General features: G+C 35.2%; 3 protein-coding genes across 3 annotated transcripts in view; 2 read left to right on the top strand and 1 right to left on the bottom strand.

The window, feature by feature from the left end:
• Positions 1-7,201, top strand: part of LOC115415033 (melanocortin-2 receptor accessory protein 2A-like) — a 7,836-nt gene extending 635 nt beyond the window's left edge. The window contains exons 3-4 of the mRNA XM_030128441.1: positions 1-42; positions 6,645-7,201. The exon at positions 1-42 is cut by the window's left edge and continues 58 nt beyond it. Coding sequence (XP_029984301.1) covers positions 1-42; positions 6,645-7,119 — 517 coding nt within the window. The 3' untranslated portion in view covers positions 7,120-7,201. The remainder of the gene's footprint in view (positions 43-6,644) is intronic.
• Positions 7,202-30,515: 23,314 nt separating this feature from the next.
• Positions 30,516-97,260, top strand: LOC115415031 (uncharacterized). Its single transcript, XM_030128439.1, has 23 exons — positions 30,516-30,685; positions 30,896-30,967; positions 31,263-32,605; positions 34,531-37,924; positions 38,143-38,313; positions 41,113-41,151; positions 41,856-41,974; positions 46,764-46,920; positions 47,166-47,305; positions 51,222-51,348; positions 53,768-53,803; positions 56,769-56,920; positions 57,097-57,217; positions 62,803-62,948; positions 67,475-67,601; positions 72,541-72,570; positions 72,700-72,812; positions 76,785-76,917; positions 78,944-79,083; positions 85,692-85,815; positions 88,506-88,664; positions 89,471-89,630; positions 96,754-97,260. The coding sequence occupies exons 2-23, from the start codon at positions 30,920-30,922 to the stop codon at positions 96,840-96,842; spliced, it is 7,068 nt and encodes a 2,355-aa protein (XP_029984299.1). The 5' UTR covers positions 30,516-30,685; positions 30,896-30,919; the 3' UTR covers positions 96,843-97,260.
• Positions 97,246-104,801, bottom strand: LOC115415032 (reticulon-4-interacting protein 1 homolog, mitochondrial-like). The gene is made up of 9 exons (XM_030128440.1): positions 104,197-104,801; positions 103,955-104,106; positions 103,386-103,454; positions 102,859-102,983; positions 102,317-102,365; positions 102,074-102,210; positions 101,299-101,482; positions 99,671-99,766; positions 97,246-98,147 (listed from the first exon to the last, which is right to left on the bottom strand). The coding sequence occupies exons 1-9, from the start codon at positions 104,486-104,488 to the stop codon at positions 97,944-97,946; spliced, it is 1,308 nt and encodes a 435-aa protein (XP_029984300.1). The 5' UTR covers positions 104,489-104,801; the 3' UTR covers positions 97,246-97,943.
• Between the last annotated feature and the right edge of the window lie 39,378 nt (positions 104,802-144,179).

Here is a 144,179-nt window from a genome sequence, read left to right as displayed (position 1 = left end):
TGTTCTTACGCTGCTCACAAAGACAGGAGCGCCACATCAAGAGTGAGTACATAACAGCAGTCTCTCTCTCTCTCTCTCTCTCTCTCTCTCTCTCTCTCTCTCTTTCCACAACCTTCTGTTAATCCACTTTTCATATCTGATTCCACGGGGACTGTTTCAGCACCACGGAGAGCTCCGACTCTCCTCCACAAACACTAGCTTTTATGTGTGAGATGGAGCTGATGGTTCTGATACAGGACTTTAATGAGGGCTTATGCTATTCCACAGTCCATCAGGTTGTTTTTTTTTGTTTTTTCACTTTATTTTTATTGTTTTTTTTTTTTTTTCAGATTTAGAATTAGAAATATTGAGAAGATTTCAGCATACACTGAAATTACATTGTAGTCACGTAACAAGTATGTAACCAATGACCAATCTTTCCATTCTCAATATTTCAGTTTTTCTTTTTTATTTTTTTTTTTTAAATATTAAATAAAACAATTGAACAGTGAACAATGGATGCATTGTTATATAAAGAAAACACAAGAAAAACCAAGAGACTTTGACCTCCTCTCTCAAAAGAAAAACAAAAAACAAGACAATTCCAGATACATTGTCATTATATTGTCATTTCTTATACATTTAGGGTTCCAACAGATTGTGTATGGTAAGTGTAAACAAAAAATATCCACTTTGACCATACACTGTAACAAATTAGTATAAAAAAACAGTACATTTTTAACAGCATCATGCTGTATTTGTAAATACAGTATAATGCTGTAAATAATGAGGTCTTTAAGGTGCAAATTTAAAACAGTAAGCTACTGAAAAATTTGACAGTATTCCACAGTATTTTCTTCAAATCCTTAACTGCTGTCCGCCCAGAACTGGTCTGAACAAAATCATCTAGCATCAAATCCCACCAGCTCATTTTGAAAAGATTCAGTCAAACGAATGTTAACTATAGACTCGCTGCATTAAAGGTAAGTGGTTCTTTTTTGAAGCAGAAGGATAAAATAAAAAGAGAAAAAAACTGAGGATGGCTATTTTCACCGGGACTTAACCCCATACAGGCTGGGAACGGAGGTCACCTGATGCTTCTCTACCAACACTGCCATAACTCCATTCTGCTCCAGTTGTTCATTTATCAAGGAAATTGTGATTTTATCAACGTAACTGTGGCATTTTGGGTTCATTAAACATTAAATTGCCTCCATAAACTGGATGCAACTTGCACAGTATAACACTCGTGATAATACTGTTTATTTTTCGGGGTGTTAGCCGTATGTAGCAAACATGCAGCTAATTTAAGCTGAAGCATACTTGCTAGCTGCGAAGTGGACACCATTAAACTAAACAGCATGTCAATTTACATGGTGATATGTTATAATGTCATCTCTTGTTTGAGCTTTTTCTAGCAATGTTCATGATTTTGTATTTTAAAATGTAATTTGAAATGTTAAAATCCTAGCTTTTCACTGTGTTATACTGTAAATATTACATTAAATATGTTTTACAGTAATATATTGTGTCTTGGAATACGGTAGTTACTGTACAATGCAGCAACTGTGGCTAACAGTATTTTACTGTAAAAGGTACATTATATACAGCCCAGTACCGTATACTTTTTACAGCAAGAAACTGTAGTTGTAGATTACAGCAGAGATACTGTAGAATAACAGTAACATGCTGGCAACTCTAGCTGCCAGTGTTTTACTGTGTATTTAACGGTAAAATTTGTTACAGTGTAGATTTGAAAATTTGTTCATTTGTAACCAAAGGGAGAAGGTTAGTTTTTCCATCTGGTAAATTTCATTCACAATATCTACCCATTTTTACCAGATTAGGTGGTTCAGGTTGGAGCCAGTGCCTGGTCACAGCCTTTTTGCCAGCAGTTATTAAAATTCTATATAAGTAGGCATTGTTCACTAAAATTTCAGTTTTTCCCAAAATTAAGGTGGTAAATTCAAGAGGTAAAGTGACATTAACCCTCTGGTATCCTGTCCACCAAGGCCCTTACTAAGCACCAAGTGTGCCATTTTTGCACACTTGTGGAATAATGTCAAAAAAAATTTCATACAATTTGTTTTTAATTCTTTTACACTTTTTTCTATTTCATCAACTTGAGCCATAAATAAAAATACCAAATACTCAATAATTGTCACATTTTTTAACCCTTTAAATGTCATGTTTGTAATGTAAACAAACCATTTTTTTTTGGATACAAAAAAATAATTTTTTTCAATATACTACATAAAAAGTGGACCACATATTATTTGATTTTTTTCATCTTGGCATATGTCAGTGATTAACTCCAACACTGGTTAACTTGCATTATTATTTTTGGCACTAGGTCAAATGTTCAAAAATACTAGCATCTGTCACCAAGTGTGCCAGAAAGGCACACCTATAAATCAAACTATTAAATATTATGTATTGATTTATTTTTCTGCTCTAATTTGATTTTATTTTTGTAAATCAAGGTCAGCCCTAATCATACATATCAAATAATCATTCATTTTAGTTTTTTTAAACCCTTTAAACGATCACTTTTCATCATGATGTCACTACATTTTTTGATGCAAAAAAAGCGTAAATGTTTTTGTTTTTTTTTTCAAAATACTACATAAAAATTGGATTACATATTATTTGATTTTTGCAGCCTGGCATATGTCAATGATTAACAGCAACATTAACAATGTTAATAAACTAATTTAGACCCTCGCCTCTCAAATGAAGCCCAGATATCAGTAAAAGCAGGATTTAGGATTTATGCCTTAATGGCTTACGGATCAAAAACGGTGGTTATGATGGAAGAAATAGTGCGTTTTAGGCACACTTGGGAGACAGATGCTAGTCTGGTAATTTTCTTTTGTTTACAATCTGCAAATTTTAGTTGGTGGTCAGAATTTTAAAGATCATGCACAAATGAACAACTTTTGAATTCTAACCTTATTTAAATTGTGAAAAATAATATGAAGTTTTTTAACACGAAGTGCAAAGTGTGCCTAAAAAGCGCACCCGGATACCGGAGGGTAAAGTATATATTCTATATTTTTGTGTATATCCTTCCAAAATTGTTTTATTTTTGGGCAGTCCCAGAATATGTGCCAGTGGTTGGCATCTTGGCTTCCACACTGTCTCCAGCACTTCAGCTCCTCCCCGCTACAGTGGCCTTTTTGTTTAGGAGTAATGAAAAACCGAATCAAGCATTTCCAATTGAATTCCCGCCAAGAATATGAGTTTGTGCATTTCCACACAGACGTTCAGTAACCTTACCATTCTTCATCAGTAATAATAGTGGTGCTGTCCTTTCCCCATTTGATTTTCACATATAGTGTTGAATATGTATTTTTACTCATAAACCCTTTGTATAATCTGGATATAATACCTTTTTTAGATTTAGCCCTGTAGGTATCTAATATTTCCTTAAGCACTGGTTCCTGTTTTTTATTGTTTATTTTATGTATGTTACAAAATAAGACAAACATGGGGGACGTATGGGATACATCGACTATAATAAACCTTGTGACTAACAATTGTTTTTAGTAGTGTGACGTTGAAGTGAAAATTGTCCATTTCTTCCATTTATCGTGACACTGTTCTTCTTGAGTCCTCAGTCTATGCGTCAGAATCTCCATCTCAAATAATCCATTCACAGTTTGTATCCAATCGTTAGTTGTAGGTGGTTCTAATCTGCACCATTTTTTTTGGTAATAGCCTTTTTACAGGCTGCTAATAGTATTTTAAACAAATATCTATCATTTTTTCTTACATTCTTACCAATAATACATCCAAAATACATCACCAAACATGTTTTAGGAATTGCATTACCCAATATCTTAACAAATGTTGAATATATATTATCCCAGAATGATGCAAGTTTAGGACATGACCAAAAGACATGTGCATGATTTACGTTGATATCTCCACATTCTCTCCAACAAAGATGAACTCTGGACATATATTTAGCTGTAATTTTAGGAGTTTTGAAAAATCGAATTATATTTTTCCAGCAATGTTCCCTCCATGTTCTTGAAGAAGTGGTTGATTGTTGAGTTCCCCAGATTTTGATCCATTCCTTGCGGTGGCCCAGAGGTGCACCAGCCCAAAAAATTATCTACTATAAGAAAAACAAAGAGAACAGCCCAAAAAATTATCTAATATAAGAAAAACAAAGAGAACAGCCCAAAAAATTATCTAATATAAGAAATCAAGAGAACAGGCCAAAAAATTATCCACTACAAGAAAAAAAAGAGAAAAGCCCAAAAAATTATCCACTATAAGAAAAAAAAGAGAACAGCCCAAAAAATTATCCACTATAAGAAAAAAAAGAGAAAAGCCCAAAAAATTATCCACTATAAGACAAAAAAGAGAAAAGCCCAAAAAATTATCCACTATAAGAAAAAAAAGAGAACAGCCCAAAAAATTATCCACTATAAGAAAAAAAGAGAACAGCCCAAAAAATTATCCACTATAAGAAAAAAAGAGAACAGCCCAAAAAATTATCCACTATAAGAAAAAAAAGAGAACAGCCCAAAAAATTATCCACTAGCCCCAAAAATTCTCCACTATAAGAAAAAAAAGAGAAAAGCCCAAAAAATTATCCACTACAAGAAAAAAAAGAGAACAGCCCATAAAATTATCCAGTATAAGAAAAAAAAGAGAAAAGCCAAAAAATTATCCACTATAAGTAAAAAAAAGAGAACAGCCCAAAAAATTATCCACTATAAGAAAAAAAAGAGAACAGCCCCAAAAATTATCCACCATAAGAAAAAAGAGAACAGCCCAAAATATTATCCACTATAAGAAAAAAAAGAGAACAGCCCAAAAAATTATCCACTATAAGAAAAAAAAGAGATTAGCCCAAAAAATTATCCACAAGCCCAAAAAATGATCCACTGTAAGAAAAAAAAGAGAACAGCCCAAAAAATGATCCACTATAAGAAAAAAAAGAACAACACAAAAAATATCTAATATAAGAAAAAAAAGAGAACAGGCCAAAAAATTATTTAATGTAAGAAAAAAAAAAAAAAAAAAAAAAAAAAATCATCCACCTTTTCAAATAAGGGGCTGCTGTTTACCCAAAAGGTCTCTTGCTTTAAAATTAAGGCTACCACAAAAAATAAAAGCATAGGCTGGAAATGTTTAAGATAATTTTTTAGGCTTGTGGATAATTTTTTGGGCTGTTCTCTTTTTTTCTTACAGTGGATAATTTTTGGGGCTAGTGGATATTTTTTTGGGCTCTTCTCTTTTTTTTCTTATAGTTGAGAATTTTTTGGGCTGTCCTCTTTTTACTTATTGTCGGGAATTTTTTGGGCTGTCCTCTTTTTTTTTATAGTGGATAATTTTTTGGGCTGTCCTCTTTTTTTTTTTTTTATAGTGGATAATTTTTTGGGCTGTCCTCTTTTTTACTTACAGTGGAGAATTTTTTGGGTTGTTCTCTTTTTTTCTTATAGTGGATAATTTTTTGGGCTAGTGGATAATTTTTTGGGCTGTTCTCTTCTTTTTCTTATATTGGAGAATTTTTGGGCTAGTGGATATTTTTTTGGGCTGTTCTGTTTTTTTTTATATATAGTGAATAATTTTTTGAGCTGTTCTCTTTTTTTTCTTATAGTGGAGAATTTTTTGGGCTAGTGGATAATTTTTTGAGCTGTCCTCTTTTTTTTTTATATTAGATTAGTGGATATTTTTGGGGGCTGTTGTCTTTTTTTCTTATAGTGGATAATTTTTTGGGCTTTTCTCTTTTTTTTTCTTATAGTGGATAATTTTTTGGGCTGTCCTCTTTTTTTTCTTATAGTGGATAATTTTTTGGGCTGTTCTCTGTTTTTTTCTTATAGTGGATAATTTTTTGGGCTGTTCTCCTTTTTTTCTTATAGTGGAGAATTTTTTGGGCTAGTGGATAATTTTTTGAGTTGTCCTCTTTTTTATATTAGTGGATAATTTTTTTGGGCTGTCCTCTTTTTTTTCTTATAGTGGATAATTTTTTGGGCTGTTCTCCTTTTTTTCTTATAGTGGATAATTTTTTGGGCTAATGGATAATTTTTTGGGCTTTTCTCTTTTTTTTCTTATAGTGGATAATTTTTGGGCTTTTCTCTTTTTTTTTCTTATAGTGGATAATTTTTGGGGCTTTTCTCTTTTTTTTTCTTATAGTGGATAATTTTTTGGACTGTTGCACCTCTGGGCCACTGTAATTCCTCCTCTGAGACACATATTCCTGGTTCTTTTTCCCTTTTCTGCTTCACATCCAAAGTGTTCCAGCCTCTCTTCCCTTATTAAATGTTTGTAAAGAGATGATATAATTTTGAGGGTTGTGAGGTTTTGTATTTGTTTGCTTCCTGCGCAGTCCATTATTATGCTTCTGATGGAAGGCGGGTGAGCTTTCCATTACCTGTGGTGCAGAGATGACAGGCGAACATCAGCGGTGAAACTAGAGAGAAATTACTTGTTTACGGAGTTCTGACACAGTGTGGTGCACAGACTAAACCCAGATGAAATGGATAACTTAATTCCTTGGCGGAGTTAAACGATTTCCATCTTTCTGGTGTCATTTATTAGATTTCTAGATCTTCAGTACAGCTGCATTTTAACAGATAAGCAAAAATGACTATATGCAAAGATTTCCTCTGATAGAGTCTTTCTCTTAACTGTTCCTCTCTTCACAGAAACCCAGATTCTGCTGAAAAGCGACATCGACCAGGAAACTGCCCAGTAGACAGCGGCAGCGCCCAAGATGAAAACGACAAAGCCTTTTCTCGCCCTTTGTTGGCTGAGTCCCGCTCTTATTTTCATTTCTACATAAATGAGGAGCAGGCTCAGGGAAAGCCAAAACTGAAGGACAAAAGAGTTGGAAAGCCCCAGCCTCAAGGGTCCTGCAAAAGCCCTGGAGAATATAGCTCTTCAGGGATAGTGGAGATGGAAGAGGAAGCTGAGGAGGCTGAGGAACACCAGCCTTTAAAGGGGCTTTTAGAGGAGAGCAAAACAGACGGCGAATGTGCCTTCTTGTCACATTTCAATATCCCAAATTTTGTGAATCTGGAGCACAGTTCCACCCTGGGAGAAGATGATCTGCTGTATGAGCCGTCCGTCATACTGCAGAGACAGTCTCACTCTCAGAATGGTCACTGTGACATTCATTAAACTGTTCATAAACAATAGACACGGTGGAGTTTTTCCACTGGTTGTAATTTAACCCTAAAAGACCTAAACAGCAGCCGGCGACCTAAACATCTACTGATCTAAACTGTTCAATAACATTTCATCCACTCATCCTATCAATACAGTTAAATAATTTAAGTAAAATGTAGTTTCTTATCAGTTTAGAGGTTCTGTAGTGAATATGAGAACACTGTCATCTTCTGCAGCCAATAAAGTCTATGTTAGTTAGACAAACAGCAATGGTTTGTAGAAGGATGTTTTTTATGGAAGTAAATCTGTGTCATTAGATTTTGATTAGATTTTTCAGTGCAAAAAAAGACAAAAAAGTCTGACACTTAATTTCAGTGCAAAAAAAAAAAAAAAAAAAAATTCAGACACTTAGTTTCAGTGCAAAAAAAGTTAGATACTTAATTTCAGTGCAAAAAAAAAAAAAAAATCAGATACTTAATTTCAGTGTAGAAAAAATTCAGATACTTAATTTCAGTGTAAAAAAAATTCAGACACTTAATTTCAGTCCCAAAAAAAATTCAGATACTTAATTTCAGTCCAAAAAAAAAAATCAGATACTTAATTTTATTGCAAAAAAATTCAGTGCTAGAAATTCAATGGCTTTTATAATTCAAAATCTAATGACACAGATTTAATTCCATATTATGGAAGTAAATCTGTGTCATTAGATTTTGAATTATAAAAGCCATTGAATTTCTAGCACTGATTTTTTTTGCACTGAAATTAAGTATCTGAATTTTTTGCAACTGAATTTTTTAAATTCTAAATTTTATGAACAAAGTTGAATTCAGAGATAAACAATTCAGATCCTTAAATTTTGTGCAAAAAAAATTCAGATACTTAATTTCAGTGCAAAAAAAATTCAGACACCTAATTTCAGTGCAAAAAAAAAAATAAAAAATAAAAAAAAATCAGATACTTAATTTCAGTGTAAAAAAAAAGTCAGTTACTTAATTTCAGTGCAAAAAAAGTCAGACATTTAATTTCAGTGCAAAAAAAGATACTTAATTTCAGTGTAAAAAAAGTCAGATACTTAATTTCAGTGCAAAAAAAAAATCAGATACTTAATTTCAGTGCCAAAAAAAAAAATCAGATACTTAATTTCAGTGCAAAAAAAAAATTCTGATACATAATTTTGGGGCAAAAAAAAGGCACATACTTAATTTCAGTGCAAAAAAAAAAAATTCTGATACATAATTTCGGTGCAAAAAAAAAAAAAGGCACATACTTAATTTCAGTGCAAAAAAAAAAATCAGATACTTAATTTCAGTGCAAAAAAAATCAGATACTTAATTTCAGTGCAAAAAAAAAAAAAAAATTCAGATACTTAATTTCAGTGTAAAAAAAAAAAGTCAGATACTTAATTTTATTGCAAAAAAAAAAAAAAAAAATCAGCGTGAGAAATTCAATGGCTTTTAAAATTCAAAATCTAATGACACAGATTTGCTTCCTTAGATTTTACATGTTTAGAACCCAATATCAGAAAGTGATATTAAAACAATGAAATAATAACATTTTTAATGCCGCTAATCTGATGTTTTCTCACATTTTAACTTATTCTAATGCTAGTTATTACTCACTTCATGGAGATAATATGCAAAAAACAAAAAACTGATTTTGTCTAACAAATGACAATTGATTTACACTCAAACATGTTTCTGCAGATCAGGTTGATCAAAAACAGCAAAGTTTCAGTAATGGTCTGAATGTCAGTGTATGGGATGATGCATAAGCGTCCACTGTGTTGGCTGATATGGAACTAAAACAACAAAACCCATGAATATACAAGAGAACAGCTGTAAAATAACTGTCCACTGTAGTGACCACCATGCATGAAAGGGTTAAATATAGGAAAATACCTGCTTTTCACTAAAAATGCAGGGGATAATATCACAACAAATGGTGATAGATCACTTAAGAAATGTTAAAAGAAGAGAAAATGCTGCATGGAACTAGTTGTAGTCGGACAAAAACACAGTACTTCAAGGTCTTTAAGGGTTAAAAGACAGAATCATAGTCATCTGCCGTATGAATGTCAGTTTTGTATAATTACATGAAGGATTTCTTTTTTTTACCTTTTCAATAAACACACACTGTTCCCTCAGATATAATTTCAGTCATGGTATTTGAAGGACTGTGTTCAGATTTGGCTGTACTGTTCCAGGACTAAACGTCTGTATTCAGACAGAAATACAAAAAAATATGAGAGGGCAGTGGCATCACCAGGGAGAGATGCTTCACAGAACTCATTCTGATGTTATTACTGTCTGGTTTTCTTGTGCAGTTCTGGAAAATGGATATTATGTCTCCAACAAACCACCTGTTGGTCTTTCCCATACGATAAAAAAAAGCATGGAATTAACAATGTGACCTGTACTGTAACTGTGTACCTAGTAGCACAAAATTGAACATATCAATGTTAAATCAAGGGTTAATTAAACGAAGACCCTTGATGAGAATGTGAATTAACACTTTTGTATGGAGAACACTTGTTGACTGCTCAAATAAAGCCTAAGTGGTTTTTGAAATCACTTCACCACTGGTGTGACGAAGCATTTTTTAACAGTATCTAAATCATATTCTGTTTTACAGTCACATTAATATTGTCATACGAAGGATCCAATTTCAGTGTGTAATATGAAAACCATGACTTATACAGGGTGGGGAAGCAAAATTTACAATGAACATTTAGTTGTTTTTTCTCAGCAGGCACTACGTCAATTGTTTTGAAACCAAACATATATTGATGTCATAATCATACCTAACACTATTATCCATACCTTTTCAGAAACTTTTGCCCATATGAGTAATCAGGAAAGCAAACGTCAAAGAGTGTGTGATTTGCTGAATGCACTCGTCACACCAAAGGAGATTTAAAAAATAGTTGGAGTGTCCATAAAGACTGTTTATAATGGAAAGAAGAGAATGACTATGAGCAAAACTATTACGAGAAAGTCTGGAAGTGGAGGAAGCAACAAAAAACGTACCAAAGCTTTTATTAAAGCTCTCAAATCCAAAATTCTAAAGGATCCAACCAAATCCATGAGAAAAATGGCAACTGAACTTGAGGTAGACAACAAGACCGTTAGAAATGCAGTAAAATATGATTTGAAGTTAAAATCTTACACAAGAACACCAAAACACTTGTTGACGACAGCAACAAATCCAACTTTAGCAATTTTTGGGAATCATGTTTATGGCCGCCTTCTAGCCCAGATCTAAACCCTCTGGATTATAGTATTTGGGGCGTTTTAGAACATGCTACCAATAGAACATCACACAGCAATGTCGACTTTCTTAAAGATACTATTAAAGAAGAATGGGAGAAGTTGTCACCCGAATATTTGAGGAACACTTGTGCAAGTTTCAGGAAGCGTGTGAAGGCAGTTATTGAGAAAGAAGGAGGACACATAGAATAAAAACATTTTCTATTATGTCAATTTTCTTGTGGCAAATAAATTCTCATGACTTTCAATAAACTAATTGGTCATACACTGTCTTTCAATCCCTGCCTCAAAATACTGTACATTTTGCTTCCCCACCCTGTAATTATAAATCGACAGATGGTTATCACAGTATATTGCATTTTAGAGAGAGTTCATGAAATAAAATTTCTGGGGGTAACCACTGATGACAGAATCAGTTGGAAAGCCCATATCAAACATGTAGAAACCAAAGTCTCCAGAAGCTTTGCAATAATAAATAAAGCAAAGAAGGTGTTGGATCACAAGTCACTTCACACTCTATACTGTTCCCTAGTTTCACCATATTTAGAGAACTGTGCTGAGATCTTGGGTAACAACTACAAGACCTCACTACAGCCACTAACTATTATTCAAAAAAGAGCAATACGGATCATTCATAATGCTGGCTACCAGGAACACACAAACTCATTATTCTTACAGTCAAAATTACTCAAGTTCACAGACATTGTGGACTATCAAACAGCTCAAATAATGTACAAGGCTAAAAATAATCTTTTACCAACAAATACACAGAAATTATGCAGTATTCATGAGGGGGGTTATGATTTAAGGGGGAAAATTAACTTTAAAATTCCCTTAATACGCATGACTAGGAAGGGTTTTTGTGTTTCTGTCAGCGGGGTGAGACTGTGGAACAGATTTAATATAGAGTTAAAGCAATATCCAAGTATGAAAGAATTTAAAAAGAGGTACAAAGACACAATTTTTCAGAGGTACAAGGATGAGGGAGGGCTTGGGGATCACTGGGTGTTCTAAAGATGTATGAGTATGTGGTAAGTGTGTGTAAATGTATGTATAGGTGTGTATGTGTGTATATGTAGGTGTATATGTGTGTATAGATCTGTGTATGAATATGTATTTACATATACAGGGTGGGGAAGCAAAATGTACAATATTTTGAGGCAGGGATTGAAAGACAGTGTATGACCAATTAGTTTATTGAAAGTCATGAGAATTTATTTGCCACAAGAAAATTGACATAATAGAAAATGTTTTTATTCTATGTGTCCTCCTTCTTTCTCAATAACTGCCTTCACATGTTTCCTGAAACTTGCGCAAGTGTTCCTCAAATATTCGGGTGACAACTTCTCCCATTTTTCTTTAATAGTATCTTTAAGAAAGTCGACATTGTTGTGTGATGTTCTATTGGTAGCATGTTCTAAAACGCCCCAACTAGCATAATCCAGAGGGTTTAGATCTGGGCTAGAAGGCGGCCATAAACATGATTCCCAATTTACAAACTATCCAAACAAAAGAATGTGAATAACTTGAACAAAAAAGAAATTTGTTAAGAAATATATGTGCAATTTAATCATTATTATGCCCCGGCATCATTTATACATGTGCATTACATATGAGATCTACAAAGGCACAAAACACTTAGTAACAGGCAGAAAATTGTTAAAATTGTGCTTAATTTTCTTTAGACATTTCAGGTTGTTCATATTTGTTCAGGTTATTCACATTTTATTATTACGGGATAGTTTGTAAATGTGAATATTTTTCATAATTTAATGTTTTTTTTAGTAAAACAAAGAGGAAAAAAATGGGTGTTGTCATTATTTATAGGTTATTATGATATTATTTTTGAGTTTGATGCCCTAACTTGCACTTTGCAAATTCATCCTGCGGGCCGGATTGGACACTTTGGCGGGCCGGTTTTGGTCCCCGGGCCGCATGTTTGACACCTGTGCTCTACAACCATTTCAGTCAATCTTTGTCTACGTTTTGCAGCCTACGACTTTATCATTTTTCATTTTCTCTTATTATTCTCATTAGCAACTGACAAACTATTGGAGCTGCTTTCTCCCGGTGTATTATTACCTCTGCCAGGAGGTATTGTGATCGCTTTGCTTTGGGTGCGTGCGTGTTTGTTTGTTAGCAAGATAACTCAAAAAGTTATGGATGGATTTTCATGAAAATTTCAGGAAATGTTGATACTGGCACAAGGAAGAAATGATAAAATTTTGGTGGTGATCTGGAGGGTGGGGGTGGGGTGTCATCAGAATGAACACAAATGAAGGAAAAAATGAACAAAATGCACAAAAATGAAGAAAATATAAAAATTAAATGAACACGAAGAAAATAATGAACAAAATGCACAAAAATGACGTAAATATAAAATTAAATGAACACAAATGAAGGAAATAATGACCAAAATGCACAAAAATGAAGAAAATATTTTTAAAAAATGAACACAAATGAAGGAAATAATGACCAAAATGCACAAAAATGAAGAAAATATAAAAAAAAATGAACACAAATGAAGGAAATAATGACCAAAATGCACAAAAATGATGAAAATATAAAATTAAAATGAACACGAAAGAAGGAAATAATGAACAAAATGCACAAAAATGACGAAAATATAAAAATAAAATTAACACAAATGAAGGAAATAATGAACAAAAATGATGAAAATATAAAATTAAATGAACACAAATGAAGAAAATAATGAACAACATGCACAAAATGAAGAAAATATAAAATTAAATGAACACAAATGTAGAAAATAATGAACAAAATGCACAAAAATGAAGAAAATATAAATATTGAACAAAATTAAGAACAATATATTTCAAAACATAATGAAGAAAAATTAAGAAAAAAATGAAGAAAAATGAAGAAAATGTAAAAACAAAATGACCAAAAATGAAGAGAACATTGATCAAAATGAAGAAAAATGAATATAAAACAAAATGCACAAAAATGAAGAAAACAATGAACAAAATGAAGAAAAATGAAGGAAATGTAAAACCAAAATGAAGAAAAATGAAGAAAATAATGACCATAATGAAGAAAAATGAAGAAAATATAAAAACAAAATGAAGAAAAATGAAGAAAATAACGAACAAAATTAAGGGGGGGGGGGCAGATCTCTCTTGGCGGGGGTGTGCACTCTCTGAGTCTTTTCTTGTTCTCAGTGTAAGAATTGTGCAGGATATCTGCAACCATGAGGGTCAGAGCAAAGTTCCCCCTGTAATTAGCCTTAAACTGGCCTGGTAATACCTTAAGTGTTTTGGGAGACTTGAAAAAAGAGCAACCGCACTGAACAAAGCTGCACTAGTTTCTCCTCTGTATTCATTAAGCCGTCGCTTTCCCAGTCAAAACAAATTAAAGTTACTTTGACTAATATCAGCTGATCACTATGCATAAGAACACTGCTGGCCATTATGTTCTTTTCTGCCAATGCTGAAGCTACCTGTTTTGGATGGACTGATAGATGTGACAGGAATTCCAAAGAGTCTATCAGTATTAAGGTGACATTGATGCCACCAAAACCAGCCTGTCAGACTTTGACAAACAGCATATTCTTTTCCTGACTCAAACAGTCAGTTTTCTCCTCTTTGTTGGTATGAATAATGGTCTATAAATGGCTGAACAAATTAAATTATTTACTTACTCGAAACATTCTGGCTTTTATGATTTTGATATTGTCTTTTTTTCTTTCCATGCTCACCAGAAGGGAATTTTTTTTTTTTTTTTGCATTATCGCACATTGTACACTATATTGCCAAAAGTATTTGCTCACCTGCCTTGACTCGCATATGAATTTCAGTGCCATCCCATTCCTAGTCTATGGGGTTCAATATGACGTGGGTCCACTCTTTGCAGCTATAACAGCTTCAACTCTTCTGGGAAGGCTGTCCACAAGGTTTAGGAGTGTGTTCATGGGAATTTTGGACCATTCTTCCAGAAGCGCATTTGTGAGGTCACACACTGATGTTGGACAGAAGGCCTGGCTCTCAGTCTCTAATTCATCCCAAAGGTGTTCTATGGGGTTGAGGTCAGGACTGTGTGCAGGCCAGTCCAGTTCATCCACACCAGACTCCATCATCCATGTCTTTATTGGCCTTGCTTTGTGCACTGGTGCACAGTCATGTTGGAAGAGGAAGAGGCCAGCTCCAAACTGTTCCCACAAAGTTGGGAGCATGGAATTGTCCAAAATGTCTTGGTATGCTGAAGCATTCCCACTTCCTTTCACTGGAACTAAGGGGCCAAGCCCAGCTCCTGAAAAACAACCCCACACCATAATCCTCCCTCCACCAAACTTTACACTCGGCACAATGCGGTCCCACAAGTATCGTTCTCCTGGCGACCGCCAAACCCAGACCCGTCCATCAGATTGCCAGATGGAGAAGCGCAATTGGTCACTCCAGAGAAGGCGCCTCCACTGCTCTAGAGTCCAGTGGTGGCGTGCTTTACACCACTGCATCCGGCGCTTTGCATTGCACTTGGTGATGTATGGCTTGGATGCGGCTGCTCAGCCACGGAAACCCATTCCATGAAGCTCTCTGTGCACTGTTCTGGAACTAATCTGAAGGCCACATGAAGTTTGGAGGTCTGCAGCGATTGACTCTGCAGAAAGTTGGCGACCTCTTCGCACTATGCGCCTCAGCATCCGCTGACCCCGCTCCGTCAGTTTCCGTGGCCTACCACTTTGTGGCTGAGTTGCTGTCGTTCCCAAACACTTCCACTTTCTTATAATACAGCTGACAGTTGACTGTGGAATATTTAGGAGTGAGGAAATTTCACCACTGGATTTGTTGCACAGGTGGCATCCTATCACAGTTCCACGCTGGAATTCACTGAGCTCCTGAGAGCGACCCATTGTTTCACAAATGTTTGTAAAAGCAGTCTGCATGCCTAGGTGCATGATTTTATACACCTGTGGCCACGGAAGTGATTGGAACACCTGATTCTGATTATTTGGATGGGTGAACCAATACTTTTGGCAATATAGTGTATTTGCATTATGTGGTTGTATTTATCTGCTTACAGGGTGGGGAAGCAAAATTTACAATATTTTGAGGCAGGGATTGAAAGACAGTGTATGACCAATTAGTTTATTGAAAGTCATGAGAATTTATTTGCCACAAGAAAATTGACATAATAGAAAATGTTTTTATTCTATGTGTCCTCCTTCTTTCTCAATAACTGCCTTCACACGCTTCCTGAAACTTGCGCAAGTGTTCCTCAAATATTCGGGTGACAACTTCTCCCATTCTTCTTTAATAGTATCTTCCAGACTTTCTCGTACTAGTTTTGCTCATAGTCATTCTCTTCTTTCCATTATAAACAGTCTTTATGGACACTCCAACTATTTTTGAAATCTCCTTTGGTGTGACGAGTGCATTCAGCAAATCACACACTCTTTGACGTTTGCTTTCCTGATTACTCATATGGGCAAAAGTTTCTGAAAAGGTATGGATAATAGTGTTAGGTATGATTATGACATCAATATATGTTTGGTTTCAAAACAATTGACGTAGTGCCTGCTGAGAAAAAACAACTAAGTGTTCATTGTAAATTTTGCTTCCCCACCCTGTGTATCAGCATAGAGGTCATACATATGATAAATGTTCCCATAAATCACTTGTAAAACTCCTGAATAAACCATGCCAACCTTTGTGCACATTTATCACTGGGCTCAAATTGGATAGTGACAGAGTAAATGACTAAATTGTAAATTTCCCACCAGAGTGCGTCCTGCAGCTAATGCTTCATGGCGCTGTTTAGTCCCATAATCCCCAGTGTCAGATCCATGTCTGAGTTTATAACGGGTGGACGTTCTCATAACAATACGGTAAGTGAGATGTTTGCGCGTCTGTCAGATGGTTATCATACCTACAGACTAGTCCCATTACCTGAAAGGTCATGTAGACAGCAATACACAAATGATACATTATGACTAATTGCGGTAATTTTCGCGGTATTAACTGTGTCCTTCCGTCACTTGTGGATGGCAGAATGTCAGAGTAACATTATTTACACGTGACTGGAGACGGTTGCTGTGGTGATTCAAGATTAAGCGGCTTGGTAGTGAGTGAGTGAGGGAGCAGCAGTGAATCCCATTTGTATTTATTGTCTGAATGAGGGGGTGTTGACTTCAACTGTGTCCTCTGTAGAATCTCAAAGGCAACCTCGACGTCTGCTTCACAATTCTGTCTGTTAAAAGGAAATTTTTCCTCGCCACCGTCACCAAGTATTTGCTCCTGGAGGATTCTGTAAATTGGTTTGAGAGTGTAGTTTTGACCAGCTCTACAGGATGTATATAAAAAAAAAACTATACATTTTGAAAAATTACCCCCAGTTCCGCATTTGATAATTTTTTTTGGAATTTTCTTTTATGAACGTCGGTAGGTAGGGGAATGGTGGATATTTGTCCAAATTTACAGACCCAGGTTTTCATGCATGAGGGATACATTAGGGTTAGGGTCAAAATCTTACCAAGTGTTTTTCTCATTTCTATTGTTTCATTGTTTGACACCTATGCTGTAGAGGGTAGCTGACCTCTAGGCCTGTAGTGAGCAACAACCACCAATGGGTGGAGCCATAGAGTTAATAAATTCTGCACAGTATGTCTGCCATTTGCTCATTTTCCCTAAATGCCCCATGGCAGTCTCTGTGGGCATGGTGGTTGACAGTGGGTGTCAGTGACACTTAAACAAATGAGCAACAGAAGGAGAGAGAGACTGAGAAAAGAGGGTGAGGCGCAGCGGCAAGGAAAAACACTGGCATTTTGTTGACAGGATCTGGTGGGCATTAAAGGGGAAGGGTAATTATATACTGTCTGTTTGGGTGCAACAACACAAGATACAGTGTGTATTGTGAAATTCAAGCGCATGATGCCATGATATGATAAAAAACACTGCCATGCAATAGCTCCAAGCCACATAAGGCATTACTGGGATAAACCTTTTTCATCTTCACAACAAAGCACTGAAGATGAATGGTTACTCAGCTGCCTTTACTTTTATTCAACTCACTGAAGTATAATGAGCTGTTAGTTGTTTGATCAAATCTCACATATAAATGAGTCATGAATTTGCTTTTTAGGAATATGGTTGGTCAATCACTTTCTGGAGGATTTTACCTGAAATTACACCTTCAAGTCAGAACCCATAATGATTTTTTCCAACGACGTCCAAACAAATTTTTCTCCACATTTAAGTTTTCTTACAAGATTTATTACCCTTCTCCTCTTTTGCATTTTTCAGTCAAAATCACATTGTTCCTTATACAGGCGTGGAAAAAAATTATTAGACCTCTTCACTAATGGTCTGCAGGCTCTCCAGCATGTCCCGCATTCTGCCTGAGATTGTGGGGAAAAAAAAATATTATTATTATTATTATTATTATCATTATTATTATTGTTATTATTATTAATTTCATTACACTGTAGCTTTTGGCTTTATACTTTAATGCATATACAGCCCAGACCATCAAAAGTCATCAAAAATAATGGTTATGCAATCAAGTACTAACTCCTGTGTGTATCATGCGTAGGGATGTAACAATATAAAAAAAATTCATATCACAGTTATTGTGACCAAAATTATCACGGTTATCATTATTCTCGCGGTATTTATACTTATACACACACTGAAATAATGTAAGTTGTATTTTGAAAATAAATAAATAAATAAATAAAACAAAATAACATAATAGGCACAGTGTACATTTTGTTGGCAGAAACATTCAAATATTAACATGTAAACATCTAACATGCAAAAGTGCATTAAAGATGGCACCTTATGGCCATTGTTTGACCATTTTCCATTTCAAGTTTGACTTGTTTTAGTTTCTTTTTCATAGATAGATAGAACGATAGAACAATAGATAGAACAATAGACAGAACGATAGAACTATAGATAGAACGATAGAACAATAGATAGAACAATAGACAGAACGATAGAACTATAGATAGAACGATAGAACGATAGAACGATAGAACGATAGAACGATAGATAGATAGATAGATAGATAGATAGATAGATAGATAGATAGATAGATGCAAACAAACTTAATACAAATGTTGAATATAAACAACAAATGAACAAAATAAGGAACAAATTGGACCAAAATGCACAAACATAAGCAGCAAAATCAATGAAAAATGAACAAAAAATGAGATAAAATGAATAAAAACTGACCAAAATTGGCAAGAAATGAATAAAAATGAATGTAAATAAGTCGCACAGTGATCCAGGAAATGTGCAGTAGTGTGACTTCTCAAAGTGCGGTAATCAAACACAGCTATCATGATAATTAGAATTTAAATGGTAATACTAACCGTCGGGAATTTTACCGCGGTTTATCATTATACCGGTAATCCCTAATCATATGTGTATCAAAATGTGTGTTTCATGGTCCTGTATATTCTTTTTTTGTACGTGAAAGTCCAAATGTGTAATAGAGAGAAGCATTAATAGCCTGAGGTCAGTGCATTCAAGTGTTAGTTGTAGAAAAGGTCAAAAATTAATATCAATATTGAGATTAACCCATAAAGACCCAAATATACACCGGTGACCAAAAGCAACTACTGACGTAAAATGTTTAATAACTGTTGATCCACTAAACCTATTAATACGTGAAAATAATCGGTGTAAAATACAGTCTGTCATCTTTTCATGGTCATCAGATTTGACCCGTTTGGACGTTCACAAGCATCTGTAATTTGGACAAACTAACTCAATGAACCAAAAAACTCCAAGGCTTTATTTCTATTAATTTGTTCTGTTTTTCTGTATTTCCTATTTTTTTCTGTCATCACAGGAGTGTAATTTTACAGTTATTCAGGTGAAGCGAACGGAAGCATTAGGATGTTTTTTTTTTTTAACTTCTTTTTATTTAGATTTCACGTGTGTAGCCATACAGTGCATTGTAACAAATCATTATATAACAGATGTATGTATATATATATATATATATATATATATATATATATATATATATATATATATATGTATATTAGGGGTGGCAAGTTAACGCGTTATTACCGCGTTAACGTATTCATTAAATAACGCCGACAATTTTTTTATCTCACGTTAACGCCGTTTTATTATTGTTCTGCCTTTCAAGCAAGTCTTAGTTGATTTATACATACGGACTCTTATTTTGAAACTCATGCTTTTATTTTGCCGGTCCACACACCGGTGCTGTGTGTATGTGCAGCTGAGAGGAGAAAACCGGCGAACTTTACAAGTAATGCTGATGTTTAAGCTAATTTGTTTATGCAAGCAGTCGGAGATGGGTTGCAAATTCTTTATGCAGGCTCATGCTAAGTTTATGTACATTCATTGGTTGTGTTTAGGTCTAATATGTCAGCCTTTGAACTAACCTTTACTCATTTACGATGTGAATGTTGTATTAGCAGTCATTTTATCTCGATGCTAACTTGGATGGGAAAATCCATAGACACGCTAACGATTAGCATTTACAGGTTAATTAAAGATTTACAACGTCTTTTTATTCAGCAACAAAGGTTCACATCAGAGATATTTGATACTATTCATTCTTACAACAACTGAACATAAAATACTCACAGGCAAACGTTTTTGGGGCCATACAAACAGAGTGAAAGAAACATGTCTGTTAGTTCTATGTCCGAACTAACTACGGTAACACGGAAAGGACAAAACATACGTTAGTGCAACTTATTCTGACCACTTCAGGGCGCCTTTTGCTTGCTTTGAACAACTGAACATCACATATTAATGGGCTTATTAGTATTAGTACTTATTAGTGGGCTTAAGACTCCTGTCAGTCACTCACAACTGTAAATACACTGGTGGGGACATAAACATGTGTAAAAGTAGGGGTTTTTTACATGAACATTTTCATTTTAAATGTCTTCAGATGGTGGGGGTGAGAAGGACACAGTTGTTTGGAAGCACTGACATGCAATTATTATTTTTTTTTTTTTTATCACCGGAGTACTTCCAGTCTGGAATATCACTGAAAGGCAATACATGCTATTGATGCGTCCCCCCCCCCCCCCCCCAACTACTTTGCAATTAATCGCAGTTAATCGCAGAAAGCCATGTGATTAATCGCGATTAAAAAATGTAATCGCTGCCCACCACTAAGATATATATATATATATATATATATATATATATATATATATATATATATATATATATATATATGTATATATATATATATATGTACATCTCAGTCTTAATGGGGGTAGTAGTCCATGGTTGTTTCAAGTCCTCGGCCACAAGAACCAGAATATTCAGGAGAGATCAATATCAGCCATTAAAATACAACATGGTAGAACCTTGACATTCTTTCAGAATCTGAGATAGAACAAAATAAAAATCCACAACAGCAACAGCAATAAAAAGCAACAACACTTACATCAAATTAAAATGTGACTTAATGTGGGTCCAATTGTTCATAAATATTTCTCTTTTCATTTGTAACACTGCAGTGGTATATTCCATGTTGTATACATCCTGAATTCTATCCCTCCATTGGACTATTGTGGGGGGTTGTGGCTTTAACCAGGAGGTTGTTATTACTTTGTTTGCAATCAATAAAAGTATTCTAAGCAGTTTTGTTTGACTGTTTTCCTGAAGATTCTCATGTATTATGCCCAGTATAAAATGTGATGGTTTCATTGGTAGGTCTATGGACAAACATGCTTTTATTTCTCTTAGAATGTTTTTCCAATATTCTGATAATTTTGGACAATCCCAAAATATATGTGTATGGTCTCCTACCAAGCCACAACCCCTCCAACATAAAGATGAGGTATTGCTCCATCTCGATGTTATATGAGGCGTTCTGAAGTATCATTTTTAGCTTCCATCCGTATTCCCTCCAATTAGGACTATTTGTTGTTTTATGTCCCTGTTCAAATGAAGTTTCCCATTGTTCATCAGAAATTATTATGTTCATCTCTAGTTCCCATTTCTCTTTAATATCTAAATTATTCTCTCCCTTATCCTCGTTTATTATTTTATGTAAATATGATATAAATTTTTTCTTCACTGTTCCATTTATTGTTGAAATTAAAAAGTGTTCTATTTTAGATGGTAGAGAGCAGAGCTTTTCCCGTTCTGGATGTCTGTTTAAGTAGTCTCATATTTGTAAGAACCTGAAAAAGTCCTGGTTTGATAAATCATATTTTTCTTTAAATTGTTCAAATGATTTTAATATAGTTTCTTCAAATAACTGGTCTAAGACTTCTAAACCCTTTTCTTTCCATCTTTCAAAGCCCTTATCAAGTTTTGATGGGAGAAATTCTGGATTGTTGGCTATTTTCATGGCCCTGGATATGGTCTTAGGTAGTTGTAATTTTTTCCTAACAGTAAACCATACTTTCAAAGTATTTGTAACCCATATATTTGAAAACTTCTTTATCCTACCAGTATCTAAGTTAAGAAATGGGATGGAGTTCAATGGAACATCTGAGCATTCACCCTGTTCCATTTCTACCCAAATAGTATCCTTTTCTTGAAGTATCCAGGAGACCATGGGTCTTAATTGGGCAGCCCAATAATATATTTTCATGTTAGGCAAACTCAGGCCTCCATTGATTTTTGTGCACAATAATCTTCTAAATTTAAGTCTTGGGGGTTTACTTTGCCATATGAATTTTGAGAACCATTTATCTATGGTGATGAAAGTAGCGGAGGAGACATAGATAGGTAAAGACTGGAAAAGAAAGAGCAGTCTGGGCAGAATATTCATTCTTATGGTTTCTATTCTTCCGATTAAAGAAAGTGGTAAGATTTCCCATCTTATAAGATCTGCTTTTATACTATTCATCAACTTTCCATAATTGTTTTTAAACAATGAGGATGTTTTAATGGTGGAAGTGGGAAGTAGATGTTTAGGTGTTCATCCAGGATCAAATCTGGTGACTGCGAAGGCCACGGCGTATGAGTCAAACTGTTTTACACTCATACCATTCTTCAGCGTGCCCTCGTCGCCTATGAAAGGGAGCATTATCATCCTGGAAGAGACCGCTCCCATCAGGTTTTCCTTTCATTTGCTGTCTATCTGCGCATACTTCGCCCTCTAAACCATGTCTGTTCACATTTCTGACCGAGCAAGGGCAAACTGGATACAGAAAAAGGCTTTCTTTCCACCCTGAACAACAGAGCGGCTGTTTACACATACTTGCCGTGCACATGCTCAGTGGAACAAAAGGAGATTGCGGTTGTCAGGTTAGCAGACCAAGGACTGAACAAAGGGGACACAACGGCTCGGAAAAAAAACCAAAAACAAAACAAGAAAAGCACTCAGAGAGCGCAGACCTCCGCCAAGAGAGATCTGTGTCCCCCCCCCCCCCCTTAATTTTGTTCATTATTTTCTTCATTTTTCTTCATTTTGTTTTTATATTCTCTTCATTTTTGTTCCTTTTGTTCCTTTTCTTCATTTTTCTTCATTTTGTCCTATATTCATTTTTGTGCATTTTGTTCATTATTTTCTACATTTGTGTTAATTTAATTTTTGTATTTTTGTCATTTTATGCATTTTGTTCATTATTTTCTTCATTTTTTTTCATTTTGTTTATATATATATATATATATATATATATATATATATATATATATATATTTTTTTTTTTTTTTTTTTTTTTTTTTTTTTTTTTTTCATTTTTCTTCATTATGGTAATTATTTTCTTCATTTTTCTTCGTTTTGTTTTTATATTGTCTTCATTTTTGTTCATTTTGTTCATTATTTTCTTCATTTGTTTTCATTTTATTTTTGTATTTTCATCATTTTTGTGCATTTTGTTCATTATTTCCTTCATTTGTGTTCATTTCATTTTTATATTTTCATCATTTTTGTGCATTTTGTTTATTATTTCCTTCATTTGTGTTCATTTAAGTCTTATATTTTCATCATTTTGTGCATTTTGTTCATTATTTTCTTCATTTGTGTTCATTTAATTTTATATTTTCATTATTTTTATGCATTTTGTTCAATATGTCCTTCATTTGTGTTCATTAATTTTTATATTTTCTTCATTTTGTGCATTTTGTTCATTTTTTTGTTTGTGTTAATTCAATTTTATATTTTTGTCATTTTTGTGCATTTTGTTCATTATTTCCTTCATTTGTGTTCATTTAATTTTTATATTTTCTTCATTTTTGTGCATTTTGTTCATTATTTTCTTCATTTGTGTTCATTTAATTTTATATTTTCATTATTTTTATGCATTTTGTTCAATATGTCCTTCATTTGTGTTCATTTAATTTTTATATTTTCTTCATTTTTGTGCATTTTGTTCATTTTTTTGTTTGTGTTAATTCAATTTTATATTTTTGTCATTTTTGTGCATTTTGTTCATTATTTCCTTCATTTGTGTTCATTTAATTTTTTATATTCTCTTCATTGTTTTGCATTTTGTTCATTTTTTCCTTCATTTGTGAAAATTTCATGAAAATCCATCCATAACTTTTTGAGTTATCTTGCTAACAAACAAACAAACACGCACGCATGCACACAATGCAAAGCGATCACAATACCTCCTGGCGGATGTAAAAAACCCTGTTGCACATAACACTGATCCTTGAGTGAATTAGTGCCTCATGGAATCATGTTGATTCTCAAAATCATGCATAATATTACAACTGGGCCATTACACGCTGCTTTGTATGGAGTGTGTGAGTCAGCGCTACATTTTTGTCAGTTACCAGCTCCAAAACGAATCCTAACAACTCCAATCAGTTAGGGAAGGAAGGAGTCGTGACCACTTATTTTCCAAAAAACCTGTCTGAAATGTCAGGGCTTTTTCCTCCATTGCATGATTAATTAACTCCATACTGGAAAAAAACTGATTTGCCTGTGTAACGATGGTGATAGGAGGGATAATTTTCACAGTTGCTTCCAAATATTTGTACGGTTGAGTGCACCAGCTTTGGGTGCTTATTTTTACAACGCCTGAAATAAATAAATAAGTGTGCGAAGAGATATGGTTCCCCATGTGTTTTGCTTAAAGTCAAAAAAAAAAAAAAAAAAATGTAAAAAGCACTGTGTAAATTATTTATAGGGTTTCAAGTTAGACAGGTTTCAGCTTCTGTAGCGCATTAATAAGTCATGGAAAAGAGAAAGAGAGTGAAGACAGGCACATGGGGGATGATACATTTGCATATATTTGTGACTGTGACACATGTTTTTACATGAGTGTTTCTAGTGACTCTAGTGTTGTCAGTCAGTTTAACACCTGTGAGTGCAATTAGAAAGGTTGGACGTGTGAGGATGATCGAAGTGTCCTAAGTGGGTGTGAGGTTACAAGAAGGGGATTCAGAGAGATTTGTGCCCTAGTGATGAAAGAAATTACAACAAGTGGTGCCAGGCACAACAAACCCCGCCCCTCGCACATATTTCACCCATTATAAGTAAATGGGAAGATTTTAAAAATTCATTAAAAATTTGAACTTTGACCTACTGTTCCCAAAATGTAATGGGATCCATTCTGGGTCACTGGCAATCTATAAACCAAATTTGGTATGAATTCACCCAATAGTTTTGCTGCTACAGACATTTGAAATTTTGCCCATTATAAGTAAATAGGAAAAAAAAAAGATTTTAAAAATTCATAAAAAATTGTAACTTTGACCTACTGTTCCCAAAACGTAATCAGATCTATTCTGCATCACTGCCAATCTATAAACCCAATTTAGTATGAATTCACCAAATAGTTTTGCTGCTACAGACATTTGAAATTTCGCCCATTACATAAGTAAACAGGAAAAAAAAAAAAAAAAAGATTTTAAAAATTCATATAAAATTGTAACTTTGACCTACTGTTCCCAAAATGTAATCACATCTATTCTGGGTCACTGGCAATCTATAGACCAAATTTAATATGAATTCAACCAATAGTTTTGCTGCTAGAGACATGTGAAATTTTGCCCATTATAAGTAAATGGAAAAAAAAAAAAGATTTTAAAAATTCAGAAAAAATTGCAACTTTGACCTACTTTTCCCAAAATGTAATGACATCTATTCTGGGTCACTGGCAATCTACAAACCAAATTTGGTATGAATTCACCTAATACTTTTGCAGCTACAGATGTTTAAAATTTCACCCATTATAAGAAAATGGGGAAAAAAAAAAGAGATTTTAATAATTCAGAAAAAATTGCAACTTTGACCTACTTTTCCCAAAATGTAATGACATCAATTCTGGGTCACAGACAATCTATAAACCCAATGTGGTACGAATTAAACCAATAGTTTTACTGCTACAGACATTTGAAACTTCACCCATTATAAGTGAATGGGGAAAAAAATAATATAAAAATTCATAAAAAATTGTAACTTTGACCTACTTTTCCCAAAAAGTAATGAGATCTATTGTGCGTCACTGGCAATCTATAAACCAAATTTTGCTATGAATTCACCAAATGGTTTTGCTGCTAGAGACATGTACAATTTTGCCCATTATAAGTAAATGGGGGAAAAAAAGATTTAAAATTCATAAAAAAAACTTTAACTTCGACCTACTTTTTCCAAAATATAATCAGATCTATTCTGGATCACTGGCAATCTATAAACTAAATCTGATATGAATTCAACCAATAGTTTTGCTGCTAGAGACATGTGAAATTTTGCCCATTATAAGTAAATGGAAAAAAAAGATTTTAAAAATTCATAAAAAAAAAACTTTAACTTTGACCTACTTTTCCTAAAATGTAATGACATGTACTCTGGATCACTGGCAATCTATAAACCAAATTTGATATGAATTTAACCAACAGTTTTGCGGCTACAGACATTTGAAATTTCACTTATTATAAGTAAATGGGAAAAAAAGATTTAAAAATTCATGAAAAAATTGTAACTTTGACCTACTGCTCCCAAAATGTAATCAGATCTATTCTGCATCACTCGCAATTCATAAACCCAATTTGGTATGAATTCAACCAATAGTTTTGCTGCTGGAGGGGGTAATAAATACAACTCCTTCCTGATGTGTTAAAGTCTGACATTTTTATTAAAGACAGAAAACAGAAATCCTACAGAGGGAACAGTGATGGGAATAATATGCAGTGATCTGTGCCACAAAAAAAACAAACAAAAACCCAACAAAAACACACAGTCTATCTGTTTTGTCTTTGTTTTTGACCCTGCTTTGCTTGCACAATAAACCGCCATAGCAGTGTGCTGTGTCACTGTGTAAAAGCCTCGGGGTGTGTTACCCAGCCGGGGCAGATTCCACCTGTACACCTCAACCCTCATTACCATGGGAAAAAAATAACTTGTAAAGCAACATCCATAATGCAATCTAACAGGCGCACTTCACAAGTTAGGCTGGATATTGTCTGCTTTTGGCTCTCAGTTAATATTAATTAGTGTATTCGGTGCAGACTCCCCTGTGTGTGTGTGTGTGTGTGTGTGTGTATGTGTGTGTGTGTGTGTGTGTGTGCGTGTGTGTGTGTGTGTGTGTGTGCAGAGGTACAGGTTACCTCAGACAGGCGGTGGCGCATTCAAAGGCTTCATTCTTGTCAGGGCTTTTGCAGCAGGGTTGCATTGGACTGGTTCTTTCCAAGGCAGACAAGACGGCAGGAGAACGCTGGTCATGGTAAGATCTCTCTCCGTCTCTGGGGATAAGCTTGTAAAGGAAATGCACTGCGTCTGCTGGGATTTTCTGTCGATAAACTAGTAAATTTGAAGACTTGAAGAGTGGATGGTGTCAATAACAGTGCAAAGCTGCGGGGTCACTGTTCTCAGCTGAGGAGGTTTGTGTGGAAACATGTTAGAGATTCATTCAAGACTGCAAAACATTTAGAATTATACTAGTGACTGGAACTTTTACAGCTTTGAAGCACTTTGCCTTTAACCCTCTGGTATGCTGTCCACTGAGGCCCTTACTAAGCACCAAGTGTGCCATTTTGGCACACTTGTGGAATAATGTCAAAAAAATGTTCATACAGTTTGTTTTTAATTCTTTTACACTTTTTTCTATTTCATCAACTTGCGCCGTAAATAAAAAAAAAACAAATACTCAATAATTGTCACATTTTTTAACCCTTTAAATGCTGTGTTTGTAATGTAAACAAATCATTTTTTTGGATGAAAAAAACACAAAAAAATATTTTTTTTCAATATACTACAGAAAAAGTGGGTCACATATTAGAAGTGGGTCACATATTAGATTTTTCAGCCTGGCATATGCCAATGATTAATTCCAACATTGGTTAATTTGCATTATTATTTTTGGCGCTAGGTCAAATGTTCAAAAATACTAGCATCTGTTACCAAGTGTGCCAAAATGGCGCACCTATAAATCCAACTATTAAATATTATATATTGATTTATTTTTCTGCTGTAATTTGATTTTATTTTTGTAAATTAAGGTCAGCCCTAATCATACATATCAAATAATCATTCATTTTCAATTTTTTTAACCTTTTAAACAAACTCTTTTCATCATGATGTCACTACATTTTTTGATGCAAAAAACACAAAATATGTTTTTTTTCTTTTCAAAATACTACATAAAAATTGGATTACATATTATTTGATTTTTGCAGCCTGGCTTTCAGATCAAAAACAGTGGTTATAATGGAAGAAACTGTGCGTTTTAGGGACACTTGGGAGACAGATGCTAGTCTTGTAATTTTCTTTTGTTTACAATGTGCACATTTTAGTAGGTGGCCAGAATTTTAAAGATCATGCACAAATGAACAACTTTTGAATTCTAACCTTATTTAAATTGTGAAAAATAATATGAAGTTTTTTAACACGAAGTACAAAGTGTGCCTAAAAAGCACACCCGGATACCAGAGGGTTAATGCAGATTACTGGACCGTTAAAAGTAGAATAGGTAAAACGATGTGTTCACTGCCACACCTTTGGGCAGGGTGGTTCATGTCTATTAAAAGTTAAACTTTTTTTTTTTGTCTTTAACATGTCATGTCATGACAGTCAGACAGCTCCTTTAACAGAAAGAAAAAAAAAAATCCAAATGATGACTGTGTTCCTGATGACAGAAGGTAAAGGGTTAAGTTCCTCGACTCAAAAGCATGGAAACACTGACTTGCACTGCCCGCCAAATAAGAGAAAGGCATGCAGATTTAGAAAACCCAAAAACTGAACTGAACAGGCTCTGAAACCCACACAGTCAGTGCGTCATTTCCCCTGGAAAACTTTGTTTGGACACGGCCCCCTGCTGCCTTCACATGACACAGAAAATGTAGGAATTTTGAGTTGTTTTGTACTTGGTCGTTTAGAAAGCCAAACGACCAAGTCAACATCAGTTTTATTGTCAGTTTTAGCATTTGTACAGCGTGGAAGAGGATTAGGACCATTGGGGCAAAACATAAAAAAAATTAGGGTCTGATGTTTTTACTATTATTCTGAGTAAAAAGTTAGAATTCTTAGATTAAAGTCAGAATTCTGAGGAAGAAGTCAGAATTCGGACTTTTTCTCAGAATTCTGACTCTTTTCCTCGGAATTCTGACTTTAATCTCAGAATCCTGACTTTTTTCTCATAATAATAATAACAATAAAAATATATATACTGTATATATTGGACCTTTTTTTTTTCCAGTGGCCCTAATCCTCTTCCATAGTATCCTCCTGAGACCCAGGAAAGTAAATGTTTTGTCTTTCTTACAGTTTTTCAGGTACACCTTTTATTTTTATTTTTTTTAATGGAATATCCTTTTCAGTTGCTGGGATTTTTATTTATTTTTTTTTGTTTGCTGAGTAAAACTGCGAAACTCTTGTCCCCTACAGAGGACAAAAATGCATTGCTGGGTCTCAGGAGGATATAGAAGACTGAAACTGCGAAACTCCAAGGCCTGACAGTGCAACAATTAAACTACTAGGAAATAAATAAATAAATAAATAAATGAATAAATAAACATATCTATCTATCTATCTATCTATCTATCTATCTATCTATCTATCTATCTATCTATCTATCTATCTATCTATCTATCTATCTATCTATCTATCTATCTATCTATCTATCTATCTATCTATATATATATATATATATATGCATAAACAACAGAACACTAAAAACTAAAATTTAAATTACAGTTCTTGCATATAATTTATAAAGATATGCTCAGATTTGGTTTTTTGCCTGTGGTTTATACACAGTTACCCATGAAGTTGGAATAACGTTGTTTTCATATACATTATTCTTGTTATTCCTATTTATACACATCAGACCAATTACAATGATTACAGTTACATTTTATCTATCAAGAATAAATCACATGTTTCATGAGAAGAGGTAAAAATATTTTTCTAATTAAAGCAACAGCATATCATCTCTGATCTTCTATGGAAAAAGACTGATGTATTTTGGAAAAAAAACATTTTTACTTGTTATTTCAGCAGGTGTTCATGCTATTTCTCAGAATAAAAATGATGAAAATTAAACTCTGAATGAAGTCTAATAGACAAGACATGATAGACATGAGAAGTTCAAGGCTTATAGTAAAGGTAATAACATGTATACCTTGACCCATAACATTAGTAGTTTATTTGGATAAAATTTGAATCTACTCGGGTTGAGCCCTAAAACAGGTTTATTTAAACTTTGTAAATAAAAAAATAATACTCAAAATCACTTTTCAAACAAGTCATTCATATGATTTAAAGGACGTCAAGAGTAAGGTTATTTCACTTTTGTTATGTTCTCAGATTTTTTACTTAAGTTATGTGAATTAGCAATACGCACAATGTAAAAATGTGTTATAAAATTACACTCTGCAAAACCTTACATGAATAAAAGTGCAAAGTATTAGTATTAATCCGATTCAAAATGAAAGACCCATGTTTTTTTTATTGTTATTATTGTATATGTATTTTCAGTTCTATGTTTTCACCTTTAAAGTTGCAGGTGGTAACAGTAAGGCTCATTATTTATTTATTTATTTACATATTTATTTATGTATTATAAGGAAATCACCAATAAAAAAAATGTAAATACTCAAGTAAAGAAGCCTGCAGGTGCTTAAGTCTGGTATTTCAGTCATTCCACCACTGAAGGTTACACATACCAGTAAAATGAGTTGTCAAATGCTAGAAATTTCCTAGGTGTCCTTGAAGGCGTCACTTGCCTGAGCTGCGTGCGCCTCGCTGGAGGGGGCAGAACTTAGACAACACTAATATGCATGAGTCAAAGTACTGCTCTCGTGTATTTGTGGATGGTTTGCTGGATGCAGCATGGACTAAAAACAACGTGTTCCTCAGTCAGAGATGCATGTTAGTGTACAGCTGATGTTGTAGAAACTGGCATGTGTTGAAGAGGGGGGGAAAGTTTTCTTCTGTAACTGAGGGTGAGTTGGTTTACAAATAATATCAAAAAAAATATATATATATCTTCTATAATTGCTCAGTAGCCTACAGAGTTTGTTTATGGAACTATCACTTTGCTAAGGGCAGAATATGTTTTTTTTTTTTTTTTTTTTTTAATTTTTTATTAATATTTTTCAGCTTTTATTGTTTGTCTTGGTGGAATGATTTTGTTTTTGTTCTACACTCTGTAGGAATTTTTGTTCTAAACCCAAAACATGTTCACAACCTACGTAAAGAGTCTGAATGATATGGTATTTTCTACGGTAAGCTTACCGGTCATAAGCACTCCTGCATGTCTTTGCTGTGCTGAGAGCTGCATGGCCATACTAAAAAAAAAAAAAAAAAAAAAAGTCTATGAACAAACCCCTACTTATATTTGGATCATAAACCTGCACTCCCTCTTATTGTTCATAGACAGTTTATAATGTTTGCACTGCCATATGCAACTTTTCAGTTAAAGTCTGTGCATATTTAGTTGAAATATGCATGTTTTTCCAACTTTTCCTGGATTTAATAGGAGTCATATAAGTGAGTCATTTTTTTTCTGCTTTGCTTCAGTCTGAGAGCCCAGAGGAGCAGCCGAGCACTGGGGTCTTGGGCCGAATTGGGAGCTGGTTCTCTCCATGGAGGGGAAGGAGTCCGAAGAGTCCGACTGAAAATGCAGATGATCAGGTTGATAAAGCAGAAGGAGTAGAAGACGGTAAAGAGTCGGTGAAACCCCAGGCCGAGCAGGAGGACAAGGATCAGAGTTCAAATCCCAATCCGCTGCCTCTCACCAGAGACATTTTCCCCTCTGAACAAGAGGACGCCACGCAGTCTGCCCACAGAGACGTGAACAGCACAGAGCCAGGAGAAGGAGGTCCAAAGGAGGAGGAGTCTGGGGAGCACAGGAAGGAGAGAACAGGGCAGGGTAAGGAGAGGGAGGAGAACGGCAACGGTACTTTATTGAGCGGGAATCCTACCCCGGATAAAAATGCCAGTCATCTGACGCATCGTTCTTCCTCCGCCAAGCAAGAAGTGCCATGTGGTTCTGACCAGGCCCGCACCCAGCCTCAAGCCCAGACAAGCAAGACACTCCACGTGTACCTGGAGGAGACCAGTGTGATTCATTCCAACCAGAACACCTGTGCAGGACAGGAGGTGATCTGTACTAAAGTGAAGACAAGCTACCAGGTCCTCCCCAAGTCACCGACATCGCCGAGTTATGAGTCGTCAAAGAGGTCAAGTAGTGCAGAGTTCAAAAGAATAAATGACAGGACAGCTGCAGGGGAGAAAAGTTATTATAGCGTACTAGTGGGAGTGCCGCTGAAACCAGGCAAAGACTCTCAGGTAGAGTCCGAACGTAATAAAGGACAATCAGAAGTAGACGACATGGGGCGAAAAAACACAGCCCGAAGAAAAAATAGAAAAAACTCCCAGGGAGATGGAGGGAACAGCTCCCAAGAAAACAGTCCTTCCACTGCACATCCAGCCCAACAGGGATTCCCCACATCAGATAAGTCAGTGACCAGTCCTCAGGGTAAAAGGCCAGAGTCACCTGTAAACTCCTCCTCTAAACATAACCCCACCTCTGAGGCCTCACCTGAAGGAGGGGAAGCAAAACCTCTGGCCACATTCCAGGATTCAAACTCAGTCGCTTCAGCCACTCCGGCACGTGTGGTGGACGTGAGCGCGAACATGGAGGATGATGACAGCTTTTACAAAGTGGAGAGGAAGACGGAGACACCAGAGTCCAAACGCAGGAGTATGAAGGTTTCTCAGAGCGAGGTCAAGTTTTTTCCGAAAAATGTGCCTTTGAAAGCTGAGCAAAGTCCAGCTGGAGTCAAAAAGGAGAATAAACCAGTGTCCAAGAATACCAAAGATGAGGCAAATGATAAGAGTAAAACCAAGATTGAACCGAGGTAAGGTTTCTTTTAGGGATGTAATGATATGAAAATGTCATATCACGGTTATCATTATTATTGCGGTATTGTTGAAATTGTGCTCAAAATGTTCAAAAAGTACTACTACTACTACTACTAATAATAATAATGGATTGGATTTATATAGCGCTTTTCTAGACATCCAAAGCGCTTTACATTATTAACCCATTATTTATTCGCTCTCACATTCTCCCTCTAATACACACACTGAAATAATTAAACCAAGTTGTATTTAAAAAAAAAACGTATGAAAAGACAAATAAAATAATCGCCACAATATACCTTCTGTTGCAGAAATATTCAAATATTAACCCATAGTAGTCTGAGCCTATTTTGTCTGTTTTCAGTCCTTTTGATTTTGCCTTTATATACTATATAAACAAATGTTTAGTATACCCATGTTTGAGATCTTCTTTTTCAGCACAACTTCATTTATCTCATCTGTCTATTATTTTTTTCACTTTACTATAAATACATAAAAGGACCAAAAACACACACACAAAAAAAAAACAAAACAAAATCTGATTTGAAAAATGTATATAATTTATTGCATAAATAACGAACCTTTTCAAAGACTTTAAAAGTGAATATTGGTTCCAAATATTAGGTATATAAAATCAAAATTGTAATAAATAAAACTATACTCAAATATTTGACCTAAAAGCAGATCTTTACATAGGGTTTTTTCCCCTAAAAGTGCAGTAATCAAACATGGTTATCATGATAATTTGAATTTAAACAGTAATACTAACTGTCTGCGATTTTACCGCAGTTTTTCGTTATACCTGTAATCATTACATCCCTAGTTTCTTTAAACATGAGTACGCACATGTACAAATAGGACTGCATTAGTTTGACTGTGAATAAATCAATAGTTTAGGGCCATTAATGGCAAAGTTGAAGTTAATGTTTCATTCTGGCGTGTTTTACCTCCCACATTGAAACGCGCATTAATTTGGCTGTCAAAGTTTTGTTTAACTTGTCATAGTTTGGAAAAAATGTGTTCTAACTGCTATGGGTGGAATATCACTTGTGTATGTACTGTAAAACAATACAGTGAGTCATGACACAAAGTTCGGCCCTATGATTCATAAATAGCTCTACAAAGATAAACACAGACTAAAATGTAGGTTAGATTAAACTTTACCTACAAAAGAATGAGGACTGTTAACGTAGATGTTCAACTCAAACTTAAATGCAGGGGTGTCAAAGTCATTTTAGTTCAGGGGCCACATACAGCCTAATATGATATAAAGTTCCTAAGAAAAATCAGTGTAATTTTAACAATATTACACCTTATTTTATCATTGATACATATGCATCACAACTTACAAATCACAGTGGATCTACAAATACACAAAACATTTAGTAATAGACAGAATATTGTTAAAATTCCACATCTCTTCAGAAGTTTCAGGTTATTCACATTTTTTGCAAAAGGGTAGTCTGTAAATGTAAACATTTTTGTGTAATTTTACTCTTTTTTACACTACAACAAATAGAAAAATTTGTAGTTTTCTTTATTTATAGGTTATTACGATTGTATTTTACTGGTTTGACCCAGTTGAGATTGAATTGACCTAAAAGGATTCTAATATTGTTAAAGACTAGTGTGTAAATATGAACATTTTTGTGTAATTTTACTTTATTTACACTAAAACAAAGAGACAAATTTACAGTTTTCATTATTTATAGGTTATCATGATAGTCTTTTACTGGTCTGATCCACTTTAGATTGAATTGACCTAAAATGATTTTAACATCCTTGACTGTTAATATCGCCAGTTTCACAAATTCATCCCAGGGGCCAGATCGGACCCTTTGGTGGGCCAGATTTGGCCCCCGGGCCACATGTTTGACACCTGTGCTTTAATGTTTTAACTTTACCTTTCCATGTACCACAGACTACAAGACCTGAAGAAAACCGATGAAGAGAATAAGTCACCTGCAGGACGGATTGCAGATAAAATCACCCTCTTCGAAGGCCAGAGATCGGTGGGGGCTAAACCGTCCATCCAGTTTCCGAGGAGCGCCGATGTTTCTCCGGTTAGAAAACGCACCGATAGGCTGAAAGCAGAATCTGCATTAACAGAGCAGAGATCAAGATCGGCTGAGCGTTATGGCACGTCGAGGTCCAGCTCCTCATCACCTGGCAGAGACAAGTTCATGTCAGTCAAGGAACGGGCCAAGAACTTTGCAGAGGCGTGTATAACAGAAGACAGAGGAAAAGTGTCTCAGAAGTCAGTCATGACAAGAATGTCTCACAAACCCGCCTCTGCTGTGACAGATCCCGCATCAAAGTCACAACAGGACGGTCAGGGTAAACTGCATGGTAAAGAGCAGACACATACAACAACAATGCCAGAGATAACATTCAAGTCAGAGGGTGCAGATACCACCGCTGAAGGGTCCAACAATGACATTCTTACAGAACGGCAAACAGACTCCACAGTAACGAAGAAAGAGGTCTTAAAAACAGCAAATCGGAATACAAAACCAAACGCTGTAGAATCAGTTGTTCCGAATAAAGGACAAGATGGTTCTGCAGAAGCGACCACGAACATTAGTCCGCAGTCTAAAGGCCCTAATAGAACAGGATCCCGCTCTAAAAGACGGAAAAGTAAAGAACCGACCAGTCCTATAAGCCCAAGTAGTGAAAATAAAGCAGAGACCTCTACAGATAAGAAAAGCCTAGAAGAACAGGTAAATAAAAGTGAGGACACAGCCTCTGCTGCCAAGCCACTCTTAGAGGAAGTATTTTTACCATCTGATAAAGACCAAAAAAATATAGCAGAGAAACAGACACTGACTGATGTCAAACTGGCAATTGAAAAAGAATTGAACGTATCAGACAAAAAGACAGAAGAAGCAAATTTTTCTCTTAAAAAGAATAGTAACAAACAAGACAGCAGGCAGGAGGGATTACCAAAACTGCCCGTCAGTAAGGATGAACCTGATACTGCAGCTTATTGCAGTGGAACAAAGGCGCCTATTGACAAGGATGTTGTTTCAGCCAAAAAAGAGGAAAAAGCAGACGAACACAGCCTTGTATTGACACAGCAGATGGAAACAGCCTCCAAGGATGGCAAATCATCTGTCTCTGCTGCCCCTTCACCTGTGGTTGAACAACTTAATGAGAAAACTCCGTCAGTGGAGAGGGAACCACCTGTTGAACACCCCAAAATAGAAAAAGACCCTTCAGTGACATCTGAAACAAAAGTCGACGCTCTGGTTCATGAGGAAGATGCTGGGCAAAAGAGTCAGCATCAAAACAAGAACACAGATTTAATAAAGCAGGCAGGGGAACAAGAAAAAACAGAAAGTGAACAGCTAAATCAGACTGAGAGCAAAGATAAAGACAAAGCAAAACTTTTGTCTTCAGGAGAGAAGTCTACAGATGACAGACTTGCTGAAGACTTAACAAAACCACAAGTCAGCAAACCAGAATCTGCCCCTCAGTCCTCAGTAAATACTAGTGGCTCGTCAGACCTCCCTGCTCAAACACAGCATGTCGGTCACTCGGCGACCACACATCCAGAAAACAATGTTGTTTGTGTCGACACAAGAGCTAATGAGGCTGTGTGCGGTACCAGCAGTGATAAAGAGCTGTCGAAAGGAGACATGGCTACAAATGTGCCTGGGTTTCAGACAGAAACTAAAAAAAATCCTGGAACAGAAAAAGAGCCAGCAGTGACTGTAACAGAACCACAGCCTAAATCTGTATCTGTGGAAAAAACGGAGAACTCTGCCGATGACTCACATGCACATGGGCCTAATGATGGCGAGTCCTCTAGTTCAAAGCTCATTACCAACAAAACTACAGTAGAAAAGGAAGTGAGTGTAAAAGCTACTAATAACACTCCAGTGCTGATAACGGCAAAATCTGACAATATGGCAAAGAAAGAACCATCTGTCACAGCATCGAGTCCTATTTCTGTCATTGTGCCTGTAAGTGGTAATACAGAAAAGCAGGATGATGGGAATAAAAGTTTGTCTGTCAAACTGGCTGCCCCAGAAGTCAAGATCTCTGGAGATTTAATTAAAGCATCTCCTAGCCATTCGCAATGTGAGCAATCAAACACTACAGCAGGCACTGGTGATAACACCACAGTCAAGGGCACAGAAAAAATAACTCCGAGCCCTTCAGATAGCGCTACTCCTAACTCCAAAGTAAATTTGATGGGAAAGACAGCTGGGAAAACATTAGATCTGCCAGTGAATGAACTTGTTGCTAATGGCGACATCTCCCTACATCCACAACCAGATGCAGTCAAAAAGAAAGTCAGTAACAAGCCAAGTCAAACTTTAAAAGCACCCAGTTTCCCAGAGGCTAATAAGCTGATCCCTGACTCACACAGCTCAGCCATGAAGAGGCTCAATTTGCCACGGAGGCTAAGCAAAGACGATTCCACCGCACGACAAGATGCCCCTTCCAGCTGGTTGGATGTAGACTTCCCCAAACAGAAGCCCAGATTTTCAGAAACTAAACTGACATCTTCCGGAAGTGAGAGTAACCTTCTGGATACGTCCGGTGAGCTCGATGATGAGGACTTTGTCGAGAAAATCAAGAAGCTCTGCGCCCCGTTCTCTTTGCCACCGCGTAAACACACCCACCACCGACCACCGCAGCCCCCCTTCGCCATGCCCGCCATCAAGGAATCAACATTTGACCCTGAAGAGTTTACATTTGGCTTGAGGAAGAAAATTCACTTCAGTTTAGACTCATCTCCGTTAGCTGGTCTTCAGAGCAAAGAGTCTAAACCTGCACCGAAGCCTGCCAGGGCTAGTTTTGCAGATAGGAGCATGTTGCTAAGTGGTCTGGACACCCACTCTCGGCTTAGAGAAAAGACACCTGTTGAGGAGGAGGACGCTAAGGAGGAGAAAGACGACCAGATCAAAGTGAAGTCTCGTTTGGAAGGGAGCTGTGTCCTTAGCAGTCTCACCACCTCCAGCTTCACCAGAGGGAAGAGGAACGGTGGTCAAGCACAAGCAGAGAACACCAACTCTGGTAATGTGTCACCTAGCGAAACCCCCCAGCCAAGCCCACCCCCATTATCCCAGTCACCCCTGCAAAGCCCGACCGCTCCAGGTCCACTTAAACATCCTCTGACCAAGCAAAGCATTGCCCCGAACAACAGAGAGGAAGCTCCGGCTGCAGAGGTTGTGGTCAGTGACTCAGGCCCTCCACTTCCCTCCTTTAACGACATCAAGCTGCCGGACTATTTAGAGAAGTACCTCCCTCGAGAAGTAGGAAAACCAGCACAGAACGTACAAGGACAGGAGCGAATCAACACAGAGGTCAGTTTTATTGCATGTTGTTCTAAGTAAAAGAAAGTCAATGTCATTGTGAATGAAGGAAAAAAAGAGTAAAAAGACAGTTCCATGATCTCACAATGTAACAAATAAAGTACTTTCTTTTTTTTTTTTGCAAGTAGTTAAGTGACTAAATGGCTCATAACAAGTCAGTACATGAGTAAACAAATCCCTAATTCTTAACTGGTGGTTTTATGAATCAGGTGGGTGGAAAAATGGCAACTTCGAACCCTGGAAGTGAAACAGTCTCGAGTGTAAAACCAGAACCGGTGCTTCCGGATGCTTTGTCATCACGGTGTCCTGGGATTTCTCCAAACACTCTTAAACCCACTGTCCCTGAGCTTAAACAGCAACAGAAGACTCCAAGCAATAATGTGAGTGAGCAGCACACATAGTAGCACCTTTTAAAACTGTACATGTCTTGGGACTGTGGGTGAGATCAGGGTTTCTAACACACATATTGTATATGACTGGTGGATTAGCAGGTTTTTCCACTGTATTTGCATTGTATCTCCACTTTGACGCTGACTCTTTTGTCTCACATGTCAGTTTAGATTAATTTGAACTAGGGCTGCACGATTTTGGCAAAAAATAAAATCCCGATTTTTTTCCTCTAAAAACTTGATTTTGACTTTTGGGTAAAACTACAAAAGACAACAGACGACCTCAAATCTGTGATGGTATCACGTGATGAACCCACAGAAGTTTTTTTTTTTCTTCATTAAATCTTTATTGAATGAAGTAGAGTATACAAATGATGTATACAACAAGAAAATAACATACGTTTGCCAGAGGGAATACACTACAATACAATGTCCAAATCAGAGCAAATACTGACGGTTTTTAGAGCCTTTTTGTTTACAGATTTTTCTAACAGCTTTAAATAAAGTTCAACATCTTTCAAAAAATAAATAATATTGGGTTTTGTGTTACAGAACTTACATTTGTGAATGAAAAATTTAGCAAGTAAGAGAAATAAATTCATTATAAAAAACTTTTTCTTTTTTTTTTTCCCTTTTTTGGGGTATCTGGGCCTACAGAAGTGATACCAATGTAAGTCAGTGACAGGCATCAGTCGTGCGTGCGTGGACCACGTAATATGAGTGATCCCCATGCAGTTGTATTTAAATTGCGGGATCCGTGCGTGAAACCAAGGCGTACATTGCTATAAGTACTGCGGACTCATTAACAGATTTAATGTCCGTGGTCATTACACGGACTTCTGTGACAGATCGCTGTCACAGATAGGAGGAGGAGCCTATGGTAGCCTGGAGGAGGAGCCTATGGTAACCTGGAGGAGGAGCCTACGGTAGCCCGCAGGCGCACAGCCTGGAGGCACAAGAAAGATGAAATCAATTTGATGATTTCCCTTTTTAAAAATCGTCCTAATTAAAAAATCCGATTTCGATTTAAAATTGATTAATCGTGCATCCCTAATTTGAACAATGAATAACTGCTGTTTAGGACTAGCGCTAACATTCTCCAAACTGTTTTCTGCAGCTCAGTTGGACACCTACTACCTATTTTACTGAGTGCAAACCTCTAAATCAGGGCTGTCAAACTCGTTTTAGTTCAGGGCCCACATTCAGCTAAATTTGATCTGAAGCGGGCCGAACCAGTAGAATAATAACATAATAATACATAAATAATGCCAACTCCAAACTTTTCTCTATGTTTTAGAGCACAGGTGTCAAACATGTGGCCCGGGGGCCAAATCCGGCCCACCAAAGGGTCCAATCCGGCCCGTAGGATGAATTTGTAAAATGCAAAAATTACACTGAATTCAAGTTCTACATACAGTCCAATTAGATCTCAACTGGGCCAGACCAGTAAAATAGTATCATAATAACCTATAAATAATGACAACTGCAGATTTTATCTTTGTTGTAGTGTAAAAAAAGTAAAATTACATGAAAATGTGTATATTAACAAACTATCCTTGTACAAAAAACATTAATAACCTGAACAAATATGAACAACCTGAAATGTCTTAAGAGAAGTAAATGCAATTTTACTAATATTTTCCCTGTTATTAAATGTTTTGTGTATTTGTAATTGTAATATAAGTTGTAATGCACATAAATGAAAAATTGATAAACTGAGGCAGAATATTGTTTTTGTTAAAATTGCTGTTGTTTTTCTTAAGACATTTCAAGTTTAAGCTTCAAGTTCATGTTATTCATTTTTAGGGAAATGTTGTAGATGTAAATATTATCATAATGTAATTTTACTTTTTCCACTGTTATTATTTTACTGGTCCGGCCCACTTGAGGTCATATTGGGGTGAATGTGGCCCCTGAACTAAAATGAGTTTGACACCCCTGTTTTAGAGTGAAAAAAGTTAATTTACATTATGAGAAGGTTTACATCTACAATCTATCCTTTCAAACGATGTGAATAACGTGAACAAACTGAAAAAATAAGTGTAATTTTAACAATATTATGCCTCAGTTTATCGTTTACACATGTACATTTTAACTTACAGATCAAAGTGGATCTACAAATACACAAAACATTTAGTAACAGGCAGAATATTAGTAAAATTGTACTTACTTCTCTTAAGACATTTCAGGTTGTTCATATTTTTTCAGGTTATTCACATTTTTTGCAAAATTAAACTTTGTTTTAGTGTAAATACATGAAAATACTTACATTTACAAAGAGAAAAATTTGGTGTTGTCATTATTTATATGTTATTATGATAGTATTTGACTGGTCCTGCCCACTTTAGATTGAATTGGTCTGAATGTGGAACCTGAACTAAAAGGATTGTTAATATCTTAGTGTAATTTTTGCATTTCACAAATTCATCCCAATGGACCCTATGGCGGGCCGGATTTGGCCCCCAGGCCACATGTTTGACACCTGTGCTCTAAATCATTAAAAAAAAATCTGTAAAATTACTTAGACTAATTAAATGAACTGTTTTTTCAGTAATAAATTGACTGTAACACTTAAGTTTTATTACACTTTCTCTCGTTGCAGTTCTTGCAAAAAAACTGTAAAATGCGTCATCTCCACAGACCCAGGAGAACACTAAAGGTCACAAAAATCAGGAGCAGCCTTTGCAGCACAAACAAACACATTTTAGCTTCTCTAGCATTTTACAGATATTTGTCATGTTCTGCAGTCTTTGTCGCAATTAGAATTCTAATTCTGTTTTTGCATTCCAGATAAGAGTTGCCAAGGGATTTCACAAGCGCCCTGGAAAGGTAGAGTTGGCACTGTTTTGCTTTATATAAAACAGAAACAAGATGGTGAGAGGAATCTGGACAGACAACTCTCTGTTCTGTGGAAACATCTGCTTTTCATATGCTGTTCTTGGGGGTAAACAATGCATAAAAAAATTGTGTAGAGCTGGATGTGATTAAAGATCTGGAATCCAGTGTTGCCAGTGCAGTGCAAAACTTGTGGTACTTCATTATTGTGCAAGGTCATTACCGCAAAAGGAGAGAGGGTTTCGTTGTTAGTATTCAAAATATTGTCTTTTTAGCCATAAATTAGTGTGTGCTGTGGATCTAATACCACAGCTAACATGAAGGGAACTGAAATTGTATGAGCTTCTTTACAGCTTTTCATAAGATTCACTGTTAAAAAGAACACAGTAGGGGACAGTAGTGTTTTTGTGCTTCAGTATTCACAAACTAAAAATTCAACTATTATCCTGAGATGACTCATTGGACCCTGGTGTGTTCACTAATGATATTCCTGTGAATGGTTTTCTAAAAAATAGATGTTAAATATATACTTATTGATGCATTAAAAAGAGCAGCAAAGAGCTGTTAGCTCCGTTCCAGCACTTAATGAATCATAAGAATATAATGCAATTTACCCTTCATGACTTCTTTTAACAGTTAATGTGTTTATAGTTTTTTGTTGTTGTTTTTTTACACTAGTGCTTCTTGTTTTTCTCCAGATGGTGTTGTTTGAGAAAGCTCCATTCAGTGGACAAGTATATGAGATTTACAAGGATGTAGAAGATGCTTCGTCTTTGCAGCTTTCACCTCTTGTATCTGTGAAGGTTGTCAGAGGATGGTAAGGAGCAACGTTCAACTGAGGCCTTCATAAAATGGGAGGAAAATGTGTCTTGGAAGTACAGTTCTAATTAGGGTCGAGTGGTTTTGGATGTCAGTATTACCTGTTAAGCTCCCTGCATGTAACAGACCACATGACATTATACCATAATACCAGGGTATTGTATCACCAGGGCAAGAACCTGGTTACACAATATGTGCCAAGATACAGCGAGTACGATTCAGTATGTGTGATACTGTAAACAGGACTGTATATTATGTTTCAAACCTAATTTAGGAAAGTTATCATAGTGTAAAGACCAAAACCCCAGCAGTAGGAATGTAACGATTACCGGTATAACGAAAAACCGCGGTAAAATTGCAGACAGTTAGTATTACTGTTTAAATTCTAATTATCATGATAACCGTGTTTGATTACCGCAGTTTTAGGGGAAAAAACTCTATGTAAAGATCTGCTTTTATGTCAAATATTTGAGTATACACAGTAAAATTGCCAGTGTTTATATAACACTTAAAGAGTTAATTTTAACACTACCTCAGTGAACATATGGTCCCTAACTACAAAGTGTAAAATTTACACTGAACATCGAGTTACATTTCCAGAGTCAACTTTACTCTAGTAAGAGTTAATATTTTACACTACACTACACTTATTAGTGTTAATCAAGTTTTACACTATGTGAGAAGTAACACCCATAGTGTTATTCACATTCAACACTGAAGAGTTAAGTGTTAAGAAATAACTTGTCCAGTGTTAAACCTACTTAACACTACCTGTTGATAAATAAATTACTCCAAAGAGTGTTGATTTCTAACTGCCTCCTACCAGTGTTACATATGATGTACTATAGTCCCAGTGTCTGCAGGGGCCAAAAAAAGTTACAATTATTTCTGTACCCAATTTATTCCAAGTAAAAATGAAATACTGCAATTAAAAGTAAACATAAAATGACATGTAAAATGAAAGCCGCCAACCAGATATCACGTTATCCATTTGAAATTCGGTATTTGAAAACACGTACCCAACACTGACAACGACGACGTAACTTTATTCTTGCGCACAGATTCTGCTTGGGTGAAATAACAAAAGCAAGAGTTTATTTACACAAACTTACAAACACAGTTTTTCGATGCGAGGAAGATGGCGATGCCAGAGTCCAACTTCTCACTCAGTTTGAGCACGGGGGTTGGTGGGCGGGGCTTTTCAGAGTGATTATTTTTTAACACTGAAAGGTATCTTGCTCTTATTGGTGATGAATTAACTTTGAGAGAGTCAATTTACTTTAACACTGAATATATGACACTGACAGTGTAAAACCTCTGTTAACTCCAATTATTTTCACCAACACTGGGAGTTATCTTGTTAAATTTTACTCTGTCCATTGTTGGAAAAACTCCGAAGGAATTAAAATACTTTGACACTGCATTTTTTACACTGGCAAATTTACTGTGTAGTTTTAATTTATTTCAATTTTAATTTGATATGCCTAATATTTGGAACCAATATTCACTTTTAAAGTCTTTGAAAAGGTTCGTTAAGCATCTTTGTGTTATTTATGCACTAAATTACACAAATTTTTCAAATTGGATTTTTTATATTTTTTGTGTTTTTTGTCCTTTTATGTTTATATAGTAGGTTAAAGTGAAAAAAAATAATAGACATATGAGATAAATGAAGTTGTGCTGAAAAAAAAGATCCCAAACATGGGTATAGTAAACATCTGTTTATATACTATATAAAGGCAAAATCACAAGGACTGAAAAACAGACAAAATAGGCTCAGACCACTAAGGGTTAATATTTGAATGTTTCTGCAACAGAAGGTATATTGTGCCTATTATTTTATTTGTTTTTTTTTTTTTTTGTTTTTTTTTTTTTTTCAAAATACAACTTGGTTAAATTATTTCTCTGAGTGTATTAGTACTTTTTGAACATTTTGAGCACAATTTCAACAATACCGCGATAATAATGATAACCGTGATATGAAATTTTCATATTATTACATCCCTACCCGGCAGTGTTCATTACAAATCAGTGGTTTTATGCAGTCAGAACAGAAGAATCTGGTTTTGGCTGAAGATAAACCAAACTAGTCTCTAGCAGTTTCCAACCCATCTCTAAGTGTTCCGTCCTGTCCAAAATACCAGAACATGTAGTTACAAATCAACTTAAAGCACACCTCACCTCCAACAACCTGCCTTAACAACACAACACAGAATCTGCCAAACTGGGTCATAAATAACCTCCAGCTCTGGTCACCTATATATGGGTGTTTATATGAAACTGGTTCCTAAAAACAGGACAGAGGGGCGAAAAATTCAAACCAGATGTAGACTAATGTTATGAAGCAAGTTTGGAAGCACTTTGGGTCTATTTTAAAAATAAATACTTTCTGAGATAAAAGAGAAACTATTTTTCAGACAAAACACATTTTTATATTATATTTTACATTAATACAAAAATCTGCATGTAACACGATCAAAAGGACACAAAAATTACACGCTACTTTTTAAAAAAAATATCTCTTTATTCTCTCACAGGTACATTTTGGGAATTGAACTCATTAATGAAAGGCAGAGTATTTCACAAAAATGGCCGCTGTTGCAAAATCATTCGCGATTTATCTGCATTTAACTGGGCAGGTTCTGCATGTAACACAAGTGGACACGATGGTACATACAAAACCAGGAATGAGACTGAGATTCATGAAAAACCCATATGTCTGGATTAGAAAAACCACTAGGATCATCAGATTTAACACAGTGTCTTTATTTATAGTGCTATATAAGACCATTTCAAGCCATGTGGTCCAGATAAAATGCACCTAGGTAGCTTTTCATGTCCCAATTTTGGTCCTATTTTTGGTTCCAATATTTGATAAAAAAAAAAAAAAAAAAATAATTTAGGGATGGCTCAGAGTATAATTTCTTTGCATTTATCTGAGGTCATCAATATGTAAATCCTGGGGGGAAATATGTCTAAATTTCTCTTTTATTATTGGGTCTAAAAAGCTGGCAAAGTGCCAGATACCAAAATAAACCCAGGTTCATAGGACCACCCTCAGTCTCACAACAAGTTACAATCTCTTGGCCAGGTCTCCCTTAAAAAAGAGATCCCCCATTTCAGTTGGACAGACCTGGTTAAAGAAAGGTTAAATAAAAATAAAATAAACAGTGTTTTTGTAGTTTTTGATATAATACAACTAGTGCTATCAAACAATTAAAATTTTTAATCAGATTAATCACAGGGTTGTTGTGGATTAATTTCAATTAATCACAATTAAGTATCATTCATTTTTAATCTATATTGTTTATGTGTTTATGTTTATGCATTTGGCAGATGCTTTTTTCCAAAGCGACTTACAGGGGAAAACTTATCAAATCACTCAATCAATCAAATTTTATTTATACAGCACCAGATCACAAAAAAGTTATCTCCTGACACTTTATATATAGAGTTGGTCAAAACCAGACTCTAAGCCAATTTACAGAAACCCAACAGAATCCTTATTAATATAATAATATTAATTGTGTTTTATTTTGCATAAGTAAACAGACTCAAAAAAGAAGGGAATATATATGCACTTAACGTGTTTGTCGCAAGCTGGGTGACGCGTTAGCCGAAGTGCTAGCAGAATCCCAGACTAACGTATGCTTTGTGTTAATGTGGTATTTTAAGATGGAAGTGCTTCGGTGAAAAGAAAACTCCTTCCTGCAGAGTGTGTATAATACTTTATGTCGGTTGACTGTTCCATCTTGGGTTTTTTGTACTCAAAATTATGATCAAGAAATGCGAGTCAGATGGGTTAGTTGTGTTAAAATTTCCAATTAGATTAATCGTGGTGATGGATTAATCTGTGTTAACGCGTTAATTTTGACAGCCCCTAAATACAACATAATCCGGGTATCATTCGTTCATTTGTTTTTCAATTTAAAACCAAAATCAAAAAAGCAAAAAGACCACTCGTTTTTTTGTTTTTCATTTTCAAAACCACAATGAAAAACAGATAACGGTTTGTTTTTCCATTTCCCAATTTTGTGCTTAAATGAAAAATGGAAATAACGGAAAACGACCGTTTCATCTGATTTTGCTATTTTCAACATAGTTAAGTTGTCTGACCCGGAAGTAGTCGTTATTAGGGAAAAAATAAACAAACGTAATTTTCTGAATTAACGAGATACTGTTTTCTGAAAAAATTTAAATTCGGCTCTGTTTTTCTGAATTAATTAATTCAGAAAAACAGAGCCGAATTAATTTTTTGTGTGAATGCAATACACTTCCGTACATATCAAACAGCTGCTTAATTAGAGCAAAATATCCCTCCAGTTCGACCATGATTCTGTTTGTTTATTTTTTCCCTGGTAACGACTACTTCCGGGTCAGACAACTTAACTATATTGAAAATGGCAAAATCGGATGAAATGGTCGTTATCAGTTTTTTCCATTTTACATTTGGGCACAAAATCGGGAAATGGAAAAACAAACCGTTATCAGTTTTCATTCTGGTTTTGAAAATAAAAAAACAAAAAAACGAGTTTTTTTTTTTTTTTTAATTTTTAGTTTTAAATTGAAAAATGAATGAACGAATGATACACGGATTCAACATAACAAAATCTAATGCTGTGAAACTAAATATATCAATATTTTGTCATGGCCTTATTATAAACCGTTGTAATTGCATATTTTACTTTAATATCCTCTGCTGCAACAGTTGTCTTAGTGATAGTGGGTATAAATGAATACGTTATGATTCTGCCAAATGCTTCTTCCTTTTTTTCCCCTCCCTATAGTTGGGTCCTCTACGAGAAGCCAGGCTTCCAGGGACGCAACATCGCTTTGGAGGAGGGGGCTATTGAATTGACAAATGTGTGGGCAGACTCTGGGCCCCAGACAGAACCGCAGAGCGACTCACCAATGCTGATCGGCTCAATTCGACTTGCTGTCTGGGTGAGTGCACCGGTTAAACACTTCCACCTCATGTCTTCAGTGCATAGAATCAGCAGAATTGGCCACCCCTAAATGGATTGCATTATTGATATTCAGTCCAGATTCATTTAGAACACCAAATGTGAAGTACACTGTGCCCAATTAGACCTTGGTAAATTACATTTAAAAAGACACACTTCTGCCCCAGTATAGACCACAGAGGAGGAGCATTTGTTGATAACGTGTTTGTTTCCCTTTCTCCGTAGGATTACAGCCTTCCCCATATTGATCTGTTTACTGAACCGGAGGGCCGCGGTAGAGTAACACCTTACCATGACGACACAGTAGAGACAGGCTCATTTGGCATCCCGCTAAGCACCGCTTCCATCCAGGTGCACTCTGGGGTGTAAGTATGGTGTTTTCAGCAAAACAACATTTGACCCTTGGGAAAGCAGAGAAGTTGGCGAAAAAGATTAAACTTTAGCTGGAAGATTGATCCGAGCGGTAGAGCAGTAGTTACCTGGGGATTAGAGTTGATTTGAAAATACAACGCAGGTGCTAAATGAAGAAGAAATGGTGTCTTTGCGTTTTCAGATAATGAGACAATCCAGGTTTTTGCGCTGATTTTATTGTTGCTAATGGCACCAGAGTGTAGAGTGTGAAAAACCTGCCTGCTGCGCTCTGTGTCGTTTTAATGGGATGCTCTCAGTGTTTGGTTTTGACAAATAGCTGAGAGCTAATAATCATTACGACTCTCCTCTGTGTTTATCCTTGTCTTTGGGTTGGCTCTCACTCGTGTGCCTGCTTAGGAATTTCTGTCCTGCTGTTGCATGTTAGAAAAGAGACAGTGTGGGCGGGGGGGTGGGGGTGGGGGGGCATGGAAAGCAAAGTGGTGGTGGAGAGGTGGAGACTAGAAGGAGAGTGAGAAAGATGTAGGTAGACTTTGGCAATCTGGAGAATGTTTTTCTGCTCAAGAGGCAGGTATTTAGGACATTCTGTGCCCTGCCCCTGGAGGAATTTAAAGACAGTCGACCATTTCCCACAGCTATTTTTGTAGGTTTACCTTGGCACCTTTCGGAAAGTTGTTGCAACAGTTAACACCTTGACAAAAGCTCCAGATCATTGTGGCCAGAAAACAGCTTATGTCTTAACTCACTGTTTTACCCATAACAACTGGAGCTGTGGTAGTTTCAGACTTAGCTGCTGTACTATGAAATATATTTTTGTTACACTAGGCAAGGGGGCGTGTCCATGTCTCATTTCTCATTTATTTTTCACTACTATTTTTAACTTACCGGCCGACAAGCTGTAAGCTATTATCGTCATGCGGCGTCCGGCGTCATCATCTGTCGTCCGTTACAAAAATTTCAATCGTCTTCTTCTCTGAAACTACAATTCCATTGACTACAAACTTGGTATACAGCTTCTTTATGATGATGTCAACAAAAGTTAGTGAAATTATTTGGATCCGGATCTGATTCTGGATTTGGTGCCACTTTCAAAGATTTCCCCATTGTAAGAGATAGGAAGTGGGTCGATGCAATAACTCAGTAAATATAAATGATATCAGTATAAATTTCTACAGTCCAGCCCTGATGGGGAGATGACCAAAACATAATGTCCACATGCTGGTCAGGATCTTCTTCTGGATCCGGGAACTTATGGAAAATTTAACCTGGGCTCTTATGGGTAAAAAATTTCAATCGTCTTCTTCTCCCAAACTCCAGTTCTGATTGACTTCAAACTTGGTATACAGGGTGGGGAAGCAAAATTTACAATATTTTGAGGCAGGGATTGAAAGACAGTGTATGACCAATTAGTTTATTGAAAGTCATGAGAATTTATTTGCCACAAGAAAATGTACATAATAGAAAATGTTTTTATTCTATGTGTCCTCCTTCTTTCTCAATAACTGCCTTCACACGCTTCCTGAAACTTGCGCAAGTGTTCCTCAAATATTCGGGTGACAACTTCTCCCATTCTTCTTTAATAGTATCTTCCAGACTTTCTCGTAATAGTTTTGCTCATAGTCATTCTCTTCTTTCCATTATAAACAGTCTTTATGGACACTCCAACTATTTTTGAAATCTCCTTTGGTGTGACGAGTGCGTTCAGCAAATCACACACTCTTTGACGTTTGCTTTCCTGATTACTCATATGGGCAAAAGTTTCTGAAAAGGTATGGATAATAGTGTTAGGTATGATTATGACATCAATATATGTTTGGTTTCAAAACAATTGACGTAGTGCCTGCTGAGAAAAAACAACTAAATGTTCATTGTAAATTTTGCTTCCCCACCCTGTACAGCTTCTGTATGATGATGTCAACACAAGGTATTGAAATTATCCGGATCTGATTCTGGATTTGGTGCAACTTTGACAAATGTCCCCATTATAAGAGATAGGAAGTGGATTGATCCAATAAATCAGTATCAATCATATCAAGTTGGAATTTGAATTTTTTACAGATCTGATTGGAATATGACCAAAACATGGGCTATTTCTGTAATATAATAAATACACATAACTGGGTGATAATAAATGGCATCTGGATACATCTCCCAAAGCTTTTAATTTGGCCGGGAAGCTACAGGGCTATTGGTCCTATTTTTTATTACCTCCACCAAGGAGGTTATGTTTTTGTTGGCGTTGGTTTGTCTGTCTGTCCTTTTGTCTGTCTGTCTGTGTGCAAGATAACTCAAAAAGTTATGGACGGATTTGGATGAAAATTTCAGGAAATGTTGATACTGGCACAAGGAACAAATGATTCAATTTTGGTGGTGATCAGGGGTGGGGGGGGCACTGATCTGCCTTGGCGGAGGTCTGCGCTCTACGAGTGCTTTCCTAGAAAAGACAGCGCAGACCTCCGCCAAGGCAGATCAGTGGCACAAGGGTGGTCTGATCATTTTTTCCATGACTGTATGAGTACGGCGGTGCAGTGGTTAGCACTCATGCCTCACAGCAAGAAGGTCCTGGGTTCGATTCCAACACCAGTCAACAGGGGGTGGGACCTTTCTGTGTGGAATTTGCATGTTCTCCTCATGTCTGTGTGGGTTCTCTCTGGGTACTCCGCCTTCCTCCTACCATCCAAACACATGCACTAATAGGTTAATTAGTTAATCTAAATTGTCCATAGGTGTGAATGTGAGAGTGATTGTTTGTCTCTATATGTCAGCCTGCGATGAACTGGCGACTTGTCCAGGGTGTACCCCGCCTTTGCCCCTATGTAGCTGGGATAGGCTCCAAGCGACCCCCGTGACCCTAGTGAGGATAAAGTGGGTTCAGAAAATGAATGAATGAATGAATGTATGAGTATCTTATTCAGGTCTGTGTAAATTCTACTTAAAATGAAGATCAGGACCCGAGCCCTCTGAGCAAAGGCAAAACCCAAGAGAGTAATTAGATTTTAGACCAAAACAAAAATTTATAAATACTAGCAAACCTGCTCTAAAAACTAATTAAAACGAACTGAATTAGAGAAAAAAAAGTCAAAACTAAATAAAACTAAACTATAATGAAAAATCCAAAACTATTAGAATGTTGGTGGGCACAAAAAAAAAAAAAAGTGCCCATGATCTGCTGTAGCCTCTCCACACTGTCCAACACTGTACAGAAACAGCACTGAATTTGGACTTTTGTTTAGGTGTTATAAAAACAAACAAACAAACAAAAAAAAAACGGATAAGGTTTTTCCAACCAAAGTCCCGTCATGTGTTGGAGTTTGTTGATGAAAAATGTACTTCCCATGCCTTTGTCCATATGTCCTCTGTGATTACACTACTATTTTTTCAGAGATTTGCATTTTGTGTTTTTTTTTGTTTTGTTTTGTTTTGTGCTGGATAATGGTTTAAAATACCAAAAACAGGGGCATAGTTCATGTAAAGTCTGCCCACGCTCAAATTGAATTGTGAAGGAAAAAGCTTTGCACTGATGTCTGCCATTCTAAGAAATTTTATCCGAAAGAATTAATGACTTTTCTTATCAGCCCATTATGCATCAGTCTTTCTGAGGTAGACTAAAAATCCAATTAAAACCTTCCTTGGCCTAATAATGCCTAATCTACTAAGCACAAATGACCACATGTGTCTAGATTATGTACAAAGAAGCTGGAACTGCTGGAAGGTGAGGGAAAGAAAACAAGTCTTGTGGGTTTGTTGCATTTAATAACATCTTAGCACCGTTTTCTAAAAGCGACAATACATAGAAGGTCATGACTTGCAGCAATTTAAAACCGCCATGAGGGAAAGTAACACATAATGTGGTAGAACCTTTTGGCCTAATGTTTAATTAGCATGCATTGTGGGTGTTTTTCATCCTCTCAGGTGGTTGGTTTTCAGTGATCCGGGGTTCCAGGGCATGCTAGGTGTTCTGGAGACAGGAGTGTACCCTTTCCCTGAGACCTGGGGCTTTCCGTCACCCTTTGTGGGGTCTCTTAGACCACTGAAAATGGTGAGTTGTGTTTCTTTGTAATGTCAAATGTAGGAGGTCATTTGCATTTTTACCTCCATCAAGGAACGGCAGAGGTTATGTTTTCATCAGGGTTTGTGTGTTTGTTTGTTTGTTAGCAAGATAACTCAAAAAGTTATGGAAGGATTTTGGTGAAATTTTCAGGCAATGTTGATACTGGCACAAGGAACAAATGATTAAATTTTGGTGGTGATCGGGGGGTGGGATTTTTTATTTGTTTGTCTGTCTGTTAGCAAGATAACTCAAAAAGTTATGAATGGATTTGAATGAAATTTTCAGGAAATATTGATACTGGCACAAGGAACAAATGATTAAATTTTGGTGGTAATGGGGGGGGGGGGTTATTTGTTCGTCTGTCTGTTAGCAAGATAACTCAAAATGTTATGGGCAGATTTTGATGAATTTTGCAGGAAATGTTGATACTGGCACAAGAAACTAATGATTAAATTTTGGTGGTGATCGGGGGGTGCGTTGTTTGTTTGTCTGTCTATTAGAAAGATAACTTAAAAAGTTATGGAAAGATTTTGATGAAATTTTCAGGAAATGTTGATGCTGGCACAAGAAACAAACTATTAAATTTTGGTGGTGCTCGGGGGGAGATGGGAGGGGTGGGTGTGTGTGGGGGGGTATTTGTTTTTCTGTCTTTTAGCAAGACCACTCAAAAAGCTAAGAACGGATTTGGATGAAATTTTCAGGAAATGTTGATACTGGCACAAGGAAGAAATTATAAAATTTTGGTGGTGATCGGGGGGGTGGGGTGGAGGGGGTGGTTATTTGTTTTTCTGTCTGTTAGCAAGAAAGCTCAAAAAGTTGTGAACGGATTTGGATGACATTTTCAGGAAATGTTGATACTGGCACAAGGAACAAATGATAAAATTTTGGTGGTGATTTGTTTGTTTGTCTGTTAGCAAGAAAACTCAAAAAGTTATGGAAGGATTTTGATGAATTTTGCAGGAAATGTTGATACTGGCACAAGGAATAAACAAGGAAAGCACTTGGAGAGCGCAGACTTCCGCCAAGGCCAATCAGGCCCCCCCGCCCCCGATCACCACCAAAATTTAATCATTTGTTCCTTGTGCCAGTATCAACATTTCCTGAAAATGTCATGCAAATCTGTCCATAACTTTTTGAGTTATCTTGCTAACAAACAAACACACACGCATGCACACAAAGCAAAGCGATCACAAAACCTATTGTTGGAGGTAATGATAAAATTTTGGTGGTGATCAGGGGGGTGGATTTTTTATTTGTTTGTCTGTCTGTTTGCAAGATAACTCAAAAAGCTATGAACGGATTTGGATGAAATTTTCAGGAAATGTTGATACTGGCACAAGGAAGAAATGATTAAATTTTGGTGGTGATCGGGGGGGGGGGGGTTATTTGTTTTTCTGTCTGTTAGCAAGACAGCTCAAAAAGTTGTGAACGGATTTGGATGACATTTTCAGGAAATGTTGATACTGGCACAAGGAACAAATGATACAATTTTGGTGGTGATTTGTTTGTTTGTCTGTTAGCAAGAAAACTCAAAAAGTTATGGAAGGATTTTGATGAATTTTGCAGGAAATGTTGATACTGGCACAAGGAATAAACAAGGAAAGCACTTGGAGAGCGCAGACTTCCGCCAAGGCCGATCAGTGGGGCCCCCCCACCCCCCGCCCCTGATCACCACCAAAATTTAACGATTTGTTCCTTGTGCCAGTATCAACATTTCCTGAAAATGTCATGCAAATCTGTCCATAACTTTTTGAGTTATCTTGCTAACAAACAAACATGCACATATGAACACAAAGCAAAGCGATCACAAAACCTATTGTTGGAGGTAATGATAAAATTTTGGTGGTGATCGGGGGGGTGGATTTTTTATTTGTTTGTCTGTCTATTAGCAAGATAACTCAAAAAGTTTTGGAAGGATTTTGATGAATTTTGCAGGAAATGTTGATACTGGCACAAGGAACAAATGATTCATTAAATTTTAGTGGTGATGGGGGGCGGGGGGGGCTGATCTGCCTTGGCGGACGTCTGCGCTCTCCGAGTGCTTTTCTAGTTTTTAATATTTTCCCTATAACATTGTGCCTCCCAAAGCAAATGACATAGCGAAATACTCTGATAAACATTCGCTTTGCAGTTTATTTTCTATTTCAGTGTAAATTACTATCGTAATGAAAGTTTCATTTGTGCCATTAATCTTTCTGGTATCCTGCATAAAGGCTGTCACTGTGAGAACGGAGAGTAATTACTTAGTCACAAGGTCAGCATTGTCTGTGTCTGTATTCATTTTCTTGCTTCTCTCTGGTGTTAAATATAGCTTTTTCAATGAGAAGACATCTACTGAGATCTCCTGTGTAGATTTAATTCAATAAGCAGCATAGTTGGTATTGATTTGACTTTGTGTCTGTTTCAGGGTGGGTTTAAAGTCGAAAATTCCTGTGAAGTCAAGGTACGTCCACAGTCTTCTTTTGTGTATTATTGTAACATGATCATACACTGTATATTTAATAAACTTTGTAATGCAAAAGCAACACATTTTGCAACCAAACAAGAGATTCCACCTGTATGAAGAAAGAAAGCTTGCTGCTGAAACGTTTCTTTTGGCTCATTCTATTCTACTGTAAAGCAGATCTACTTTCAAGCCCAAAATATATGTTAGGTCCGAGGAGTTTTCAGTATAACCACAGTGTGTTTTGGCAGAAAGAAAAAGTGTCGCTCTGTATTCTCAGTCAGTCAGTTATACAAACTAGACGGCTTTGCATAATTTCACAGTGTTTGTATGAATAGAAACTCAAGGATATAAAACTTGGCCATGACTTTTATATATTATGAACAGTCATAGTAAAAGGCATAACTTTAGCATTTATGCTTCTGAATAAGTGCAAAAGAGTTGATTTTAGTTTTATTTAGTGTAAAAAAAAAACTTCATGTGAAAACCAGCTGTGGTGTAACTACAGTTTTCAAACACTGTCCTGTATACAGTTGTTAAAAAAATGATTAGACCACCCCTGGTTTTCTTTCATTTCTTGTTCATTTTAATGCCTGGTACAACTAAAGGTACATTTATTTGGACAAATATAATGATGACAACACAAATAGCTCCTAAGAGTTTAATTTAAGAGTTGATTTCGAGCCATTTTCCATGTTTTCTTTGGCATTGTACTGACAAAAACAGTGCTTTTAGACATTCCATGTTTTCTTTTGTGTTTGTTTTAGTCACATGATACACACGCTATCTATCTATCTATCTATCTATCTATCTATCTATCTATCTATCTATCTATCTATCTATCTATCTATCTATCTATCTATCTATCTATCTATCTATCTATCTATCTATCTATCGTTCTATCGTTCTATCGTTCTATCTATCGTTCTATCTATCGTTCTATCTATCGTTCTATCTATCGTTCTATCGTTCTATCTATTGTTCTTTTGTTCTGTCATTCTATCTATCGTTCTATCTGTCGTTCTATCTATATCTATCTATCTATCTATCTATCTATCTATCTATCTATCTATCTATCTATCTATCTATCTATCGTTCTATCGTTCTATCGTTCTATCTATCGTTCTATCTATCGTTCTATCGTTCTATCGTTCTATCGTTCTATCTATCGTTCTATCTATCGTTCTATCGTTCTATCTATCGTTCTATCTATCGTTCTATCGTTCTTTTGTTCTGTCATTCTATCTATCTATCTATCTATCTATCTATCTATCTATCTATCTATCTATCTATCTATCTATCTATCGTTCTATCGTTCTATCGTTCTATCGTTCTATCGTTCTATCTATCGTTCTATCTATCTATTGTTCTATCGTTCTATCGTTCTATCGTTCTATCTATCTATCTATCTATCTATCTATCTATCTATCTATCTATCTATCTATCTATCTATCTATCTATCTATCTATCTATCTATCGTTCTATCTATCGTTCTATCGTTCTATCGTTCTATCTATCGTTCTATCTATCGTTCTTTTTTCTATCTATCTATCTATCTATCTATCTATCTATCTATCTATCTATCTATCTATCTATCTATCTATCTATCGTTCTATCGTTCTATCGTTCTATCGTTCTATCTATCTATCTATCGTTCTATCTATCTATCTATCGTTCTTTTTTCTATCTATCGTTCTTTTTTCTATCTATCTATCTATCTATCTATCTATCTATCTATCTATCTATCTATCTATCTATCTATCTATCTATCTATCTATCTATCTATCGTTCTATCTATCGTTCTATCTATCGTTCTATCTATCGTTCTATCGTTCTATCTATCATTCTATCTATCGTTCTTTTGTTCTGTCATTCTGTCTATCGTTCTATCTATCTATTTATCTATCTATCTATCTATCTATCTATCTATCTATCTATCTATCTATCTATCTATCTATCTATCTATCTATCTATCTATCTATCTATCTATCTATCTATCGATCTATCTATCGTTCTATCTATCGTTCTATCTGTCGTTCTATCGTTCTTTTGTTCTATCTATCTATCTATCTATCTATCTATCTATCTATCTATCTATCTATCTATCTATCTATCTATCTATCTATCTATCTATCTATCTATCTATCTATCTATCTATCTATCTATCTATCATTCTATCGTTCTATCTATCGTTCTATCTATCGTTCTATCGTTCTATCTATCGTTCTATCTATCGTTCTTTTGTTCTGTCATTCTATCTATCTATCTATCTATCTATCTATCTATCTATCTATCTATCTATCTATCTATCTATCTATCTATCTATCTATCTATCTATCTATCTATCGTTCTATCGTTCTATCGTTCTATGTATCTATCGTTCTATCTATCGTTCTATCGTTCTATCTATCGTTCTATCGTTCTATCTATCGTTCTTTTGTTCTATCTATCTATCTATCTATCTATCTATCTATCTATCTATCTATCTATCTATCTATCTATCTATCTATCTATCTATCGTTCTATCGTTCTATCTATCTATCTATCTATCTATCTATCTATCTATCTATCTATCTATCTATCTATCTATCTATCTATCTATCTATCTATCTATCTATCGTTCTATTGTTCTATCGTTCTATCGTTCTATCTATCTATATCTATCGTTCTATCTTTCGTTCTATCTATCGTTCCATCTACCATTCTGTTGTTCTATCTGTTGTTCTGTCCATCCATCCATCCATCCATCCATCCATCCATCCATCCATCCATCCATCTTCTTTTTGCAGTGCCGATAGGCTATTGTACTGCCAAAAACAGTGCTTTTAGTCATTCCATGTTTATGATACACACAGGAGTTAGTACTTGATTGCATAACCATTGTTTCTGGTGACTTTTGATGGTCTAATAATTTTTTCCATGACTGTATGTTAAACCTTTCAGCCTTTATTTTTCTGTTCCATAGGCTGTAGTGTATGAGAGGCCTGGCTTCGAAGGTTCCAGTTTGGAAGTCGACAGTGACATTTTCAGTTTTTGTGAAAGTGATGGAGACTCTGCTCCAGAACTCGAATCAACAAAATTGACATCTGCGAGGTCTTTAAAAATCAACGGAGGACTGTGAGTTTGTATTCTTCTACTTCACTCTTGTTTCTTTGCACAAGATCGATCTAAGTAATAATCTTGGCTTGGAGTAGAGTTTATTCAGGACTGCGCCAAGCTGCAATTATGTGGTTATGTAACGCCATTTTAAAAATATCACTTTTACCAGTGATTTCTCTGCTCTTTCTCCCCAGCTGGGTGGGTTACAGCCAGCCTGGGTTTGAGGGCCAACAGTACATTTTAGAGGAAGGAGAGTATTTGGACTGCAGTGACTGGGGAGGTTTAGAGATCCATTCACTGCGACCAGTACTATCTGTGAGTATCACACTGCACCAACTCAAAAAAAAAGAAAAAATACACCAGCCAGCACATGATGAAGTACTAGAACAATATGTGTAATTTTTTTTTTTTTTAACTTAGTTTTTATTAGATTTTCTTTTAGGGATGCACCGATACCGATACAAGTATCGGCATCGGCTCCGCTACTCAGTGTGTGTACTCGTACTTGTAAAAGACATCTGATACAAATGCACTGATACCACTTACGGCCATGTGACATTCACAGTTCAGTGCAGCAGGTACGAGAAGAAGGAATAATGTGTGGGGAGTGTGAAGAGTGTGGAGATTTTTCAAAATAAAAGACGGTGATAAAAGTAACGCTGACTGCAAGTAACGTTAAAGACACAGACAGATACGGACGCAGCGTTCTGTCCGTCCTCTGCGTACATTCCATCTGTTTTCCAGGTGCTGGCAGGTGCGTAAACAGAATGCGAATACCAGCGGGTGTACGGAGCGGTGCGGACTGCCGCCAACAGAAGTGAAAACGAAATTTATCACTCATTTCTCTTTTCTCTACCTGCTGAAACTAAGCTTTTAAACCTTACCAGCAAAAATGCTGCAGTATTAGTATCACATTAGTGTTACCTCTGTCGTCTCCATGTTTGTTATTACTGACTTTCTTCTTCTTCTTCTTCTCAAAAAACTTTACTCTTCTTCATGGTATTTGTACAGTATGGTTAATTCAGACTGGCGCCCCCTGGTGGATTAATTGAGAAACGCTCGTTCCAACACATTAAATGTCAGTAGCAGCACTTTGTTCCAGTCAGACTAATGACTACGACAATAAAGCACATTTACAAAAGGAACTAAGAACTGGAATGGGATTATTAAGTACTCGTATTGGTACTCGGTATCGGCAAGTACTCAAATGTAAGTACTTGTATTCGTACTTGGTCTGGAAAAAAGTGGTATCGGTGCATCCCTATTTTCTTTTTTTTTTTTCAGTACAACACAATGTATACATTAAGTACAGTTCGTTAGTTTCGTTAGTTAGTTTGTTAGTTTCTTTTCCCCCTTCACAGCAGCAAGTGCATTCCCACAACCCTCCACAGGCAACACAGGATGGAAATTAAAGAAAACAATAACAACAATAACAACACAACTTCTGTGATGATCTATAACAGCTTATCCATAGACTAGGAAATTCCCAACCATCTGACAAGATCTAAAAACAACTAAGTGATCATTTTGTGAGACATATGATAGTTGGAGGTAAATATAAATATAACTACAAAAGCACTAGGAGAGCGCAGACCTCCGTCAAGGCAGATCAGCCCCCCCCATCAAAACCAAAATTTAATCATTTCTTCCTTGTGCCAGTATCAACGTTTCCTGAAAATTTCATGAAAATCCGTCCATAACTTTTTGAGTTATCTTGCTAACAAACAAACAAACAAACACACAAAGCAAAGTGATCACAATACCTCCTGGCGGACGTAAAAATCCTCAAGGAAAACATCTCACACCTCACCTTTAAGGAGTTTCATACATTTTGTCATTACATGTATTTAAGGACATACATCCACCTACAAGTCTACAAAAACAAGCATATGTACAGATTGTTGTTGCACACAGACGACTACATATTAGTATTCCAGTAGATACACATACACCTGCTGACGGGATTATACTTCCACCATTTTTGTGGCTTTGGTTTTTATGTAGATTTAATAGAAACTGAGAGAAAAAGAGCAAAATAACAAATAAGTTGGAGTTAAAAAGAAACATGGTCTCTCTTTTATTCTGGTTTGATTGAACAGTTGGTGGGATCGTCTGTTCTTTTGAGGCTCATAGATCAAACTCTAAATCACTGGGCTTTTTTTGGTGCATTTGTGGTCAGTATGGTGTACTGGTTGTAAACACTTTCACAGTAACAACAGTTTATAATTTGGGAATATTTCTCTCTCTATTGTGTTGTTCATTCTAAGGCTGTGCAACACAAATAAAAGATTCCACTGCCAACTGTTTCACCATTGATGAAGACGGCTAATGACAGCTAATCTGGGGCTAATTACCTTAAGCTTTTGTCACATGTATCACCGTTACCCAATGGTATCAGGTCTCTTACGTCGTGGAATGGTCTCGTGATGTTTACGACCGTTAGTCTCGTGGTTCGGAGTGGATTTCCTAGTCATGATGGGACTAGATTAGTGATGTCTAGCCCCTTGTGGGACTAATAACTGCATATCTTATCTTATCTTAATACTTGTTTTATCTTATGTGGGTTGGAGAGTTTAGTTACCTCTGCCAAGGAACGGCAGAGGTTGTGTTTTCATCTGGGTTTGTTTGTCTGTTAGCAAGAGAACTCAAAAAGTTATGGACGGATTTGGATGAAATTTTCAGGAAATGTTGATACTGGCACAAGGAACAAATGACAAAATTTTGGTGGTGATCAGATCGGGTGGGACGGATTTTTTTTGTTTGTTTGTTTGTCTGTCTGTTAGCAAGATAAGTCAAAAAGTTATGAAAGGATTTTGAGCAAATTTTCAGGAAATGTTGATACTGGCACAAGGAACAAATTATAAAATTTTGGTGGTTATTGGGGGGGTTGATGAAATTTTCAGGAAATGTTGATACTGGCACAAGGAACAAATGATAAAATTTTGGTGGTTATTGGGGGGGTTGATGAAATTTTCAGGAAATTTTGATACTGGCATAAGGAACAAATTATAAAATTTTGGTGGTTATGGGGGGGGTTGATGAAATTTTCAGGAAATGTTGATACTGGCACAAGGAACAAATTATAAAATTTTGATGGTTATTGGGGAAGGTTTGATAAAATTGTCAGGAAATGTTGATACTGGCACAAGGAACAAATGATAAAATTTTGGTGGTTATTGGGGGGGGGGTTGATGAAATTTTCAGGAAATGTTGATACTGGCACAAGGAACAAATGATAAAATTTTGGTGGTTATGGGGGGGGGTTGATGAAATTTTCAGGAAATGTTGATACTGGCACAAGGAACAAATGATAAAATTTTGGTGGTTATGGGGGGGGGGGGGGGGTTGATAAAATTGTCAGGAAATGTTGATACTGGCACAAGGAACAAATGATAAAATTTTGGTGCTGATGGGGGGGGGGGTGGGGGGTAGGGTGAGAGGGGGACTGATCTGCCTTGGTGGAGGTCTGTGCTTTTCTCGTTATATTTATATATATTTTTTTGTTCAAAGTGTTTTTATTGCATATCTAGCATACAGCAGCAGACAAGCATAATACAGTCATTGTTTTTTGTTTTTTAACCAAAACCCATGAACATTCCCACCCTGTTGCACCAAAAAAAAAAAAAAAAAAAAAGATAATTGACAACAACAACAACAACAACAACAACAACAACAACAACAACAACAACAATAATAATAATAATAATAATAATAATAATAATAATAATAATAATAAATAAATAAATAAATGACACAGATATTAGTCACACAGTCATATTAAAAAGACTCCTCTGGAATAAGTGAGGGATCTACCTTTTTTATGTGATTCAGAATACTTTTCCAGGTACTGAAAAACTTATTGGCACATCCTTTAATAGAATATCTGATTTTTTCCAATGTTAAATGATGCAAAAGATCCAGAAACCAAGATTTAAATGTTGGAGGTTGTTTATCTTTCCATTTTAGTAGTATTAGTCTACGAGCTAGAAGAGTGGTGAAAGCAATTAGATTTTTAGATTTTTGGTATATTTATATAAATATTTACCTCAATCTATCATATGTCTCATAAAATGATCATTTAGTTGATTTTAGATCATGTCATGTGGTTGTGAATTTGCTAGTCTATGGATAAGCTGTTAAAGATCATCACAGAAGTCGTCTGATTGTTATCAGATCAACAGTTTTCACAAAATAATTGGTGATTTTATAAATAGAGTCACTTCTCCTTTTGAACTCCATTCAAACAGAACAGACTCTGCTCTCCCCTCAAAGACCAGGACATGTTTATACCTAGAGACTGGAGATTTTCATCTTTAATCACAATACCTTTGCCACAAACTCATGATACAATCAGAAATCTGTTTAAAAAAGCTTAAAACTTAGACTGCAGTTTCGATAAATACTAACAGATACCAAATGTTGAATGTGATTAGAAGTGTGTTATTTGCTAATTTTCATGACAACTTCCTTTTGGAAAAGAATAGGAGATTTATCTATATTTCTCTAAAACATTCATAGCACACCACCGCTACATTTGTCACACATATCGATGTTTGATTTGTTCTTTAAAGCTGTGGGAGGAAGAAACACAGAATAAAATCACACCAAATATACAGTCGCAGAAAAAATGATTAGACCACCCCTTGTTTTCTTTAATTTCTTGTTCCTTTTAATGCCTGGTACAACTAAAGGTACATTCGTTTGGACAAATATAATGATAACAATAAAAATAGCTCATAAGAGTTTAATTTCAGAGCTGATATCTAGCCACTTTCCATGATTTTTTTTAATAATAACTAAAATCACTTCAGTTCTTAGATCTATATCTATGTCATTGTACTGACAAAAACAGTGCTTTTAGGCATTCCATGTTTTCTTTTCTGTCTGTTTTAGTCACATGATACACACAAGAGTTAGTACTTGATTGCATAACCATTGTTTTTGATGACTTTTGATGGTCTAATAATTTTTTCCAAGACTGTATTTTCCATATGGACTACAACCACCGCTGCTGATAAACAATTATGTTGTACTCTGAGAAATGTTCATTGGAAGTCTTAACCTTGTATGTGCAAATGTCGTGATGTAACTAGTTATAGACGTAACAAATTAAGCAGGAATTAAAACAGGTTGTAGAAATCCACACGATTTTTGTAAAAATGAATATAAAGATAGCTTTGCAGCACCTGGAGGGTTCAAATTCAAACTTTTTGAACTAATAGGGCCCAAATACACAAATAAATGAACCAAAGACTGATAAAAGTGGGTTTAACAAAATATGACCCCTTTAAATATTCAACATATAAATATGGGTATTAGTGTCATGAAATGGATAGAGTATATTTTTGTTTTTTTGTTTTTTTAAAATATAATGATAACAACAAAAATAGCTCATAATTTAATTTCAGAGCTGATATCAATCCATTTTCCATGTTTTCTTGATAATAACCAAAATCACTTCAGTTTTTACATCTATATCTATGGTACTGTACTGTCAAAAACATTGCTTTTAGGCATTCCATGTTTTCTTTTGTGTCTGTTTTAGTCACATGGTACACACAGGCGTTAGTACTTGATTGCATAACCGTTGTTTTTGATGACTTTTGATGCTCTAATCATTTTTTCCGCGGCTGGCGCATCACAAACACATCATTATGGACCAATTTTAGACTTTCACTGTTTGTTGTAAGACTTTTACTACTCTAAAAAGGCTTTTAAATCACCCAGTGGCAACAACGAGCAAAACAGTGTAATTACACCATAATTTGTGGTGCGATAATATTGTGAAATGAGAAGAAGAGTGGAAATTTGGCCTTGACAGGAGTTGTGAGCCCTCTGAGTAGTGCCCTCTAGTTTCATAAACAAACTGACATCAGCTTAATATTCTGTTTCTACCACAGGATTTCATGTCTCCACACCTCAAAATGTTCAGTGACAGAGATTTTGGCAAACTGGGAGTCAACATTGACCTAACGGTGCCTGTTATTAACATGGATGACACAGGCTACGGCATGAAGACGCAGTCAATTGATGTCATTGGAGGGGTGTAAGTATCCGGTTTATTCCAGTAACTCCACTGCTTTGGGAGACGCCTTTGGAAATATTACACTAGATTGTATTCAATATTATTAGCATGTATATTATTAATAACTTTTTATTCTTATCTAAATGTAGGTTTTCCAATAAAACCTTTCACGGCTGAATCGTGTTTTAAAAAGCGTGTCCTCCACAAAAATTCGTCTTCTCAGATTTATTGAAAACAAAAAGTATAGCACGTACAGGAATTAACTGCCTACGTTTTCTGTCCAAACACGGCCTAAATATGTACGAACTTACTCACACGGCCCGAACACGGTCAGAAAAACTGTGAGCTCCTCTTAGCTCTAAAGCTGTACACCCCCCCCCCCCCCCCCCCCCAGGCACATAGCACCCCCGAGCTCACTGGACCTTCTTAACCCTTAGTGGTCTGAGCCTATTTGGGCCGTTTCTGAGTACTTTTTGATTTTGCCTTTATATACTATATAAAGAAATGTTTACTATACCCATGTTTGGTATCTTTTTTTCAGCATAACTTCATCTATCTCATCTGTCTATTATTTTTTCACTTTAACTTACTATATCAATACAAAAGGACAAAAAACACAAAAAATATAAAATCCAACTTGAAAAATGTATATAATTTATTGCATAAATAACCCAAAGATGCTTACCCCTCAAATACAAGTTTCCAAAGGTAGGGGAAAGGAACTGAGGTGCACAACAACGGGAGACGAGCCGAGTCGAACCGGTTCCACGTAGTAGAAATGCGGCAATAGAGGAATTAGTAAAGCATCTTTAGTTTCACTTTCACTGCACCACCACCACCCTCCCCAAACCAGGCCCGGCATCATCTGTTATTATTATTTGTGCATACTGTATATCACAGGTGTCAAACATGTGGCCTGGGGTCCAAATCTGGCCCGCCAAAGGTTCCATTCTGGCCCGCGGGATGAATGTGCAAAAATGAACCTGAACAGTCCAGGTTGTCCAAATCCTCAGTTTTGTTGTACCTGTACAGTGACAATAAAGAGTTTCTGATTCTGATCATTTTGGTTCAGGTTCCACATACAGACCAATGTGATCTCCAGTAAAAATAACAACTCAATAAACCCATAAATAATGACAACGACAAATTTTCTTTGTGAAACATTATGTGGAAAAAATTCAAGTGAAAAAAAAAAAACATTACACTGTGAAAATATGTACATTTACAAAAGTATTCTTTCACAATAAAACGCAAATAAATACGTAAATAAAAACAAATAAGAACAACCCGAAATGTGCGATTTTAACAATATTCCGCCTGTTACTAAATGTTTGGTGCATTTATGGATCCACTGTGATCTGTAGTTGTGTTAATAATAATAATAATAATAATAATAATAAGAGATGCAATATTGTAGAAATTGTTCAAATTTTAGTTCCAAACTCCAAAATGTTAACAATATTCTGCCTGTTACCAAATGTTTATGTAACATTGTGTGTAACGTACATGTATAAATAATAAGTCCAGGTATAATATTGTTCAAATTGCACTAATTTTTCAAATGAAATTTCTATTTTTTCAGGTTATTCATATCTTTTTGTAAAATGTAAATATTTTCATAATTTAATTGGGTTTTTTTTTGTATTAAAACAAAAAGAAAAACTTGGAGTTGTCATTATTTTACTGGTCTGGCTTGCTTGAGATCAAATTGGGCTAAATATGGCCCCTGAACCAAAATGAGTTTGACACCCCTGCCGCATATGTTATATTTTCTATGCAGAGATGAAAATATAAAAGACAGTTAACGCAAACACACCCCTTTGTACTCTTTTATTCCCTCACTCAATGACAATCGATAAGAGAATCTATGAGCAAAATCGATAATGGAATCTGTATCGTTAAATTCTTATCGATTCCCATCCCTACATACGTCTCCTACACTAACTATACTCACTCATTCTTAATTCTCTCTCTTCCTTGTTTGCTTAAAGGTGTGTCTGTAGTAGTGAAAAGTTTGTTTTGTGTGTATCCAGTGCATGTCAGCGATGCCAGTGCATGTTTTAAGATGGATTCCTCAGCTCCAGTGTGATAATTGGTTGACAGTACAGTCTGGGTGAATTCTTTTGCGGTTTATTGCCGTTTCGCTGCAGCTCAGGTGCGTAGCGGTAAAGCTGCCACACCCGTGTTGGCAGGTCGAGACAGATCACTTTGTCCACTAACGTTATAGTCTGCCACACCTCACTTCCTGTTGGCGTAAGTTAGTCATGTAGTACGCAGCTTCACATCCCTTTGCAGTGGGAATAAACACGACATTTGTATGCGATGTGGAGGAGTTTCTGCTTAAATAAACACTGTTACCATGGAATGTCGTTTTTGTTTCGGTCAGTGTCTTCTTAGTCAGATTTTTATCTCCGTACAAGAGCAGAATATGCCAGTGTACTTGTGTGGCCTGGCTGTTTCTGTTCCAGTCAGATTTATTTATGCTATGCTCAGCTCATAGATGCATAAGTAAACAAACAAGCGATAAATTGGAATAATGAAATGCAGAACATGGAATGCTAACTGCTGCCGCCCCAGGGAGAATCAAAATAGTGAATAATGCGGAATGGAACATTTCGTGCTCCTTTAGGAGGCAGGACTGTGACAGCATCGAAGGGTATTTTTCTTTTTGGTGCTGCTAGTCTGTTATTAGACTCCACAGCCTCTCCCATGCCGTGCCGCCGTCCTCCTCCACCTCTCATTGGCTCAGCGTGTTGATTTAGCTGCTGTGAGAGGCTTGTTTGTAATCTCAAACACAGACCCACTAATGCAAACACAGGCTCTTTCCGTCTTGTGAACAGAAATATTTTCTCACAAACTAAACCATGAAATGCAACAACCAAGCAGGTACATAAAGCAATAGTAGCTGAGATATGAGCATGTACATAAAAAAACTGTTATCACACTGGACTCTGACCAGGACTCGTTGCCACACATGATAAACAAGAAAAGCACTCAGAGAGCACAGACATCCGCCAACAGAGATCCCCCCCCCCCTTAATTTTATTCATTGTTTTCTTCATTTTTCTTCATTTTGTTTTTATATTCTCTTCATTTTTCTTCATTTTGTTTTTATATTTCCTTTTGTTTTATATTCATTTTTGTTCATTTTGTTCAATATTTTCTTCATTTTTGGTTATTTTGTTTTTATATTTTCTTCATTTTTCTTCATTTTCTTCATTATTTTCCTAATTTTTCTTCATTGTGTTTTTAAATTCATTTTTCTTCATTTTGTTCAATATTTATATTTTCTTCATTTTTGTGCATTTTGTTCATTATTGTCTTCATTTGTGTTCATTGAATTTTTATAATTTCATAATTTTTGTGCATTTTGTTCATTATTTTCTTCATTTGTGTTAATTTAGTTTTATATTTTCATCATTTTTGTGCATTTTGTTCGTTATTTTCTACATTTGTGTTCATTTAATTTTTATATTTTCTTCATTTTTGTGCATTTTGTTCATTATTTTCTTCATTTGTGTTAATTTAGTTTTATATTTTCATCATTTTTGTGCATTTTGTTCGTTATTTTCTACATTTGTGTTCATTTAATTTTTATATTTTCTTCATTTTTGTGCATTTTGTTCATTATTTTCTACATTTGTGTTCATTTAATTTTTATATTTTCTTCATTTTTGTGCATTTTGTTCATTATTTTTTTCATTTGTGTTCGTTTAATTTTTATATTTTCATCATTTTTGTGCATTTTGTTCATGATTTCCTTCATTTGTGTTCATTTAATTTTAGATTTTCATAATTTTTGTGCATTTTGTTCATTATTTTCTTCATTTGTGTTCATTTAATTTTTATATTTTCTTCATTTTTGTGCATTTTGTTCATTTTTTTTTTTCATTTGTGTTCATTTTATTTTTGTATTTTCATCATTTTTGTGCGTTTTGTTCATTATTTCCTTCATTTGTGTTCATTTAATTTTATATTTTCGTCATTTTTGTGCATTTTGTTCATTATTTCCTTCATTTGTGTTCATTTAATTCTCATATTTTCATCATTTTTGTGCGTTTTGTTCATTATTTCCTTCATTTGTGTTCATTTAATTTTTATATTTTCTTCATTTTTGTGCATTTTGTTCATTTTTTCCTTCATTCATGTTCATTCTGATGACCCCCCCCCCCCCCAAGTCACCACCAAAATTTTATCATTTCTTCCTTGTGCCAGTATCAACATTTCCTGAAAATTTCATGAAAATCTGTCTATAACTTTTTGAGTTATCTTGCTAAAAAACAAACAAACAAACAAACAAACAAACACACATGCACACATGCACACAAAGCAAAGTGATCACAGTACCCCCTGGTGGATGTAATGAACAACACTTCGACTGTGCTCTGCTGTGAAGTCCTGTGGTTTTCTTTGTCAAGTAAATATGGGCACAGCACAAACACAGCTTCTCTGCTAATTAAGATGACACGAAAAAGGAAGAAAACAGAATACTTATGTGTCAGTGTAACATTACAGAGTGATCATGCTCTTCCTGTTTTCTCCCACAGCTGGGTAGTGTTTGAAGAGCCAGGCTTTTGTGGCGAGTGCTACATTCTGGAGAAGGGCCTGTATGGAAGCCCAGAGGACTGGGGGGCGCTGGTGCCCAGAATCGCCTCAGCCATGCCCGTTGTTCAGGTTAGACCGCACCTCTGATCATGAAATCTGACTGCACAGGTGTCAAACATGCGGCCCGGGGGCCAAATCCGGCCCGCCAAAGGGTTCAATCCGGCACTTGGGATGAATTTGTGAAATGCAAAAATTACACTGAAGATATTAACAATCCTTTTAGTTCATGTTCCACATTCAGACCAGTTCAATCTCAAGTGGGTCGAATCGGTAAAATACTATCATAATAATATATAAATAATGACAACTCCAAATTTTTCTCTTTGTAAATGTGAATATTTTCATGTATTTACACAAAAACAAAGTATAATTTTGCAAAAAATGTGAATAACCTGAACAAATATGAACAACCTGAAATGTCTAAAAGAGAAGTAAGTAAAATTTTAATAATATTTCACCTGTTACTAAATATTTTGTGTATCTGTAGCTCCACTGTGATCCGTAAGTTATAATGTACATGTGGAAATGACAAACTGAGGCAGAATATTGTTAAAATTACACTTATTTTTTCAGTTTGTTCATGTTATTCACATCTTTTGAGAAGATAGTTTGTAGATGTAAACCTTTTCATAATGTAAATTTACTTTTTTCGCTCTAAAACATAGAGGAAAGTTTGGAGTTGACATTATTTATATATTATTATTATTATTATTATTATTATTATTTTACTGGTTCGGCCCACTTCAGATCAAATTGGGCTGAATGTGGCCCCTGAACTAAAATGAGTTTGACACCCCTGTCTTACTGCTTTACTCAGGTTATTTTATTTTATTTTATTTATTTCGAACATGCAAAGAAACAAAATAAAACAAAACAAAGCAGGTTAAGACAAAAACAAAATAACATTTCGGCTAAAATTTGCTTAGAGGTCTTATTTCTGTCTTTGTGCATAATGAATCAATCTAAGTGAATCCCCAAAGGAACTTTGTGTTGGTAAATGCAAGTTATGCAAATGTACAGGATTTCAGTTCTGTTGCAGCATGTTGATGGTCATATGAACTGTGTTTTCAGCTCAAAAATGTCCAATTTCATCACAATTAAATGCTATATTTTCATGTCACAAATGGCCAAGTTATATTTGAACTGAATTTAGCTGAAAAACAAATATTCTATTCTTTTAGATTCCCCAGTTTTTCTTACAAGATTCTATCCTACATATCACGATTTATTTTTACAGGTTCAATATGGAGTATGGTGCTGATCCATCCTGTTTATGTTACACCAATACATACATTAAGAATGTCACACGTCACTTTTTAAATCAACAGTTTTCTAATAATAAGCATTTTTATAAAGAAATAACAATTCTATATTGTTATTTACTCTTTAGTATGATGATAAAATATACAATAAATAATTCTGATACTAGTTTTTGCACAGGGATCATTTGTGGAAACGGTGGCATGGCTGCCGAGCATCAGTATGATGGGATCTGTAACAACCATGTCACATCCGTCCACTGCCACAGTTTGTGTTTTTGTGTCAGCTGTTATTGTTTTAGATCCACAATACTAACATTTATGAATAAGAGGAGAATTAGCAATAGTCGGTATATAAGTTTATTACTAATAAAGTACTGGTACTGACCAGATCATCATGGGTAATGTCACATCCGTCCACCAGCAAAAGTTTTCACATACACGTGCTATTCAAAATCCAATATTTCTGAAAATAGAGCTTCCACTGTCAGATAATATCAGTAGTCTGTGCACAAATGTATTAGCATTATTTCAACACAGTTCTATGCATTTATGACAACTTTTTTTTTTTTTTTTTTGCCAAAAATGGCCACTCATTTGACCCCCTAAGTAAATTTTAGCAGATTTAAATGAACAGAAGTACACGCAAGTCTGAATTTGCATGGTCGAAAAGGAGTATGAAGAAGAAAAATGGCCATTTGTTTGACAGAAGATGACATAAATGTAGTATTTCTGTTCTGCCCCATAATTGCAGATAATCGCATGGGTTGTAATTAGGCTTCTGTTCTGATTGTGTTGTTAATTCTTTTTTTTTTTTTGATTATTTATTTATAGCTTTTTATAATTTTCTATTGACATGTACATCTTAGGCACGTTAAAAAATGTTTTGTAGGGTATTATGAATGTCTCCAAAATTATTTAACAGCATCACAGTCCCACGTAATATGGTATTGATTTGCATGTGTTGTTAATTCTTATAAAGCTAATTGCTTTGTTTTTTTCACTGCATTTGACCAAAGTCGTCAGTGGTTTTAAACTAATCTTCCCATCCAATCCAGCTTTATTTGTAAAGCACTTAAAAACAACCGCAGTGGACCAAAGTGCTACAGAAGAATAAATAAAACCAAAATAAAAGAAGAAACTACAAGAATAGATTAAAAGATAAAGAACTGTACAAAAAAACCAAAACCAAAAACAGTGCTGCACAGAAGAATAAATAAAACGTAAAATAAAAGAATAAAATGCAAGAACAGATTAAAACATAAAGAACTGTACAAAAAAAGAAAACAGTACAGTACAGAAGAATAAATAAAACCTAATAGATGAAAAAATTTAAAGACAAAGAACTGTACAACAAAAAAAACAGTGCAGTTCAGAAGAATGAATAAAACCAAAATAAAAGAATAAAATACAAGAATAAATTAAAAAGCATAGACAGCTGTACAATGTAATCATAATCATGAGCAGAACCTTCCCACTAAATTATCTTTGGGAAAAATGTGGAACCGAAAAACATTTTTTTTGAGTGTAGAAGAGGAAAATACATGTCACAAGACTGAATCTGAAAACATCTGAGATCACGATGGTGGTGAGTCATCATGAATGGCTTTGGTTTCATACCAGCTGATGGCAAACAGGCAGAGATTTCATGCAAGTCTATGAAGTGGATAAAAGACGTAATGCAACTTCAGCATGACGAGTTAAAAGGCTTAAGAAAATTTAATAAAAATTAGAGAAATTCGAACCTGATTTAGCATAACAACATGATAAATTAGCTTAATGAATGCAGGATAGCTTATTTTTTCCTTTATCTTTCCCTTCAGCCTGAATATTTTCAAACATGTCCCAGAAAATTCCAAACAACTCACTTTTTTTTTTTTTTTATTGTATCTTTATTTGGAATGAACAGGTAAATTCACCAGCAGATCGACATTGGTAAAAAAAAAAAACAGACAAATGTCATTCCAGTTTTTGTTTTTGTTGACTTCACCAGCCCATAAGGCAAACGAGTCCCAAAAATAAAAAGCCTCGAATTGTGGAAGAAAGTTTGTTCGTGCTTGTAGTGATGATTCTCCTTCAGGATCTTAAATTTAACAACAGTTGCACTCAGGTAACCACAGTGGATATACATTATCCTCCAAAGGATGATCTGGTTTGTCCAGATTAAACAGCCAAATGGGGCTCATATACTCACTTAAAAAACTCTCTGATACAACTTAATTAAAGATTGAACAACACATGCGGAACTGTATACAGAAATCAAGGGGGCGGGGGGGGTCATCTGTCTCCGCTGTCATAGAAATGATCATCGATAAACACTCAGAAATTTACGGCGGCGTATAAGGGCCACATAAGAAAATAAAAACGCTTGTCACTACGGGAATAAAATCGTTATACTTCAAGAATAAAGTCATTATTTAACGAGAATAAAGATAACGAGAATAAAGTCATAATATAATGAGAATAAAGTCGTACTCACTCATCGAATAATAGAGAACTTACAACATTTTGTGAAGTTTTACTTTCATTTGGGATTTACGCACAAAGGTTGAATACTGAACCTGTCCCCCCATCAACACATTCCTGCTTCGCTTGTTGCGTTCGCTGTAAAACCAGAAACTCTGTCGAATTTTCAAAATATTACAACTTTAATCTCATAAAAGTACAAGTTTATTCTCGTTAAAAAATGAGTTTTTTAAAACTACGACTTTATTCTCTTTAAATAATGATTTTTTTTTAAACTACAACTTTATTTTCATTAAATAATAACTTTAACGTACTGCATGCATTTGGATGAAAGTGATGTTGATCTCCATTGCATTTGTATAGAAGTTATTTATTGCAAAAAATGTTTGTTATAACTGTGTAACAGCACAGCAGGAAAGAGAAAAACTAAGGATCAGGCTCTCAGGTTGTTTGACCCTATGCTCTCATTGGCTGATGTTCTGTGATTCTACGCTCTCATTGGCTGACGTTCCATGATGCTACGTTCTCATTGGCTGACATTCTGTGACGCTGTGCTCTCATTGGCTGACATTCTGTGACGCTCTGCTCTGATTAGCTGGCGTTCTGTGACGCTGCGCTCTCATTGGCTGGCATTCTGTGACGCTGTGCTCTCATTGGCTGATGTGTGATGCTGCGCTCTGATTGGTTGATGTTCTGTGACGCTGCGCTCTCATTGGCTGGCGTTCTGTGACGCTGCACTCTCATTGGCTGCTCAAAACAAATAAATGAATGAATGAAAAAAAGCCTGTTTTGTTTAAAATCATTGCTTCCTGGTGCTTTTTAAGGCTAAAAACTTAAAAAAGACTGTTCTAGGTAATTTGCAAATGCCCATGTTCCTGTGACTTTAATAAAAGAAGCCTCAAATCATTGCATCTTTCACCACAATTTTTTGGAAAAGCTGCCACAAAATCAGGCATTTTAGGCAGCAACAATCAAAAAAAAAATTCCCGTGAAATCCTGGAAGGACTGCTTTATTCTTGAAATGTAACAACTTTTTTCTCGTTGAATAATGACTTTATTCTCGAAATATAATGACTTTATTCTCGTTAAATAATGAGTTTTTTTAAAACTATGACTTCTTTCTTTTTTTTTTAATGTGGCCCTAATACGCCGTCGTAGAAATTAAATAAGAATGTTACAAAGAAAAAAAAATTGCCAGTGTGCAAGCAACTCACTTTTAATCACTACATCTTGTTTTTCAGTACATTTAAACGAGCTCTCTAACACACAGTGTTTCATTTCAGGATGATTTTGAGAACGCAGCCAAGTTTAAGGTAGGTTATTGAAATAGATGAAACACATGACAGATAATCTTTTCAAAAATATTGCCTGTCTCTGCTCATGAAGTGTGCAAAGAGCTCAGGAGCTCAGCGTGGATGAGTCGGGTTTATTATCTTCTTCAGGTGCAGCTTTTCACTGATCCGGGTTTTCAAGGCTCTGTGCTCACACTGGAGGACAGCGAAGCTTCACTACAGCAAGGTTTTTCTGTGGCCTCCTGCAAGGTTCTCGCTGGAAGGTGAGTCATATTATAAACGCATTATCACTTCACGGTTATAGGTAGTTGTAGTTGTTGTTTAGAAGATATACCTCTTGAGGAATACACCCTTTTCAATTTTCCAGGGTGATCTTGTTCTATTTTAGTTGCATTTTTCTCATATTACATCAAGGACACAAGATCTGTTAAAGACATGTGTAGGTGCAGAGACTTTTTTGCAGCATTGTATAGTTCTATAATATGACATACTTTAACCCTTTCATGCATGAATTATGAGAACCTTAGTCAATATTTTTTTCTTGAGTGTTTTTATTCGTCTTTAGGCATGAAAAAAACAATGCAATTGAATGTTTTTTATGAACCTGTTTTTCGTGGAGTCACAAAAAATGTCCACTCAGCTGGACACCATGCATTTAATTTTTGAAGCAAAGAAACATGTATTTAAAACTCATCATCAGAAGGTGATATATTGTGTGAAAACTATGAAATAAAAACATTTTTAATGTCACTAATTGCTAAATTGCTAATGTTTTCTCACATTTTATCATACTCTAATTTTAGTTATTACTCATTTCATGGAGATAAAATCCTCCTGAGACCCAGGAATTTAACAGTTTTAGCTTTTTTACATTAAAAATTTTTTTACATTAAAATTATTTTTATTGATTGATTAATTTTTTATGGAATGTCCTTTGTAATGCACAGCATTTTTTTTTTAAGTTAAACTGTCAAACTTTTGTCCCCTACAGAGGATAAAATGCATTGCTGGGTCTCAGGAGGATATGCAAAAAAAAACAAAAAAAACTTTTTGTTTCAGGAAACTGTTAATTGCAGTCTAATAACAATTAGCAACTGATTTACACTAAAACATGTTACTGCAGATCAGGTTTATCATGAGCAGCAAAGTAATAATAATTGTATGAACTGCAGTGCTTTGGAGGATGCATAAGCGTCCACTGTGTTGGCTGATATGGAAGTAAAACAACAAAACCCATGAATATACAAGAGAACAGCTGTGGAATATCTGTCCACTGTAGTGACCACTATACATGAAAGGGTTAAAGGAGTGATATTTTGCTTTTTTAAACAGAATTACGCATTTTCAAACATTTCCCTGTGGTCTCCATAAACTGTAAATGCTATGCTTGGGGCTGAATTCTTCATTAATTCAACTCCACAGATCCATCTTAATTAGTTAGTTAGTGTAGTTTTCTTTCGAGCACATAGAATCATTAGATAAAGAACCATACAACACGGTCAAACAAAATTTTTCTGCGCTCAAAAAGGAGTGGGAAGTAGTGTAACTTATAGACTCCCACCCCTTTTTGCAAACTAATAATTAAATTAATTCCACTTCCTTTGCTTTGTTAACACACTTTTTTCTGTGGATTTTTTCAATAACATAAAACATCCATACAAACCATTCACATACACTTTTTTCAACCCTATTTCTGAGTATTGACACTAGAAAGGTCGTTTTGAGCGCTGGCCCTTTAAATGCAAATGAGCCACTTCACACCCCACCCCCTCCAGGTTGTTGACTGTGCTGCTCTGTCTCATTCCCCATCCGGCCACTTCTGTTCATTAATACAACCAACATTTTAGCTTACATTTTAGGTAATCGGCGCCAAGTTTGGACAGTCGCAGAAAAAATTATTAGACCACTCCTTGTTTTCTTCAATTTCTTTTTCATTTTAATGCCTGGTACAACTAACGGTACATTTGTTTGGACAAATATAATAATAACAACAAAAGTAGCACATAGTATTTTAATTTCAGAGCTGATATCTATTCATTTTCCATGGTTTTCTTGATAATAACTTGATAATAATAAATCACTTCAGTTCTTACATCAATATCTATGTCATTGTACTGACAAAAACAGTGCTTTTAGGCATTCCATGTTTTCTTTTCTGTCTGTTTTAGTCACATGACACACACAGGAGTTAGTGCTTGATTGCATAATTATTGTTTCTGATGACTTTTGATGATCTAATAATTTTTTCTGCAACTGTATTTTCATTATGGACTACAACCATCGCTGCTGATAAACAATTATGTTGTACTCAGAGAAATGTTCATTGGAAGTCTTGACCTTATATGTGCAAATGTCGTAACGTAACTAGTTATAAAACGTAACAAATTAAGCAGGAATTAGAAAGGTTGTAGAAATCCACTCGATTTTTGCCAAAATTAATACAAAGATATCTTTGCAGCACCTGGAGGGTTCAAATTCAAACTTTATGAACTATTAGGGTCCAAATACACAAATAAATGAACCAAAGACTAATAAAAGTGGGTTTAGCAAAATATGACCCCTTTAAATATTCAACATATAAATATGGGTATACATATATATATATATATTCATGAAATGGACAGAGTATATTTTTGTTTTTTATATGGGTATTTGTTGGCTATAATTTATTTATGATAAGTATATTACTGCTAAGATATAGACAGTTTATTTTTTTGTGCATTATTGTTATGGGAGGGATAGTTTACTTTTATTTTTGATATGTGTATTATTGTCATGAAAAGGACAGAGTTTATTTTTGTTTTTCATATATGCACTATTACTGCTACAAAAAGGATAGAGTTTACTTTTGTTTTTCATATGTGTATTATTGTTATGAAATGGACAGAGTATATTTTTGTTTTTTGATATGGGTATTTGTTGGGTATAGTTTATTTTTGATAAGTATATTACTGCTGAGAAATGGACAATTTATTTATTTTATTTTTTTTTGTGTATTATTGTTATGGAATGGATAGTTTACTTTTGTTTTTCATATGTATATTATTGTTATGAAAAGGACAGTTTATTTTTGTTTTTTAATATGGGTATTTGTTGGATTTAGTTTATTTTTGATAAGTATATTACTGCTAAGAAATGGACAGTTTATTTTTTTTGTGCATTATTGTTATGGAACAGATAGTTTACTTTTATTTTTGATATGTGCATTATTGTCATGAAAAGACAGAGTTTATTTTTGTTTTTTTATATGGGTATTATTGTCATGAAAAGGACAGAGTTTATTTTTGTTTTTTAATATGTGTATTATTGTCATGAAAAGGACAGAGTTTATTTTTGTTTTTCATATGTGCACTATTACCGCTACGAAAAGGACAGAGTTTACTTTTGTTTTTCATATGGGTATTATTGTTATGAGAAGGACAGCGTTTGTCTTTTTTTTCATATGGGTATTTATTATAAATTGAATATAGTTTATTTTTGGTAAGTATATTATTGCTAAGAAATGGACAGTTTATTTTTTTGTGCCTTACTGTTATGGAACAAATAGTTTACTTTTGTTTTTAATATGTGTATTATTGCCATGAAACGGACAGAGTTTATTTGTGTTTTTCATATGTGCACTATTACTGCTACGAAAAGGATAGAGTTTACTTTAATATGAAATGCTGCTGCAAAATGGACAATCTATCCTTGATATGTACAGCAATGTGGTGTTTTGTGTAGGAATTTAGTGTAGGTTGAAGGATGGGGTAAGGGAACGGGAGATTATAAATTCTATAAACTTCATCCCGCTCCTTTTCGAATGTTGGACTTTCTTTTATATAATCCTGTTGTTGTTTGGTTTTAATGCAAATTCGAAATAAATAAATAACCTCCTGAGACCCAGGAAAGTGAAAGTTTTAGTTTTTTTACATTAAATAATTGTGTTGTTTGGAAACTGCATAATACAACAGTTTTTTCAGATACATTTTTAAAATTATTTATTTTTTTTTTTAACAGAAGACAGCATTTTTTAAGTAAAACTGTCAAACTTTTGTCCCCTACAGAGGACAGAAATGCATAGCTGGGTCTCAGGAGGATAAACAAACAAACAAACAAACAAACAAACCTGTAAACCTTAATGGAAGTGGTTTTAGATTCCAATAATCTTTGTGTTGTTAACTCGTACTGTGAGCTGTTTTATTCCATGTTCTTGTGTTTTTACGGCTTTGTGCATCTGTCCCACTGACTTTCAGCTGGATGGCGTTTGAAGGCCAGGACTTCACAGACAAGATGTATATTTTAGAAGAAGGCAGCTACCCCGATCTGCGAGCGATGGGCTGTGTCCATGCAAACGCCTCCATCCTGTCACTGCAAACTGTCGGCTTTGTAAGTTTGTTTCGGACTGCCTTTGTGAATACATTTCGGGACTGTTCCGCAGACAGGGTTTTGCTTTTTTTTTTTTTATTAAACTTACTGAAAGCAATATCCCTTAAAACTCAGTAATTCAGAGCCTGTTCCTGTTAGAAAAGCATTTCTATCTGCAGCCATCACTGAAGATTACAGAGTTCTAGCTTCCTGTGGGTGGAACATGTTATCTAAGCAGGAAGTGTGGATGATTTGAAATATGTCAGGGCGAATTCATTGTAGACATTTGACTATTTGTATTCAAGGCCCTTTCAAGGCTTTTAAGGCAGGCATGAAAATAGTGAGTTCCGGAATGCACTTTTTGCGCTTTTCGAGCCCCAGAATGCACTTTTAACAGGCACTTTACTGCTGTGCACTTTAGAAATAAAAATTTTAGTTATTTATAGGTAAATTTTTTTTTTTTTTTTTTTTTTTTTTTAGGGGGGGATTGTTTTTTAGGCCTGTAACGGAACCGAACCGTTTCGGTACACACCTGTTCGGTTCGGTACACAGCTGTACTGAAACGGAACAGTATGATGAGAAAAAGAACAAGGAATGAAAGACGTCGTTCGATGCGGAACTTTAAATCCGCGCAAGGTTCACACGGACATATTGAAGGAGCACACACTGACCCAAAATATGAAATAGCAGCTGATATAAAGTAAAAAAAAAAACAACAAATATGATGTGAACCTGGAAGGAAGAGACTGGAGACCCTCCACCATCAGTACAGTCCAGTTTGGATCAGTTCAGGTTCAGGTGAAAGACAACAACGAGGAAAGAGACGTTAATAAGACGGACGTTGTTTGGCCCCTAGGAACTACGGTAGTTCTAAAACACTGACACTAGCTCTGTCTGTCTGTCTGTCATGCAGTCACGCACACTGTATAATAGAGGAATAAATAGAACGTTGAAAGTATGTAAAGTTTCACTTTCGTTTCACGACAGCGTTCGTTATGTTAGTTATGAACCACACCCCAGGTATATAACTGTGCCCCACCCCACCCTCCCAACTCCGACAATAAAAAAAAAAAAAAAAAATCCCGCATGCACACAGGCACACAACACAGTTTTTTTTCTGTCCTAAAATAAATAATTTGGTTCATTGTATTGTCAAACTTGCTCTTCAGTTTGTTTAAACAGAATACCAGTTTGTCCTCTTGTTAATGTTGCACTTCATGTGGAATTTTTTTGTTATTTTTATGCAGAATGTGAACTGACAGAACTGTGATTAGATTTTTCTTGTTTGTTCGAAACTACCTTTCAGGGAAAAGTGCAATACTAACGTTTAAAATACATTTAGTAATATTAATAATTTATTTTATTTTCTATTTGATTTGTAGCAGCAGAATTATATTATTCTTGTTTTTCTATATTCTATTGTCTCCAAAAATTAGGGGAATTTTTTTTTAAAAATTCATAAATGCATTAATAGACATTTTGAGGGGTTTTCTTTCTTCCCGTACCGAACCGAAAAAAAAACGAACTGTGGCTTTGAAAACCGAAAACGTACTGAACCGAAAATTTTGTGTACCATTACAGGCCTATTGTTTTTTTTATCAGTATTTTATTATTTTTATCAGTAATTTCTATTATTTACTCAGTGCTGCTGACAATCGGGACCTAGTACAATGTTTTGTTTCTGTGTATTTTATATGCTGAATGACAAATAATTTTAATCTTGAATCTTGAGTTCTCCATATGAAGTTGGATAATCGCTGTTTTTACCGATTTATCTTGTATGTTTTTGAAGTTCCTGAGCCTGACACACTGAATCATTCCATCTGCTGTATCTGTGTTGAATGTTCTGTTACAACATAAGCGCCGATCATAAAAAAAAAAGTACCCATCTGTTACGAGTTCACGTAGGGACGGATGCCAGGGAGGTCTAAATGTGTTTGGTTTCCAGGGTAACGTCTAAATAACTTTAATTTAAACCTGTGTGACTCGCAGCTCTCTGCCCACGTCCACCCATAATGCCATTTCTGACTCTTTCTCCCCTTGGTAGGAGTTTTCACTGCCATCCATCATCCTGTTTGAGCGCTGTGGTTTAAAGGGGAAAAGGGTGGTTCTGACGGACGGATCGGTCAACCTTCAACTTGCAGGAGGCTGTGGAAGAGTCCAGTCTGTTGTGGTGGAAGGAGGCATGTGAGTATATGACAGCTGTGGTGGGACTGACTCGCAATGGAGGAATGGAAAGACCATATCTTCACTGTCACCACGTTCTCCTCTTAGTGTGAGATTGACACCTTCTTGCATTAAATCAGGGCTGTCAAACTCATTTTAGTTCAGTTCCACATTCAGCCCAATTTGATCTCCAGTGGGCCGGACCAGTAAAATAATAACAGTGAAAAAGTAAAATTATATTCTGATCAGGTTTACGTCTACAAAGTTTCCTTAAAAATCTGAATAACTTGAACAACTTGAATTGTCTTAAGAAAAACAAGTGCAATTTTAACAATATTCTCCCTCGGTTTATCAGTTTATCATTTACACATGTGCATTATAATCGCACAAAACATTTAGTAACAGGCAGAATATTGATAAAATTGCATTTACTTTTCTTAAGATATTTTTGTTTGTTCATATTTGTTCAGGTTATTCACATTTTTTATAAAAGTATAGTTTGGTAATGTAAACATTTTCATGTAATTTTACTTTTTTACACCAAAAAACACACAGAGAGAATTTGGGGTTGTCATTATTTCTAGGTTATTATGATAATATTTTACTGGTTCTGACCCACTTGAAATCTAATTGGACTGTATGTGTCTGTATGTGGAACCTGAATTTAAATGATTTTGACAAAATTGATCATTAATATCTTCAGTGTATATTTTGCATTTCACAAATTCATCCCACGGGCCAGATTAGACCCTTTGGCGGGCCGGATTTGGCCCCCGGGCCACATGTTTGACACCTGCGCATTAAATGGTGAATATGTGTGTGTATGTGGGTGTGTGTGTGTCTTCTCAGGACATATGAGAACCCTCAGTGTTATCAAAGTGTGAAGTCGAGCCCAACCGATTAATTGGCTGGCCGATTATAGCGTATCACCAATTAATCAACATCGGCAATTATGTAGCTGATGTAGCCGATATATTAACTTTTTTTTTTTGCTGCGCGGAGATTCTGTCACTCGCTGCTCCTATGTGTGTGTGTGTGCGCTGCCCAGAGAATAAGAGGAACTTTAAAGCGAGTTAGTTTCACTTTCACCCCTGCTCGGACAATGATGCTATCACCCCCCCCACACGCAATCACATAGTCACCCCCCCCCCCCCAGCTCGCACGCTCTGACGAGGATGGACCGCTAATCCCCCCCCCCCCCGCTCCAACCCCGCCCTGGCGAAAATCACCTACCACTACTGTGCGCTCTGACGAGGATGGACCACTAACCCCGCCCCCCCCCCCAATATCGGATATCGGCCGATATATCGGATATCGTCTTTTTTTAGCCCCCAATATCTGCATCGGCCCCAAAAATCCCCAAAAATCCCAAAAAATCGGTCGGGCTCTAGTGTGAAGTCAAGGGAAGGTTAACATGTGGTCAACAAAATTTAATTACAATAATCAACACCAAACGTATATTTTTGGGTTATGTTTTAAGGAAAATATATTTTGAAATGAGAAAAAAATTTGAGGAGTTTTATGAGTGTGAATGTTTGGAAAGTGACAAAGTTTTCTGCCATCATTCTGGGTTCATTTTATAAACTCATAAATAAACTAAATTTATTCCAAATACAATTATATTTGACTATTATATTATTTATGTCATATTCTAAACATAATGTTTTAAATAAATAAATGCATATATCTATGCAAAATACATTTGAATATAATGTTAATATTGTTTGTATGTTGTAAATATTGTAAAAAAAAAAAAAAATTGATATTGATAATTGAAATTTAAAATGTTTAATTTGACCATCTGTGATGCTGGCATGTGTCAAAACTCTTGCTATTTAGGTTTGATCAAATATTTTTTTCCTCTAACTAATTATTAGGTTTTAAAATAGAGGGTTTGTCATAGGAACTTCACTTTTGAGAACTTTGTCATACTTGCTAAAAATCTATCTATCTATCTATCTATCTATCTATCTATCTATCTATCTATCTATCTATCTATCTATCTATCTATCTATCTATCTATCTATCTATCTATCTATCTATCTATCTATCTATCTATCTATCTATCTATCTATCTATCTATCTATCTATCTATCGTGATTGATAGATAGATCCATCTGATCTGCCATGGTAGAGGTCTGCCCTTTCTCAGTGTTTTTTAGGTTTTTTTTTTTTTTGTTTTCAACTTTCAGTGAACAGAAGAAGCTCATAACACACCACTCACATAACATGCATTCTTTCTGTGAAATATGAACTTGAAGTAAGCCATTTTTTTTTTTTACTGCTTTGTCTCTGCATATCCACATTCAAACCCCTGCTATCTCTGTAGAATTCTCCACTTATCATCTGTCAAGTACTGATATGTGTCTGTGTGGTGTTTATGACATTCCACACCCATGAAGTGTGTGTCACTGTTGGAAGAATCACTTAGAGAATTAAATGTTTTACATGATCAAGCTCAACAAACAAAGCAAACTAAAGATAGAAGACTTAGAGACGATAGAAGAAACTAAATCAGTCTGACTTTTGACTTTTGTTCTCTTGTCAATTTGGAATTTTTGTCTTTTCATTGGCTCTTATTTAATCCAGGTGAGTATGTGGTCGGAGCAGTTTGACGGTGGATGTTTAAATGGTGCTGTTTCAGATGTGCAGAGTGCGGCGTCAGCACATGTTGTACGGCTGTATGACAGTACTGACAGGGCTGAGCCGTGATGGAAAACTGCTGCTGATGTGTGAGATTCAGAGCGCAGGTGGGAGCCCACTGAGGAAACAAAGGGCTCACAGTGTGCCACAGTTGTCTCCAGAGTGGCACATTTTTACCGGAGGACAGAGGAGGAATCACCAAAGAACAGCCTCACTGAGAACAGACGACAAGTTCAGTTCAAATGGATGTTTGGAGTCGCACTGACATTAGACAGGAGGGAGGATGACAGAGGTTTACAGGATTATCTAGTGGTTTTAAAACGACAGGAAAGGGAAATGAACTTTATTCCTACTGGTATCAAAAGGGGATACAACAGTGGTCCTCCATAATTTACATCTAACACACTGTTGGAGTGATCTGTCTGTCTGTCTGTCCATCCGTCCTTCCTTCCTTCCATCCTTACTCCCTTACTATCTTCCATCCCTCCTTCCTTCCTTCCTTCCTTCCATTCTTCCTTCCTTCCATCCCTCCTTACTTACTTCTTTCCTTACTTCCATTCTTCCTTCCTTCCTTCCATCCCTCCTTACTTACTTCTTTCCTTCTTTCCTTCCTTCCTTCCCTCCCTCCTTACTTACTTCCTTACTTACTTCCATTCTTCCTTCCTTCCTTCCTTCCTTCCATCCATCCTTCCTTACTTACTTCCTTAGTTACTTCCTTATTTCCTCACTTCCTTACCCTCCTTCCTTCCTTCCTTCCTTCCTTCCTTCCTCACTTCCTTCCTTCCTTACTTCCATCCTTCCTTACTTCATTCCATCCTTCCTTACTTACTTCCTCACTTCCTTGCTTACTTACTTCCATCCTTCTTTACTTACTGGCTTACTTACTTCCTTACTTTCTTACTTCCTTAATTACTTCCTCCTTCCTTCCTTCCCTCCTCACTTCCTTACATCCTTCCTTCCTTACTTCCATCCTTCCTTACTTCAATCCTTCCTTCCTTCCTTACTTCATTCCATCCTTCCTTCCTTCCTTCCTCACTTCCTTGCTTACTTACTTCCATCCTTCCTTACTTCCTTTCTTCCTTAATTACTTCCTCCTTCCTTCCTTCCTTCCTCACTTCCTTACATCCTTCCTTCCTTGCTTCCTTCCTTCCTTCCTTCCATCCTTCCTTACTTCTTTGCTTCCTTACTTCCTTAATTACTTTCTCCTTCCATCCTTCCTTCCATACTTCCTTCCGTACTTCCATCCTTCCTTACTTCCATCCTTCCTTCCTCACTTCCTTGCTTCCTTCCTTCCTTCCGTACTTACTTACTTACTTCCTCACTTCCTTACTTCCTTCCTTATTTCCTTACTTATGTCCTTGCTTGCTTCCTTCCTTCCTTCCTTCCTCATTTCCTTACTTCCTTGCTTACTTCCTTACTCACTTCCTCATTTCCTCACTCACTCACTCACTCACTCGCTTGCTTAGCTGTACCACAAATAACATACAATATAATCATATGAAACAATTTTTCACACACAACATAACATGAAAGAAAATAAATAACAGACCAGATACAGACACGACAGCTCCTGTAGGTCAGCAGCAGTATAGTATACATAGTACATATATTCAATTAGCCCAAGTATCAATCATTTGTGGTCAGTAGATGGAAGATCTTAAGAAGTTCTATGTATTGGAGTAAGCAGTTACAGGGTTTCTGCAGGTCATTAAAAAGCATTAAAAGTCCTTAAATATTTTTTTGTGAAAATTAAGCATTAAAAAGCATTAAATTCAATGTACAGGGGCATTAAAAAATTAAATACACTTGATGGAAAAAAAACATTGTTTTCACGATTTATTTCGATTATATTAACATTTAATAATTTTGATTGGAAGTATAGTGTGATGATTGACAGGCGGAACCCTTTAATTGGCTATTGTTTATGGCTGAAACACAAAGTCACAACACCGGATGCTTGGAATGCAACGTGCTGTGTTGAAAGAGGAATATTAGCAAATGTCTGAAAAATTGGAAAATGCAAGTTTCAGCAGAAGTGATAAGAGGAGGAACTATTCAGAACCTGGTTAAAGCCTGTCGACGGTAAACTGTCATAAAATTATATATAAAACTGTATCTGCAGTTGGATATGGGCATTTAATTTGTTTAAAGTGGCATTAAAAAGGGCATTAAAAGCATTGAATTAGATTTGCTGATACCTGCGGAAACCCTGAATTTATTGAAAACAACATTTAAACTAAAATAAGCTGTTCATTAGGCGATCAAACGTTCAAGACCACAGCCTTTAAAAGCCAAACTGTGCAAAAATGTGGATTCAGTGTCATTTTCAAGGCAAAAAAGCTTTCTGTCTTTCAACATGGTCAGATTGTTGAGCTGCATAATCAAGGCCTCTCGCATCGCGCCATCGCTGCTGAGGTCAGACGCAGTAAGACAGTCATTTTGGATTTCTTAAAAGATCCTGAGGGTTATGGAACAAAAAAGTCCACAACAGTCTGACTGCAGCCCTTTGAAAAAGTCACATGGTAGACCCAAAAACATTTCACCGCCTCTGAGCTGAAGGTACGGTGGCCCAGAGGTGCAACAGCCCAAAAAATTATCCACTATAAGAAAAAACAAAAGAGGACAGCCCCAAAAAATTATCCACGAAAAGAAAAAAAAAAAGAGAACAGCCCAAAAAAGTATCCACTATAAGAAAAAAAAGAGAGCACAAAAAATTATCCACTATAAGAAAAAAAAAAGAGAACAACCCAAAAAATTATCCACTATAAGAAAAAAGAGAACAACCCAAAAAATTATGCACTATTTTTAAATAACTTTATTTTTAGTGCCCCAACCTCCGCTTCTGGTAGGTTACTTCATTAGCATTAGCCACATTAGCTGAAGGCCTTAAAAATTTTCAGCCTATGCTTTTATTTTTTGTGGTGCCCTAAATTTTAAAGCAAAAGACCTTTCGGGTAAACAGCACCCACTTAATTGAAAAGGTGGATGATGTTTTGGTTTTTTTTTTCTTATAGTGGATACTTTTTTGGGCTGTTCTCTTTTTTTTCTTATAGTAGATCATTTTTTGGGCTGTTCTCTTTTTTCTCTTATAGTGGATAATTTTTTTGAGCTGTTCTCCTTTTTTTCTTATAGTGGATAATTTTTTGGGCTGTTCTCTTTCTTTCGTATAGTGGATAATTTTTTGGACTGTTCTCTTTTTTTTCATATAGTGGATAATTTTTTGGGCTGTTCTCCTTTTTTCCTTATAGTGGATAATTTTTTGGGCTGTTCTCTTTTTTTTCTTAGATTGGAAAATTTTTTGGGCTGTTCTCTTTTTTTTTCTTACAGTGGATAATTTTTTGGGCTGTTCTCCTTTTTTCCTTATAGTGGATAATTTTTTGGGCTGTTCTCTTTTTTTTCTTAGATTGAAAAATTTTTTGGGCTGTTCTCTTTTTTTTTCTTACAGTGGATAATTTTTTGGGCTGTTCTCTTTTTTTCTTATAGTGGGTAATTTTTTGGGCTGTTCTCTTTTTTTTCTTATAGTAGGTAATTTTTTGGGCTGTTCTCTTTTTTTTCTTATAGTGGATAATTTTTTGGGCTGTTCTCCTTTTTTTCTTATAGTGGGTACTTTTTTGGGCTGTTCTCTTTATAAATAAAGATAAATTATGAATAAAGATAAATTCATTTCCGCACCCTTTATTTATCTATTTCTTTATATATTTTTCAATATTTCAGGTTCAGTCCTCCATACAGAAAAAGGTCTTAATTACATCCAGTATAGAAAAACCGTACGCTCATAACGCATCTCTCATATAACATGCATTCTTTCTGTGAAATATGAACTTTAAGTAAGCCATGATTTTTTTTTTTTTTTTTTTTTTTTACTGCTGTTTCATAGAAACATTACTTTTGTTCTTACTTTCGACTGTCATATTATGGCTCCTACAGATACTTTAGAACATCAGTTTAGTGAAAACTTTAACCTGTGTTGTTTCGTTTATTTCTAGGTGGGTGTTGTATGAGGAAATAAACTACAGAGGAGCACAAATGTTGCTGAAACCTGGTGAGGTGCCTGACTGGCGTAGTATCTGCAGTTGGAAGAAAATTGGATCCTTACGCCCCCTTATACAGGTATGTTTTAAAATAGATACAAAGCTTTGTTTTCTTTGGTGACATCTGTGTGGAAATATTCTAGATATTATGTATGTACATCTACTGCAACTGGGTAGTTACTTATTACAGCACGTTTTGATACTGGGATATAAGATAATGTTTGTATAGTCGAAACATCTATCATCTCTGAGTAAGGCTAATGATGTTCATTTTGTCTTCAGTTAATGTAATTATACTTTTATTCGCTTTTGTTCAGACAGGGTATAGACAAGGTTCAAGCAGGTAACATTTAAAAAACTATACCTTGTTTGAACAAAAGAAAAAAAAAAGAAAAGTATAATTATTAGGGCTGGGCAAGTTAATGCGTTATTACCGCATTAACGCATTCATTAAATAATGCAGACAATTTTTTTTTATCTCACGTTAATGCCGTTTTATTATTGTTCTGCCTTTCAAGCAAGTCTTAGTTGATTTAGACATACGGACTCTTATTTTGAAACTCATGCTTTTATTTTGGCGCTCCACTCGTCGGTGCTGTGTGTACAAAAGCACCGCCTGTATGTATCAATCATTTTGTTGTTTGCTAAGTAATTTCACATGCAAACGTGCCGTTAGAAACATGTTTATAACGTTATTTTGGATGTGTTTATTACAATGTGTTATTAACATGTTTAAGCTAATTCGTTTATGCTAGCAGTTGGAGATGGGTTGCTAATTCTTTATGCAGGCTCATGCTAAGTTTATGTAAATTCATTGGTTGTGTTTAGATATAATATGCCAGCCTTTGAACTAACCTTTACTTATTTACCATGTGATTGTTGTATTAACAGTCAATTTAGCTCCATGCTAATTTGAATGGGAAAATGCATAGACACACTAATGATTAGCATTTACAGATTAATTTAAGATTTACGTCTTTTTATTCAGCAACAAAGGTTCACATCAGAGATATTTTATACTATTCATTCTTACAACAACTGAACATAAAATACTCACAGGCAAACGTTTTTGGGGCCATACAAACAGAGTGAAAGAAACGTGTCTGTTAGTTCCTTCTTATGTCTGAACTGGCTACGGGGACATAAACATGGAGGAAAGTACTGGTCTTTTCCATGGACGTTTTCATTTTAAATGTCTTCAGGTGGTGGGGTTGAGAAGGACACAGTTGTTTGGAAGCACTGCAGTGTGGAATTATTTTTTTTTATCACCGGAGTACTTCCAGTCTGAAATATCACTGAAAGGCGATACACGCTGTTGATGCTGCCCCCCCCACACACACACAACTATGCGATTAATCGCAGAAATCCACATGATTAATCACGATTAAAAATTTTAATCGCTGCTCAGCACTAATAATTATATCATCTCTGAGCTTTGATAAGTTTGGTAAAAACTATCCTGCTGTAAAAATCGGATTCTAGTGGCTTCAGTTTTTTACTGAACTGAAGATATTTTGAAAATGCTACATGTTGTACATTTGTTGTCTGTGTAGGTTTGTCATTTGCCCAGGTCATCGTTCTTTTTGGTAGGTCTTCTCGGTTCAACTGGACTGGTTTAGCTCTTTTGAAATCATTTCGTCTCTCTGTGACAGATGTCATCAATCCCCGGGTAATCTTATTCACACATTCTGGTTATGTCCACAGCTTGTTGACTTTTAGACCGAAGTTTTTTCCATCTCTAATGTAATTGGTAGGAAAATTAATCCAAACCCCTTGACTACCCTATTTGGGATTTTTGTCGGGACACATTCTCTCTCCACCTCTCAAAGTAATTCTCATGCATTTATGACTATTCTAACAAGAAGGGTAATTGTCCTGAAATGGAAATCACCACAGCCCCCTTCCTTTATTCTCTGGCTCAGAGACGTCCTATATTTTCTCAAATTAGAAAAAATTAGAATGACACTTTATGCCTGTGCTGATAAATTTTCACAAATCTGGAATGTTTAGTTTCAACTAGTCAGGAAAACAAATTTCCCTTTGTTCCAGATTGACCTTTATGGTAATTTTTCCGCCTGGTCCTCTTTTTTGTTTTTTCTATTCAGTAATGCACCTTGTTTAGCACATACCGCATTGATATTCTAAATGTGAACCTCTCAAGACCTTTTTTTTTTTTTTGTCTTTGTTTTGTGTGTTTTTGTTAATGGAGAAGGTTGGTGAACTTGTGTACTTGTCCTTGTTTTTGGGTTTGTTTACATGTAAAAAGAAAAAAAAAAAAAAAGGAAATTATGCAACAATTTATTTTCAACTGATGTCACATATGATACAATGTTTGTATTGCCCAATTTCTATAAAACTCCAAATAAACAAAGGTTGGAAATCATTTCATCTCTCATCCAAGAGACTTCTTCAGTTTTTAAGACTTTAGAACTGAAGAAATAAAAGAACTACCAAATTCTACATTTGTTGTTCACATGTTTTTGAAAAGAAAAGTTTGGACTCACCTATTTTTTCTTTATTTTCATGACTATTTACATTGTAGATTCACACTGAAGGCATCAAAACTATGAATGAACACGTGGAATTATGGAGTTAAAAAAAGTCTGACATAACTCAAAGCAGGTTTTATATTTTAGATTCTTCAAAATAGCCACATTTTGTTTTTATTACTGCTTTTCATGCCATTTAAATGAGAAGGTGTGTCTAAACTTAGTGTATATGGATGTTAAGCGGAGTGTTTTTGCGGCTTGTTGTTTGTGTTCTGAGTAGAGGCAGATGCATTTCCATCTAAGAAACCAACAAACCGGGCTCCTCATGTCTGCGAGCGGGGATTTGGATGAAATCAAACTGATGCGGGTCCAGGAAATGGAGGAAACTAATGGCTTTGAGCAGATCTGGAGCTATCAGAATGGACATCTTCACTGCAAGGTTCCGGCACCATCATCATAATACTGATTAATTTAGTTTCCACTGTGAATAATGTGATAAATGACCTTTATTATAACACAGGTTAGAACATCAGCACATACAGTCGCGAAAAAAAAAAAAAATGATTAGACCATCAAAAGTCATCAGAAACAATGGTTATGCAATCAAGTACTAACTCCTGTGTGTATCATGTGACTAAAACAGACAGAAAAGAATAGTATTGTTAAAATTGCACTAAATTTTCTTATATTTTTTAATTTAAATTTCAGGGTTTTTTTTGTTTTTTTTTTGGTATAGTTTATAAAAGTAAGTATTTTCATAATTTAATGGGTTTTTTTTACACTAAAACAAAGACAAAAATTTGGAGTTGTCATTATTTATATATTATTATGTTATTATTTTTCTGGTCCGGCCCACTTCAGATCAAATTTAGCTGAATATGGAACTGAACTAAAATGAGTTTGACACCCCTGTTCTAACAGTACGCCAAAAAGTCTGATAAAAGGGCAGGGGTCAACGGTCAGACCTAAAATTGTTGAATATGCTTCAAATATTGAAGACCAGAATGCAGTTAGACTTGAACATGACCAAATGCTCCGTGTAAATTCTACTTAAAACGAAGACCAGGACTTGAGCACTGTGAGCAAAGGCAAAACTCAAGAGTGTAATTAGATTTTAGCAGCACAGGTTCACCTCAAACACACTACTTTGAAGCCCAAATTTGTCTTTAAATGTTAAGTACTATTCAATGCGGCTCAAAAATCTTTTAAATGCCATGGTGAAAGTGATCCTTTCTTTGTGTCCAGCTGCTGGAGGAGTGCTGCCTGGGTCCCAGCGGCAGTATGACCATGGCGGGGAGCCGAGTGGGTTTCACCCCAGCGCTGGAAGACCAGATCCACCTGTGGAGCATCACTCCTGAGGGCTTTATCTGCCACACACCCTCTAATTTGGTTCTAGATGTTAAAGGTGAGTCTAAATCTGAGCTTAATTAACCCTTAGGGGTCCATGGCTCTGGGACTGAATCACATGACATTTTCAACACGTCGTAGCGTCGGAAGTCGGTCACGTAGACCACTGGGGGCAACTGCGTTTGAAAGTGCGGACTTGAAACACTCTCCCACTTTTTATTTGATGTTGATAGAATAAATGACAGTTTGAAACCAGAGCAAACTAAAATGAGTATAAATATGAAAACGAGGTGGGTGAGTGTTCGATTTCTGACCATATCTACGTCATTTTTTGTTCTTTTTCAAAAAAACTGGCCAAATCTGAGGATTCTAATCCACAGATTGCATTAACATTACATGTAAGACCCCCCAGGAGGACCAGGGGGGCGAGAAAACCAGAGAAAATACCTATATAAACATATGCTTTTATGTCAAATATTTGAGTATAGTTTTAATTTATTACAATTTTAATTTCATATAGGGAAATTCCATCCCAAATCAACCAGATTTCAGAAAGTGCCCCACATGACCCCCTCAGAAAATTCTGAAAAAAATCACACTTGTTCACCTACCAGATAAACAAACACATCCAAAATTTTAATGTCATATCTGTAAGAGTTTAGGAGAAACAGCCCTTTGAAAATTAATGTTTTTTCTTTAAATTTTGCAAATTTGCTTTTCAGCCAACTTTGAGGAGCTTTATCTCCTTCGGTATTCAAACCACACTGCTGAAACTTACTGTCTGGGGTGAAATCCCCCTGAAAAGACCATATTTTGCATCAAAATAATTGTAGGTGCCTTCGTGTTTGGTCCATGAGGCCTTGAAATCAGGCCAAAAGGCTAATTCTTCCAAATGTTTCTGCCTGTTAAAGGGAAGTTTTTCCTCGCCACTGTCACCAATCACAAGTGTTTGCTCCTGGAGGATCCTGTCGGGTTTCTGTAAATTTGATTTGATTTTGATTTGATTTGATAAAGCACTTTGTGACTCTGTCTGTGAAAAGTGCTCTATAAATAAAATTTACTTACTTACTAAATGTCCTCTGTCTTCAGGCTTGCACTGTGCCATAATGGATGAATGTAGAGACCACATTTTTTTTGCATGGATTCTTATGTTCAAGATGCAACAATATACTGCAAAAAGATTACATTTTAATGAAAAGCTTTGCTGTGAGGCAATGAATAAAATGGGTCAATTTCAATTTTTCACAAAAATACTCTTTATTTGAGCACCCAAATTACCATGTGGCCAGTTAATGAAAATTTTGAAATTTTTACCATGTCTTCATGTATGTTTCAAGATGTTGTGCACGAAATTTTAGCTTTGGGATAGAACTGGTTCTATTTTTAATATTTTTTTTTACTGCATGGCTATTTTATAAAAATCAAATATAGTCAAGAGTCATAGAAATCAATACCAAACATCCCACTGTCAGTACTGGAACATATATTTTAGAACAAATATACGTAATTTGCATGCAATGCAAATCAGTTATCACTATTGATACTGAAATATGCTGGTAGCCTGATAAGCCTGACAAGTCTAGAAAGTACAGCAAAAATGGCAAAAATGCCATTTACACCTACGTTTGTATACAATTTAAAGAAAATATAGCCATGCAGTAATTATTTATGCAATAAATGCAATAATTATTTAAAAAAAATATTGTTAACCCATAAAGATTTGATCCACAAATCCTATCAATCCATGTAAATAATCGGTGTAAAATACAGTTTATCATCTTTTCATTGTCATCAGATTAGACCCATTTGGACATTCAGAGGCTCCGTAGTTACCGTGGAAACACCGTCATCTTCTACAACATTGATTCAAAAGTAAAACCCATGGAGTTTAATAAATGACAATAGAGGGGGACTTTTGTTTTATGTTTACATAAAGATATTTTTGCTGAAAAGGTTGCTTTTTCCTCATTTTTTTCTGATTTTTTTCAAAATAACCTTTGAATTTAATCTGAGTTTTTATGAACATCTACATGATCAGTGAAGTAAATAGAGGAAAATACATGATTTACACTGAACAAAAAAGGGACGCATTGGGTTTAAGTTTAGTTAATGATAGATTTGACTGAAAAAGTCACTATTTCTTCATTCTTTTTCTGTTTTGATATAATAACCTTTGAATTTACTGTGAGGTTTTATGAACATCTACAGGATTAGTCCATTAACCCGTTCATGCACAAATTATGAGAACCTTAATCAAGATTTTTTCCGAGTGTTTTCATTTCTCTTTAAACATGAAAAAAATAATGTGATTGAAAAGTTTCTAATAAATAAATAGATAGATAAATAGATAAATAAATAAAGTTTTTTTTTTTTAATTAGAAAATATAATAATAATAATAATAATAATAATAATAATAATAATAATAATAATAATAATAATAATAATAATAATAATCAGCTGGACACCATGCGTTTAATTTTTGAAGCAAAGAAACGTATTTACTGATAAACTGTGTGAAAACTATGGGGGGGGGGGGGGCTTGTGATTCTGGAGGTTTATGCTCAGGGGAGATCTACACAAGGTTACCAATTCATGTCAGAAAAGATATGTGGTGTCTTAAAACTTTAATAAAGATATTTGTAAAAAAAAAAAAAAAGAAATCCATGAATATACACAGCTGTAGAATAGCTGTCCACTGGAGTGACCACTATGCATGAAAAGGTTAAACGTAGGAAAATAGATGATTTCTACTAGAAAAAATGTTAAAATTCAGAGGATAGTATTATAATAAATAGTGATAAATCACTTAGGAAAGGTTAAATAGAGAGAAACATTCATTTGGGAACTGCCGTGAAAGTCACACTAGGTCTTTATGGGTTAAATATGAGGGTCTGTACTATGAATTGAGGAATTAACCTTCTAATACTCAGTACTATCAATAAATTTTTGTGCACCGATTCCTTTACCCATGCATAGTATTGCCAACAGAAAGAGCTGTGTCCTACTTCCTTTGCACCACACACCACATGTAGAGTTGAGTATTTACATCCAGGGGCTGTTGTGCATCACTGTCTATTAGTGACACCTTGTGGTCTAAAAAATGTTAGTGTAAAAGATGTCATAGGCTGTGTTTCATGTGTCTGGACACTACAATATTTTAGATATATATATCCTCCTGAGAACTAGCAATACATTTTTGTCTTGTGGAGTGTACAAGTTTCACAGCTTTACTTTAAAAAAAAAAAAAAAGGCTAAAAACTGAAATTTTAGTGAATAATGCCTACTTGTACAGCATTTTAACCCTTTCATGCACACTGGTCACTCCAGTAGACAGCTATTCTACAGCTGTTCTCTTGTATATTCATGAATTTTGTTGTTCTTTTCATTGTTGTTGTTGTTGTTGTTGTTTTACACATATCTTTATTAAAGTTTTAAAACACTACATATCTTTTCTGACATGAATTGGTAACATTATGTAGATCTCTCCTGAGCATAAACCCCCAGAATCACAAGCCCTCCCCATAGTTTTGACACAATTTATCAGTAAATACATATTTCTGTGCGTCAAAAATTAAACGTGTGGTGTTCAGCTGAGTGGATATTTTTGCAACTTCATGAAAAATAGGTTCATAAGATTTTTTTTTTTTTTTTTTCATTATTATTTTTTTATGTATTTTTAAAGTTTTTTAAAAATTATTATTGTTATATTTTTTAAAATTATTTTTATTTATTTTTCAGAAGAAAATTTTTAATCGCATTGTTTTTTTTCATGCCTAAAGAGGAATAAAAACACTCAGGAAAAAATTTTGATTAAGGTTCTCATAATTTGTGCATGAAAGGGTTAATAACTGCTGGTAAAAAGGCTGTGACCAGGCACTGGCTCCAACATGAACCACCTAATCTGGAAAAATGGGTCGATATTGTGAATAAAATTTACCAGATGGAAAGACTAACCTTCTCCCTTCGGTTACAAATGAATAAATTTTCAAATCTCTGGTCAAAGTGGATATTTTTAGTTTACACTTACCAAACACAGTCTCTTGGAACCCTAAATGTACAACAAATGACAATATAATGACAATGTATCTAGAATTGTCTTGTTTTTTGTGTATTTAATTAATTCTACTTTTTATATTTTATTTATTTTTTCTTTTTTTCTTTAGAGAGAGGAGGTCAAAGTCTCTTGGTCTTTCGTATGTGTTTTCTTTATGTAACAATGCATCCACTGTTTACTGTTTAATAACATCAAAAAAAAAAAAAAAAAAAACTGAAAATGTTGAGAATGGAAAGATTGGTCATTGGTCTCATACTTGTTAAGTGACCACAATGTAATTTAAATGTATGTTGAATTTTTCTCAATATTTCTAAATAAAAATCTAAAAAAATAAAAAAAAAGGCTGTCTACTGCACAGGATATTCCATAAAAAAATAATGTATCTGACAAGAAAGTTACATCATGCAGTTTCTTATCAAGGCAATTATTTCAAGTAAAAAAGTCTAAACTTTTATTTATTGGGTCTCAGGAGGATATTTAAAAAGTAAGTACTGTTTCATAAGTAGTTAAGGATAAAGTAATTCTATATAACTGAGGAGGTTAAGAGGTCAGAATATGAGTTTTTAATCCCATCATTCAACCCTTACATACTTTTTTCTGTGCCTTCACAGTATGGTGTTGGTTAATTTAGAGGGGTCTTACCTGAATTTTGAAGTGCAGCTCTACTATCCTTTCTGACATTAACAAATAAGTAGGTAATCTTTATTTAATGCTTCAGTGAGAAGAGACAGTTCAATGTTCTAAGTTTTACCTCAGTTGTCCATGGAGAAAAACATCTACTAGTGTCAAAATCATGTTCAGTTTTACTTAAAATGTGAAAATAGCCCTGAGGATTATTATTAAAAGTGAAAATAGCAAGAATATTCTGAATAAGCTTCAATAGGGATGTAACGATATGAAAATTTCATATCACGGTTATCATTATTATCGTGGTATTATTGAAATTGTGCTTAAAATGTTCAAAAAGTACTTATACACACACTGAAATCATTTAAACAAGTTGTATTTAAATAATAATAATAATAATAATAATAATAATAATAATAATAAATTAATTGGCACAATGTACCTTCTGTTGGCAGAAACATTCAAATATTAACCCTTAGTGGTCTGAGCCTATTTTGGCCGTTTTTCAGTACTTTTGATTTTGCCTTTATATCAGGGGTGTCAAACTCATTTTAGTTCAGGGGCCACATTCAGCCAAATTTGATCTGCAGAGGGCCGAACAAGTGAAATAATAACATTAATATATAAAAAATGTCAACTCCAAAATTTCTTCTATGTTTTAGAGCAAAAAAAGTAAAATTATGCAATGAAAAGGTTTACATCTACCAACTATCCTTTAAAATAATGTGAACAACGTGAACAAGCTGAAATTTCTTAAGAAAACTAAGTGCAATTTTAACAATATTATGTCTCAATCTATCATTTACACATGTACATTACAACCTACAAATCACAGTGGATCTACAAATACACAAAATATTTAATAACAGGCAGAATATTGTTAAAATTACACTTCAGACATTTCAAAATGTTCATAATTTTTGAGGTTATTCGCGTTTTTGTGAAATGTTACTTTGTTTTAGTATAAATACAGTAAAATGGCATGAAAATGTTTATATTTACAAAGGGAAAAATTTGGAATTGTGAGTATTTATAAGTTACTATGATCATATTTTACTGATCTGACCCACTGGAGATTAAACTGGTCTGTGTGTGGAACCTGAACTAAAATGATTAATATCTTCAGTGTAATTTTTGCATTTCACAAATTCATCCCAGGGGCCAGACTGGACCCTTTAACAGGCCGGATTTGGCCCCCGGGCCGCATGTTTGACACCTGTGCTTTATATACTATATAAACAAATGTTTACTATACCCATGTTTGGTATCTTTTTTTTTCAGCACAACTTCATCCATCTCATCTGTCTATTATTTTTTTCACTTTAACCTACTATATCAACATAAAAGGCCAGAAAACACACAAAAAATATAAAATCTGATTTGAAAAATGTATATACTTGATTGCATAAATAACACAAAGATGCTTAATGAACCTTTTCAAAGACTTTAAAAGTGAATATTGGTTCCAAATATTAGGTATATTAAATCAAAACTGTAATAAATTAAAACTATACTCAAATATTTGACATAAAGGCAGATCTTTACATAGGGTTTTTTCCCCTAAATGTGCGGTAATCAAACATGGTTATCATGATAATTAGAATTTAAACGGTAATACTAACAATTTTACTGCGGTTTATCATTATACCGATAATCGTTACATCCCTAAGCCTCAATAGGCAAAAAATGTTTGGATGGCATCAAGACATTAAAATTTAGTTTTTTCAACTTTGAATTAAGGCAAATGATCAGATTTCAGGCAAATCTGACCCCATTTGACCTTACAAATAGTCAGATTTGATCAGAACAGTATGTAAAGGATTATATTTGAGTCATATGATGACATGGACTGATGACAATGTATGGCGTGGGGAAGCAAAATTTACAATGAACATTTAGTTGTTTTTTCTCAGCAGGCACTACGTCAATTGTTTTGAAACCAAACATATATTGATGTCATAATCATACCTAACACTATTATCCATACCGTTTCAGAAACTTTTGCCCGTATGAGTAATCAGGAAAGCAAACGTCAAAGAGTGTGTGATTTGCTGAATGCACTCGTCACACCAAAGGAGATTTCCAAAATAGTTGGAGTGTCCATAAAGACTGTTTATAATGGAAAGAAGAGAATGACTATGAGCAAAACTATTACGAGAAAGTCTGGAAGATACTATTAAAGAAGAATGGGAGAAGTTGTCACCTGAATATTTGAGGAACACTTGCGCAAGTTTCAGGAAGCGTGTGAAGGCAGTTATTGAGAAAGAAGGAGGACACATAGAATAAAAACATTTTCTATTATGTACATTTTCTTGTGGCAAATAAATTCTCATGACTTTCAATAAACTAACTGGTCATACACTGTCTTTCAATCCCTGCCTCAAAATATTGTAAATTTTGCTTCCCCACCCTGCAGTTCATAAGACAACGGCTTATACTTTTAACTGAACTATGGTGTATTATAGCATAATATTCATGAGTAACATTTGTCTCTTGCAGGGGGCCATCACTATGACAAAAACCAAGTGATTCTGAACACGTTGGATCCAAATAAACAACACCAAAGGTGGAGTGTGGAGATTTTATAAGCAAAATCTGAGCTGCTTCTCTGGCTTCTTAATGACTGGGGCACCGCTCCACTGGAGGCCGTTTCAGAGCTGCATGACAAGTGTTCACACAAGGCACTTCATCAGTCTGCTGGACCTTTACTGCAGGAGAACTACATTTTTCAGTAAGGAGGTCATCATAGAGGACTCTGGGTAAAAATGTATTATTACAAAAAAGGGCAGTCTGAACTTGAAATGTCTCATATTTTACACTTCTAGCAATACATATAAAGGTTTGATTTTTTTTTTTTTTCCATTCTTTCTCCAAACGTGTACCTGTTTATAATTAAGTTTAACAGTGTTAAACCTTTCATATCGCTATGAAAATTCATGTTATTTTATCTTACTTTCCAGCTGCTTGTATAGAAGAAAAAAAAAAACAACCTCACTTATTAAATGTCTCTTTATGTGTGTGAACAAAACTTCAGTTTTCAGAATAACAGAAATATTTTGTCAATAAATTTCTTAAATAACTGCAAAGACATCTGACCTTTACTTGGTTCATAACAGTATCCAAACAAAACAAAACAGTATAAGGTTATCAGTTTCCCTGTTTGTTGTTCCCCAAATGTTAAGCTGATAACCTCTGTCGATCACTCTCTTTGGACTTCATTCACATATAGTAATGTGAGATGAAATTTAGCAACGGCACAGAATCCAAACAGTAAAGTGTGAGCACTCAGGGCTGTTGCATTGCTGAAGAATGCAAATTGTACTGTAAATTACAGCAATTACATCATATCGACATCTGTTCATGCACATTCCCAACTGCCAATGTACTCTAAGAGATTTTTATGCAACCCTTTTTGGTTAGATTGCAGCAATTGCAGTGTCGTTCCCATTTGGATGCTGACCTGAATATTTATTAGTCTGGAGTTGATAGTTACAGTAACTTTACACCTCGAGCAATTTCAACAAAATACAGGAGGGTGTTTTAATACCGGCGACGGCAGGCTCTCATTACTGCCACTCAACAGCAGCAGGTCCGATCTCTTTGGATAATGCAGTCATCTACCACCAAGAGTTGCCTGGTAAATGTCAGATCAGAGAAGCGTAATAGTCTTGGCGCTCTGCTTCCACGCTTCAGTTCTGCTTTAGCGTTTCTTGCATTTCTTGCTCCGTCTCTGCAGTGTCTGTGTAAGTGCGCTGCGCCATCTCATCGGCCTGTCTGCTGTCTTCTTCAGCCACTGTGACCACTGTCTTCCCTCTAGCGTGGCCCTGCTCCAGTTTCAGAAAGGCCTGGGGCACCTGGGTGAACGGGAAATGGGCCTCCACAACTGGCAGGATCTGTGATGAACCAACAGAAAGATAGACGGGACAGAAACTTACTTAACATAGCTGAAACAGTTAGGAGATAACATTCTACATACGCCATAAGTGATTGAACAGAGTCTGGAAATCAGTAAAATCCATTGTTTGTATGTGATGTAAAAAAAAACAAAAAAAACAACGTGGATTTATTTTAGAAGATAATTACCTCCGCCAGGGAGGTTATGTTTTCATCTGGGTTTGTCTGTTTGTCTGTTAGCAACGATAACTCAAAAAGTTATGGAAGGATTTTTATGAAATTTTCAGGAAACGTTGATACTGGCACAAGGAACAAATGATTAAATTTTGGTGGCGATCGGGGGGAGGGGTTTTTTTTTTTGTTTGTTTGTTTGTTAGCAAGATAACTCAAAAAGGTATAAAAGGATTTTGATGAAATTTTCAGGAAATGTTGATACTAGCACAAGGAACAAATGATTTAAGTTTAGTGGTGATTGGGGTCGGGGGGACTGATCTGCCTTGGCATAGGTCTGTGCTCTCCGAGTGCTTTTCCAGTTAGTGCTAGTACATTTCAGTGACTTATTGCGATCTAAACTCTCCTGAAAAGAGTAATCTAAATACATTATCTGCTTTAATCCAAACAAAACAAATTGATTTGCATACTACTAGACCTTGATTAAAGTTAAATCACTTTTTGTAATCCCAATATACAGCCCTGGGAAATGATCATGTTAGTTATTAAAAATCAGAGAGGCAAACACCCGTAAGCTCTTAACGCTACATCATCTCTGCTTTCATAGCTGCAAACATGAAAAAATAAGGGAGGGGTTTAGAATGTGATGAGGCTGGACAATCCTCTGCTAGTCCCTCAACGTGGGCAGCCAAGCTTGTTATTCTGGTCAGCATCTCTTGTCGTTCACAATGAATGGGGAGCACAGTGGTGTCACACTGGTCACCATCCACACCTCTGACTGAGAATAGGACACGCACAGAGGGCATGCGTGCGTGCGTGCGTTTGTGTGTGGGCTGTGTGTGTCCTCAGCTTCCCGCCACTGGTCTGAGTGTGCCGCTTGCTGTAAGCCCAGGGACAATAGCGCAGAGGTCCCACATGCTTTTGCGAATGGCTGCTCAGCACTGTTTAAAAATCCATTCATCGTCTCCTGGCGCCTGACTCAATCGCCCAGCGGCAAGCCACGCACACCAACAACCGACCAGGACTGTGGGAGTGCTGCACACTCCTTAACAAAGCCACAGGGGAGCCTTGAATGTAGGCATGTATGGAATCCCCGATGTGTTTAGATCCAATCTGCTGTATGATCTCTATCTCTGCGTGCATTTCACTCCAGTCGTCAGGCTGTGACTGATGTGTAAATGAGAGGATTTCCATTTCCTCACTCTGATCCATTTAAGTGGAAATAAATGACAAGTATGCAGGTATGATTCAATAGTTTGGCTGAATCCATTCTGACCTAGTTGTTATTCATATCCACTTACTTGACAAGTATACCTGCATATATAATATCAGGAATAATGCAGTACAGTACCTTCCCTGAGTCTACCAGCCTGCTGACTTCATCCAAGGCGGGCCCATCTGGAGCATAAAATCCCCACCGGTAGAAGACTCCATTAGATAATACACCCTAAGAAGCAAAGTGAGATAGTAATTAGTAATGTGTCAGCTCTACATTTCACTGAACGTATAAAAATACTCAATGTAGTTACCTGAATTCACAATCAACACACCAAGATATCCTGTATGATCCTTGTGCATTTAGAAATGACAGTTTTAACGTGATGCATTACTTTAAAAAAAAAAAATAGGCTAACGGGGGGGGGGGGGGGCTGAGGTAAAATTAGAACTGCAACATTTTGAAGTCCGTTTTGGGGTCAGCTACCAATCGAAACACGAGTCTGACTAATTTGACTTACAAAAAGAACACCAAGTTAAAAAGTCAACACATTTAAATCAGTGATGCCACAGTCAGGGTGACTTGGCAAATATTGGGAGCTGTAGGAATATGTAAAGAAAAATAAGAGCTCTAGAAAGCATCTAAAACACAATGAGACAAAAGACCAGAAGCTGATCTTAAAATATTGCCTGATACTTGGTCATGATGTTTTTCACATGACGTTATAATAAATGTAATCCCTTCGCTACACTTCTTTGGATTTGGTAAAACTAACATTGCTTGCTTTAAAAGAATACATTATCACTGTCATGCTCATTCAGTGCTGCCAAAAGGTTGAACACTAGAGGGCTCAGCTGTGCCGTGATCCCCCAGATGAACAGAACCGGCCGGCGTCAGGCTCTCAGGGTGTGACTGCTGTGCCTGAGCCCCACCAAACTGACCAGCTGGCTGCTCCCATGGACAAAGGGGCCCAGAGGCTTGGCAAGAAACACACAAACACTGGTATTTGCTGGGGGGAGATAGTTGGCTACAATCTGCACATACACCAAATAGTGCTGTTTCAGCAGCACACACACACACACACACACTGCACGGAGACTAACACTCACACACGTACCCAGTCTCATCCACGTATACCAAACTCAAACACTGTCTGTGATACTTTTAGCCGTGCCTCTGCTGGCCAGGACAACTGGGCCCAGAGCAACTCCACCCTGTCCCCTGCCTCTTCGCCTACTTTAACCTCATATCATAAGCACTCGCCTAAAGAACACAGCTGGAATGAAACGCACACAAAAACATGAAGGTTTCATGTAGGCACAGACTCTACTTTTGATGCTTGCATTCCTACCGTTTAGATTTATTACCCCTGCCGGGTTTATTTCAACATGTTAAGCATGACCTATGCAGATGAAAAATACGCCATGAGGCTAAGTCAAGCTATTACATGATTTCCCCTCCCCATGTAAAATGAGCTTCATTTCAGGTGATCAACTGAATGGAAATAAACCCTAACAGAAAGTCTGCATTCTAAAACAGGCGTACACTAGTCGTATGATGTTATCTTTCAATGTAACTCAGGATCAAGTATTTGACTTGGGAAACACCTAGGATTCACACCCATGCGGATGACCTACAGTGAAATGTTATCCTCATGTATATGCAAAGATATGACAATGCTTTTAATTTTGATGCTTTGATCACTTTCAGACATTACAAAGTAGAACAAGCTTTCGTATTAGTGATGTTTGGTTCATTGTTACCTGTATGGCCTTGTTGTGAAGAGTGACTCCAGCATTAATCGCTCCACCAAATAGACCCATAGAATCCATGCTGAAGAGTAAGGGTGTTACCAGCGTGACGTACTTGGCCCCAGACCAGGGCTTCAGCAGGCCCAACGCCCACTGCTCTGTGTCTCCACCAACGCCGTCCAAAATCACATCAAACCTAATGATGCAAACACATACGGTTTAAGAAATGTGGTACAGAAAGGCTTTAACAGTCACCAGGTTCTTAGAGCATTGCATATATTTATTTACAAAAATGTAAATATCATTTTATGTTTTGCTAAAACCATGATTCAGAGAGTAAAAGAAGACAAGATCGTTTGGTTGCTCCTTTGTTTTTTTTTTTCTTCAAGCTAAATCTGGAATTTACTCATTTTGTCTAGAGGGCAGAGAGAAGGGTGAACTAGCGTCCACTCGAGCCCTGGTATCCATGGAAACTAGAACTGAATCAGCAAGCAGGTGTGCAGTACTGACAAGAAGATGTTTACCACATTTAGGGTGTTCAAGGAGGTGAAGCACATACAATTCACACAGCCCTGGATATGATGATTCATTTTCATTAGCACCTTTATTAGCCTGGCACTGATTCTAATGATACCTCATTAGAGTCTGAGCTTCGTCAAGAACATTCTGCTCTGATCCCATTTAAAGAAAAACACTGTAACATTGCCACTTAAGACATAATGTACTGTACGATCTGACAGCCCGGTTGCCTCTTGTAGCACACACTTCTAACAACAAGAGCACATACCTCTCCATTTTTTCTAGCTGTTCAGCCACATCTCCTGCTGTGTAGTCCACAACTTCATCAGCCCCGAGCCCTCTAACAAGGCCCTCTGCATTCTGAGAGCAGGTAACTGTTACATGGGCACCCCAGGCCTTCAATAACTGCCAGCACACAAGGGAGGAAAACAGAAATAAACATACAGGCACAGCAATCGCCTTACACTCACACAGAGTATAAAAGACACTAACGGAGAGCGTTTCACCTTACCTGAATGGAGAATGTTCCAACACCTCCCGATCCACCAGTGATCAAAACTCTAGGAGGAGAAACCCCAGAAACCAGCGGGTCATTCAATTACTGTGTAACTCATTTAAAGTGGAGCTACAAAAAGAAGTGAAAGTCTCAGGGGTAAAAAGGGATTTGGAGGATTGGAAGCTATTAGATCCCAGAGGGAGGTATAAATTCTATAAGATTAAACACCAGGTTCGGTCTTTACAGTCTAACAGTTAAAGGGGCACGTGTAAGAGCTTTTGATGCCAATTAGAACAAAGAATTTTACAACTGAGATGAGTGTCATGAAAACTGCTATCGAACAAAAAGCATGACAGGAGAGTTTTTTTTCTTTTTTCTACAAGGATCAGCAATAGAACTTGAATATAATATTGATACTGAAAAAATAAGAGTGAAGGTGTTTCGTTAATATTTTTTTTTCCTTTTCAACACTATGAATCACGTGTCTTTTCTGCGTATGAATGTTAATGGGTGGATAGGTTCAACGCAATGTAATCCAGGATTACACTGGAGCTTGCCTTTTATTGGAAGCGCTGTCTCTGCAAAGACCACCTGTATTGACAAGGGCAGAAAGGGCAGTGTTGGCCACATAAGGGATAGAAGCTGCCTCGATGTGACTCAGTAATTTGGGCTTATGTGAAACCTGTAAGAGACACACAGACAGTATCACTGGCTACAAATATATCAACATATAAACAGTCTTTTTTTTCATATACAATTAAAAAGCTCTATCCAATTACTGGAGCTACGAAGAGGACACTTTATTATGAGCTGCAGACTAAATGAAGGACACTACAAGCCAAAACCATGGGGCAATTTGTCTGCCTCAGTAATTGCTGCCACAGTAGCCTCTGCAACAAACTTAATCCTAATTAATTCCTGGACTGCAGAATTACATAACAGGATGCACTTCTTCCAAACTGTAGTTCAATATATTCTTTACAATTCAAATGAGAACACTTCATCAATTCTTGTGCAGGAACTCTTATGTAGCAACATATAGTCAGTCAATTCACGATAAAAACTCACAAATCCTCATACTCACCTCGTATTCACTTAGAGTCACGAATTCTGCAAGACTTCCTTGCTTCCAAGGGGGTACAGAAGCCCACACCTGAAACACAGGTATACGTGTCTCAGCTAATAAATTGATCATTATTCAATTAATCAATTAGTTGTTTGGTGTGTAAAACAGCAAATGACAAAAAAGGTTGAGCAGGGTTACACAAAGCCATGCACTTATATCATAAACAACAGACATTTGGCGGGAATAACAAACATTTTAAGAGTCTGACATTTGTTTATCCTTTTTATCTCAAGAAAATTCTAGAGCATTAATCAATTACCAAAACATTTAACGATTACTTAATTAATTCATTGACACTATTTGATTAACTGAACAATTGCTGCAGCTGTAGTTAACGCTTTATGTCTTGTTTGTGTTAAACTATGGCTCTTTTTATGACACTATGTAATTTTTTTTTTTTTTTTTTTAATTACAACTTGCTCTTTATGGCTGTTGGACTAATACAGGATTACTATATCTAATCTTGACTTGTATATACTGTCCACTTCTTGTTTAGTTTTTAAATAAAGTTCTGCAGTGCACCTCACCTCATCTCCTGGAGCAACATAGGTAACTTCTGACCCACAGTCCACCACCACTCCAGACACATCACGGCCCAGGATTAGAGGAAACTCACTCTCATTGTTCATCATAGACAAAGGATCCCTTCTTAATTTCAGCAATTTAGACCCATAGCCACCTAAAATCATTAAGTGAACACTCATATTAAATAATTCATTTGCTTATTATGTGAATCACATTATTATTATTATTATCAGTCACCACTTACCCCTCATTGACATATCAAGGGGGTTGAGACTTGCAGCACAGACTTTAATCATCACATCAGTGGCGGATTTGATAGTGGGAGCAGTGATTTCTTCTGTGTACCTCAACACCCCATTAGTACCATACTGATCAATGACCCAGGCTGACATGCAACTCTGTGATCTTGGAGGTGAACTGCAGATGTATCTCCTGAAGCACACACTGCACCCTGTCCTAGCTAATGTTTTGGTAGAGCTTGCTGCGTTTAAAAAACACATGAACCTAGCAGACGCCATCGCCCTGACAGTACCCATTTTAGTCGTTCCTCGGATGTCAGAACCTACAAGGTCAGCTTTTGCAACATGACATTTAAGAGACACTTGTCAGACAGTTTGCTAGCAGGCTAACTATGTAGCTTCTAAGCTAACATGACCAGGACTTCGACGCATCATGCAGTCGCAAAAAACAGCAAAAAAAGGTCCAGTAAATTAACGACAAAAAGCGACGTCTGAGTGAACGTTAATTATAAAGCGCTGTGTCGTATAAGCTGAACAAGAAAATGAAATAACAATGAAACGACGAACCATTCCTTGGCTAAAGTGGCTACATAACAAGCTGACCTTTCAACTCACAGCGACAGCCAATCAGAAGTACTCCAGGAAATCATTCTGACCAATAGAGTAAGAGAATTGGTTACCACGTGTTGCTAATATCAGTAATAACAACGGTGGTTTTTAACTTTTTTTTTTTCCTTCAAATTTTATTAATCAAAAATCTGGACATACATTCTGAGGAATTACAGAAAACACTGTTTTTCTTTTTTTTTTCCCAGGCTGAGCATTGATATCAACCATATGCTGAAAAAGTATTTGTAAAGAACATTATATAATAATGATAATAATAATAATAATAATAATAATAATAATAATAATAACCAAAATAAAAGTCAGCCCAGATAGCAAATATTTTGGCAGTATTATGGCATACATTTGGCATTTTTGGCTTTCTTTTGGCATTATGAAAACCTTTAGGCTTAACTGTGGTATGATTAAGGTTATCCATAATAAATATGGAGGCACCAGCAGTATATGGCTGAGTTATGGCATATGTGTGGTTAACCAAAAGACTGGGCAAAGAGCGGGATCAAGTATGGGGATGGTATGGCATGTTTATGGCAAGCCAGAAGATTGACTTTAGCAATTCACACTAATTTCTCAGATAAAATGATTTTTAGAATGATAAAAGGGTGTGTAAAAGGTCATAAAACTATACTGAAAATAGAAATATATGATTGAGATTTCAAATTATAGCAATGATAATTAACCCTTTCATGCATAGGTCACTCCAGTGGACAGTTCTTGTCCAGCTGTTCTCTTGTATATTCATGGGTTTTGTTGTTTTAGTTCCATATCAGCCAACACAGTGGACACTTACACACCATCCCATACACTGACATTCAGACCATTACTGTAACTTTGCTGTTCTTGATAAACCTGATCTGCACTAACATGTTTAAGTGTAAATCAATTGTTATTTGTTAGACAAGAAGGTTTTCTTGTATATTATCTCCATGAAGTGAATAAATACTAGCATTAGAATATGTTAAAATGTGAGAAGACATCAGATTAGCAGCATTAAAAATGTTTTTATTTCATTGTTTTCATATCACTTTTTGATATTGAGTTTTAAACACGTTTCTTTGCTTCAAAAATTAAATGCATGGATATTTTTGTAACTCCATAGAAAAAAAAAATGTTTTTTTTTTCATGCCTAAGGAGGAATAAAAACACTGAAGAAAAAAATCTTGACTAAGGTTCTCACAATTCATGCATGAAAGGATTAATGTTATTATTCATTCTTAGAGAACTTTCCGAGGGACTGAATTTAGTTCATATAAAAAATTCCATATTTTTCTTGAAAATCCTTTTTTAGCAAAAAAAATTTAATGGATTTAGAAACTTAAGATGTTACACTATTGAACTACAAAAAGTTTGAAATCATTATCTCAATTCTAATTTTTTGATTCAAAGTCAATAGGCGCGTGACTTGACCCCTAAAGAGCGGCAGCATCTTATTCCATATATGGATGTGTTTTGGTTGTGTTTTGGCAAATTTCTGTAAAGCTAAAACACTGTGCAAAGAGCGGGAATTTCTCCCCAGAAGAAAAGCCCACTTCATTTTAAAAGCAGGATCAGCACAAATTTGGGGTGAATTTTGGCCTCCTTTTTGGCCTCTCTTTGGGTCAGTTTTGGCTACCTTTTGGCTGGATTATGAGGAATTGGGGCTTTTCTGGGACAATTATGGCTATATTTTGGAAGTTCGCAATTAGTTTTGGGTGAATTTTGGCTTCCTTCTGGTTTGATTTTGGCTTGCCTATTTAGGGCCCATACATCCGCCCAGAACTTTGCCAAAATGGCATGCCAGTTTTGGGCCAGATTTAAGCCATAATGATTTTGCTATCTGGGAGAGGTCTAATCAGGTATCAATACATCTAAATTTTCACAAACAATCAAGGCTTGTTTGTTTTTTACATGTTTCAGTGTTTTTCTAAAGTTTGTTATTTCATTTATATAAACTGAGAACAGTGGGTGGCTCTTCATAAATCTACATCTGTGGATAAATTGTTTAGCAAAAATAATTTAAGTGTTGTACATAATTTCTCGTTTTTTGTTTTTCATTATAACTCCGAATTTAATGTCTTTATACTCCAGTTTGAAGTTGCGAAAAAATTGTTGTAATAGCTAACGTGGGATTATTCGATTTATGGCATAATTTACCTGTATGTAGTGTGATCGGGGAATTAATATTTGTTTACTGTATAATAAAAAGTATATATTGTTTTCTTTTAGATTTAGTTAAATTTAATCGAAAGTAGTTTATTACTGTAAAATAACGTAAAAAAAAAATCATAAAATAAAATAAAATAGAATTAAATGAAATAAAATAAAATAAAATGGCTAAACACTCAAATATCTCAATAAGTTGTTTGTTTTATTTTAATTAGCTTATCAATGTAACTCCTGTCTGCTTGTAATGTAGTTTTTATCATTTTATAGTGCATTTCATTCAAACTGATGTATGGTTTCTGGCTGTTTATTATGTTAAATGCAATGTTTATAATAAATAAAAATACATTTCTGTCTTTTCTACACAAAAAAAGTAGGCAATAGACTATTTATATATAAACCTAAACCAGTAGAAAGAATTTAAATGATTTTACTCCATTATGGCTCAAGCATAAAAACCATTCTGCAATAATAATAGTCTATTAGCATAAAAATACATGTACATGAAAAAATTATAACCTAATAAGCTTGAGAGGACCACTCAACAGTAATGTGATGGCTGAGTGCTCCATCAGCTGAAGAATACACAGCCTATTTCTAAGCAAATCACATGGGATTGCATTAAGGTGGGTTTTAATGTTTACATGATAGTTCACAACTAAAACACAGTAATAGCTTATGTCTTTACGGTTCTTTTGGGAGATGTGGTCAGAAACAGGAAAGCGAACTCTGTTGATGCATGAAGTACCACGTAGCACTGTTAGCACGTCAAGAGATACTTCACATGGAGCTTGTTATTGCGGAAGAAGCATTGAACCTCAAAACCAAACAACTGTCCATCTGTTGATCAGTGGGCTGCAGCATGTTGTATTTTCATCAGGAGTTGTAAAAGTAAGAAATACAGCTCAGTAAACTTATTCCGATTAACCCTTTCATGCACGAATTATGAGAACCTTAATCAAAAATTTTTCCTGTGTTTTTTATTCCTCTTTAGGCATGAAGAAAACAATGCGATTGAAAATTTTCTTCTGAAAAATAAATAAAAATAAATAAATAAAATAAAAATAATTGAAAAATAAAAAAAAAATACATAAAAAATAATAATGAAAAAAAAAAAAATTCTTATGAACCTATTTTTCATGAAGTTACAAAAATGTCCACTCAGCTGGACACCACACGTTTAATTTTTGACACACAGAAACATGTGTTTACTGATAAACTGTGTGAAAAGTATGGGGAGGACTTATGATTCTGGGGGTTTATGATCAGGAGAGATCTACATAATGTTACCAATTCATGTCAGAAAAGATATGTAGTGTCTTAAAACCTTAATAAAGATATGTGTATAAAAAAAAAACAAAAAAACAACAATAACAAAAAAAAGAACAACAAAATCCATGAATATACAAGAGAACAGCTGTAGAATAGCTGTCCACTGTAGTGACCACTATGCATGAAAGGGTTAAAGTCATGTGAATAACAGTGAAAATACACTTCACCCGACGGCGTTTTCCTGTAGAACGAAGAGAGAGGGAGCTGAGAAAAGCGAGGAAATGTGTCTGTGTGACCTGTTGCTGTGATTATAATTCAGAATGAAACCAAGCAACAAGCAGTGCTGTCATTATGATCGCAGCTCCCCGAGGGAAGAGGCCACACTAGAAACTGGGTGCTTTGTCTACGCTGGTTCATTACTGTGGATGTGAGTAATGAATTATTCGCCTGTCTTATGGTGAGAAAAAAAAAAAAAAAAATCAGTTCTACCGTATGTTACCCAGAGTGCTCCTTGTCATATCGCTGCAAAGATAACTACCTCTGACAATTTCTCCTGCCTCAACTACAAAAGACAAGACTGACTCCGAATGTCTTTAATAGCTCTATTTAATTTTTATAAAGGGTGTTTCATCCCCCGAAACACAGTATGAATCTTTTCATGTCTTCTTGCTATCTCAGGCTCTGTGTCCCACTGTATAAAATTACAACTTTGATTAAATTTCATGTAGTGGTTATAGGAGCAAAAAGCTGCCAGTGTCTGACATCAGAGATTTGCTAGACTATTGAGGGTAAAATTTTAGTACTTCTGCTTTTCCTTCACCTATTCTTGAATGCATTATTCTTCTAAATCAGGCGTGTCAAACCCATTTTAGTTCAGGGGCCACATCCTCCCAATATGATCTGCAGTGGGCCAGACCAGTAAATTAATAACATAATAATATAGAAATGTGTTTTATAGTGAAAAAAGTAAAATTACATTACGGAAATGTTTACATCTGTAAACTGTCCTTTTAAAATTGTGAATAACATGAACGACCGTGAAAAAACTGAAATTTTGTTAAGAAAAATAAGTGCAATTTTAACTATATTTTGCCTCTGCTTATCATTTGTAAATGTGCATTCCAACTTACAGATCACAATGGATCTGCAAATACACCAAATATTTTAGTAACTGGTAGAATATTAGTAAAATTGCACTTTCTTCTCTTAGGACATTTCTAGTTTTTCATATTTTTTCTGAAAGGCTAGTTTGTAAATTTACACTTTTTCATGTAATTTCACTTTTTTACACTAAAACAGAGGAAAAAATTGGAATTGTCATTATTTGCAGGTTTTTATGCTAGTATTTTACTGATCTGACCCACTTGAGACTAAAGTAGGGCTTCATATGTCAAGGATTGATTGTTAATATCTTTGTGTAATTTTTGCATTTCACAAATTCATCCTGTGGGCCGGATTGGACCATTTGGCGGACATGTTTGACAACTGTGTGCTAGACTATTGGGGTTAATATTCTAGTTCTTCTGCATTTCCTTCACCTATTCTTGAATGCATTATTCTTCTAAATGAATGATTCACTATTCATCTTTTCTTTGATGTTCTTCCCAGGGTCAAACAAACCAATTAGCAGACAAATCCCCAGATGCTCGGCACACAGCAGCTAAACAGCAAGCCTGCGGTGAGGTTGGGCACAAATGGACACTCACTGCAAGGATAATGATCCCACAAGCCTTGTTTATAGCGTGGACAGCCCGGCTTGTTCTGAGTCACAACAGAGAGACAGAAAGGAGGACTGTGCACCAAAACCTCTCACTGGCTCAGCTCTTAGACGATATTTTTAGAATGAGTGATTGTTTTCTCTCCCTCGAAGGTGCCCCATTTTTTTTTTCCTGACTAGGTCAGGCACTAGTACAGTGGATGCTGACAGTAAGAAAACTAGAGGAAACCACAGAGGTGTTTTTAAATGATTGCTTTTATATCACCCATTACACGGTGTGAAATTATATTTGTTTTGTCAGAAAAACTTGTGAGAAAACCAGAATGACAAGATGTGGAAGGCAAATCAAATCAGTCACCATACAGCTTAATATCACTCTTCAGCACTTAAAGGAAATATAAATAATATCATAAGTGCCTTTGGCTCTGTGTAGGTTATTTAGATTGATAATGTTGTCTGTCAGGAAACGGCAGTAATCATCCCTGGAGTTGACTCATCTGACTGGTTGGAAAGAGATGTACAAACATTTGGATCGTCAAAGTCAACTTACATTTTACCGGTACTTAACCCATAAAGACCCAGTGCTACTTTTGTGGCACCTTCAAAACAGTTTTTTTTCCATAGTTAACCCATAAAGACCCAAACAGCTGCCGTCAGCCAAAACCATCTACTGAGCTAAACTGTTTAATAACTGTTAATCCACTAATTCTGTCAATACATGTAAATAATTGGTGTAAAATACAGTTTGTCATCTTTTCATGGTCATCAGATATGACCCATTTGGACATTCAAAGGCTCCGTTGTTACCGTGGAAACACCGTCATCTTCTACAACATTGATTCACCAGTAAAAGCCATGGAGTTGGATCAATGAAAGTGGATGGAGACACTTGGTTTATATTCAGTTAATGATAGATTTGACTGAAAAAGTCCCTTTTTCTCCAGTTTTCTCTCTTACTGACATAATCTTTTATTTACTCTGAGCGTTTATGAACATCTATATGATCAGTAAATTAAAAACAGAAAAAAATACTTGATTTTTACTGAAGCAGTGCAAAATAAGGAGGATAATATTACAATAAATGGTGATAAATCACTTAAAGCGGTAATATGGAGAAAAATTCATTTCCAAACTGCCACATAAGTAGCACTGGGTATTTATGGGTTAACTCTTCTTAAGTGACTGATCACCATTTATTATAATATTGCTCTCTGCATTTTGCATTTTTTCAATGTAAATCCTGACATTTTCTTGTATTTAATTTAGTGGTTATGTTGATATTCATTAAAGCTCAAATTAAAGTTGATGCTTATTCTATCAAAAACACAGAAAACTGAAGAAAAAGGGACTTTTTCAGTCAAATCTATCATTAACTGAACATAAACCCAGTATCTCCATCCACTGTCATTTATTAAACTCCATGAGTTTTACTGGTGAATCAATGTTGTAGAAGATGACGGTATTTCCACGGTAACTATGGAACCTCTGAACGTCCAAATGGGTCCTATTTGATGACCATGAAAAGATGACAAACTGTATTTTACTCCAATTTTTTTACATTTTGATAGCATTATTGGATCAACAGGTCATTTCATATCAGCGGTGGCTGTTTGGGTCTTTACGGGTTAACCCATAAAGACCCAAACAGCCACCGCCAGCCAAAATCATCTACTGATCTAAACTGTTTAATACCTGTTGATCCGCTAATCTTATCGATACATGTAAATAATTAGCATAAAATTAAGTTATGTTTAATTAATGATATATTTTGCTGAAGAATTCACTTTTCTTCAGTTTCCTTTGATTTGATTTAATAGCCATCAGCTTTAATGTGTGCTTTTATGAACATCTACATGATCAGTTAATTAAAGATAGTAAAATACCAGATTTTCACTGGAAAAAAAGCAAAATACAGAGAATAATTTTAGAATAAATGGTGATAAATCGCTTAAGAAAGGTTAAAATAAAGAGAAAAAAAAACAAACATTTGGGACCTGACACAGAAGTACCACTGGGTCTTTATGGGTTAAAATCCAACTTAAAAATTGTAATGACTTGACTTCTTTTGCAAAATATCATGTTATGTGATCACTCTTGTTTGTCTGTATGTTTTCTATCAGCAGGATCGGACAAAAGCTACTGCACAATTTTCATGAAACTTGGTAGGAGGGTAGAGTACAGGCCAGTAATAAACACCTTCAGTTTTGAATGCATGGAAATGAAAACTGGGATTGGTTTCTACAGGGTGGGGAAGCAAAATTTACAATATTTTGAGGCAGGGATTGAAAGACAGTGTATGACCAATTAGTTTATTGAAAGTCATGAGAATTTATTTGCCACAAGAAAATTGACATAATAGAAAATGTTTTTATTCTACAGTATGTGTCCTCCTTCTTTCTCAATAACTGCCTTCACACGCTTCCTGAAACTTGCGCAAGTGTTCCTCAAATATTCAGGTGACAACTTCTCCCATTCTTCTTTAATAGTATCTTCCAGACTTTCTCGTAATAGTTTTGCTCATAGTCATTCTCTTCTTTCCATTATAAACAGTCTTTATGGACACTCCAACTATTTTTGAAATCTCCTTCGGTGTGACGAGTGCATTCAGCAAATCACACACTCTTTGACATTTGCTTTCCTGATTACTCATATGGGCAAAAGGTTCTGAAAAGGTATGGATAATAGTGTTAGGTATGATTATGACATCAATATATGTTTGGTTTCAAAACAACTGACGTAGTGCCCGCTGAAAAAAAAACAACTAAATGTTCATTGTAAATTTTGCTTCCCCACCCTGTACTTCTAGAGAAGTGGAGACAAACTGAAAATGGTCACAGTCAGTTAAGTTGCACAAAAAGTCTAACCACAAACCAACTGGCAGATTCAAGTTTATTGTACTAACAGTCACTCAGAAGGTACAAACTGACAAAAAGGTCACGATTTATGGCACGTTTGTGGTTTAATAACAATGTGGAACGAGAAGAAAAGTGAACTGACCTTCTAACATTAATGTGTAGTGGGTGTCAGCACACACACACACACATTACACACACACACACACACACACACACACACACACACACACATTACACACACACAGTGCACTTACTGCTGCCAGTGCTCAGGAAACTCAGTGTGCTCTGCTGTTCATCTCACAGATACCATCTTATCTACATGCTTCCTCTACGCTGCAAGGACAGCGGGGGTAATAGAATGTGCTGCTTAGACTGTTTGTCGTGGGGATTAAGAGAAACTACACAATATAATCTGACGTCTGAGCTGATGTCAGTTATACTATCACCACATATGCAGACTTATTCAGGCATACATGCACATTAGACCTACAGCGTATTAAATTATTATAAATGATATCTCTCTGTGATTATTAAAAGCTATGATCCAATTGTCTTTTTTTTTTTTTTTTACTTTATTTATAGAGCTTTTCAATATTTATAGAACTTTTCAACATTTAACAAATATAACACTTATAATTCCAAGTAATGTGTTCATAATACAAAGATTGACAGCGGACATGAAAACAAACAGAACCTACAGAGAGAGAGAGAAAAAAAAAAGGCAATACAAACAAAACACGCATAACAAGCTTTTGGTCAAGACAGTGCATTCTGGTACATTTAAGGAAAGAAAATAAACAAACAAACAAACAAACAAACAAACAAACAAACAAACAAACAAGTCAATCACATTGCAGTTCCAGGCCAGGTAACATATTCACATAGTGTAAAACAGGCTCCCATATTTTGTTCAATTTATTAACAGAGTTATTTAGGGTGCACCCATCAATTGTCATTTTTGTCATGTTTAATTCCTATAAAGCAAATAAAAAATTGAAGTCCCCAAACGAACAAAACTGTGGCCTCTCAGATACAAATGTGACAAATTTATATATAAAAAACACACTTTTAATTGACATACATTTTCTCTGTTAAATTGGATGTAAGTATAGAAGTGAATAACTATGGTGATGCCCCTGTGATCATCCTATGTCCATTTGTCTTTTGTTTGTTTTGATGATGTCTATGTCATCATTATGTGTTTTTTTTTTTTTTAATTTAAAGTGAATGAGTGCTGTATCAATGTTAGCTGTTTTTTCTGTCACCGGCATAGGGACTGCAGATGAAAAGTAGTTATTTTGACTAATTCTGGCATATTTACATGGATGTATTTTTATAGAACCCTGTTTAAATATGCATGGTCCCTATTAAATAAACCAATAAAATAAAAAATAAAATAAATATAAGGCTCTTTAAACATGACTCTCAAAGCTTAAACACGTTTTGCATAGAACTTGCATTCAACTTTCCATATGTTAATATGTTACGCAAAAAGCAAATCTTTAAGGAATGTCTAAAAGCTTTTTATGTTTGTGATTGTTTACCGGGGTTTTAATTATTTATCAAAATTCTAAATCGTACATGACTATGTCAAGAACAGTTTAAGTTTTATTTAAACATGTGTGCATGCACTGAGGCAGAGAGAAAACACAGCGATAAACGCACTTGTTTGTTCATATAATTAATAACCACCAGATACAATGACATAAACGACTACGCACCGATAACATCGATGTAGAACTAAGTTTTATTTACACATATATGCATGCACTGAGACGGAGAGAAAACACAGAGACAGACGCACTTGTTTGTTCATATTAACAATTAATAACCACCAGATACAATGACACAAACGACAACACACTGATAACATCAGTATAAAACTCAACTGTGACACAGCAAGCAGCGTGATTGATTATGTTTCTTCTAGTGTTCCACCTAAGGAGACAAGACGCAGTATGTCATGTCCAATAAAAGTTGCAAATGCCAGTAATGTCAGACATTACCGCTCCTTGGAAGCGGTAATGTCAATTAAAGGACATTACCCAGACCACCAAAGGTAAACAAACAAGTAATCAGTGAGAAAGCATTTATTTAGACCAGGATGGTACTTTATAAGCTTAGAAGAATGTTCCCTTTGAACTGTAACAGACATGGTAGCCCACATTTTACACTTTTTAATTATTATATTGGAGTTGGAATCAAATATTTTAACCTATTCTAATGAAATGATTGTGACAAAGACCAGATAAGTTGTGTTTACTTAAAAAATTTGAGGAAACCGGTTGCCTTGGAAAATTTAAGTAATGAAAACTTGAGGGTATTAAACTTAAAGGCTTGATTTGAATGGAATTGCTCTTTTAAGTACAACACACTAAATGCCAAGTTAATTAAAGTTAAAAGTTAATTATTTTGTATAATCATTAGACTAAATATCATCAGTTCATTGTACTCATTTCCAAGTTATTTTGAATTAATATATTCTGCAGCATATATTGCTTTATGAAATTAGTCAATTTAATATAATATAGTGCGGATGGAAATTTGACAAGACGATTGCTCAGAGAAAATTGCCAATTCAGAAAATGCTTTCAATTTGGCAAGGCACATAGGTTTACATATAATTGAATTATCAAAGATGAACAGTAAATCCATTGTTCGGCCTCTGGTTCTGACTCATGGTGCAGCTCTACAAAAATACAAAAACAAACACAAAAAGGCCAATAAACACTGACATACACACATTAAGTCCAAACACTAACACCACAACCCCGCTGAACCCCTGCACAGAAAAAGAACACATTTTCAACAACATGCCCAATACCCACAATGCAGTGCAGAGCTTAAAAGATGTGGTCATGACTAAAACTTAGAGATTTAAATCCATTCACCTTAAACTTTTTCGTACTTTCGACTCTATCCACAAATCAGTAGAATATACTTAACATTTTATAGTAATATAATAGAACTTATATCATTTCAGTACATTGTAATTAAAGCATTTTAGTAAATACAAAGTCCGAGCTTACAATGTATGATTTATTCTCGAGAGTGTAACTCGGACTCAGTATGTAATTACTACACCTGGTTAAAGGTGATTACTAATGCATTATATGTAATAAATGAAATAAACAGGAATAAAAAGAAGATTGAATCTGAAAACAAAATGATTCCAACTTTCTGACCAACAGTGTACTTTTACATTTACGTATATTTCAATGTACAATTACACTGGTCTACATTTTTTTTTTTTTTTTTAATTATGTGCCTCAGAGATTAAAATGTGCTGAATGTTATGGATTTTATTCAGATTAATTGGAAAACAAATGACATAAGTGCAAGTTTGCTGACATTTTCAAGGTAAATGATAAAGTGCTATTACACATATATATTGGTTTATGTACATTTATACAACAGATTTATAAATCTTGGTGGAAAACTGAACCTGTAAATGAATGTATTGTCATGTGCAGACAATGTTTTGAAGTAGATCTGGTTGCTCTAAGACAAATATTCCTAATGAGTAAAACCTGTTCTGTTGTTTATTCTCAAATTTCACATTTTGACCCAAGACTGTATCTTGGAAACTTCTGCCAACGAACTTTTCTGACTTTCTTTATCAGTGACTCGCAGGTGGTAAAATTTCACTACTTTCATTCTGGAAGCATTTTACTTGTAGACCAGTGTTATTATGGGATGTATGTTGCTCAGCAAGGTGCAAGACTTCTTGTAAATGCTGTTCATACTTTGCTCTTTTATCCCTGTAAAGCCTGAACTGTTAAATCATTGACAGAAAATTCCAGTTCTTTGAAACTGGAGCCTTTATTGGGCCTTCTGAACAACCAAAAAAAAAGAAGTTTTTTCAAACATCAATTTCCATGTACGAATTTCAATTTTGTATCATATTTGATACATCGGGTCTGAATGCTCATGTATTATTATTTTTGAACAAACAAAAACATAATATAACGCAAACACACACATTGGTAATTCCTTTTCAAAATTGGCGATGTTCTGCCTCCTTCCTCATTAACAACAGTCTTGTAGTGTCACTAGAAAGGCCTCTGGTGAATGAATTCCTCCCCCTGGTGGATTATCAATATATTGCATGTATCTAATTGTATACATCAGGTTTGTCAAGAAAAAAAAATATCACACTGATCACGTAGAGGGCGTCAAAACTCATGAATCAAACATGATACATTTGACATTATAGGGTTGAGTGATTTATTACCGTTTATTGTAATATTATCCTCCTTATTTTGCATTTCTTCAGTAAAAATCTGGTGGATTATGGGGGCAGCCATGGCCCAGAGGGCTGGAGAGTCGGCTGGAGAGTCGCCTTGTGACGCCGGTTTGATTCCATGATTGGCAGAAAAACTTGTTGGCTGATGTGCCCTTGAGCAAGGCACTTAACCCCCCATTTACTCCCTGGGCACTTCTATGTCAAGCCTGCTGCTCCTAGTTTGCATGTTCTACAGAGCAGAGGTTGAATTTCAGTGTGTGGTAAATTGTACTGTATGCCAACAATAAAGGATCTAAAAAAATGATCCATGTATTGCATGTATCCAATTGTATACATCAGGTTTTTCAAGAAAAAAAATCACACTAATCATGTAGAGGGCTTCAAAACTCATGTATCAAATATGATATGTTTGGCGTTATAGGGTTATTTACTCATCTTCCTTAAATAATTATCATTTTTTGACAAAAAATACTTTTTTTCAAATACCTCGAAGTTGGTTACATTTTTTTGTACTTCCTGAAAACTCTGTAGAAAAAAGGCAATTATTTTAGGAAGGTGGCAATATATTTTCTCTACTTATTTATTATTATTGTTTTTATCGAATGCTACTTTGTATAATTTTATGTGCTTGTATATATTTTTTGTACTTTTTATTTCTTAGTTTAATCCTTACTATTAACATTACTATTCTTATACTCGGTGGTGTACTGTTCCCTGGAAAAGTGGGTATACTCTCAGTAGTTTTGGGCTTCTTCTTCTTTTTTTTTTTTTTAAGTCCAGAAAAACGCTGTTTTAGAAACAGTGACATGTCAGACTACTCTATTTACTTTACCCAAAAATCCATCAGTAGTATTTACTCACTATTGTAAAATTATCATGACTTGATCAGGAGCAGTTTGTAGGTATTACTGGTCACATAACCAGCTGCATGAATGTAAATGTATTCAATATGAGGCAAACAGGTAATGTTAGCCTTTCTTAACATTAGCCTACTCACACAGTTTAACCATTAGCGACAGCATCTTCTCTTCTAAATGTACAGTCATATGGCCAGGAGTTGAACCGGGATTCATTCTGAAACCACCTTAAAACTTACCACAGAATTATGGATTACATGAAAGTAGGTTCTCTCAATATGTGTCAGTCAGTTGAAAGATGTTTATTCTCCCCTTCTCGTTTGCATTTCCAATAATCGCACATCTTTCAAGGAGACGTGCAGTGACCTGTCAATCAGCTGGGGTGGCACTGGCACCTGACATGTCCAATCAGGTTCCAAAGGTGGGCAGTGCTAGACAGCAATATTTTCCTTGGCATGACCCGCCCTACTCTCCCTCTGATTGGCTCATCACTCCTCAAGCCTAAAGTTAACCAATCTAATCAGTGAAGGCACCGAGTACTAGCCAATTAGAAGGAGTGTAGGGTGGGTCATGGCTTCACCATCCTGGGGAAAAAAATGGGCAATTTAGCTCAGATACTACTGAATGGTGCACATCAGGGGGATTTAGAAATGGGTCTACCCAATGCTGATTGAAAAATATGTTGCACTGCATATGTCCACTGCTTATACTGCTGTCACACTGCAAAATCCTCACTCATGGGGCTAATGAAGGGTTATCTTATCCTATTTCCCACGAAGTAAAAGGACTGTTAATTAAGATTTTACTCCATGCTGTGAACATTTACCTACATTTGTAAAAAAAAAAAAATATATATATATCTGAACTCAGTCCTGTTTGCACCATTTATATCGCTTTACAGAACCTAAATATTACACTATTTCTAATATACTTAACAAATTAAATGTATTTCCTCAGAGAACATTCCACTTACACAAATTCAACTAAACTTTCTCCACAGTCCATACTGTCTCGCACCTAATTGGGCAGACTTCTGAAAATGAACCACAGTCATTATACAAATGTCAGTGCCTGCTGGTGGAGTGTAGGCAGAAGAGAAAGCTGGGAGGAGGTGTGGAGGGGTTGCAAGTTGAGCTGACAGGCTGCTAATGAGATATCATCAAGGAAAAAGCCTCCTCAGTCCATTTAAGAGCCACAATTTCAAACATAGCATAGTTCGTTGGCTGCGGGATAAAATAAATTCTGCATTTACAGCATGTCAGGTTGTAAGTTTTAGTTATGATAAACCATTTCTATGTTAAGCCTACGACAGGGTCCACCTTAACTGTTCCAATTATGTTAAAATATTTTCCTTTCCTGACATGACAGCCCATTTTCATTCAAATTCATTCATCACACCAGCTGCGAGTGGAAGGTGTGAAACTACAACAAGAATCGAAAGCTTATCTAACATCCGCTGGTAGCTGAAAAATACTTATCATTGTGAGAAAAGAATATTTGAGCATGGTTCAGAATGTTATACGGTAATGTAACTATCAAGTGAAATCAATAGCAGTGAGTAAACAAAGCAGAAAAAATATTTGCTATCAACACAACGCATTAACCACAAGCATGCAACAGTTGTCTACAGGATAGGTACACAGATAAACCCACACACAGCTGGGGTAATGTGATCCTCATGGTCAAAAGGGGCTTTTAGAAACTTGCCTGTGTCATTTACAGAGTGACTAATATGACACTGTGGAACCTTTTCTGCATCGTATTTTAAAAAGCAAATGTTTCACAGACATATTTCCATGCAGAGCTCACATGTCAGTGGGTCTGAAGAGCTGACGGCATTAGAAAGACCTGCTTGCACAAGTACTTTTCAAGAGAGATAAATAAAAAAAAAAAGAAAAAGAAAAGATCGCAGAGAGGGGGACCCAGACTTTAAACCTTTATAGAAAATGCTGACTAGCTTCAGCTTTGACCCTTATAGACCTAGAAATACTTTTGTGGTGACTTCAAAATGAACCCATAAGGACTCAGTGGGTATGGTTACATGATGTTTTTTAAATCCGATTGATTTTTCCAGAAGAAATTAATTCGGAACTAAAGTATTTTCTCTCTGTTTACATGGAAATGTTAAACCCGAATAAAGGTTTACATGAGGTATTAATGAGGTAGATAAATGAGCTAAAGGGTTTGCGCTGCAGTGCTCACGTTGCCTTGTTCTGGCAGCCCTTCTGTTAGCTTAGCTTAGCTTAGCATAGCCACTGCATTCCCATCGTCACATGTAACCAGTTTTTTAAAGGTGATTTGTTGTCTTTTGTAAGCGATTTTGTGAAATCCGATTCTCCCTGATTATTTCGTTAGAGCCGCGACTTACTGCACTCATACAATCTTGGGACTGTTGTGTTGACGGAAGTTGGAAAATCTTTTTGTTGGAAAGGATGCATGCACTAAATTAGCTTTGCTTTATTGTTTTAGCTTTGCATTAGTTTTTATTTCCCAAGATTTTATTAGTGCAGAAAGTCACATGGCCATGATTTGAGCCTCAGTTTGTGATCATATTGACCCCACCGGACTAAAGGAATGATTAGGGAGAACTGAATTTCACAAAATCACTCATAATATGTTTGATTCAGAATGTTGATTCTGTTGGGTTTCTGTAAATTGGCTTAGAGTCTGGTTTTGACCAATTCTATATATAAAGTGTCATGAGATATTTTTTTTTGTTGTGATCTGGTGCTAAATAAATCAAATTTGATTGATTGAGTGATTTGATTGGTTTTCCCCTGTAAGTCGCTTTGGAAAACAGCGTCTGCCAAAAATAAACATGAACATAAACAACATAAAATACTACGGATCACCCATGAAAGCCTGGCTACGTCTGACCATAGGAATGAAGCGATTATGCTAAACTAGGCTAAGCTAAGCTAACGGAAGGGCTGCGAGAACAAGGCAATCGGTGCACTGCAGTGCAAACTGATTAACCCACTTATCGAACTCATTAGTGCATGACAAATGAATGAATAAAAAAAAAACAGGTGGTGAACTCTTCCTTCAGGGTTTTCCAGGTTGGTAGATCCCATCAGAATAGCCCACTGGAACAGTTTGGGTTGACTAGACTGCATTGCATATTCTTCCGCCAGCGCAGAATGTGTGCGTCATCGCGACAAGACAAGACAACGAGCATGTGCAGAATGGAAGGAATAAAGTCCAAACAGAATAAAGGGTTTACATGGCCGAGGAATAATTTAGTTCGGAATTAAAAGGGGATTAAACCAGTGACTTTAATCGGGTTTAAATTTATTCCGAACTTTTCCTGTTCAACTGGAATAAGGTGTTTACATGGGCATCTGAAATAGGATCTAACCTTTCATCAGATTAAACCAGGAATAAAAGTTGTCATGGAAACACACGGAATGTGATGTTTGTGTCAGTTCCCAAATCAATTTTTCTCTCTATTTAACCTTTCCTAAGTGATTTATCACCATTTATTATAACATTATCCTCTGAAATTTGCATTTTTTCCAGTGAAAATAATCTATTTTCCTATATTTAACTGACTGATCATGTAGATGTTCAGAAAAGCTCAGAGTAAATTCAAAGGTTATTATATAAAAACAGAAAAAAAAGGAAGAAAAAGTGACATTTTCAGTAAAATATATTTTTAATTGAACATAAAAAAGGGCTTTAACCCCTTCTCATTATCATTAGTGGATCATTGTCTGTGACTACATTAGATCTAGACAAAAGCATCCACTGTTCCAAAATGTTGAACTCATAAAGACCCAGTGCTATTCCCAAATGAATTTTTCTCTATATTCAACCTTTCTCAAGTGAATTATTACCATTGATTGTTATATTATCTTCCTTATTTTGCTTTTTTTTTTTGTGTGTGTGTAAATCATGTTTTCCTATATTTATGTCACTGATCATGTAGATGTTCATAAACGCTCAGATTAAAGTTGAGGGTTATGATATTAGAAAGAGAGAAAACTGAAGAAAAAAAGTGACATTTTCAGCAAAGTTATCAATAACAGAATATAAAAAGTAGTCTCTCCATCAACTGTTATTGACCAAACTCTACGGGTTTTACTGGGTTTCACAACTCATGTATCAAATATGATACATTTGGCTTTAAAGGGTTCAGCAATTTATCACCATTTATTGTAATATTATCCTCCTTATTTTGCATTTCTTCAGTAAAAATCAAGTATTTTTTCTAGATTTAATTTACTGATCATATAGATGTTCATAAAAGCTCAGAGTAAATAAAAGTTTGTCATATCAGAAAGAGAGAAAACAGGAGAACAAGTGACTTTTTCAGTCAAATCTATCATTAACTGAACATAAACTCAGTGGGTTTTACTGGTGAATCAATGTTGTAGAAGATGACGCTGTTTCCATGGTAACTGCGAAGCCTCTGAATGTCCAAATGGGTCATATCTGATAACCTTGAAAAGACGACAAACTGTATTTTACACCAGTTATTTACATAAATTGATAGGATTAATGGATCAACAGTTTATATCAGTAGAGGCCTTTGGCCGATGGTGGATGTTTGATTTTCTCTACATTTAACCTAAAGGGATTTATTACTATTTATCATGATAACATCCCTTGCATTTTTCATATCAGGTATTTTCCTGTGTTTAATTTACCGATCATGTGGATGTTCATAAAAGTTAAAAGTATTCAAAGGATATTATGTCAAAACAAAGAAAAATGATGCAAAAAAAGGCCTTTTCAGACAAAATTAGCCTTAAATGAACATAAAACAAGCATCTACAGACACTGCTGTCTTGTTAAACTAATTATCATTGTTGCAGAAAATGACAGAAGTTTCCATGTCCGTGAATAAGACACATCTGATGCCACTGAAAAGCTGAGAAACTGCATTTAAATTAATTATGTAAATGTACTGATAGAATTAGTTATGAACCCATAAAAACCCAAACCTACTGATCTAAAAGGTTTAATACCTGTTGATCCACTAATCCTATCAATACATGTAAATAATTGGTGTAAAATACAGTTTGTCATCTTATCATGATGATCAGATATGACCCATTTGGATGTTCAGAGGCTCCGTAGTTACCATGGAAACACCATCATCTTCTACAACATTGATTCACCAGTAAAACCCATGGAGTTGGATCAATGACAGTGAATGGAGACACTAGTTTTTGCATTCTGTTATTGATAACTTTGCTGAAAAAGTCACTTTTTCTTCACTTTTTTATCTTTCTAATATAATAACCCTCAGCTTTAATCTGAGCTTTAATGAACATCTACAGGATCAGTGAAATAAACATAGGAAAATACATGATTTACACTGAAAAAATGCAAAATAAGGAAGATAATATTGCAATCAATGGTTGGATATAGAGAAAAATTCATTTGGGAACTGACACAAAAATAGCACTGGGTCTTTATGAGTTAAACATTTTAGATCAGTGGATGCTTTTGGTCGTCAGCAGCTGTCTAGATCTAATGTAGTCACAGACAATGATCCACTAATGATAATGAGAAAGGGTTAAAACAGTGGTTCCCAAACTTTTTTGCCTCGTGACCCCATTTTAACATCACAAATTTCTGGCGACCCAAGACATTCAAAACAGAGACTTTGTTTTTTTTTTTTTCTAAAATTAATTTATTTTTGACCATGTAATAGTTTGTTATACTATGTTGCAAATAAACATTAATTTTAGATAACATTTAGTCTATATAATGTATATTATTATGGACGGAGGCAGAAAATCCAGGTGTAGATTACTGCACAAAGTGAGAATTTGATTTTCCTTGGTCAGGATATGTACAGTCAGTCCAGCTTGGATTTACAAGGCTGACAATTAATACTGAATAAACAATAACTCAAACTATGAATTATGAAAGAGCTGCAGCATCTGAAACTGACCACAATGAACATTTGAAAGATAAACAGTACCACAGTGCTTCCGTTTCAGCTTCACAGTTTGTCATGTCTTTTATGTATTGAGATTGTCTCTCTCAACTCACCATATAAATTTTTAAGTTTTTTTTTATTTATTTATTTTTATCAATTATTAGAAATTTCAGGCGACCCTAAGGTTGAAAAACATTGGGTTAAAGCTGGGGGACACCCAAATATGTGAAATAAAGGGTGATTACCTTACTGATCTACAGTTTGTGTAAGACAGGGTAAAAGAAAAAAAAAAGTGTTTCCCATTAGCAAATCCTGCAGGAAGTGAAATATCATCACTTTACAGAACATCAGCACAGTCAGCATGTCTTTGGCCAAATTTCCAGGACTGGTTCTGGACTTGATACATTTTGTTTCCTGTTTTGAGGGATGTTTCTCACAGTTCACTCCTGGTATCATACAGTGGTGCAGAACAGACTGATATATATATATATATATATATATATAAATATGTACTGTACATATGGGAGGGTGCATCAGTGTATGTGCTATTTCTATTTCTGTTCTTTGACACATAAAGTATGTCTCAACTCTGGAGAATGCAGAGAATCCTTGTGTCTGAACGTTTTTTCTTTGTACTTCATATAACTCACAAACCCATCTGTTTAGGAATGCTTTCTCTGTGTGAACACAACTGCATATTATTCAGTTTTTAACCTGCCTTTTGCTTTTTACTCTGTTTTATTGCTTGTTTTATACTCTCCTGTTTACTGTGCCAAGAAAGACACCTATAAATAAAATGTACTATCATTATTATTATTATTATTATTATTATTATTATTATTATTATTATTATTGCCTCCGCCAAGTGTAACAGCGGGGGTTATGTTTTCATTGGGGTTTGTTTGTCTGTCTGTCTGTTAGCAAGATAACTCAAAAATTATGGACGGATTTTCAAGAAATTTTCAGAAAATGTTGATACTGGCACAAGGAACAAATGATGAAATTTTGGTGGTGGGGGGTTGGGGGGACTGATCTGCCTTGGCGGAGGTCTGCGCTCTCCGAGTGCTTTTCTAGTTATTATTATTATAGCTCAAAGACTATCAGAGTAATTTTGGTATTTTCTTTAGAAGTTCAAACTTTAATATCTCATTCTGGCACATTCATGGTCAAATTGAATCTGCAAATAATCGCAAAAAAAGAGACTTAGTGTTATTATAGGCTTTTAAAACGAATCCACTTTAAAGTATTACTCAAATAGCCTTTTTTTATCTCTGCCAAGTGAAACAGCGGAGGTAATGTTTTCATCAGGGTTTGTCTGTTTGTCTGTCTGTTAGCAAGATAACTCAAAAAGTTATGGACGGATTTGGATGAAATTTTCAGGAAATGTTGATACTGGCACAAGGAACAAATGATTACATTTGGTGGTGGGTGGGGGGTGGGGTGGAGTGGGGGGACTGATCTGCCTTTGTGGAGGTCTGCGCTCTCTGAGTGCTTTTCTAGCTAATATTATTATAACTCAAAGACTATCAGAGTAATTTTGGTATTTCCTTTAGAAGTTCAAAACTTTAATATCTCATTTTGGTACATTCGCGGTCAAATTGAATCCACAAATAATCACAAAAAAAGGACTCAGTGTTATTATAGGCTTTTTAACTGAATCCACGCCAAAGTATTACTCAAATAGCCTTTTTACCTCCGCCAAGTGAAACGGCGGAGGTTATGTTTTCATCAGGGTTTGTTTGTCTGTCTGTTAGCAAGATTACTCAAAAAGTTACAGACGGATTTGGATGAAACTTTTAGGAAATGCTGATACTGGCACAAGGAATAAATGATTAAATTTTGGTGGTGATCAGCGGGGCAGGGGGATGGATTTTTTTGTTGGTTCGTCTGTCTGTTAGCAAGATAACTCAAAAAGTTATGGACGGATTTGGATGAAATTTTCAGGAAATGTTGATACTGGCACAAGAAGTTCAAACTAATATCTCATTTTGGCACATTCATGGTCAAATTGAATCTGCAAATAATCGCAAAAAACATAGGGACTCGGTGTTATTATAGGCTTTTAAAATGAATCCACTCCAAAGTATTACTCAAATAGCCTTTTTACCTCCGCCAAGTAAAACGGCGGAGGTTGTGTTTTCATCAGGCTTTGTCCGTTTGTCTGTCTGTTAGCAAGATAACTCAAAAAGTTACGGACGGATTTGGATGAAATTTTCAGGAAATGTTGATACTGGCACAAGAAGTTCAAACTTTAATATCTCATTTTGGCACATTTTAGGTCAAATTGAATCTGCAAATAACTGCAAAAACATAGGGACTTAGTGTTATTATAGGCTTTTAAAATGAATCCACTCAAATAGCCTTTTTATCTCCGCCAAGTGAAACGGCGGAGGTTGTGTTTTCATCAGGGTTTGTCTGTTTGTCTGTCTGTTAGCAAGATAACTCAAAAAGTTACAGATGGATTTGGATGAAATTTTCAGGAATTGTTGATACTGGCACAAGGAACAAATGATTAAATTTTGTTGGTGATCAGGGAGTGGGTGGATTTTGATGAAATTTTCAGGAAATGTTTGATACTGGCACAAGAAGTTCAAACTTTAATATCTCATTTTGGCACATTCATGGTCAAATTGAATCTGCAAAAAAAAAAAAAAAAAAAAAAAAAAAAGGAGTCTGTTATTAGGCTTTTAAAATGAATCCACTCCAAAGTATTACACCAGCTGAAACTCAAATAGCCTTTTTAGTAAATTTGACAAAAACTGCACTGTAAAAAGGCTAGATTTTAAGGGTTTAAATGAGCAATTTGAGGTATGGGAAATTTCTGTGCCTTCAATTTGTCAGATGTTTTTGACAGGCGAGTGCAGCTTGGAGAAAAACATTGATTCTCTGTTGCTTCATAGAGCAGATGGTACTGAGGCACAGACTCTCTCTCTCTCTCTCTCTCTCTCTCTTTCGCTCTCTCACACATCAATGTATTCAACAGTCATTGTGTACAGGATTAGTTCATGTACATCGCAGCTTTCTGTTCTGGGGCTTCTCCTATAGCCTTCTTTCGACACACTCCCGTGTAGACAGTGGGTAGACGGTGTTCCCAGCAAACAGGTGCCGTCGTATGGCATCAGGTGTCCTTCCAAAAGGTTAGACAGAGAGAGGGGACCATGCTTGTCCTAGATATGCAGTTAGTTGGATCACAGCCGCTCTCGGAGGACACTGAGTTTGGTAGCCACAGACTGCAGGGACAGCGCTGCTCTAAAACTGGGATGCAACCTGATTTGCTTATGAAATCAGGTTAGCTCTGTGGACGCTCACTCCTGTCATATTAAGGAGGTCATGCAAAGCTCATAAAGAGATAAGATTTTTGCATGACAACAAAGCAAACACTAATTTAGGAGTCTATCTCAGGTGGATTTAATACAGTGTTTTTCAACCATGGGGTCGGGACCAGAAGTGGGGTCACCGGGAATTCAAATGGGGTCGCCTGAAATTTCTAGTAATTGATAAAAATAAAAACTTACTAATAAAAAATATATGGTGAGTTCAGAGAGATAATCCCAATACATAAAAGACATGACAAATATTATAGTTAATTAGTTATCATGATAGGAAGACACTATCATATTTATTGATTATTGTATTTGGAGTAAATATTTGAGGTGGATATATATATGTCGAGGCCCAAAACGGAATCTGGCCCGATTCAGAATCGGGCCGGCCCAGAATGGAATTCTATTCTAGGCCGGCCTAGAATGGAATCCTGCTGCTATAATGTTATTTTTATACCATGTTTAATGCAAATGATCTAAATTATTACAAAAATCAATACATGGAATTTGCAAATATGTGAAAAAAAATGAAACAAACAACATTTTAATTGTAAACTATAATACACTTTATTTACAAATAGAACCTAGTGGTACTCCCCACCAATATATGGTACAGTGAAACCGACTGAAATTGACAATAGTTACTCAAGGTATGTAAGACTGAAAATGTAAAATTATGACAAATTATGGAATTATGGATCATTTGCATTAAACATGGTATAAAAATAACATTATAGCAGCAGGATTCCATTCTAGGCCGGCCTTGAATAGAATTCCATTCTGGGAATCGGGCCGGATTCCGTTTTGGGCCTCGACATATATATATTATAGTTTATATTGAAAACGGTTGATTATTGCAAATCTGATTGTGTATGAGGTGACTAAAAAAACAGTGTATATGAATGGTTTTTATGGATGTTTTGTGTTATTGTAAAAAATATACAGAGGAAAATGTGTGTTAACAAAGCAAAGGAGGCGGATCCAGTTTGATTATTAGTTTGTAAAAAGGGGATGGGGGTCAATAAGTTATACTTCTTCCCACTCCTTTTCGAGCACAAAAAAATTGTATTTATTTATTTGTTTTGGCCATGTTGTATGATTCTTTATCTGATGATTCTATGTGCTCAAAATAAACTACTACTACTACTACTACTACTACAAACTGTGAAGCTGAAACTGAAGCACTGTGGTTCTGTTAATCTGTCAAATGTTCATTGTGGTTGGTTTCAGATGCTGCACCTCTTTCATAATTCATAGTTTGAGTTCTTGTTTGTTCAGTATTAATTATCAGCCTTGTAAATCCAAGCTGGACTGACTGTACATATCCTGACCAAGGAAAATCAAATTCTCACTTTGTGCAGTAATTTACACCTGGCTTTTCTGCCTCCGTTCATAATAATATACATTTTAATTCATATCAAGAACTTGCCTTTTTCCTGATTCCTTGTTTTTACTTAATGCATTTTTCTTTCTTCTTCACTCTTTTACTGCTATCTTAGTCTTCTCAGTGCCCACAGTCTGACTGCTGGGACTTCTTTTTTTTCCTTATGAAAGAGGTCCGGAATGTTGGTGATATGACCAAAATGATCAACAAGGTTTGAGTCCTTTTTTTTTTTTTTTTTTTTTTTTTTTGGTGTTCTGTTTGTCTGTGTGTTTATATGGAATGGATGTATTTGTGGGGATGCAACCTGGATGGGGGGTGGGGTGGGTGGGCCAGTTTAAGAATTGCATAAAATATGCCTTAAAGATATAATTGTAATGGAAAAATGATAAAGTTGTTAACATAATAATATACATTATATAGACTAAATGTCGTCTAAAATTAACATTTATTTGCAACGTTGTATAGCAAACTATTACATGATAAAAAAAGAAATTAATTTTAGCAAAAAAAACAAACAAAAACTGTCTCCGTTTTGAATGTCTGGGGTCGCCAGAAATCTGTGATGTTAAAATGGGGTCACGAGCCAAAGGAGGTTGGGAACCACTGATTTAATAAAAGCTCCACCTGTTTGATTATAAAAAAACGCCAATGAATACTCATCTTTGGTGCATTGCTAAAGGAAAAGTGAATTTTTTTTATGATTTTGAAACATGTTCTGATAAATACACAGTGTGTCCTAGTGAGGGCACATTTACCCAGCAGGATAGTTTTCCAGGATTGGTGTCAAACATCTTTCTATTTTTTGGTTTCCATGGCGACAACAGCCTCTGGATATGAATCACTGAAACGACAGACAGGAACAGAGGATCCGTTTATGGTCTTAATTGACAAGCTACATGTGATTAGTATAAATGAGAAAAACCACACAGCTTAATAGAAGTCTGCCTCCATCTATGCTAATTGATCCACTTTAGCTGTCTGTTGATCCAGCGAAGGGGAACCTCATTGTGTCTAAAAAGCAACAAAACCTCATAACAGGAGTGGAGCAAAAGAGGAAAAAAAAAAAACCAAAACGCAATGAACCATCTGGAGGCAGGAAGGATCTTTCAACTGAATAATAGCCTTTTGTCTTCCTTTTCTCTTTTCCTTCCCTTATTTTAACTCATTATGCTTCTAATGTTTCCAAATTTTTCCTTTAGCTCTTTTGTTATGATTCACTTACTATTGATTTCACTGCATAGAAAAATTATTATTGTTTCAATGCTTTTCATTATGGAATGAGTTTATGTTTTATGTACAGTATAGTTTCCAGGTACAGTTACATATTTATTAGCCCTCCGGTATCCGGGTGCGCCTTTTAGGCACACTTTGCACTTCGTGTTAAAAAACTTTATATTATTTTTCACAATTTAAATAAGGTTAGAATTCAAAAGTTGTTCATTTTTGCATGATCTTTAAAATTCTGGCCACCAACTAAAATGTGCACATTGTAAACAAAAGAAAATTACTAGACTAGCATCTGTCTCCCAAGTGTGCCTAAAACGCACTATTTCTTCCATTATAACCACTGTTTTTGATCCAAAAGCCATTAAGGCATAAATCCTGCTTTTACTGATATCTGGGCTTCATTTGAGAGGTGAGGGTCTAAATTAATTTATTAATGTTGTTAATGTTGCTGTTAATCATTGACATATGCCAGGCTGCAAAAATCAAATAATATGTAATCCAATTTTTATGTAGTATTTTGAAGAAAAAAAAAATCATATTTTTTGTTTTTTGCATAAAAAATGTAGTGACATCATGATGAAAAGAGATCGTTTAAAGGGTTAAAAAAATGTAAAATGAATGATTATTTGATATGTATGATTAGGGCTGACCTTGATTTACAAAAATAAAATCAAATTAGAGCAGAAAAATAAATCAATATGTAATATTTAATAGTTTGATTTATAGGCATGCATTTTACACACACTTGGTGACAGATGCTAGTATTTTTGAACATTTGACCTAGCGCCAAAAATAATAATAATAATGCAAATTAACCAATGTTGGAGTTAATCATTGACATATGCCAGGCTGCAAAAATCAGACAATATGTGATCCACTTTTTGTGTAGTATATTGAAAAAAATTAAGTTTTTGTGTTTTTTACATCCAAAAAAAAAAGGTTTGTTTACATTACAACCACGGCATTTAAAGGGTTAAAAAATGTGACAATTATTGAGTATTTGGTATTTTTATTTACGGCTCAACTTGATGAAATAGAAAAAAGTGTAAAAGAATTAAAAACAAACTGTATGAACATTTTTTTTTACATTATTCCACAAGTGTGCGAAAAACGCTCACTTGGTGTGGCCTTGCTGGAGGGGATACTGGAGGGTTAATAAGGAAACAATTATCTAAATTTGCACTCCACTTAGTTCTGAACGTTACTCTTCATCTCTGACAGATATTACTATATTATTATGTTATTATACTGTAAATGTTTTTGTTTTTTTATATATTATTATTATTTCACCATAGTAAAGGCTTACATAGACTTCTGTTTAATGTTTTGTCTCTCTGCTGGAGCCTTGTTTGGCAGTTAAATCAATAAAAATACATTTTGAGAGCTTGGGGGAATGAGGTTTGTAAGAAGAGTACAAAAAATCCAACCCTGTGTGCACTCCAGCATTACAGAGGAGCTGACCAGCGCCCTATTGTTGATGTGTTGTTGTTGATATAATAAAATCAAAAGTAAACTTACTTCTTTACATGTTTGCATCGGTGGTATTCTGTAGAAAGAAAGTAATATATGGTAGACTAAATGATGTGAGAGAGGAAAGCTTTTTGCAGTTACCCACTGTTCCCATAATACACAAAGTGTAATACATTTACAGGGTGAAACTGTCTGCAAACACTACATGTGGTTGATGAAAATGTCCCCACAGAACAGCTCGCTCCAGTAGAGACAGTCAAATGTCGTCAGCAACAAAGGATTTACATAAACAAGGGTGGAGGAGGTTGAACTGAAAAGAGGATCTACAAAAGCTCATCTATCTATCTATCTATCTATCTATCTATCTATCTATCTATCTATCTATCTATCTATCTATCTATCTATCTATCTATCTATCTATCTATCTATCTATCTATCTATCTATCTATCCATCCATCCATCCATCCATCCATCCATCCATCCATCCATCCATCCATCCATCCATCCATCCATCCATCCCTCCCTCCCTCCCTCCCTCCCTCCATCCATCCATCCATCCATCCATCCATCTATCTATCTATCTATACAGTACTGTATAAAAGTTTTAGGCAGCCTTTAGATCTGTTATTTTTGCAGCATTGAAATGAACATGCACATTTATTTCTCAGTTTCTTTTCTTCAGATACAACAAGAAAATACAGGAAATATGTGCACAGCCTTAAAACACACACACACACAAATAATTGAACTAAATGGGTTCTAAAGGTTAAAGTCCGTATTTAGAGTGACCTCTGACCCCATGACAAGAAGCAGCAAAAACCATTAGAAACATCTGGCATGTACTCAATGAAACCTGAAATAAAAAATCAGGAAGTGAATGCCAGAAATGTCATACTGTCTGAACACAAGGATTAAAGACATGTTAAGTGTAATAGGAAGGTCACACTAAATATGACCACTCTGGTTTATAGAAGTTGCTTTTTTTTCCTTGGAACTTTTGTTTTTACTGTAAAGTATGTACAGCAGTAAAAAAAAAATGTTCCAGTGATAAAAAAAAACCCAGATCATATATATATATATATATATATATATATATATATATATATATATATATATATATATATATATATATATATATGTATATAAATATATATATAAATGTATATATATATATATATATATATATATATATATATATATATATATATATATATATATATATAAAAATATATAAATATAAATATATATAAATATAAAAAAAAAAAAAATATATATATATACACTGGGTGGGGAAGCAAAATTTACAATATTTTGAGGCAGGGATTGAAAGACAGTGTATGACCAATTAGTTTATTGAAAGTCATGAGAATTTATTTGCCACAAGAAAATGTACATAATAGAAAATGTTTTTATTCTATGTGTCCTCCTTCTTTCTCAATAACTGCCTTCACACGCTTCCTGAAACTTGAGCAAGTGTTCCTCAAATATTCGGGTGACAACTTCTCCCATTCTTCTTTAATAGTATCTTCCAGACTTTCTCGTAATAGTTTTGCTCATAGTCATTCTCTTCTTTCCATTGTAAACAGTCTTTATGGACACTCCAACTATTTTTGAAATCTCCTTTGGTGTGACGAGTGCATTCAGCAAATCACACACTCTTTGACGTTTGCTTTCCTGATTACTCATATGGGCAAAAGTTTCTGAAAAGGTATGGATAATAGTGTTAGGTATGATTATGACATCAATATATGTTTAGTTTCAAAACAACTGACGTAGTGAGAAAAAACAACTAAATGTTCATTGTAAATTTTGCTTCCCCACCCTGTATATATATATATATATATATATATATATATATATATATATATATATATACATATATATATGGATAGATAGATGGATAGATGGATGGATGGATGGATGGATGGATGGATGGATGGATGGATGGATGGATGGATGGATAGATAGATAGATAGATAGATAGATAGATAGATAGATAGATAGATAGATAGATAGATAGATAGATAGATAGATAGATAGATAGATAGATAGATAGATAGATATTACAGGTGGAGCTCTCAAACTAAAACAGTTCTGGACTTTTCTGGACTGGTTAGAGGTACTGACATATGTACCATTTTTGCCATTTTTGGTTTTTTTTTTTTATATCTTCATAGTTTTGCAGTACCTGTTGCTTATAAAACAACTATGACATTTACTTGATGCTTTGAGCATTCACTTCTACTCTTCTTGTCATTGCATGCTCTGTAAATGGAAACTTTGCAAATATAAGTGTCAAAGTTTGCAAAAATGTAAATTTGTGTAAATCGTCCAAAGTCAGAGAGACCTTTGTCTAAACATCTTCTGTACTTCTTGGTTGCTGACAAATTTGGTTCTCCTGCGGCAAGTTCATTGTGATTTGAATGATTGGAAAAATGCACAAACCTGGGTCTGAGCTCTGACAATTCTCCGATAGAGTTCATTCATTACCAGCCCAGAGAAATCTGATCAAGATTTGGTCAAGATCAAGGAATAAATATTGCATAAATTCACATAAGGATTTTAAATATGAATTTGCTCTTTAGTTGATAAATTGCATGCAATATACAGTTGTGGAAAAAATTATTAGACCATCCTTGTTTTCTTCAATTTATGGTTCATTTTAATGCCTGGTACAACTAAAGGTGCATTTGTTTGGACAGATATAATGATAACAACAAAAATAGCTCATGGAAGTTTAATTTCAGAGCTGATATCTAGTCATTTTCCATGGTTTTCTTGATAATAACCAAAATCACTTCAGTTCTTACATCACTATCTATGGCATTGTACTGACAAAAACAGTGCTTTTAGGCATTCCATATTTTCTTTTCTGGCTGTTTTAGTCACATGATACACACAGGAGTTCATACTTGAATACAAAACCATTGTTTTTGATGACTTTTGATGGTCTAATAATTTTTTCCACAACTAGCTGTGCATTTTTACAGGTATAAGATGATGCATTACAGAAGCGTATTGCATTCACACAAAAAAATAAAATTCGGCTCTGGTTTTCTGAATTAACAAGAAATTTATCTTGCAATTATGAGAAAAAATGAGTTTAAAAAATTCGGCTCTGTTTTTCGGAATTAACGAGATAATTATCTTGTAAAAACAGAGCCGAATTTTTATTTTTTCCGAAAACAGTATCTTGTTAATTCAGAAAAACAGAGCCGAATTTCTTTTTTTTTTAACTTATTTTTTCTTTTAATTACGAGACAATTATCTCATTAATTTGGAAAAAACAGAGCTGAATTTATTTTTTTGTGTGAATGCAATACGCTTCCGTAGTGCATCATCTTATACCTGTAAAACAAAAACATGTTTTGTCTTTATCCCTGAAACTACTGCACAGTGAACCATTTTTAAACACAGCTTAAAATATGTATTCAGATGGCTTGAGTGTTTGTATAATTTGTTCCTGTATATTGTATTTGGTACAGAGCAGCAGCAGGGGCCATATTTTCAATTAATTTCCCCCCCAAGAACAGTTTGGAAAATGCAGCTGCTACTTGTTTCTTTCTCCTTAAGGTAAATCATAAATTCAAACTAAATTCAAGCTGTGCAGAATGTTCAAAAGACCAGCACTTGCTTCAGTTGTTTTTTAGGAGACTTAAACCATCTTTATCTTTGTCGGCGTCTATCTATTAATCAGTTTGTGCCGACAGGTTTACTTGCACTAGGCAACAAGCCCAGGAGTGTTCAGGTGTGACACTGAGCCGTGAAGTGTGAACTGGATAATTCATGAGCGTCAACAAACTACTGGACAGAGAGGAAAAGACCAAACAAAATCTGCTATGTAAATGAATTCTACCTGTATAACAACACATTCCACAGATAGTTAAATATATATATATATATATATATATATATATATATATATATATCCCCTCAAAAATACACAGATAAAATATTTACAAAGCTATCTTCATGCTAGTCCTGTCTGTCTCAATATAAGGCAGGGGTGTCAAACTCATTTTAGTTCGGGGGCCACATTCAGCCCAATTTGATCTCAAGTGGGCCGGACCAGTAAAATAATAACAGTGAAAAAAGTAAAATTATATTCTGATCAGGTTTACATCTACAAAGTTTCCTTAAAAATCTGAATAACATGAACAACTTGAATTGTCTTAAGAAAAACAAGTGCAATTTTAACAATATCCTCCTGAGACCCAGTAATGCATTTTTGTCCTCTGTAGTGGACAAGAGTTTCACAGCTTTACTTGAAAAAAAAAAAAGTCTACTAAAAAGGACAATATATAAAATAAAAAAAAAAAAAAAAATCTGAAAAAACTGTTGCATCATGCTGTTTCCAATTAAGGCAACTATTTAATGTAAAATGGTGAAAATGTTTCCTTACTGGGTCTCAGGAGGATATTCTGCCTCAGTTTATCAGTTTATCATTTACACGAGTGCGTTACAGTCGCACAGAACATTTAGTAACAGGCAGAATATTGGTAAATTGTATTTACTTTTCTTAAGACATTTCCGTTTGTTCATATTTGTTCAGGTTTGTATAGTTTGGTTATGTAAACATTTTCATGTAATTTTACTTTTTTACACCAAAAAAAAAAAAAAAAAAACAAAGAGAAAATTTGGGGTTGTCATTATTTATAGGTTATTATAACAATATTTTACTGGTTCTGACCCACTTGAAATCTAACTGGACTGTATGTGACTGTACGTAGAACTTGAATTAAAATGCTTTTAACACCATTGATTGTTAATTAGTGCTGGGCAGCGATTAAAATTTTTAATCGCAATTAATCATGTGGATTTCTGCGATTAATCATGATTAATCCCATAGTTATATGGGGGGGGGGGGGGGCAGCATCAACAGTGTGTATTGCCTTTAAGTGATATTTCAGACTGGAAGTACTCTGGTGATAAAAATAATCCCACACTGCAGTGCTTAGAAACAACTTTATCCTTCTCAACCTGAAGACATTTAAAATGAAAATGTCCATTTAAAAGACTGGTACTTTTCTCCATGTTTATGTCCACACCATTTTATTTCAGCTTGTGAGTGATTGACAGGAGTCTTAAGCCCACTAATAAGTACTAATACTAATAAGCTCAATAATATGTGATGTTCAGTGGTTCAAACCAAGCAAAGGGGGCCCTCTAGTAGTTGGAATAAGTTGCAATAACGTATGTTTTGTCCTGGCGGTGTTCCCGTAGCCAGTTTGGACATAAGAAGTAACTAACAGACATGTTTCTTTCACTCTGTTTGAATGGCCCCAAAAACGTTTGCCTGTGAGTATTTTATGTTCAGTTGTTGTGAGAATGAATAGGATAAAATATCTCAGATGTGAACCTTTGTTGCTGGATAAAAAGACATTGTAAATCTTAAATTAATCTGTAAATGCTAATCGTTAGCGTGTCTATGGATTTTCCCATTCAAGTTAGCATCGAGCTAGCGGTCTTTTCCCCATTCATTTAAATGTATAATGCCATGTAAATGTACTAAGGCAATGAAAAGAACTGTGACATATTTTGTACGTATGTTGCAGTTTTACAGTGAGTCTCAAGTAAAAGATTTGGAGAGAAGTTTTGGGCTTTTCTTGGGAAACCTGTTGTCTATCTGCTGAGCTAATCGCTACATGAGCCTGCATAAAGAATTAGCCACCCATCTGCGACTGCTAGCATAAACGAATTAGCTTAAACATGTTAACACATTGGAATAAACACATCCAAAATAACGTCATAAACATGTTTCTAACGGCACGTTTGCATGTGAAATTATTTAGCAAACAAAAGAATGATTGATACATACAGGTGTTGCTTCTGCAGGAGTTAAACAAAGTTTGATTCAGCATTACTCGGAAAGTTCGCTCACTTTTTTCCTCTCTGCTACACTGGCACAGGTGCTTGGTGTGTGTGGAGCGCCAAAATAAAAGCATGAGTTTCAAAATAAGAGTCCGTATGTATAAATGAACTAAGACTTGCCTGAAAGGCAGAATGGCATTAACGGGAGATAAAAAAAAATTGTTGGCGTTATTTAATGGATGCGTTAACGTGGTAATAACGTGTTAACTTGCCCAGCTCTATTGTTAATATCTTCAGTGTAATTTTTGAATTTCACAAATTCATCCCAAGGGCCAGATTGGACCCTTTGGCGGGCCGGATTTGGACCCCGGGCCACATGTTTGACACCTGTGATATAAGGTAAGCTAACCCTGACAAAAACATGCCTATTTCTTCTGATATTAGCTGCATTTTCGACAGACACATTTATCTTAACAGCCATAGAGATGTAGATTTATAGAATATAAAAGCAACACATTTTCCGTTTCACATTATTGTATGAATAATGGTCTGTGACAGTAACACTCGCTTTTACACAACAAAAGCATGTATGACAGACCCTCCAGAGATGGGAGTCTGGTGGGTTGGGAGTAGTCTATTATATGTGAGTGATGCTGTCCCTGCAACGCCGGCAGCTGTCTGAATAATGCATACAGTCGATCAATGATTAAAGGTCTTTTGGGTGTCATACCTCTGAGAGGTGACTGTTACTCAGGGATGAAGAGATGTTATGGATGGGAAACTAGTTTACAGTTATTTACAATTTTTACCTTTGTGTCAAACTGAAAAAAATGCATTACATTTATTGATTTGTTAGCGGATTCAATCTGTTTCTACGTCTTGAACTGTTACACAACCAGTATGTCAAACAGTGTGTGTCTAAAAGGCCTTTCTAGGAAAAACAGGTCCGGCACACAGATGATGTTACTATAAGTAGCCGGATTACCACCTGATTCAAAAGAGTCAGAGGAGGAAATTCATGCTTACCGTAACAACAACTAAACAGACAATGTTTAGAAACTCTGAAGCAAATATTTGAGTGATGAGAAGTACTTAATATCAATGTTACAGCGAACAGCACTTAACCTAAGAGACATGGTCAAAACTAATAAATGAAGAGTCATGTGGATCACCACTTGGCTCCATTTAAATGGAAATTTCTGAGAAGAAATTGCACTCATTATTTCAGCTCAGAGCATTTTACTAATTCATATCTTAATGAATCCATCTCAATGCTGCACATTACGGTTATAACAGGAAATTCAAAGCACCAAAACAAACAAAGTTCTCATATGAGCTGTTGTTGGACAAGTAAAAGGTCATGTAAAACACATCGACAAGCTTGGATTTAAGGGTTGAGGGTTCTGGTTCAGAAAGAAATCCTGAGCAGTTAATGGTTTAACCCATAAAGGCCCAGTGTTACTTTTGTGTCAGTTCATAAATTAATTTTTCACTCTATTTATCTTTTTTTAAATGATTTATCACCATTTATTGTAATATTATCCTCAGTATTTTGCATTTTTTCAGTGAAAATAAGGTATTTTCTTAAATTTATTTCACTGATCATGTAGATGTTCATAGAAGCTCAGATTGAAGTTAATGGTTATTATATCAACCAGACAAGACTGAAGTCATTGTCTTTGGCCACAAAAACCCAGAGAAAGTGTCAGCAGTCATCTGGAATCTGTTACTTTCAAAGCTGAAAATCAGGTTAGAAATCAAGGGGTAATAATGGACTCAGACTTAACCCTTTCATGCATGAACTATGAAAGCGTTACGGGAGTGTTTTTATTCCTCTAGGCATTAAAAAACAAAGTGATTTAATTTATTTTATGAACCTATTTTAGACTTAAACTTAGACAGACTTTATTGTCATTCAGATGTACAAGCGTATACAGAACAAAATGTTGTTGCATTTGCTCGCTACAGTATAAAATAACAGAATAAAAATAGAAAATATAGACAGTAAAAATGTAAGATGTGTACACAGTGGAATAGAGGCTGTGCAAAAGGCAAAAAAAAAAAAAAACCAGTGCATTTTTCATGGAGTTGCAAAACTGTCCACTCTGCTGGACACCATGCATTTAATTTTTGAAGCAAAGAAATGTATTTAGTGATAAACTGTGAAAACTATCAAATAAAAACATTTTTAATGCCGCTAGTCTGATGTTTTCTCACATTTTAACTTACACTAATACTAGTCATTACTCACTTCATGGAAATAACATGCAAAAAAAAAAAAAACTTTTGTTTGAAACTCTGTTTAGTTACAGTGTAATAACAATAACAAGCAATTAATTTACGCTCGAACATGTTAGTGCAGATCAGGTTTATGAAGAACAACAAATTTACAGTAATTGTATCAATGTCAGTGTATGGGATGGTGCATGAGTGTCCACTGTGTTGGCTGATATGGAACTAAAACGACAAAACCCATGAATATACAAGAGAACAGCTGGAGAATAACTGTCCACTGTAGTGACCACTATGCATGAAAGGGTTAAACTATAACAGTCACATTAACCCTTTGAATGTGTATAAATTAAGCTATACAAATAAATCTGCCTTGCCTTGCCCTGCCTATGTCAGGAATAGAGAAAACTGAAGAAAAACTGACTTTTCTGTAAAGTATATCATTACCTGAAAGTAAAAACATGTCATTTATCAAACTAAGTGGGTTTTACTGGTGAATCAATGTTGTAGAAGATGACACTGTTTCCACGGTAACTACGGAGCATCTGAACATCCAAATGGGTCATATCTGATGACCATGAAAAGATAAATAACTGTATTTTACACCAATTATTTACATGGATTGATAGGATTAATGGATCAACAGGGATTACACATTTTCGATCAGTTGATGCTCTTTGTTGCTAGAGGCTGTTTGGGTCATTATGGGTTAAATAAATGGCAAATTCAGGTAAAATTCTTTAGAAATTGGCTTCTTAGTGTCTTGGCATAAATAAATCATGTGATTAGTCAAACACCAATCAGGTCACGTCCAATCTGGCACTGATTACAGGACTGAAAAGAACAGAAACTGCAGAAATAGAGTTCACTAATGAATGTACATGTGTGTCAAAAAGGTCAGACTCAATGAGGATATGTAATTATTAGACATGTCATTGGTTTATTTATTGAAAAGCTCTATGCAGATGACACCATTCTATAAATATATGAGGATGATAGAAGCCCTGATGAAAACTGGTGAAAAAAGCTTAAAAATAGAGCTGAAAACCATCAAATTTGGGACATGGTCATTCATTGTTTGTTTCCGATTTATTAAAACACATATACTGAATACAAGAATACTGTGTAGTGTTGAAAGTTATGCGCGCTATTGATAAAAACTAAAGAGTGTATTAGGCTTTTTGCTTGTGAAAATAATCTGAAGTGAATGAATAATTCCATAACCACTCATCACAGCTTTGGTTTCTTTTCAACATAGTATTCTATGAGACCTCTCTCAGGACTGACTGGTGCTCCAGATTCTGCAGGTTACCAGGAAACACATTTTTTTTTTTTTTTTTTAGATGTTATGCTCTATATACCTGGAAAAAATGGCAGCATAACCTGAGGCCTAGGGCTAAATGTGACATAGAACCTTCCTCTGTGAAAAAATAACGATGAATAATGTTTTTAGTAATGCATTAAATGACAAATTATTCTGTTTTTTTATTCTACAGTCCTAGTCGAACATTATGTTTGTTGGTTTATTAAAGTTATAATGAACACATATACGCATTTCTCAGTCTCTTTATCGAGATACAATTTGGATATATGTAAAGTATGAGCAGTATTAAGAAAAACATCTATAAACCAAAGAGGTAGTATTTAGAATGACCTTCCATTGAACTTAAAATGTCTTTAACCCTTTTATTCAGACAATATGAGATTCATTGCATTCATTTTCTATTGTTTTATATAAGGTTTCATTCAACACATGTCAGTTTTTATCTAATTGTTTGTGCTTCTTTTTTTTTTTTTTTTTTTTTAGATTTTACACTCTATATACCTGGAAAAATGGCAACAAAACCTGAGGCCTAAATGTGACATAGAACCTTGTTATGTGGAAAAATGATTACAAATAATGTTTTAAATAATGGATTAAATGACAATTAAAATTATTTTAGTCAACAGTCCTTGGATATATAGGTTTGTTGGTTTAGTAAAATTATAATGACCACATATATGCATTTCTTAGTCTCTTTATTAGGGTGCAATCTGGATAAATGTAAAATATAAACAGCATTAAAAGAAAAACATGTATAAACCAAAGAGGTAGTGCTTAGAAAGACCTTCCATTGCGCTTTATATGTCTTTAACCCTTTTATTCAGACAATATGAGATTCATTATATTAATTTTCCAGTGTTTCATATTACGTTTCTTTCTTTCTTTTTTTTTTTTTTTTTTAGATTTTATACTCTATATACCTGGAAAAAATGGCAGCATAACCTGTGACATAGAACCTTCCTATGTGGAAAAATAATGACAAATAATGTTTTAAATAATGCATTAATTGACAAATTAAATTTTTTTTAGTCTACAGTCCTAGTCTAACATTAGGTTTGTTGGTTTAGTAAAGTTATAATGAACACATATATGCATTTCTCAATCTCTTTAAGATACAATCTGGATATATGTAAAGTATGAACTGCTTTAAAAACAAAAGTTTAGGGAAAAAAATCATCTCTAAACCAAAGAGGTAGTATTTAGAATGACCTTCCATTGCACTTAACATGTCTTTAACCCTTTTATTCAGACAATATGAGCTTTATTGCATTAATTTTCTAATGTTTTAAATAAAGTTTCATTCAACATTCATTTCATTCAGATGTTTCTAATCATCTGTGCTTCTTCTTGTCCTGGGGTCAGAGGTCACACTAAATCATGGGTGTCAAACATGTGGCCCGGGGGCCAAATCCGGCCCAGTCTGGCCCTTTGGCTAAAATTTGTGAAATGCTAAAATTATACTAAGATATTAACAATTATTTAAGTTTAGGGGCCACAAACAGACCAATACAATCTCAAGTGGATGAGATCAGTAAAATACTATCATAATAATCTATAACTACTCCCAACTCTTTGTAAATGTAAATGTTTTCATGTATTTACACTAAAACAAAGTGTAATTTCGCAAAAATTGGGAATAACCTGAACAAATATGATCAACCTGAAATGTCTTAAGAGAACTAAATGCAATTTTAACATTATTCTGTCTGTTACTAAATGATTTGTGTATTTGTACATCCACTGTAATCTGTACGTAATAAATGAAAGTGAAGCATAATATTGTGAAAATTACGCTTATTTTTTCAGTTTGTTCATGTTATTCACATTGTTTTAAAAGATGGTTTCGCGATGTAAACATTTTCATAATGTAATTTTACTTTTCTTACTCTAAAACAGGGGTGTCAAACTCATTTTAGTTCAGGGGCCACATTCAGCTAAATTTGATCTGAAGTGGGCCGAACCAGTAAAATAATAATATATAAATAATGTCAACTCCAAACTTTTCTCTGTTTTAGAGCAAAAAAAAAGTAAATTTACATAATGGAAAGGTTTACATCTACAAACTATCCTTTCAAAAGATGTGAATAACATGAACAAACTGAAAAAAAAGTGTCATTTTAACAATATTCTGCCTCAGTTTATCATTTACACATGTTCATTATAACTTATAGATCACAGTGGATCTACAAACACACAAAAAATTTAATAACAGGCAGAATTTTGTAAAAATTGCACTTCTCTTAAAACATTTCAGGTTGTTCATATTTGTTCAGGTTATTCACATTTTTTTTTTTTTTTTGCGAAATTATACTTTGTTTTAGTGTAAATACATGAAAATATTTACATTTAAAAAGAGAAAAATTTGGAGTTGTCATTATTTATATATATTTATGATCGTATTTTACTGGTCTGACTCACTTGAGATTGAATTGGTCTGAATGTGGAACCTGAACTAAAAGGATTGTTAATATCTTAGTGTAATTTTTGCATTTCGCAAATTCATCCCAGGGGCCGGACTGGACCCTTTGGTGGGCCGAGTTTGGCCCCCGGGCCGCATGTTTGACGCCTGTGCTCTAAAACATGGAGAAAAGCTTGGAGTTGACATTATTTATCTATTATTATGTTAATATTTTACTTCTGAACAAAATTAGCTGAATGTGGCCCCTGAACTAAAATGAGCTTGATATCCTTGCACTAAATTGTGACTTTATCCTTTAGACCCCTTTTAGTTTATATTTTCTTTTGAGTTTTAAACCCTTTCATGCATAGTGGTCACTCCAGTGGACAGCTGTTCTACAGCTGTGTTCTTGTATATTCATGGATTTTGTTGTTCTTTTCTTTTTTTTTTTGCACATATCTTTATTAAAGTTTTAAGACACTACATATCTTTTCTGGCATGAATTGGTAACATTATGTAGATCTCTCCTGAGCATAAACCCCCAGAATCACAAGCCCTCCCCATAGTTTTCACACAATTTTTCAGTAAATACATGTTTCTGTGTGTCAAAAATTAAACGTGTGGTGTCCAGCTGAGTGGACATTTTTGCAACTTCATGAAAAATACGTTCATAAGAATTTTTTTTCATTATTATTATTATTTTTTATTTTTTATTCTTTTTATTTTATTTATTTTTCAGAAGAAAATTTTCAATCGCATTGTTTTTTTCATGCCTAAAGAGGAATAAAAACACTCAGGAAAAAAATTTGATTAAGGTTCTAATAATTCGTGCATGAAAGGGTTAAAGACTATGCATATATTCCCTGTATTTTCTTAAGAAAAAAGGAGAAACAAATACATATGCTCATTTCAACCCTGAAAAAACAACAAAGCAAAAAAATATGACTTTTGAACAGTACTGTAATTGTAGAATATGTGCAGTGAAGCAAGTAATGTTTTTTTTTCCCTATCCCTTTTAGCCTAAACCTGTTTTCCAGGTCTCAAATATCAAACTATGCAAATTTCCTGTCTGCTGGAGCTGAAATACTCAAGTTGTAACAACACATCTTCAGGTCAAATCATGTTTTCAACAGCATTTTAGAGAAAAGCCTTAGTCATTTTCTGAGAACCCACATTTATACAGTCCCTAAAGAGCAGACTGGTGGAGGAC

The sequence above is a fragment of the Sphaeramia orbicularis genome, chromosome 24, assembly GCF_902148855.1.
Source record: "Sphaeramia orbicularis chromosome 24, fSphaOr1.1, whole genome shotgun sequence".
Taxonomy (NCBI): domain Eukaryota; kingdom Metazoa; phylum Chordata; class Actinopteri; order Kurtiformes; family Apogonidae; genus Sphaeramia; species Sphaeramia orbicularis.
The sequence above is the reverse complement of the archived record's forward strand: the minus strand, read 5'-3'. Positions and strand labels throughout refer to the sequence as shown.

What these genes read in the sequence shown, in the direction of transcription:
- LOC115415031 (XM_030128439.1), top strand. Translation starts at nt 30,920, where the DNA reads ATGTTCACAACCTACGTAAAGAGTCTGAATGATATGGTATTTTCTACG. An exon ending in AAAACCAAGATTGAACCGAG is followed by an intron (nt 32,606 to 34,530) that starts GTAAGGTTTCTT and finishes CATGTACCACAG; the next exon opens with ACTACAAGACCTGAAGAAAA. An exon ending in CTCTTAGACCACTGAAAATG is followed by an intron (nt 51,349 to 53,767) that starts GTGAGTTGTGTT and finishes TGTCTGTTTCAG; the next exon opens with GGTGGGTTTAAAGTCGAAAA.
- LOC115415032 (XM_030128440.1), bottom strand. Translation starts at nt 104,488, where the DNA reads ATGGGTACTGTCAGGGCGATGGCGTCTGCTAGGTTCATGTGTTTTTTA. An exon ending in GACAGCGCTTCCAATAAAAG is followed by an intron (nt 102,366 to 102,858) that starts GCAAGCTCCAGT and finishes TTCTCCTCCTAG; the next exon opens with AGTTTTGATCACTGGTGGAT. An exon ending in TTCACAACAAGGCCATACAG is followed by an intron (nt 99,767 to 101,298) that starts GTAACAATGAAC and finishes TTTGCTTCTTAG; the next exon opens with GGTGTATTATCTAATGGAGT.